Here is a 115,403-nt window from a genome sequence, read left to right on the forward strand (position 1 = left end):
AATACCATCATGTGCATTGCATGCAGTTGTAATGTAGCTCCATTGAACTCAATGGGTGACTATGACAAGAGGTGCCTCTTTTCAAATCCTGCACCCCAAGTAAAGAAATGCCGTGGCTTCCGCATATGACCAGCCCCATCCAGATGTTATTTTACATTTTGGGGGTGGGGCAGAAAGGGGGGTGGTAAGAGCATGGCTCACCTGACCATTTTTACGCGTCTGGCTGTCTAAAAGAAACCTTAGAGACCTGCTGGGTGTTTTAAATCAAATGAATCACTGATAAAGTCCTTAAATCTAACAAATTGATTGATCCACGTTACTAATCTTATGAAATGTGCTGATGTCTGTTACTTGATAGTGTTACTGTTACTGCATTATGCAGATTAAAGTCCATGCTATTCAGTGCTGCATTACAGAGGCAGGGACGGACTGACATCTCATGGGGCCCCCGGGCAATAGGTATCATGGGGCCCCTGTGTCCTTGCCCAAACTCAAAAAAGCCTATGAAAAAGGTACCAGGGGCATCTCATGGGGCCCTCTACTGACCCCGGGCCCTCGGGCAGTGCCCGAGTTTTCAAATGGTCAGTCCGCCCCTGTACAGAGGTTTACCCACAGGTCCGTTTGCATGGGCAATTACACACCATGTGATTTCTAGCAGCAAGAATCTGCAGAATTATGTGGCTGAAAAGACACTAAAGCTGACCATACACTGGTAGATTTTTGAACAAATGTGCATATGTATATGTATATCAGTACATTTGATGACATCACAAATGCCGTTTGAGAATCCTCCAAAACACATTTGCTTTTAACATTCTATTTTGGAGTTCATTGACTTTCCCAAACAAAAAATCACATTCAGTGTTAGAAATTAATTCCTAAATTAATTCCTTCAAGAAACATTTACTATCCTGCTTGTACAAATGTTCTCATCGCTGTATGTTCCCCCTTAACAATTATAAAATCAAATTAATGTTTTTAAAATGAACAAATTCTAAAGACATTCTACAAGCGCATGGCCAGCTTAAAGCTTCATTTAGACTTTTGCTGGTGGAGGGGCGGTAAAAACATGAAGTTGAGCATTTTCACCAGCCCCCTTATGCTGCAAAAGCAGTGGACGAGGGTGTTCACATGCCGCAGACATGATGCATTGCAAACATTGTCTCCCTTATTGTGTTCAGTGGCCAGCCGTACCATCCAATGCAACCCAGTAGAGTCAATCGGCCAGCACTGCAACAATCTTGCAATGATGTGCAATACACACAGTTGTGGCACAGCGGTGCAGCATTTACAGAGCTAATACAGGTGGTGAGGAGGCAATTCCTTTTCAGAGGCACAGCAATCTTGCCATATGTGTATCCTAACCAGGGGCGGACTGACAACTCCTGGGGCCCCCGGGCAATAGGGGATCATGGGGCCCCTGTGTCCTTGCTCAAACTCAAAAAAGCCTATGAAAAAGGTGCTAGGGGCATCTCATGGGGCCCCCTACTGACCCTGGGCCCTCAAATGGTCAGTCCGCCCCTAATCCTAACACTGACAATGACACTAAACTAGTGATTGTTTCCCTGATCTATTTCAACTTCATTTATTATTTTATTATTTATTTCACACAGACTTCTCTAGAAAGGGAAAAATACATTGCAAAGGAGAAAAAGACACTGTAAAGGAGAAAAGGATACATTGTTAAACTAGAAAAAGATACAATGTTAAGGAGTAAGGCCCCTTTCACACTGACAGTCCGATCGGGTCCTCTTGTCAGTTTTACAGGCGAACCCAATCGGACCATCCATAGACCTCAATGGACCGCCGGGTGTCAGTGCAGAAGTGTCCGCTGACACCAGCCGGCATCTGATCCACTTTTGTACGCCAAAAACAGACGGATGGGGATCCGTTACCCATCTGTCTGGTGGATTGGATCAGATGCGAGTTGGATGGAAATGGACAGGTGATCCATTTCCATCCGACCGCCCATAGAAGACAGCAGGCAGTGCCTGTGTCTGCTCTGCAGCAGCGGAGTGGACACAGACCTGTCATTTACCTGCTCAGCAGGGATCAGCTAAGAAATTCCCCGCTGAGCAGGCAGATCCGCCGATGGGTCCGCCCCATCTGAAAGGGGCCTTAGGTTATGTTCACACTAGCCTTGTTAGCAAGCGGCAGACAAGCGTTTGGGAAACGTTTTTACTGTTTCCCAAATGCCTGGGAAAATTCTGCACATTGCAGCACATGGTGCTGTTCAAACGGGAGCGTTAGCGTCGCGTTGCATCGTGTTGCTGCAAAAAGGAAGCCTCTGGTCGAGTCAGGAGGAGTTGAAGCCTCCTATTCAAGTCTATAGTGCCGCTCCACAAACGCCCAGCGGAGTGTGCAAAATCTGGTGCAACTCTGCATAGAAACCAGGTTTTATTGTCAAAGTGTAAGTGAACAAGCTAAAGTTAGAAGCTGATTGGCTACCATGCACAGCTGCACCAGATTTTGCACTCTCCAGTTTTAGTAAATCAATCCCTGTGTAAAGGAGTAAAAGATGAGGTGAGTTGAGTTGATGCCAAAGAACATGATTTTGGTCTCATCTGACCACAACACTTTCAACCAGTCCTCCTCTGCATCATTCAGATGTTCAGTGGCAAACTTCGGATGGGCCTGGACATGTGCTTTCCTGAGCAGAGAGACCTTGCGGGCACTGCAGGATTTCATACCTTGTCGGCGTAGTGTGTTATCAATTGTTTTCTTGGTGACTGTGGTCCCAGCTGCCTGGAGATCATTGACAAGATCCTCACGTGTAGTTCTGGGATGATTCCTCACTGTTCTCATGATCATTGACACTCCATGCGGTGAGATCTCGCATGGTGCACCAGACCTAGGGAGACTGACAGTTGTTTTGTGTTTCTTCCATTTGCGAATGATTTCACCAACTGTTGTCACCTTCTCACCAAGCTGCTTGGCGATAGTTTGGTAGTCCAGTCCAGCCTTGTGTAGGTCTACAATCTTGTCCCTGACATCCTTGGACAGCTCTTTGGTCTTTGCCATGTTGGAGAGTTTGGAATCTGTTTGATTGCTCCTGTGGACAGGTGTCTTTTATACAGGTAACAAAATGAGATTAGCAGCACTCCCTTTAAGAGACTGCTTCTATGCTCAGCTTGTTACATGTATGAAAGACACCTGGTAGCCAGAAATCCTGCTTAATGATAGGGGATCAAATACTTATTTCCCTCATGAACATGCAAATCAGTGTACAATTTGTTAAACATGCATTTCTTTTGAATCTTTTGTTGCTATTCTGTCTCTCAGTGTCACAATACATTCGATTTTTAGACTGATCATTTCTTTGTGAGTGGGCAAACATTCAAAATTAGCGGGGGATCAAATACTTATTTCCATCACTGTATACAGGGTTAACTGATCTTGCAACATCGGTCCAGGGGGTGTGACTGGGACACAGGGAGGAGAAGAGCCAGGCTGTGTGTGCATGACAGGGACTGCCCACCTCTGGAGGGGTGACACCACATGTTACCGCAGATGTGATCCATCTTGGTCGGATCGTCGGCTTGCTTTAAAACTTTTTGGTGTCACCCCGTGATATAGGTGTCACCCGTTGCGGCATGCACCCCCACACCCACCTAGGGAAGCCACTACTGGTCACTGCTGAACCAGCTGAGATTTGATCCATCTTTGGCCAGCTTTAGTTGGCTAAAAAGCCACAAAATGTACACTATTGTTTTTGGACACTACAAACTGATAGACTGTGTTCTGATCTGTGCATTGGACCCACACACAGATGTACAATCCAGGATGCACATGGAGTTCCATGCAGGTCAGTGCATAAGCCCACCTGTCACAACCTGGGCTGTGTGCATCCATAGACACACAAAGACAGCTCAGCGCCACCCCTCGATACCTCCTCACAGGATTTTCAGCCAAAGGCTCCCGCTGCTCTCAGAATCTCCTATGAGAAGAGAAATTGCAGGGCCTAGGGCAGGGGCAGTGGAGGTGGGGCAGGTGTAACAATCCTGCATGCTTCCCATTAACTTGTTGGGCGCCAAGTCTACACCAGGATGACTTTTGAAAGTGATATTAAAGACAACTAAAAAAAATAACAAACATGTTATACTTACCTGGCCTGAGCAGTGGTTTTGCACAAAGCAGCCACAATCCTCCTCTTCGCGGGTCCCCCACCAGCACTCCTGGCCCCTCCCTCATGTTGAGTTCCCCCAGTGCAAGCAGATTGCTATAGGGTCACCCAAGCAGGCTCGCTCCGAGCCGCTGCTCTGAATGTCCATTCACACAATAGGCCCCACCCCCCCTCTCCCCTCATTGGCTAACTTGCTGTGATTGACAGCAGCGGGAGCCAGTAAGGAGGGAGAGTCCCTAGAGAGCCGAGGCTCTCATACACTATGCTAGATTGTGATGGGGCTCAAGCAGGTCCACGACAAGGGGTGGGTAAGAGGGGCGGCTGCCCTGGGCACTGAGGTGTTATGTGAGGTGGAGGGCAGCACAAGGAGACTGGGGGAGGGAATTTGTGTTGGGGAGATTTGTACTAAGAGGAGTGATTCGTACTAGAATGGGGGATTGAGAAAAGGGAATTTGTGCTGGGAGGGGGGATTTGGAGTGGGAAGGGGGGGTTTGTGCTCGGAAGGGAAATTTGAGGGGTATAGGATTTGTGCAAGGAGGCCTTATTTTTTTTTTTGGGGGGAGGGGATTTATTCTGAGGCATATGGGGAGAGAGAGAATCTGAGCTGGGGGGGGGGGGATTAGTGCTTGATTTTTTTTTGGGGGGGGGGATTTTTGCTGAGACATAATGCTCATAAATCTTGAGGGTGGGATAATTGGCATGTTCACCTTGGGCTCAGATAAGTATTGGGGGGGTGGGGGCTGACGCACACAGAAGGTTTTTTACTTTTATGCATAGAATGCATGAAGGTAGAAAACATTGAGCCTTTCCAACCACTTTAGGTGCTGTCTTCATACCCCAATGGGCCTAAGTGACCCAACGCTGTGCACTAAATGTGTAAAATGTGTCGGCTACTTGCATTGTACTACTTTAAGGACTTCAGACCAGGCAGAAAGGTTCAACACTTTACTTAGAAAAGTCTCATAAACATTGCAGAGTCCAACAAGCAAGATCAGACATTTTCCTTACATCCCTTAGCCATAACTCAGGCTTGTGTGCTGCCCTGGCATACCTGCAAAAGGTAAAGTCCATCAGTGGTAAGTCCACTGGTATCAGCAGAGTCCAGCAGTTGGTGCCTTTGGGGTGAACCCCAGGCTTCGGTGGCATCCTACATTATGACGGGTTCCAAGATGACAGAAAGGTGTAACGCCATTCTCTTTCAGGCCAAAGATTCATGGCAAGAGCCTTGAGCCAAGAGTGACCAGAGCTCCAGACCACTGTCCATTTCTATCTAGATTCTAGAGGATCAGCGGGTCAGATCCAAAAAGCCTGCCAAGCAGAAAAACTGGGAGCTCAGGGTAACCCTAACCCTCCTGTCCGGGGCAACACCTGGCTAGCTGGACTGCAACCTGCATACAAGGAGAAGAGCTGCACAGCGCTAGATTGATCAGAGGAGACAGGTGGGTATTTAGGGCTGGGGGGGGTGAGGGGGGGGACAGGCATTGGAAAGTTTTTACTGTAAAGTGTTACTAAAACCCACAACAGTAAAATCAGTCTGTATATGCAGTAAAGCATGCTTGTTATACTCACTGTGGAACCTAAGGGGTTAGTCCTCTGCATTGTGTAAAAAGGCTGCTTGATCCTGACTTCTCTGATCCTCCCCTTCTTCTAGTGTTCCCCTCTTAACTCCTGATAAGACATATCGTGTGAAGACACCCTACACATGCTCAGTTAGGTGTGCATTGCTAGAGCTTTTTTTGTGTTGGGAGAGTGCATGTGATCAGAACAGGGCCAATCAGTACTGCCCAGACAGAGGTAATGGGTTCTGCATCCTCCTAGACCAGAAAGAAAACTCCTCCTATAAGCTGTAACCAGTGCTCTGCTGGACACTAATAGAAGTCACAAGATTGCACTAACTGCTGATGAGAAAAGGTATTTAGCAGTTTATATTTACTAAAATAATTGCATTCGCATGTTGTGTGTACTGTGGGAGACCAGATATAGTGAATGCAGGGTCCGGGGAGACCAGATATAGTGAATGCAGGGTCCTGGGAGACCAGATATAGTGAATGCAGGGTCCAGGGAGACCAGATATAGTGAATGCAGGGTCATGGGAGACCAGATATAGTGAATACAGGGTCCGGGGAAACCGGATATAGTGAATGCAGGGTCCAGGGAGACCGGATATAGTGAATGCAGGGTCCGGGGAAACCGGATATAGTGAATGCAGGGTCCAGGGAGACCAGATATAGTGAATGCAGGGTCCTGGGAGTCCAGATATAGCGAATGCAGGGTCCGGGGAGACCAGATATAGTGAATGCAGGGACCTGGGAGACCAGATATAGTGAATGCAGGGTCCTGGGAGACCAGATATAGTGAATGCAGGGTCCGGGGAGAGCAGATATAGTGAATGCGGGGTCCGGGAAAACCAGATATAGTGAATGCGGGGTCCGGGGAGACCAGATATAGTGAATGCGGGGTCCTGGGAGACCAGATATAGTGAATGCGGGGTCCTGGGAGACCAGATATAGTGAATACAGGGACCTGGGAGACCAGATATAGGGAATGCAGGGACCTGGGAGACCAGATATAGTGAATACGGGGTCCGGGGAAACCAGATATAGTGAATGCGGGGTCCTGGGAGACCAGATATAGTGAATGCGGGGTCTGGGGAGACCGGATATAGTGAATGCAAGGTCCTGGGAGACCAGATATAGTGAATGCAGGGTCCGGGGAGACTAGATATAGTGAATGCAGGGTCCTGGGAGACCAGATATAGTGAATGCAGGGACCTGGGAGACCAGATATAGTGAATGCAGGGTCCGGGGAGAGCAGATATAGTGAATGCAGGGTCCGGGGAGAGCAGATATAGTGAATGCAGGGTCCGGGAAAACCAGATATAGGGAATGCGGGGTCCTGGGAGACCGGATACAGCGAATGCGGGGTCCTGGGAGACCGGATACAGCGAATGCGGGGTCCGGGGAGAACGGATACAGCGAATGCGGGGTCCGGGGAGACCGGATACAGCGAATGCGGGGTCTGGGGAGACCGGATACAGCGAATGCGGGGTCCTGGGAGACCGGATACAGCGAATGCGGGGTCCGGGGAGACCGGATACAGCGAATGCGGGGTCCGGGGAGATCGGATACAGCGAATGCGGGGTCCGGGGAGATCGGATACAGCGAATGCGGGGTCCGGGGAGATCGGATACAGTGAATGCGGGGTCCGGGGAGATCGGATACAGTGAATGCGGGGTCCGGGGAGATCGGATACAGTGAATGCGGGGTCCGGGGAGACCAGACATAGTGAATGCAGGGTCCAGGGAGATCGGATACAGTGAATGCGGGGTCCGGGGAGACCGGACATAGGGAATGCAGGGTCCAGGGTTTAGGAACACTTTATTTTGGGGGGGGTTAATACAGTAAATAATGGCCGCAAATCATCTCACAACGTCTATAACACTGAGAGGTGACAACGTCTTCATTACATTGTACAATGTGTACACTACACGGGAATACACTACTGTCCCCGGCACTGTGCACGATAACATCCACAACTCAGCCGGGAGCGCGCTTTCCCTTCTAGGTGACCCGCGCATGCTCAGTGCGCCGCATTTGGACGCGTGGCTCAGCTCTTCCGCACATGCTCGTGTCACCCCCCGCGCACGCGCACTGATCTGCCCCGATCCGGACAGTGTTTGGCGCTGGTGACATCTGGTCGGCGTGGGATCGTCCCGGACTGTACAGGTGGGAGAGGAGCGGCCATGTCCCCATGTGTCATCCTCCGCCTTCCCCCGTTACCAGAGCACGGCAGGCACACGGTGCAGCCAGCAGGTTCACTAACAGACCGCAAAGTGTCTGCAAGTCAGCCAAGTGGTACCTGGAGGAGGGTCGAGGTCGGGGAATGGACAGGGGGAGGTTGAATCATTGGGGGGGGGGGGGGGGTTAGGATCACAATTGGTGTGTGGGTGAGGGGTTCTTGGATTTTGTTGGGGGGGGATGATTGGATCATGGTAGGGGGAGGTGAGTGGTTAGGTTGGGGGTTGTTTAGATTATAGTTGGGTGGGTGTTGTTGATTGGATCATGATTGGGGGGGCGCGCAGTGGTTGCTTTGATCATGGTTGGAGCACGGATGGGGGGGAGCTGGTTGGATTATAATTGGTGGGGTGGCTGGTTGGATCATGGTTGGCTGGAGGGGGCAGTGGTTGGGTTATGGTTTGCTGGGGGATGGCTTGTTGGATTATGGCTGGTTTGGGGGGGTAGTTTGTTGGGTCATGGTTGGGGGGGGGGGTTTGATGGTTGCGGGGGGTTGGATCTTGGTTGGGGGTGGGGGTTGTTGGATCTTGGCCGGAGGGGTGGCTTGTTGGATCTTGGTTGGGGGGGGGGGGGGCTGGCTGTACACAGACTGCAAGAAGCTGATACAAAGTCCTATTCAGGTGCATGCACTGCTTGCATTAACTGCTTCCCTACCACCCTATAGCACAGTGGTTCTCAACCTTTCTAAAGCCGCGACCCCTTAATACAGTTCCTCATGTTGTGGTGACCCCCAACCATAAAATTATTTTCGTTGCTACTTCATAACTGTAATTTTGCAGTAGGAGGAATAGTGCCCCGTCATTGGTGTCAGTGGGAGGAATAGTGCCCCATCATTGGTGTCAGTGGGAGGAATAGTGCCTCGTCATTGGTATCAGTGGGAGGAATAGTGCCCCGTCATTGGTGTCAGTGGGAGGAATAGTGCCCCGTCATTGGTATCAGTGGGAGGAATAGTGCCCCGTCATTGGTGTCAGTGGGAGGAATAGTGCCCCGTCATTGGTGTCAGTGGGAGGAATAGTGCCCCGTCATTGGTGTCAGTGGGAGGAATAGTGCCCCGTCATTGGTGTCAGTGGGAGGAATAGTGCCTCGTCATTGGTATCAGTGGGAGGAATAGTGCCCCGTCATTGGTGTCAGTGGGAGGAATAGTGCCCCGTCATTGGTGTCAGTGGGAGGAATAGTGCCCCGTCATTGGTGTCAGTGGGAGGAATAGAGCCCCGTCATTGGTGTCAGTGGGAGGAATAGTGCCCCATCATTGGTGCCAGTGGGAGGAATAGTGCCCCGTCATTGGTGTCAGTGGGAGGAATAGAGCCCCATCATTGGTGTCAGTGGGAGGAATAGTGCCCCATCATTGGTGTCAGTGGGAGGAATAGTGTCCCATCATTGGTATCAGTGGGAGGAATAGTGCCCCATCATTGGTGTCAGTGGGAGGAATAGTGCCTCATCATTGGTATCAGTGGGAGGAATAGTGCCTCATCATTGGTATCAGTAGGAGGAATAGTGCCTCATCATTGGTGTCAGTGAAAGGAATAGTGCTCCATCATTGGTGTCAGTGGGAGGAATAGTGCCTCATCATTGGTGTCAGTGAAAGGAATAGTGCTCCATCATTGGTGTCAGTGGGAGGAATAGTGCCTCATCATTGGTGTCAGTGAAAGGAATAGTGCTCCATCATTGGTATCAGTGGGAGGAATAGTGCCCCATCATTGGTATCAGTGGGAGGAATAGTGCCCCGTCATTGGTATCAGTGGGAGGAATAGTGCCCCGTCATTGGTGTCAGTGGGAGGAATAGTGCCCCGTCATTGGTGTCAGTGGGAGGAATAGTGCCCCGTCATTGGTGTCAGTGGGAGGAATAGAGCCCCGTCATTGGTGTCAGTGGGAGGAATAGAGCCCCATCATCGGTGTCAGTGGGAGGAATAGTGCCCCATCATCGGTGTCAGTGGGAGGAATAGTGCCCCATCATCGGTGTCAGTGGGAGGAATAGTGTCCCATCATTGGTGTCGGTGGGAGGAATAGTGCTCCATCATTGGTGTCGGTGGGAGGAATAGTGCCCCATCATTGGTGTCCGTGGGAGGAATAGTGCCCCATCATTGGTATCAGTGGGAGGAATAGTGCCTCATCATTGGTGTCAGTGGGAGGAATAGTGCCTCATCATTGGTGTCAGTGGAAGGAATAGTGCTCCATCATTGGTATCAGTGGGAGGAATAGTGCCCCATCATAGGTGTCAGTGGGAGGAATAGTGCCCCATCATAGGTGTCAGTGGGAGGAGGAATAGTGCCCCATCATAGGTGTCAGTGGGGGGAGGAATAGTGCCCCATCATTGGTATCAGTGGGGGGAGGAATAGTGCCCCATCATTGGTGTCAGTGGGGGGAGGAATAGTGCCCCATCATAGGTGTCAGTGGGGGGAGGAATAGTGCCCCATCCTTGGTGTCAGTGGGGGGAGGAATAGTGCCCCATCCTTGGTGTCAGTGGGGGGAGGAATAGTGCCCCATCCTTGGTGTCAGTGGGGGGAGGAATAGTGCCCCATCCTTGGTGTCAGTGGGGGGAGGAATAGTGCCCCATCCTTGGTGTCAGTGGGGGGAGGAATAGTGCCCCATCCTTGGTGTCAGTGGGGGGAGGAATAGTGCCCCATCCTTGGTGTCAGTGGGGGGAGGAATAGTGCCCCATCCTTGGTGTCAGTGGGGGGAGGAATAGTGCCCCATCCTTGGTGTCAGTGGGGGGAGGAATAGTGCCCCATCCTTGGTGTCAGTGGGGGGAGGAATAGTGCCCCATCCTTGGTGTCAGTGGGGGGAGGAATAGTGCCCCATCGTTGGTGTCAGTGGGGGGAGGAATAGTGCCCCATCGTTGGTGTCAGTGGGGGGAGGAATCGTGCCCCATCGTTGGTGTCAGTGGGGGAGGAATCGTGCCCCATCCTTGGTGTCAGTGGGGGGAGGAATCGTGCCCCATCCTTGGTGTCAGTGGGGGGAGGAATCGTGCCCCATCCTTGGTGTCAGTGGGGGGAGGAATCGTGCCCCATCCTTGGTGTCAGTGGGGGAGGAATAGTGCCCCATCGTTGGTGTCATTTGGGGGAGGAATAGTGCCCCATCGTTGGTGTCAGTGGGAGGAATAGTGCCTTATTATTGGTATTAGTGACACCAATGATGGGGCACTATTCCCACTGACACCAATGATACTTACCTTGCAGACCCCTGCTCCAGCCTGGGCTCGCTCGCTCGCTCCCTCTCCCATGGTACCGACATTTACCTGTCAGCTGTCTTCCTTCTCCGGCCGCTCTCCTCCTTCACTCGCTCGATCTTCGGGGTGCCGCTCGGCTCCTCCTCTCCAAGCTCCACCTCCTTGCCAGTGATTGGCCGCCTGTGTGCCTCTCCTGAGCTACAGTGCCGGCGGCCAATCACAGGCGAGGATTGATCTCGAGGTGTGTCCAGATGACAGGGGCGGCATGTCATCCCGCCCACACCTGGAGACGGCGGCGGCGAGGAGCGGTGTCTCGGTTCCTAAGACCATCGGAAATATGTGTTTTCCGATGGTCTTAGGCGACCCCTGTGGAAGCGTCGTTCGACCCCCAAAGGGGTCGCGACCCCCAGGTTGAGAACCGCTGCTATAGCAGAACTACTGCTACAGGGCGGCAGGGCTGCGCAAAATCGTATATATACATGATTTTGTATTTCCAGGTAGGGGGCATGCACCATTGGTGGCTTCAGCTGTCGCTCACCGGGTCCCGGCAGGAAATTCTTCGCCGGCACCCAGCGATTGCCGAGGAACAGTGACAGAGGAGAGGTCTGTATGTAAACAATACAGATCTCTCCCCTGTCAGCACCAACATGCTGCTGTGTATTGCTCTGCATAGCAGAGCAATACAAAGCAGCATGCTTGCACAGTAAAACACAACACACAGTTAACCCTTTGATTGCCCCAGATTATAAACCCTTCCTGCCCAGTGTCATTAGTACAGTGTCAGTGCGTTTTATTAGTACTGATCAATGTATTAGTGTCACTGGGGATGGTAGGGACAGCCAGTTCCCTCCCAGTGTCAGAATGCCTGCCGCAGTTCCGCAATAAGTTGCTGATCGCCGCCATTACTAGTATATAAAAAATATTAAAAAAATTCCAGTATCTACACCGCCATTTGTAGACACTAAAACTTTCACGTAAACCAATTAATTTACACGTAATGGGATTTTTTTTTTTTTTTAGTAAAGTTATGTAGCAGAATACATTTTACCCTAAATTTATGATGAAATTCAATCTTTTAAAAATATTTTTACTGGATGTTTTATAGCTAAAAGTAAAAAAATATTGTTTTTTTTTTTTTTTTGTTTATAGCGGAAAAAAAACAAAAAACGCAGAGGTGATCAAATACCACTGAAAGAAAGCTCTATCATGAGGCATGAAAGAGAGGGGGAAAAAATTAACTGGAATGCGCCAAAAAGTCATCCGGAACACATCTGAACTGCATTACTATAGTGTGAACCGGCCCTAAGGGCTAGTTCACACTAGATGCAGTCCAGTGCATTTTGTTTTTTTTTTTTGTTTTTTTTTTCTGCATCAAAAATGCATGTACAGTGAATGCATGTATTTTAATGGCACCAGTGCAGTCAGTTTCCATTGCAGAAAAAAAAGTAGAACATGCTGCATTTTTTCTGCACAGAACCATACTGGAACATAGAAACTGCACCGGAACCGCGTGTGGTGTGAACTGTAAGCAAAAACGTATCCAGAGTGCAGCCGGAGTGCGTTTTTGTAGTTATTTTCATCAAAAGGGCCGGTTCACCCTATAAAAACGCAGTCCAGATGCGTTTTTGCATGCATGTTTTTGATGTTTCAGTGCTTTTTTGATGGCATTTTATGCATTCTAGTTCATTTTTTCCCCTCTTTTTCTTCAACATAAATAGGGACGTGCATTCTGTTGCAATTTTGACTGCGTTCCAGTACAGTTCTGTGCAGAAGAAATGCAGCATGTGCTACTTTTTTTTTGTTTCTGCATCCAGAACGCACTGGAACTGCAAGCACTGATGTGAACTATGACATTGACAACCCTATAACCTACCGTATTTGCCGGCGTATAAGACGACTTTTCAACCCCTGAAAATCTTTTGAAAAGTCGGGGGTCGTCTTATACACCGGTATACGGCGAGCCGGTGTCAGGACGGCACTTTTTCGAGGGGCGGCGCCACCCCCCCTCCTCCTCCTGTACCTTACCTGGCTCCGGTCCCGGTCCCACGACGATCCGGTCCAGGAAGCGCGGCTGCTCCTTCTTTGAGTTCGGCCGCTCGATGGTCCCGCCGCCCGCTCGGCTCCGCCTCCTCACCGGTGATTGGGCGCCAGCACTGGAAAGGCACACAGGCGACCAATCACCGGCGAGGAGGCGGAGCCGAACGGCCCCGCGAAAATCAAGCAGCCGTACTGAAAGAAGGAGCAGCCGCTCCTCTCCCCCACTGACACCAACGATGGGACACTATTCCTCCTCCCCACTGACACCAACGATGAGGCACTGTTCCTCCCCCACTGACTCCAACGATGAGGCACTGTTCCTCCCCCACTGACTCCAACGATGGGGCACTATTCCTCCTCCCCACTGACACCAACGATGGGGCACTATTCCTCCTCCCCACTGACACCAACGATGGGGCACTATTCCTCCTCCCCACTGACACCAACGATGGGGCACTATTCCTCCTCCCCACTGACACCAACGATGGGGCACTATTCCTCCTCCCCACTGACACCAACGATGGGGCACTATTCCTCCTCCCCACTGACACCAACGATGGGGCACTATTCCTCCTCCCCACTGACACCAACGATGGGGCACTTTTCTCCCCACTGACACCAACGATGGGGCGCTATTCCTCCTCCCCACTGACACCAACGATGGGGCGCTATTCCTCCTCCCCACTGACACCAACGATGGGGCGCTATTCCTCCTCCCCACTGACACCAACGATGGGGGCGCTATTCCTCCTCCCCACTGACACCAACGATGGGGCGCTATTCCTCCTCCCCACTGACACCAACGATGGGGCGCTATTCCTCCTCCCCACTGACACCAACGATGGGGCGCTATTCCTCCTCCCCACTGACACCAACGATGGGGCGCTATTCCTCCTCCCCACTGACACCAACGATGGGGCGCTATTCCTCCTCCCCACTGACACCAACGATGGGGCGCTATTCCTCCTCCCCACTGACACCAACGATGGGGCGCTATTCCTCCTCCCCACTGACACCAACGATGGGGCGCTATTCCTCCTCCCCACTGACACCAACGATGGGGCGCTATTCCTCCTCCCCACTGACACCAACGATGGGGCGCTATTCCTCCTCCCCACTGACACCAACGATGGGGCGCTATTCCTCCTCCCCACTGACACCAACGATGGGGCGCTATTCCTCCTCCCCACTGACACCAACGATGGGGCGCTATTCCTCCTCCCCACTGACACCAACGATGGGGCGCTATTCCTCCTCCCCACTGACACCAACGATGGGGCGCTATTCCTCCTCCCCACTGACACCAACGATGGGGCGCTATTCCTCCTCCCCACTGACACCAACGATGGGGCGCTATTCCTCCTCCCCACTGACACCAACGATGGGGCGCTATTCCTCCTCCCCACTGACACCAACGATGGGGCGCTATTCCTCCTCCCCACTGACACCAACGATGGGGCGCTATTCCTCCTCCCCACTGACACCAACGATGGGGCGCTATTCCTCCTCCCCACTGACACCAACGATGGGGCGCTATTCCTCCTCCCCACTGACACCAACGATGGGGCGCTATTCCTCCTCCCCACTGACACCAACGATGGGGCGCTATTCCTCCTCCCCACTGACACCAACGATGGGGCGCTATTCCTCCTCCCCACTGACACCAACGATGGGGCGCTATTCCTCCTCCCCACTGACACCAACGATGGGGCGCTATTCCTCCTCCCCACTGACACCAACGATGGGGCGCTATTCCTCCTCCCCACTGACACCAACGATGGGGCGCTATTCCTCCTCCCCACTGACACCAACGATGGGGCGCTATTCCTCCTCCCCACTGACACCAACGATGGGGCGCTATTCCTCCTCCCCACTGACACCAACGATGGGGCGCTATTCCTCCTCCCCACTGACACCAACGATGGGGCGCTATTCCTCCTCCCCACTGACACCAACGATGGGGCGCTATTCCTCCTCCCCACTGACACCAACGATGGGGCGCTATTCCTCCTCCCCACTGACACCAACGATGGGGCGCTATTCCTCCTCCCCACTGACACCAACGATGGGGCGCTATTCCTCCTCCCCACTGACACCAACGATGGGGCGCTATTCCTCCTCCCCACTGACACCAACGATGGGGCGCTATTCCTCCTCCCCACTGACACCAACGATGGGGCGCTATTCCTCCTCCCCACTGACACCAACGATGGGGCGCTATTCCTCCTCCCCACTGACACCAACGATGGGGCGCTATTCCTCCTCCCCACTGACACCAACGATGGGGCGCTATTCCTCCTCCCCACTGACACCAACGATGGGGCGCTATTCCTCCTCCCCACTGACACCAACGATGGGGCGCTATTCCTCCTCCCCACTGACACCAACGATGGGGCGCTATTCCTCCTCCCCACTGACACCAACGATGGGGCGCTATTCCTCCTCCCCACTGACACCAACGATGGGGCGCTATTCCTCCTCCCCACTGACACCAACGATGGGGCGCTATTCCTCCTCCCCACTGACACCAACGATGGGGCGCTATTCCTCCTCCCCACTGACACCAACGATGGGGCGCTATTCCTCCTCCCCACTGACACCAACGATGGGGCGCTATTCCTCCTCCCCACTGACACCAACGATGGGGCGCTATTCCTCCTCCCCACTGACACCAACGATGGGGCGCTATTCCTCCTCCCCACTGACACCAACGATGGGGCGCTATTCCTCCTCCCCACTGACACCAACGATGGGGCGCTATTCCTCCTCCCCACTGACACCAACGATGGGGCGCTATTCCTCCTCCCCACTGACACCAACGATGGGGCGCTATTCCTCCTCCCCACTGACACCAACGATGGGGCGCTATTCCTCCTCCCCACTGACACCAACGATGGGGCGCTATTCCTCCTCCCCACTGACACCAACGATGGGGCGCTATTCCTCCTCCCCACTGACACCAACGATGGGGCGCTATTCCTCCTCCCCACTGACACCAACGATGGGGCGCTATTCCTCCTCCCCACTGACACCAACGATGGGGCGCTATTCCTCCTCCCCACTGACACCAACGATGGGGCGCTATTCCTCCTCCCCACTGACACCAACGATGGGGCGCTATTCCTCCTCCCCACTGACACCAACGATGGGGCGCTATTCCTCCTCCCCACTGACACCAACGATGGGGCGCTATTCCTCCTCCCCACTGACACCAACGATGGGGCGCTATTCCTCCTCCCCACTGACACCAACGATGGGGCGCTATTCCTCCTCCCCACTGACACCAACGATGGGGCGCTATTCCTCCTCCCCACTGACACCAACGATGGGGCGCTATTCCTCCTCCCCACTGACACCAACGATGGGGCGCTATTCCTCCTCCCCACTGACACCAACGATGGGGCGCTATTCCTCCTCCCCACTGACACCAACGATGGGGCGCTATTCCTCCTCCCCACTGACACCAACGATGGGGCGCTATTCCTCCTCCCCACTGACACCAACGATGGGGCGCTATTCCTCCTCCCCACTGACACCAACGATGGGGCGCTATTCCTCCTCCCCACTGACACCAACGATGGGGCGCTATTCCTCCTCCCCACTGACACCAACGATGGGGCGCTATTCCTCCTCCCCACTGACACCAACGATGGGGCGCTATTCCTCCTCCCCACTGACACCAACGATGGGGCGCTATTCCTCCTCCCCACTGACACCAACGATGGGGCGCTATTCCTCCCACTGATACCAACGATGGGGCGCTATTCCTCCCACTGACACCAATGATGGGGCGCTATTCCTCCCACTGACACCAATGATGGGGCGCTATTCCTCCCACTGACACCAATGATGGGGCGCTATTCCTCCCACTGACACCAATGATGGGGCGCTATTCCTCCCACTGACACCAATGATGGGGCGCTATTCCTCCCACTGACACCAATGATGGGGCGCAATTCCTCCCACTGATACCAATGATGGGGCGCTATTCCTCCCACTGACACCAATGATGGGGCGCTATTCCTCCCACTGACACCAATGATGGGGCGCTATTCCTCCCACTGACACCAATGATGGGGCGCTATTCCTCCCACTGACACCAATGATGGGGCGCTATTCCTCCCACTGACACCAATGATGGGGCGCTATTCCTCCCACTGACACCAATGATGGGGTGCTATTCCTCCCACTGACACCAATGATGGGGTGCTATTCCTCCCACTGACACCAATGATGGGGTGCTATTCCTCCCACTGACACCAATGATGGGGTGCTATTCCTCCCACTGACACCAATGATGGGGTGCTATTCCTCCCACTGACACCAATGATGGGGTGCTATTCCTCCCACTGACACCAATGATGGGGTGCTATTCCTCCCACTGACACCAATGATGGGGTGCTATTCCTCCCACTGACACCAATGATGGGGTGCTATTCCTCCCACTGACACCAATGATGGGGTGCTATTCCTCCCACTGACACCAATGATGGGGTGCTATTCCTCCCACTGACACCAATGATGGGGTGCTATTCCTCCCACTGACACCAATGATGGGGTGCTATTCCTCCCACTGACACCAATGATGGGGTGCTATTCCTCCCACTGACACCAATGATGGGGTGCTATTCCTCCCACTGACACCAATGATGGGGTGCTATTCCTCCCACTGACACCAATGATGGGGTGCTATTCCTCCCACTGACACCAATGATGGGGTGCTATTCCTCCCACTGACACCAATGATGGGGTGCTATTCCTCCCACTGACACCAATGATGGGGTGCTATTCCTCCCACTGACACCAATGATGGGGTGCTATTCCTCCCACTGACACCAATGATGGGGTGCTATTCCTCCCACTGACACCAATGATGGGGTGCTATTCCTCCCACTGACACCAATGATGGGGTGCTATTCCTCCCACTGACACCAATGATGGGGTGCTATTCCTCCCACTGACACCAATGATGGGGTGCTATTCCTCCCACTGACACCAATGATGGGGTGCTATTCCTCCCACTGACACCAATGATGGGGTGCTATTCCTCCCACTGACACCAATGATGGGACGCTATTCCTCCCACTGACACCAATGATGGGACACTATTCCTCCCACTGACACCAATGATGGGACACTATTCCTCACACACTGACACTAATGATGGGGCACCATCATTGGTGTCAGTGGGAGGAATAGTGTCCCATCATTGGTATCAGTGGGAGGAATAGCGCCCCATCATTGGTGTCAGTGGGAGGAATAGCGTCCCATTATTGGTGTCAGTGGGAGGAATAGCGCCCCATCATTGGTATCAGTGGGAGGAATAGCACCCCATCATTGGTATCAGTGGGAGGAAATGCACCCCATCATTGGTATACCATACTGAAATACCATACCATATTGAAATCAAATCTGATGTTTTTTCATTTTTATTTGGTGTGCGTTGGAAGAGGGGTAGTCTTATACGGCGAGTATAGCTCAAACCCTATATTTTAACAGGAAAAGTAGGGGGTCGTCTTATACTCCGGCAAATACGGTACTTTCTGTGCGTTTTGGATGCAGAAAAAAAGCAACTGAAATGCATGTAGTGTGAACTGTCCCTAAAGGTTTACATGTGCAAATTCAGATTCAGTTCAGAACGTATTGATCCGTATGATCTGTATAACATTGTGTACTATTGTGGATGATCACATATATGTGGTTCCCCCGCAGGACGTTTTCTGAGCGCTGCGGGTCTGGTGCAAATTACAAGCTCTTTGACTTAAATGAAAATGCTTGTAAAATCGCACATTTCATCAGTTGTGAGCACGATTTGAGCCTTGCTAGTTTGCATCACAACTGCATCTAAATCGCACCTGAACCGCTGAACAACTATTTTGGAAATCTACACTGAAAACGGGCCTGAAAATCCCACCGCCCATGGGTGAGCCCAGGCTAAGACTGATGTTGGGTCCATAACCCTGCATTGGATGTGAGGATGCTGAGGGAGAGTCCACCACTGGAGCATGGGGGAGTGCTATCTGCCAGGGGAGCGGATGATTGTTGGAAAACTGCTTTTACACCCCGTTCACATCGGTGAGACTTGGCATGCGATTTGCATGCCAAGTTGCACCCTATTGTTCGCAATTGGAGTGGTCATATCAGTGCGGTTCTGACTTGTTTGGAGCTGCAGCGATTTCAAAAGTAGTACATGCGCTACTTTTTGATGTGATTTGCGTATCAGATGTCTTTCAAATCGCACTTGAAATCAGCGGGTCCCCCGACTTTGAAATCGTGGGACTTCACTGTAAGTCGCATAATTTCAAAGTCGGGCTTGATGTGACGGGGGGCTTAGTGCCCGGTCATACCGGAGTGATTTGGGAGTTGAAATTGCACCTGAAATCTCATCTAATGAATGTGAAGGTCGGTGTCTTAACATTTGGGTTTTGCTGCAGTGCGACTTCTAAAGTAGTTCCTGCATGACTTTTTCTGCAGTTTCATTACGATTTCACATACATAGAATATAATGGAAATTGCTCTGCAAATTGCAAGAAACCGTTGAAAATCTTCACAAGTAGCAATAAAGTCTTCAGAAATCGCACCTAAATTTGGACAGTTTTAAATCGCAGCGGTGTGACTGGTGACTAACACCCCGGTCACAGCAAGCTGACTTTGATTCAATGATTATTTCAAAGTCGGGGGACATGCCGATTTCAGGTGTGATTTCCAAGACATCTGATGGTGTCTATGCAAATCGCACCAAAAGTAGTGCATGCAAATGAAATGAAATCAGTGCGGCTCCGACCAAGTCAGAACTGCACCATTATGACCGCTCCAATTGCAGACAATAGGGTGCGACTTGGCATGCGATTTGAAAGTCACAGGGCAGGCAAATTGCATGCCAAGTCACACCCGATGTGACCAGCGTTTGACTCGCCTCCAGAATAAGTAAGCAATTAACCCTTCCTGCGCGGGTGCAGCTCCTTCAAAGGGGAATTATTACATTTCCCAGAGTTGGGCTTTACACTTTGGAGAAAAAGCGATCTCTAAAATATATCTATTGGAGATCAATTCACCAGAATGAAAAAGGGGTTCAGCGGGGCGCAGTGATCAGCCAAACAGAAGTTATGCAGTTGATGGTTGTGATATACTATATGTAGCCTTCTGTTGTATTGCTTTATTAGAGGAATGATCAGGTACATTGATGGGCATTGCAGCTTTGTTATTAGAGGAATGATCAGGTACATTGATCGGCATTGCAGCTTTGTTATTAGAGGAATGATCAGGTACATTGATCGGCATTGCAGCTTTGTTATTAGAGGAATGATCAGGTACATTGATCGGCATTGCAGCTTTGTTATTAGAGGAATGATCAGGTACGTTGATGGGCATTGCAGCTTTGTTATTAGAGGAATGATCAGGTACATTGATCGGCATTGCAGCTTTGTTATTAGAGGAATGATCAGGTACATTGATCGGCATTGCAGCTTTGTGTTGTATTGCTTTGTTATTCAAGTATCAATGGGCATGATTGCTTTGTGTTGTATTGCTTTTATTCCAATTCTTGTTGGGTACATTGATGAGCATCAGAACCTTCTGTTATATTGCTTTGTTATTGGAGTATTGATTAGGTACTTTGATGGGCATTGTACCCTTCTGTTATATTGCTTTATCAAAGTACCTAATCAATACTCCAATAACAAAGCAATATAACAGAAGGGTACAATGCCCATCAGAGTATTGATTAGGTACTTTGATGGGCATTGTACCCTTCTGTTATATTGCTTTATTTTTAGTGTATTGATTTGGTACTTTGAGCATTGTACCATTATGTTATATTGCTTTGTTATTGGAGTATTGATTAGGTACTTTGATGGGCATTGTACCCTTCTGTTATATTGCTTTGCTATTAGTGTATTGATTAGGTACTTTGAAGGGCATTGTACCATTGTTATATTGCTTTGCTATTAGTGTATTGATTAGGTACTTTGGTGGGCATTGTACTATTATGTTATATTGCTTTGCTATTAGTGTATTGATTAGGTACTTTGATAAAGCAATATAACATAAGGGCACAATGCCCCTCAAAGTACCTAATCAATACTCTGATAAAGCAATATAACAGAAGGGTACAATGTCCATCAGAGTATTGATTAGGTACTCTGATGGGCATTGTACCATTATGTCATATTGCTTTATCAGTATTGATTAGTTACTTTGATAACAAAGCAATATGACATAATGGTACAATGCCCATCAAAGTACCCAATCAATACTCTGATAACAAAGCAATATGACATAATGGTACAATGCCCATCAGAGTATTGATTGGGTACTTTGATGGGCATTGTACCATTGTTATATTTCTTTATCAGAGTATTGATTAGGTACTTTGATGGGCATTGTATAATTATGTTGTATTGCTTTGTTATTGGAGTATTGATTAGGTACTTTGATGGGTATTGTACCATTGTTATATTTATCAGAGTATTGATTAGGTACTTTGATGGGTATTGTGCCCTTATGATGTTTTGTTATTGAAGTATTGTTTAGCTGGTACTTGGAAGGTCACGTCTACCTCTGTCATTGAAGGGACACTTTGAAATCTGATGCTCTTCTCCGTCTGGGATGGGACGGCTGTGTATTTATATACATCTGCTGTCAGCCCCATTCACTGACAACGTGGCAGCACTGGACTCCTGTTGCTGTCATTGGGAGTCTTTTCAGTATTAAATATTGTTTGTTATTATTGTTTTGTTTCCATTGTGGAAGCTTTATAATAAACTAGATGAACCGGATTGAATACTGCCACATCATCATCTTCCAAATGATATCATGAATAACTGATGCAGAGATGTATGTATAGTGTGATCTAATCCAAATCCATGTGTCATTGAATGTACTTTGTAAGGACTGTATGTGATGAGAGGACTGTCATTGCTATGGGGAGGTGGCATGCTACTGCAATCACTCACAAGGTTTCATCATCTGCTGTGTGTGTATTGGTTGGTGCGGAGGATTTGATTGGTTCCTGTGTAACACATGCAGTTCTCAGCCGGCCCTGCTAGTGACTCAGGGAGGAATTACATGAGGATTATTTGTGATCCATCTACAGCTGGAGAGGAATTCTGTTCTATACACCAGAGGAGGGTAAGACCTATCTACTATCACAGAACATTTGACTTATAATTAGGATACAAATACAAATATTTGTGTGTTTTGTGAAATAAACTGTTTGCCAACTTTGAGACCTCCTGTTGTAGAAATGGATTTGCTGTTATTGTCCATATTTTTGCAGCTTGGTTTTCTTCTTTTGTATTACCCAGATCCTCAAATACATTTCTGGTCATTTGATGTCCATGTCACATTGTAGCTGATCTGGTGCTGACAACATGCAGGATAATATATACTTTTAGGCTCCAGGCACACTTGTGGGGTTTTCTAAGCTCCTAGAAGCTGTCAGCAAGAAATCGCAAGAAAAACAAGTATTGCAAGAAAGAAAGCGGTTATCGCCAGAAAAACGATTCCCATGAATGCCATGGGGAGTCTTCACATCGCTGGAAAGTCCTGCGCGCTGCATCTTTGGTGCGCTTTTCACTAAACGCTAAAAGCTCTTAAACAATTCTATTACCAGCGTTTTTATTCACCGTTTTTTTACCGTAAAAAAAAACCTGCTAGTGTGCATGGAGCCTTAGATGGTGAACTTTCTGCACAATGGAAGGAGCATTATAATACTGGAGCTAAGGATCAACTCCTGTGAAGGTTTTTTTTTTTTTTTGTTTGTTCTTTTTCTTGGCTTGGTTACATTGGAGATTTGTCAGTTGTTTTTTTTTTTTTTGGGCGGAAAGGGTTGGTTTTTTTTGGGGGGGGGTTCGTTTTTTGGGGGGGGGGTTTCTTAGCTTGTGGGGTTTTTTTGTGTTTTTTCGGGGGTTTTGTTTTAGTTTTTATTTTTTGTGTGTTTTTTTGTTGTTTTTTTGTGTGTTTTTATGTGTTTTTTGGGGTTTTTTTTCTCCAATTGCTTTTGTTCTATTTGGAGAAATTTCTTCCTAACATTAGCCCTAAAAGTAAGGAGAAATCTCTCTATAGGAAATCACAACAGCAATATAATCCCATTTTTAGTGCAGAGGACGACTAAAATATCTCTGGGAATGTTACTGTAGTGCGGAGAAATATCCCTTTTGGGGATACAGCAATAAAAAGTGAGACCATGACAATCTAGAATGGGGGGGGTTGAATGATTTGGTCTGAAGTCAAGCTTTAACTCTAGACATGAATTAACACAGATGTTTAAAGTGGACCTCTGGCTGACCCCTCCCCCCCCCCTTTTTTCCCCTCTTGATTACCTGAAGGTGGTATTTGCATATTTCAGATACTCCCCTGTGCGGTGGATCTAGTGTTGTCCCATTGGGATCCTCTCATGCCCTGCACCGCTTTGTCCCCCCCTCTCTGACGTCATCGAGAGTCCCGCCAGCTCTTCTGCAGTGGGTGGGCCTCTTGATGATGTGCCGAAAGGCCCGCCCCCTCCTCCTTTCCTCTATGGAAGGCTATGCCTACCTGGACATGTGATGCGCATATCCCGGGAGGCACAGCGGTCAGTGTGCACATCATTCACCGAAGGCAAATGACAAGTATTGGGAGGCGGGGCCAGATATTTTTGGGTAAAGGAAAACAAACAAAAAAAAATAGCGATACGTCTGCAGGATGAGAAGGGGGGGGGGGAAGCAAGCAACATGTGGAAGAGGACGAAGGTTCGCTTTAAAGAAGATTTCCAGATGTGGCATTTTTCAATAGTTCCATTATTCCAGCTGGGACCAAGGTAAGTATGTTGTGCCATGCCTGTGGGATCCCCTTGAAGCCTGAAAATCACTGAAGTAGACCCCACTAATCCAGTGATCTCTGTTTGCTTCTGGGTCCAATGCCAAGTGGCTGCCCTGCTGCATTCTGAACATAGGAGGTCGTTTGCTCAGCAGATACCATTCAGAGAACACTTTACATTCTCCCAATAAATGCGAAGAGTTCTCTGATTGGATGAGGTGGGGAGTCAGGGCAATGAACCCTACTTGCAAGGATTTTTTTGAATTTTACCCCAGAGTTCAACTTTAAATGTGTGCTTTTTTTTCCAGTTTTAGCAGTAGTTGTTAATGAGGTCCCCTTTGCTGACTAGGAAGGCTGGGGGAGTCGGTTTTAGGGCCATAGACGGTCGTATCGTTGCCCAAATTGTGTGATCACACAAGCCAGGTTTCAGTATAGTATTTACAGTATAATAATCAAAGTGTGTGTACGTTTGTTTATGTATATATATGTGTGTGTGTGTATATATATTTGTATGTGTGTGTGTGTATATATATAAAATTATTTTCCACAGTGTATATAAATATATATGAAACAGATTTTATTTTTAGATAAGTATGACCATGTGACTGACTTCTTTTAACTGTCATTGAGTCCCCGGTCACACTGGATGTGAATTGTCATGTGATTTTCATGGCTCACGACTTGCAAATCGCATGCCAAGTCGCACCCTATTGTCTGCAATTACAGCGGTCATATTGGTGCGGATCCGACTTGGTTGCAGCCGCACCGATTTCTATAGTAGTACATGCACAACTTTTGGTGTGATTTGCATAGACATTTGTGTCCGATATCTTGCAAATTGCACCTGAAATTGGCATGTCATCCGAATCGCTGTAAGTCGCACGATTTCAAAATTGGGTTTGGTGTGACCGGGGTTAGTTCACCTTTACCAAAACCTGCCTAGGCACATAAGGGGTGTCAGTAGGTAAAAACAAACTGTACATCTTTGACCAAAGCTGAATATTGCCCTTATAGTTGTAGGACATTTGTGTACCTCATGAAGCCTGACTGGAAAACTCCCAGAAATTGCATCTCCCCTTTCTGCTGTTGCTAGGACGTTGCTAAGACACTCCCAGCTGTTACTGCTCACCTCCTCTATCACAGGTGCAAGCTTTTTATTGCTGAGCTCAGAGCTAATGTGTCAGGGGTGAGAGAGCGCATGTGAGGGGTTTTGAATCAAGTAAAGAGCTCACTCCTGTGATGGTGGAGGCAGGGGCGTCCCTAGGGTTGGTGTCACCCGGTGCAACAACACTTGGTGACACCCCCTCCGACGATCCCCGCAGAATGGATCGGATCTGCGGATTGAGCATATTGGATCGGAGTCCGATTCATTATCTTCCCAAATCTGCAGATCCAATCCATCCTGCGGGGATCATCAGCATGCAACCTATACGGGGTGACACCAGACCTGCTCTACGAAAAGGTAAGTTGTAAAGCAAGCCGATGATCCCCGCAGGATGGATTGGATCCGCGGATTGGGGAGCATAATGGATCGGACTCCATTATTGGGGAGCATAGTGGATCCATCCTGCGGGGATCGTCGGCTTGCTTTACAACTTACCTTTTCATGGAGCAAGTCCTGTGTCACCCCATGCGGTAAGTGTCACCCTGTGCGGTGTGCACCCCCCACAACTGCCTAGGGATGCCACTAGGTGGAGGTGAGCAGTAACAGCTGGGAGTCTCTTAGCAACCTCCTAGCAACAAGGCAGGATGGGGAGATGCGATCTCTGGGAGCTTTTCATCAGGCTTCAGGTAGTATGTCAATGGCTTACACCTATAACAATGGCATTATTGAAGGTTTGTCAGAGCTGCACAGTTTATGTACTGACACCGTTTATCTGCGTAGACCGTCGTTTGGTAAAGTGAACTATGCCTTTAAGGACTGTCTGTCTGTCTTCCTATGGGGTGTGCCCAGATTTTATTACATTTGTTGGACTGACAGGCTGATTCCATCCTTGTAGGGCGTGTCTGAGAATTTCTGCATCCTCTGCAGCTTTGTGCCTCTTATAGTCACTCTGACATAACCCGTCATCTTCTTTTCTCCAGCAGGATGTTGTGCCGGGCGGCTCTGAGCGCACGTCGGTGTACCAATGCCCGATGTCTCCTCTCCCGGGTCCAGATCACTGCTGCGTCTTGTCATCCAAAACGTATGTACCCGTGCACACTGTACTTCATGTCTGTGGTTGTGGGTTTGTTTGCCGGCACTGAAGCTGGAATGCCCCTGACAACTAATTGTTTATTTGTCATTCTCTGACAACCTGGGGCTGGATACTAACATTTATAGGTAAAGTTCATAGAATATCCGATTGCCTCTCGGGGGATCAGGAAGGAATTTTTCCCTGCAGGAACAAATTGGATCATGCTTTGCTGTTTTTTTTGCCTTCCTCTGGATCAACTGTGGGTATAGGATTAGAACTTTTTTTTTTTTAACCACTTCCAGTCTGGACACTTTTACCCCCTTCCTGACCAGGGCAATTTGCAGTTTTCAGCGCTATCACACTTTGAATGACAATTGCGCGATCATGCAACACTGTACCCAAATTAATTTTTTACCATTTTTTTTGAGACAGAGAAAGCTTTATTTTTGCGGTATTTATTCACCACTGGGATTTTTATTTTTTTTGCTATATAAATGAAAAAGTCCAAACATTTTGAAAAAAAGTGTTTTTTTTATAAAATTTTGCAAATAAATAATATTTTATCATAAATCATGCCCAAAATTTATTCTGATTATCTTTTCTGTAAAAAAAAAATCCAAATTAGTTTATAACCAAAAATTATAATTTTTAAACCTTTTTTTTATATTTTTATTTTTATTCTTTTTTTTTTTACATACTGTCACCCTAGCAGTACAGTGTCGCCATAGTGACACTGTACTATTTGTGGGGGGTGATGTTTTTTTTTTTTTTTTTACACTGATTGCTTTTACACCCATATAGGATGTAAAAGCAATCATTTCTCTTTCTCTCTGTCTGCATTCTTGCAGTCATTGAGAAGTACTGAGTGAGCTGTGATTGGTCACAGCTTGTCACATGGTACATGGCTGTTGTGAATAGCCTTGTACCATGTGACCTCTGTGATCATTCACAGATTTCACATGTAGTAAGCAATGTCACAAGTGACATCTTGCTTACTACTTTGCATGTGATCACTGATTGGGCAATCAGTGATTACATGACCAGGACCTCGTACAGAGGTCCCGTCCGACGATCAGTGTTCCACTATGTCCGGAGGACACAGCGGGCACCGGATCGTGGCGCTGCGCGCTCCCAAGGAGCGCGCACAAGCAGGGTGCGGGGAGGCCGTTTATAAACGGCCACCCGACCCTGCTCTGCCACCGTTCGGCCGTTTATATACAACGACCGGACGGGAGGTGGTTAATGGTTGAACTGGATGGAGTTTTGTCTTTTTTTTCAGCCAGACTAACTATGTGACTATAACCGCAGTCAACTGTTGTCCATAGCAACCACATTTAATCTCATTTATCAGATGATCTCTGGTTGGTTGCTATGGGCAGCAGCTCCTCTTGGTGCCTCAGTGTTCATAAATCGGCCCAGAGGCATTGAACGAATTTAGTTGATTTACAAGTTTTGCCGGGTTAGGCAGGTCAGTCACATGTACTTCTCTAGCTGCATACAGATCTTTCCGTTAATCATTTTCTAAGGACGTCTTTCTCCCGCGGGGGGTCTATAATGACAGACTTTTCACTTCTGTGAGCATTTTAAAGTGAAAAATGTTTCCTTTGTATACAAGAACACCATCACCTGTTATATTACACTGTTAGATTTTTTTCTTTTCTTCCTTGAAACAGAACTATATCCATCGGCTTAACAGCCTCCCAAAAAAGGCGCATTCAAGGCATGCCATCAATGATCACTAGGATGCACCGATGCAGGCATTGATGCCGATACAGAGTGTTTTCATGAGTACTCGTGAAAATGCTCCCAATACCGGAAACCGATACTTTGCGGTGTGACATGTATCAATACAAATTGCACCACAAAGACTAGCATGCAATTTGAATAGGAATGTGATTCCTGTCCAAATCGCATGCGGTTTCCCCACTGCTCCTGTGTGAGCCCAGACTTGTCATAGCCTCAGTTCACACAGGAGCGGTGCTGGAAACCTCCCTGCAGGGATCCTATGCTGAGCGGAGAATGGGCGTGTGGCGATGTATACTATGGAGGCAGATGCTCCATATTCTCAGGGGTAGGAGAGAAGAGAAAGTATATTTGAAATCCCCTCCTCTTTCCCTCCTCTTTGCAGGGAAGACAGTTCAGGCTAGAGGTCTTTTGATTGGTCAGCACCGTCACATGGACATTGCTGACCAATCAGATGCCCTCTAGCCTGAACTGTCATCCCTGCAAGAAAAGAGCGGTGGGGATTTTAAATCCCCAGACCTGTAAAGCGACTTTCTCTCCTCTCCTTGCAGCGATGATAGTATGGGCTAGATGGCATCTGGTTGGTCAGCACCGTCCATGTGACGGTGCTGACCAATCAAAAGCCCTCTAGGCTGTCTTGATTGGCTGGTGCAAGCCCTCTGTGGCTGTCTTCATTGGCTGGTGCAAGCCCTCACGTCTGCACATGCACAGCAGTTCAGTCATCCTGGCACACAAGGTCTGTGCCGAAATATTACCTGAGCTGCACATGTCTATATTTCTGCACATCATACAGCGTTGTAGTGTGAACGCGGCACATAGAAATCAAGTGCAGTACAGTGGTTGGGTTTTATCAGATGGCAGTTATTGAACAGACCTGACAGTGGTCACCAGGACAAATAGGGTGGATCCCCAATGAGAGAAATGCACTGTAAATGCCCCAACCAACACTAAAAACTCCTGTGCAGAGGATTAAAGGTAAAATGCTACAACGAATAGCGGCCAATCAGAAATAATCTCTGAATGAGCTGCAGTAATCTGAAATCTGGTTGGTTTCCTTTGTACTGCTACATAGTGTAAGTGTGTATTTTTGCAGATGTGTCAAACCCAATTTCTTTGTTTGTTTGGTTATGGCCAGTGGCCAGGGTTGGTAGGTTCTCCTCGATATGTTGCCCTGGGAGGTTATTTCGTGTTAACAGGAAATCTGAGTTGCTAAGTTTGTATGTCACGGACATTTCCAGCAGTATTCATTGTGTTCTTTTGTGTTTAAGAATTAGTTCTGGCCCCTTATACTTCCCGGCACTGGAGCAATGTTCCCTACATGACCATGCCTCTTATCCGCTCACACGGAAAACCATTTGCGCACCGCAGTGAGCTGAAACATGCCAAGCGCATTGTCGTGAAACTGGGGAGTGCGGTGGTGACTCGAGGCGACGAGTGTGGATTGGCTCTTGGAAGGCTGGCATCCATTGTAGAGCAGGTAGGTACTCAGACTTACACCACAACCTATAGTATGTGTATTGTAGTGTGCTACAGTGCAGGTTTATTGCTGCATACAGGAGGACAACTTGTTTTTTTTTACCGCAATGCATTCTATGGTGAGGATTGGTATAGGCAGCACCCATCTTCCCGAATCATACATTTTATTGAGCGAGTAAAAGGTCTTACGCGTTTCATAAATAAGTTCTAGCCATGGCTGTGGGGATTATCTCTGGGCGTAGTAACTACTTGTCAATGCCATCTATGTGCTCCCTCCTTATTCTTACCTGAGCCCCATCTCATTCCAGCAATGTGCATGAAATCAGCGGCTCTCCCGGGTCCCCCTCTCCTCATTATCTCACACAGCAGCAGGAGCCCTCCCGCTTCTGTCAATCACAGTCAGTGATGAGAGCGGGGCCAAGCCGTGCCGTGTGTCAATGGATGACAATGGTCATTCACAGGAGCTCAGCTTGGGAGCAAGCCTGTTAAGTGACCTGCTATTGGGGGCACTCGGCTGGGTGGAGGAGCCAGGACTGCCAGCGGGATACCCAAAAAGAGAAGGATCAGGGCTGACTCTGCAAATCCATTACACAAAGCAGGTAAGTATAACATGTTTGTAATCTAAAAAAAAAAAAACAAAAACCTTCAGCCCGGGTTCACACTTGTGCGGTGCAACATACCGCATGTGATTCGCACAGGAACCGCACCACATTGCGAATTCTGTGCGATGTGATTTGAGCTATACATTTTGTATGGCTCAAATCGCACTGAAAAGGTGCAGGACCCTTTTTTTGGTCCGCACTAGAATGGGAACGCATAAGTGTTCACAGGGGCGGACTGACAACTCATGGGGCCCCCGGGCAATAGTGGATCATGGGGCCCCTGTGTCCTTGCCCAAACTCAAAAAAGTCTATGAAAAAGGTATCGGACATCTCATGGGGCCCCATACTGACCCCGGGCCCTCAGGCAGTGCCCGAATTTCCAAATGGTCAGTCCGCCCCTGGGTGTTCACACCCATGCAATCAGATTCTGCATATCGCATTGCGTTTTGTGAACTGATTTCGGGGTGTCGTTAACTTACAATACACACCCGCAATGGTTCGTGTGAATGGAGTGTGATTATGATGCGGTGCGGAAATCGCACAAAAAACGCTGCACATTTTGCACCGCATCAGTGTGATCTCGGGCTTAGAATGACTTAGGGAGCACCATTGGCAGACAGGAACAGAGCATTGTCCCTTTGTAACAAGAAATGCCTGGACCTGGCAGGATTACCAGATATTACTTTACTAAAAGCTGCAATTTTAAAAATATAGAAGATTATGTTTAAAGGGATGTTTCATGTTAACGTTTGAGATTTTAGTTATTGGGTTTACACATTAAAGGCTAGGTTCACCTTTTTTTAAAAAAAATGACAGTACAATCAGTGGTCCCCAGTAGGACCCCACTGTGCAGCAATGGACAATGTTGCTTTATGTTGTGGCCATACCTGTAGGTCATTTGTGGCACCCCTGAAGTCTGACTGAAAACCCCCCATGTTTGCATTCTGTCCTGTCCTAGTTACTAGGACGTTGTATACATTGAGTGCTCACACCGGGCATGACTGAAGCACTTTCCCTTCTTCAAAAGCTGCACATGCTCAGTGCACTCCCCCTCCCCTTAGGACTCATTCACACCTGCAGGGAAAATTGCACAAAGCGCGTTCAGTGTCGGTAATTCTTAACGGCACTCCAAACAAGCCAGCAGATTCACATTTTTGTTGTGCAACAAATACATGAACCTCACAGTATGAAAAGGTACGGGAGCTTTTTTTTTGACGCATGTAGGGCAGCCAGTTCAAGTGAATGGGGTTCCCTATGCGTGTTGCATGAACCACATGCAGTGTGTGAATGGGGCTTTACTACAACAGGAGTGAAAGAGCGCTATGCATGCATGGCTTATGAGCCTGAGAGAGCGATCATTCCTGTGATTGCTGAGCGTGCTCGCTCAATGTACGGAGTGTCCTGACAACTAGAGGAGGGCAAGGGAATGCTAACAATATGGGAGTTTTTCAGCCAGATTTTGGGGACTTCAGGTACAACAATTACGTTAAGCAATATTTTTCAAACCTGCACAGTGTAATTTAAAGGATAAATATATAGAAAGTGCAGCGCTAAAATAAGTGAAAGATATTGTGAAAATAAAGTCCAAATTGATCAACGGAGCAGTCAAGTGCAGCATATGAAAATCAAATATAAAAAATGTTCAATAAATGTGAAATAGTAAAGTGCAGCATAAAAGTGAGAATATATAAAGTCCATAAAATATCAGTGGAGTAAGAACTATAAATTGTCCGTAAGGATATAAGTACGGAAATCACGGTGAGATATTGTAAAGTGATCCAATAGGGAATCCACCACCTCTGTCAGATGTACATTCACCAGACATCTACTAGTAGTCAGTGTGTAAGCACATCTCATCTGGGTACAGGTAACAGCAATGAATCCTCTGCAAGGGATGCTCAGCCAAGGACAAAAAACACAGGTGGACCTTCTCCTATGAAGAACAGTTATTCTACCCCCTGCTAGTTGTCACAATAAAAAAAACAAACGAAAAAGAAAAAGCACCCATGCGGGGCTCCAAATACTCATTCACAGTATTCTGTGAATGGGAAAACTACAAGTTCCACAGTGCCATGGTAGTTCATTGAGCCTTGCTGTCAGTAAGTATCTGCTTGCCTGTGCGGGGTGTACGAGCAAGCAGATACAGTGACAGGTCAGAGGGGGAACCTGCATGGATCTGATCGCTGGTGCAATACTTTAGAGGCTCCTCCAACAACAAAAACAATAAATGCACATTGTTACATTTTTTTTTTTTAAATGTGCAGTTATTATATTTTGACAAAAGGTGGACTTATACTTTAACCTACTGGGGACCTATGACTACATTGTCCATTTTCTTTAAAAGGTGAACTTGGTCTTTATCTTCAATAAAATATGTATGTCAAGTAATCCGATGTAAGAAATCAGTGGGACATCTCTTCTTTTTCTTGAAAAAGTCTAGTTTGGTGGTCCATGACTTCACATTACTGGATCAAAAGGAAGGCTTGGTAGATGGAAGTAAGCATGGCCAAACTCAACCTGTACAGGAAAGACAATGATTTGTATAGAATCAACAGTTCCGCAGTAGTGCCTACCCCTTACTAAGGCCTCTTTCACACGGGCGTTCCGTATGTCCGTTTTTCATCTGTCCGTTTACATATGAAAAACTGACCCCCATGTATTTCTATGGACTTGCGGATGTAAACGGATGAACATCTTTTTACACCTGTTACTCTCCGCATCCGTTAACATCGGTTTTTTTTTTTTTTTTTTAATGGAAGAAACCCCTATTTTTCTTCTGCAAAAAAAAGGAACTGACAAAAAACAGATGTAAACGGACTGTAAACCTGATGTAAACGGACTGTAAACCTGATGTAAACGGACTGTAAACCTGATGTAAACGGACGAAAAAACGGAAGTAAACTCATCCGTTTTTTTTCTTTGAAAAAGCATGACTGAACTGAAGAAACAAATGGAGTGCCTGTGTGAAAGGACCCTTAGAGGGTCACTGAGCTGTAGCCCTCATGTAGGATAGGATGTTAAGACTTTTCCAACTTCCCTGGCTGCCTTCTTGTTGCAGGTCAGTAACTCATTTGGTAGTAAAGCGAAACGGAGGATTGACAGCCTTGGAACCCGCACCTTTACAAACCAAGTCTGCAATTCCGTCTTCAGTTCATATTCAGTTATTTGTAAACTTTAACCTTTTTTTTTTTATTTGTCAACTTGCTGAAATAATCAGAACAATTATTATGACAGTCATCAACAAAAGGGAAAGCAGTAACAACTGTAGGCAGTGGCCTTTGTCCCATATACATGGTATCAGGATCACACTTATTAGTTCCTTAAACTGTTTTTAAATTGATGTTGTTACCTTTAACACTGATGACTGGATTTGGGTGAAACGGCTGAAGAATTGCTGATCAGACTCAGGTTTTGCCTTCAGTGTTTCCGCTTAACCAAGTGACTGGTATATTGTATCACGTACACAACGAATCCCCTTCCATGAATACATTAAAGTAGATGGGATATGTTTGTAGACAACTCTGCTTACATTTACTATGAGCCACAGACCTCTATCATTTAACCATGGTGTGACTGGAATTATTGGCAATGTTCTCTTGTCATTTGAAAGAGACTGGGCATCTCTTTAGGATCATTTTTTCATCTTCAGATGTTTTCCAAATAAAAGTGCTGAATTTATAAAATTTGTCTGAGAATTCAGGAAAAAAGGGGGCGGAGAGCTGAAATTACACACTGCAGAGCTCAGTGAGGAGAGCTCTGAGAGCTGATTGGAGGGAAGGGAACCCTCCTCCACAGCACACAGGAACAGAAGGTCCCTCTCCTGTCACCATTTTTCTCTTGGTGTCAGGAAAACTTAAAGTGATTCATGCTGATAGCAGAGAAAAGAAGCAACAGACAGAAATGACACTCTGTGCTCTTGAGGCAAGTATATACTATAGAGGGATATACTTTGTTCATATTTCATGTCTGCGGTTTACAACCACTTTAAATGTATTAACCCCCCACCCCCCAAAAAAAATTATCATATAATAATGTATTGTAATTGCCATACCTGTAGTTAGTTTTATTTTCTTCCCCTCCACCTCCTGTTAAAGTGGAACTCCTGGGTCAGCATAGTTACCTGTAGTTCTCGGTGGGCTTCGAGGAATGCTCAGACTTTCATGTGTAGTCAGCCACATTCATTGTGCTTTTTGAACTTCTGGGTGGTGCTGCAGCGACTTGTACAGTGAGGACTTCCTCGCTTGGTAGCTCTTCCATTCAGAAAATGTCTCATTGAAAAGAACACAAGATGTTCTCTGATTAGTGGAGGTGCCAAGTGAGCCGCATTATTTGTCGTCAAGATTTTCCCTTCTGTTTGGTGAAGCTGATGTCACGGAGCCCCAGATAGGATTCAAAACTGATTTGCAAACTAGGAAAAAACATTTGGCTGGATATACACGGTAAAATAAAGATATTACTTCAGCTTGGTTCACATCTATCCTTTTGATTTTATCATTCTTTTTGCATTGTGCTTTGCTTTTGTACACACACCTTTTTGCTGCGTTTTTTGTTTTTTCTGGACAAGAAAAAATCCTCAGTAAAAAATTGACAAATACACACTACAATCATTTCAGCAGCTTCTCCATTGAATTCTATTGTAACAAAAATTCTGCTTTTTGCATTTAAAAAAAAAAAAAAAAAGTCCCTGACCCTTTTCAAAAAAAGCACAGATGTGAACATGTCACATAGGAAACCATGTTAAATGGACTGCAGTGCATTTCTGCAAAAAAGCACTAAACGCATTGGTGTGAACCAGGGGTTATTGGATTGCTATATATTTCCAGGTGTCTGTGCTGCAAAACCAAGGCCGAGAGATGATGATCGTCACCAGTGGCGCTGTGGCATTTGGGAAACAGCGCCTCCGCCATGAGATCCTCTTATCCCAGAGTGTGAGGCAAGCATTGCATTCTGGGCAGAATCAGCTGAAAGATATGGTAGGTTTGTATGATATGTTGGAGAGCTTTGTATTTATTGTGACTGTAATGTCTTCGTTTTGTAAAGCGCTGAGCAAACTGTTGGCGCTATATAAATCCTGTATAATAATAATGTGGGCAGCACAGTGGCTAAACGGTTAGCCCTTCCGCCTGGCAGCACTAGGGTCGTTGGTTCGAATCCCAACCACGGCACCACCTGCCTGGAGTTTGCATGTTCTCCCTGTGCCTGCGTGGGTTTCCTCCGGGTACTCCAATTTCCTTCCACACTCCAAAGACATGCTGGTAGGTTAATTGGCTCCTGTCTATATTGGCCCTAGTATGTGTATGTATGTGAGTTAGGGACCTTAGATTGTACGCCCCTTGAGGGTTAGGGACTGATGTGAATGTAGTATATATATTTAAAGTGCTGCGTAAATTGAAGGTGCTATACAAGTACCTGTAATAAATAATGTATATTGAAGCACTTTTGATGGGCCTTGGACCTTACCGGACATCTCCATCTGTTCTTTTCAGCAAGTCCCAGTACTGGAGGCACGAGCCTGTGCAGCGGCCGGACAGAGTGGGCTGATGGCCCTTTATGAAGCCATGTTTACCCAATACAGCATCTGTGCAGCTCAGGTAAGACATGCCGAGTTCCATTGTAATGCAGAAAATGAAGAACACCTCGTGTTTGTTACATTTCTGTAGACAGAGCAGGGGTTCTGCGCCAGTGGCTTGGTGTAGCCATAGGTGGCTCTATACCTGCCATGTTATATTCTTCCTAAAGCCACGCTAAATCTACCCAAATGGTAATTTTTAAAAATGTTTTATTTGTCAGATGGACCCTTTTGGATTTTACCAGTTCACTAATCTGATCAGATAGTGTCCAGATTATTTCTGATGGAATGTTTTTGACTCTATGGCTCTGTTGAATAATTATCTGCAGTGTCTAGGCAATCTACTGATTTTTACCATTGCTGTTTTTCGATGTCTCTTACATTTTTCATGGTACATATTTATTCTGTTTTTTGTCTGTTTTTTGTGAATTAGGAGCCTGGTACATAAATGTTATTGATGCAGCGCTTTTTGAGCTAAAAAAATACAGAACTTACCCTAACCCTTAAATTGGTGCAGAGGATTAGTTCCGTGCCGGGATCAAGTTGTGTAGCCTCTCCTTCTCTCCCCTCATTCATTTCCAAAATGTCTTGTATTCAGTGAACAATTCTGTGACTGGACAAGAGAGGCGATTAATGTTAGGATTCTCCCTTTTTTCCATTCGCAGAATTCCTTGTGTTCTTTGAACAGGATATAAGGCTTTTTGTGAATGAATGAGTAGAGGGAGGGGCTGCACATGATCTCCGCACTGCATGAGAGCCGAACCTTCCAGTACCAGAGCTGGAAGAAGAGCATTAGTATCCAGCAGCGGTGAAGCTATACATTTTACACTACGTAGCTGCAAGCACAACCTGAAGAACAAAGCAAAATTTAAAAAAAAAAACAAATTTAACTCATTACCTGAAACCTTTCACTTTAATCTTCTACATCCTAAAATTAAAGAGATGCTGCCACTCTAAATGTGGTAAAAGATGCTCGCAGGTATAACGTGTATGCTTTCAGTATGCTGATCACTCTTATTTTAGATCCTGCTGTGTTTCTGTTCTTTCCTATGTAATACAGGCAGATCATGGCTGGTGGGAAGGGACAGAAAGGTGCTCTATATAGCTTCCCAAAAACAGCAATCGGTGGTAATGCCCACATGTTATGAGGAGCCTTCATGATTGCAAAAACTGAAATCTGTTTAATGAAAGGCGTAGAGCACTGGGCCAGGGACAGTCAGGATGGGGAGGAAAGTGCTAGATGGTGCTGAACATCTTCCAGCCAGGAGATAAGGCAGGCTCTATCTAACTTGTTGCAGCTTCTAATGCACATTGTGAGAAGCTCACAGCGTGCAGTGAAATCAGAGTGAGGAGACTGCACGACTGTTTATGGCTGGAGTTTATTTTTCTATCTATCCTCTTCGGCCCAAAGGTAGCCTAAAATCTATCATGGCCTTCATTGTTCTGTAAAATCATCCTGATGCTGTTGCTGTCTGCTCCATCTTACCATGTCCTGTGCGGATTCTGAGATTTCTTTCTGATGGAGGACCATTGGGCTCAAATGATTTTTCTATTTGGCTATATATCACGTTTGCTTTTCTCATGTATAGTTTCCCCTTTTGGACAGAGCTCCATATCCTCCTAACTGGAGTAGGCAACCTCGACACGAACTCTACAAGTCCCATGACACCTTGAAAGACTCTTGACCACCATTGGCATGGCTCCCAGTGCTAAGATGGGATTTCCCCCACAGTTGGAGTACCGAGGTTGCCTAACCCTGTCCTAAACACTGAAGACTGCCCTAGGTTGGGAGAAGCCCACCTGGATGATCTCCTGTGCTCTAGAAGTCTGTTCCCTCAGTATATCCATCATCTTGTGAAGGTGAAATGAGAATTTAAAGTTCATTGCAGTCTGTTGAATTGCAGCTATTGTGCTCCGTATGCACTTTTGCTATCCGTAGACCTTACCATCGCCGGAGAGCAGCCAAGTTCCAGCACCATAAACCAGATCTTTCTTTTACTGCCTTTATCGCTCCCAGACAGATTAGTCATCTGGTATCTGAAATATGTGATATTTATTTTGCCATTCTGTCCAATTCGGTTCACCTGAAAAGACCTCATTACCCAGCAGGAGGACATTGACCGGACTGTGTGCCAGTGTTCATAGACTAGACTTTAGGCTTGGTGCCAAGACCAGACCTGGCACAGTACAGTGGTGTATGGGTCACTTTTGTTTTCTGTAACCCCTTGAATCTTTTAATTTATATTTACCGGTAAATGATAGATGGAATGTCAATATTATTTGCTACATTGCCAGAATGTGTTGGATCTAAGCCTTTTTTATTCTCTCTCTTCTAGATTCTGGTCACAAATTTGGATTTCCATGACGAGCAGAAGAGACGGAATTTAAATGGCACTTTGCACGAGCTGCTGCGAATGAACATTGTGCCGATCATTAACACGAACGACGCCGTAGTTCCTCCTCCTGAACCGAACAGTGATCTTCAGGGGGTAAATGTGGGTGAAGTATACCTGTGGGCTCAGGCTGCATGCTGAGTCGCTTTAGCGCCGGTGCATGGCTAGATTCTGCATGGGTGCCAGAGAAGACGGGTGATCTACTACTGCAGGGAGCAGTGCTGAGGTTTGGTGCATGTTCCAATCTATAGTGCAGCCTTTCTCAACCTTTTTATCCTAGAGGAACCCCTAAAATAATTTTCAGGTCTCAGGGAAATTAATCAGTGAAGGGGAATGATGCCCCTTACATTGGTAATCAATGGGAGAAATGCCCCTCTATAGTGGTGGTGAGAATGCCACCCTAACAGACAGCTAAAAGGATCATTGGAGTCGTGCCAGGTGCTGTTTGACCCAGGCACCATCAGATGAGGGCGGGGGGGAGTTAATCATCCACAGGAACCTTTACTGATCTCTGCAGCAACCCTAGGGTTCCACAGAATCTTGGTTGAGAATGGCAACTATAGTGTCTCATTCTTTTCTACAAATATGTGAGCTCAAAGATGTCAGTGAGTGAACAGTAACACTGCATATGGGCCTTTTCACACTATAGTTGTGGTAAGGCGCAATGCATGATAACGCATGGAACAGTGCAGTGATGTTCATTTCGAAAAGCACCTAAGCAGCATGCGCAACACATGTCTGTTTTAGCACATGGCACACAGATGGGAGCTGTAGTCATGATGTGGTGTGCTATCTTGTAAAAATGCTGCATCTTTGGTACAGTTGAACTCTTGGATCCAACCTCCCACTCCAAACATTCCTCTCCCCATAGAGAAAAAAATTCTGTGATTTGTATATATCTTATCCAGTGTCCAGAAAATACATTGGGTCAGTCCTGTAACCTATAAAATGTGAAGTAAATACCACAAAATAAATGTGACCAAAAACAAATGAAACATCCGTGATTGACGTGCTAAACAAAGTAATTTAAATTAAATTTAAAGTGATCCAAAGTTCATAAAAAGCATAATAAAGTGATCCAGAGTCCATAAACACAATTCTTCTCCTTCACCACGAGAAGAATTGAGTTTATGGACTCTGGATCACTTGATTATGCTTTTTATGGATTTTGGATCATTTTAATTTAAATAAAATTTCTTTAGCACGTCAATCACGGATGTTTCATTAGTTTGTGGTCACATTTATTTTGTGGTATTCACTTCACATTTTATTATTTAGCACCACTACAACACTATATGAGTTGTGTGTTTAATTATGGTTTATATAAAGTGGCAGCTTTTCACATATTGATCATATTCAGCGCAATATAGTAGGTGTTGATAATTATCACGATTTTATTATCACATTTATTTCTGTTAAGTCCTGTAACCTCGCTGCATCTCCCGCAAGTGCTCAGCACTGTCTGGTCACTAAGGGAAGGGTTCGGCAAGGTGTCCTACTTTAGATCCCATGGATGTAGGTTCACCTTGTAAGACTACAATCCCCATAATCCTTTGGGACTTCAGACTGTGGTGTTGCTGATGGGGGAAACACCAAGGGATCCACTGACTAGATCGACCCACTTCAGGCAGCTCTGGTATGAGTACAGTAACCGGTCCTCATTACAGGAAGCCATAACTGCTGTCCAGTGCTTGTTAAGGAGGTCTTCTACATTGATTGGATCACCATCTGAACAACATGAAAATCTTGCATTTTTAAGAATGAATGCATAACTTCCTCTGATGAGGTGTAGTGGCGGGCAGATGATGTCACCATCCCCACCTCAGCCAATCAGAAGAATCTTTGTATTCATTCATAAAAATACACGGTTTCCTGTAAATGGCTGAACAGTATTCCGCCATTCACGGAAAGTCCATGTACCGCTGCCAGAACACAGCACGGCATACATTATGTAGCTGATGTTATATACAGTTTTATGCAGTGCTGACGGTGGGCATTTCTTAATGGATAAGTAATGCCAAAAGTTCATTTGGGCCAGCTTGGCTCAAACTAGTTAAAATATCTCAAAACCTGGAGTTAGGCTTTGTGGTTGTAAACCCTTAAATATATCTAGTGACGTGACTTTGCTCAGATGATACACAGAGATGAAACACATCCTGCTACATAAGTTGTACCTGTTTATCTGCATTATTTTCCTCTCTACATCCGTTCAAAGTCAAGAATTTATAAAGCTTGTCTGAGCTGTTCGAAAAAAGGGGGCGGAGAGCTGCAATTACACACTGCAGATCTTGTGGAGGAGAGCGCTGAGAGCTGATTGGAGGGGAGAGACACATCCCCCTCCACACAGCTCACAGGAACAGTGTTGAGGCTGTTAATCTGCTGGAGGCCCCTCCTCTGTCACCATTTTTCTCTTAGTGTCACTAAAACTTGTCAAGTGATTCATGCTGATAAAAGGAACAGGGCAGAAGACAGAAATGACACTTGGTGCCTTGGATTGAGACAAGTACACACTATAGAGGGGATATGCTGTGTTCATATTTCATATCTGAGGTTTACAACCACTTGCGCATTTCAGGAAAACCACGTCTACTATATTTACTTTAATAGTTTAATTGTATTAGGTTTTTTCTTTTTTTTTCTTTTCTATAGAGTAATTTCTGTATTTGATTTCAGTTATACTCAAAGTTTCTGTTCCCCTCTAGCTGATGAAAACCCCAAAACTATAAAAGCATGCTGAGCCTTATAGTTTCTCAACAGCTTTAAAGCTGTTCATGCCCAATTTACTTCCTTTTTGTTTTTTTCCTCATTTTAGAGTAGTCTCACTATTTTTATTAATTTTTTCTGGACAATGTACATGTAGTACTTTATCCCACCTTCCTAGGTGCTGTCTAAGACTAACTGCGAGGTTGGACAGGCCACCCCTCCTTCCTCAACGTCCATCCAAACAGGCAGCTAGCAAGGAGACGGATGCTTTTGTCCATTTCCAAACACTTGCCTGGAACATTTTAGTTAACATCACCATGCAGACAAGTTCCTGTAGACAGAGAAAAGTGCTGCCTGTCAAAGCAGCCATCTGCTTGTTACCTGCGTAGTCCAACAACTGTGGAGGTAGGGGTGGCTGCTGTCCAACCAAGCAACTAGCCTAATACAGAAAATAAGGATGGGTGCTACTCAAACCCCTCCTGAGGAGTCCTGTGAGAACATTGTGGTGCCAATGGCCTCAGCCGTTGCTACGGCCACTCCCTTCTAACGCGTTTCGTCCCACCATTAGGAGGCTTGGTCACAGAGGCCTCTATGACCAAGCCCCCTATGGGCATGGCCGGAATGACGGCTAAGGCCATTGGCACGACCGTGTTCTCACAGGGCTCCTCGGGACGGGTTTCAGCCACGTCCATCCTCCTTTTCTGCACACTGCCTAAGTCCTGGTATAATTTGGGATGCTGCTCCCCTCTTCCTTGCTGGTGAGGTGATTGTGTCCTTTCCAGCCTCGAGTGGCGCCAAATGCTTGCTACATAGCCTAATACAGCACATAGGAAGATTGGACAAAGTACTGCATGCACTTTGTCCAATGTGATCTGAACACATTAAGGAAGTCTCAATTAAATTTTTTTTATTAAACCTCATGATTTATTTTTTTTTTGCTTTCCAAGGCTCAGTGTGGGACAAGGTCTTATGTATGTATATTGGGTCATTCCACCAGCTAGACCTGGACCCTGCATCCAATGTGACATCACTGAGTCTTCCTGCACTACATAACATGCTGCTCGCTTGCTTACTTTGCTGTATTTTTCTTGACATATACTAATCATTCAAATCCAGATCTCTTCTTTCATGTAGAACAGGAATCTCCAAACTATGGCCCTCCTGGTGTTGAGGAACTGCAAGTACCAGGAGGCTTTGCAAGACTCGCAGAGGCATGAATGGACTTGTAGTACTTCAACAGCTGGAGGGCCATAGTTTGGAGACCCCTGATCTAGAACCATGGTGTACGATGTTCTCTCCTCCTGACCTTCCATATCTCCACAGGTGATCAGCATAAAGGATAATGACAGCTTGGCTGCTCGGCTGGCTGTTGAGATGAAAGCAGACTTGATCATCGTTCTTTCAGATGTGGAAGGTAGTGATAAATGGTTGTTCTCTCTGCCAGCAATTAGGACTGAACTAGTTCAACTGCGTTCTCTGCATGTTGTTGGGAGTGTCCAGAGCTTGCTCAATCAATACTTTCTAGGTTTTCTTAGAGCCAGGTCATAAACTGTCTGGGGTAAGGACTATAAATTAGGCAATGACGCATAAATGGGATGATGTAATTTTTCAATTAAATGTTCATTTTTTCATTTAAATGCAAAATAGCCTCTTCTGGGACAGACTTTTGTGGGTTTTAGATGGGAGTGAAGTAGAAGCTAATCTGCTGTGACTGAAAGCTAGCCATACATGGTTAGGATTTCATTAAAAATGGTCATTTTTTTTCAATTTTTGAATGGTTAATGAGAACATTTTGATCATTTATGAACATTGTGATAAGAAAAATCCCCAAATGTAATTGGGGTTTCCGGTTTGAAAAATCATTCTTTCTGTGATGCACATGTGCTAGGTGAGGTAGGACGCTTTTATCACAAATGTTAATTTCTTTCATATATGAGATGTGCTAGAGTCACATGCATAAACATTACATCGCCCCTATGCATTCCGAAATCAAACATTAAAATTCAAACCATTGGGCATGACCATCAAATGAAATTTTTAGAGCTTTCTACTGAAATTTGTCATTTACCGTATTTTTCGCACCATAAGACGCACTTTTTTCCCCCCAAAAAAGGGGGGAAAATGTCAGTGTGTCTTATGGAGCGAATATGGAGCGGCCGGTCCGGTATTTCCACTGCCGCCGTGTCAGAATACCGGGCCGGCCGCTCAGCTCTACAGCAAGACCTTATAGAGATGACTGCTGACCTTTGGGGAGGTGGGGAGCGGGTACCTGAATTTGACAGATACCCGCTCCCACTTCCGTGGAGTTGTTCTTTCATCTTACCCGTTCCTCTATCTAGCGGCGCGGTCTTCCCGGCTTCTGTAGTGTGGGCATGACAGCCGGGTGCCAAGTGCGCATGCGCAGGAAGCGGTGCTTTTTGTGAATGGTAAGGCGGCACCTGGGACACATGACAGATCCCAGAAGCCGCCGGACCAATCACAAAGCGCAAGTGCTTCTCGCTCATGCGCACTGGGCACCCGGCTGTCATGCCGAGCGCCATTACAGAAGCCGGGAAGACAGAGCGCGGCTGGATAGAGGAACAGGTAAGATGAAAGAACAACTCCGCGGAAGTGGGAGCGGGTATCTGTCAAATTCAGGTACCCGCTCCCCCCCCTCCCCAAAGGTCAGCAGTCATCCCCTGTACTATCCACAGTCTCTGGTCATCCCTGTACTGTCCGCAGTCTCTGGTCATCCCTGTGCTGTCCGCAGTCTCTGGTCATCCCTGTGCTGTCCGCAGTCTCTGGTCATCCCTGTGCTGTCCGCAGTCTCTGGTCATCCCTGTGCTGTCCGCAGTCTCTGGTCATCCCTGTGCTGTCCGCAGTCTCTGGTCATCCCTGTGCTGTCCGCAGTCTCTGGTCATCTCTGTGCTGTCCGCAGTCTCTGGTCATCCCTGTGCTGTCCGCAGTCTCTGGTCATCCCTGTGCTGTCCGCAGTCTCTGGTCATCCCTGTACTGTGTCCGCAGTCTCTGGTCATCCCTGTACTGTGTCCGCAGTCTCTGGTCATCCCTGTACTGTGTCCGCAGTCTCTGGTCATCCCTGTACTGTGTCCGCAGTCTCTGGTCATCCCTGTACTGTGTCCGCAGTCTCTGGTCATCCCTGTACTGTGTCCGCAGTCTCTGGTCATCCCTGTACTGTGTCCGCAGTCTCTGGTCATCCCTGTACTGTGTCCGCAGTCTCTGGTCATCCCTGTACTGTGTCCGCAGTCTCTGGTCATCCCTGTACTGTGTCCGCAGTCTCTGGTCATCCCTGTACTGTGTCCGCAGTCTCTGGTCATCCCTGTACTGTGTCCGCAGTCTCTGGTCATCCCTGTACTGTGTCCGCAGTCTCTGGTCATCCCTGTACTGTGTCCGCAGTCTCTGGTCATCCCTGTGCTGTCCGCAGTCTCTGGTCATCCCCTGCACTGTGTCCGCAGTCTCTGGTCATCCCTGCACTGTGTCCGCAGTCTCTGGTCATCCCCTGCACTGTGTCCGCAGTCTCTGGTCATCTCCTGTACTATGTCCGCAGTCTCTGGTCATCTCCTGTACTATGTCCGCAGTCTCTGGTCATCTCCTGTACTATGTCCGCAGTCTCTGGTCATCTCCTGTACTGTGTCCGCAGTCTCTGGTCATCTCCTGTACTGTGTCCGCAGTCTCTGGTCATCTCCTGTACTGTGTCCGCAGTCTCTGGTCATCTCCTGTACTGTGTCCGCAGTCTCTGGTCATCTCCTGTACTGTGTCCGCAGTCTCTGGTCATCTCCTGTACTATGTCCGCAGTCTCTGGTCATCTCCTGTACTATGTCCGCAGTCTCTGGTCATCTCCTGTACTGTGTCCGCAGTCTCTGGTCATCTCCTGTACTGTGGCCGCAGTCTCTGGTCATCTCCTGTACTGTGGCCGCAGTCTCTGGTCATCCCCTGAACTGTGTCCGCAGTCCCTGGTCATCTCCTGTACTGTGTCCGCAGTCCCTGGTCATCTCCTGTACTATGTCTGCAGTCCATTAGTTCAGAATTTTTTTTCCTGTTTTCTGCCTCTAAAACCTAGGTGCGTCTTATGGTCAGGTGCGTCTTATGGAGCGAAAAATACGGTGTATTATCGCATGCTCTGACCAATACTTTTTCAGAATTTCTATACGAACATTTGAAAATAATTCTCCTTGGCTTGCTTAGAGTAGTAGTAAAATTTCAGAAGTTTTTTAGTTTAAGCGGTTGTAAAGACTCAAGGTTTGTTTTACCTTCGTGCATTCTATGCAAACATTCAACCAGTATGCCTCGCACCGTTGTGTGTCTCTACCTCTGAGCTGTACAAATGTGCTGTATCAAGAAGAAATGCGTAGGCTGACTCTGTTGACCTCCTATTAAAATTTCTGTTGTATGGTCATCTTAACCCCTTGACGCCGACGTGACACAAATATGCGGCCTCACGGAACTGGGCTTTTTTCCGTGGGGCTGCATATTTACGTACTTGTATTTGTGCTGGAAATGCGCCGCACAGCGTGCTCCCAGCGCACAGACTGCGATATCACTGAGAGCCTCGGGACCCGGGACTCCCGATTCCGTGTCACATGAACGCTGTGAGCCTCTGATTGGCTATCATAGTGATCAGTCACTGTACAGCCCGGACCCCTTGTTTTTTTTTTCTCTCTCTCTGTGAATGGAGAAGAGAGATACATTGTATCTCTCTAACTCCTGGCATAGAGAAAAAAATGTTTGTAAAAAAAAAAAGATAAATATTAAAAAATAAAATACCTAAGGTTTGAGCTAGTTCGGTGCCAAGGTTAGTGTTTTGGGTCAAGGTCAAAAGGCTGGGGTCAAAGGTCAGGATTTTTAATAATAAAAAAAAAAAATTGGTGTCAATGTCAGTGTGTTTTAGGTTAAAAAAAACAAAAAACAAAATGTGCACTATTGTTTCTGGGCTGTACTACGGGTACAAGCAGCAAATAACATACACATATATGGTATCTCTGCGATCGTCAAGAGCTGGAGAATTTATTTGGGGTTGTTCTTTGGTGGTAGGTTATGGTAGTAAAAAGAAACACACAGCTAAATAAAAAGAATGATTTTATTTTTACTATTTTGGACCAGTTTTCCTTTGATAATAAAAAAAAAAAATCTGGAGATATCCATTACCATTTACCACCAAATGAAATCCCAATTTGTCCTGGGAAAAACACGGTATAATCCACCTGGTTGTACAAAGTAGTTGTTATGATATGTACGGTTTTACTAACGCGTGTCACGGTTGCAAAATTGTGTTTAGGCATTTAGATTTGTTTTACCCTTAGGCCTGAAGGGGTTAAGGACAGTACTTTCTGAATCATAGACTTGTTACAAGCATGCAACAAGTAAAGTGAATGATCGGTATACTTTGGGCAGCGATCACTGAGCCAGAGGGTTAACATAACAGCCAAGCAATTAGGATTATTAGGAATTAGCAGTGGTAGCCCCAATCTTTCTTACATGGCAGCCACCCTTCAGGATCTCTATGCTGGAACACATTGCATGATAAATGATTGCTTTCACTTTCTGTTTTTAGGCCTTTTTGACAGCCCCCCAGGGTCAGATGATGCCAAACTCATCGACATATTTTACCCAGGAGATCAGCAGTCTGTGACATTTGGAAATAAATCAAGAGTTGGTATGGGAGGCATGGAGGCAAAGGTATGGCCTATTCATTTTTTCCTTTTATCAGTTTTTGAAAAGCGCCTATATGCACATGTGTAATAAATGCTCATTGTTATGCACTGAGAAGTAAGACAACTCAAAGTAATAACATTTTTAATTTCACATGCTTACCTGCTCGTTTTTATATACAAGTAGACTGTAACCTTTCTTTAGGTCAAAGCCGCTTTGTGGGCCCTTCAAGGTGGCACCTCGGTGGTGATAGCCAATGGCACTCATCCTAAAATATCTGGTCATGTGATCACAGACATCGTGGAAGGAAAGAAAGTAGGCACTTTCTTTTCCGAAGTGAAACCAGCTGGTGAGTTGAAAAACTAAATGATTCACAATTGGGGCTCAGCAGATCCAGGCCTCAGTCCTTTCAAATAATAAAGGTGTGTTGTGGCAGGTTATTATCCTTTTAAATATAGAAAATTGCATTTGTTATGCCATATACTGTTATGATTGGGCATGTTTTTGCTGTGTGTGTATGCATATGTGTGTGTATATGTATGTATGGTATGTATGTATGTGTGTGTATGTATGTGTGTGTGTGTGTGTGTATATGTATATATATATATATATATATATATATATTTATTTTAGGTAAAGGTTTTCCACTTGCTTCCTTTCCCTTATATCTCAAACTTAAAATCTATCTAGAATAGGTAAAGTGTTTTCTTCCTGCTTTCTTCCCTTCATCTCTGACTATGTTCTTTCTGGGTAAAATGTGTCAGCTCATCAGGGACTGTCTGGTATCGTCTAGAATAATAGTTTTACTAATGCTGGTGCAGCCAGCTGCTCTTTTGTTGCTTGTGTTAATGCTGGCTGTACTGTACAATATGAAATAATAGTTGATAAAGTTCTTATTGTATCTTATACATCAGGGATATTGTATTAAAATTCATGGCGGTCCGATCATTAAAAGTTTCATCCAGCAGAGGTCCGAGTCTCCCCCCACCTCACATCAGTCCCTCTCCCCTTCACATTAGTGTACTCTGTCACCCCTTTACCTAAATCCCAGTCCCCTTTACAGCCCCCCCTTACTTGCATCTCAGTCCCCTTCCTTGCACCCAAGTCCTTTTCACAGCCCCCCCTTACTTGCACCCGAATCCCTTTCACAGCCCCCCCTTACTTGCACCCGAGTCCCTTTCACAGCCCCCCCTTACTTGCACCCGAGTCCCTTTCACAGCCCCCCCTTGCACCCGAGTCCCTTTCGCAGCCCCCCTTACTTGCACCCTAGTCCCCTTTACAGCCCCCCCCCCTTCCTTGCACCCCAGTCCTCACAATCCCCCCTTCCTTGCTCCCCAGTCCACTTCACAGTCCCACTTCTTTGCACCCCAGTCCCCTTAGTCCCCCTTTTTTGCACCCCAGTCCCCTTTACAGCCCCTTACTTACATCTGTCCCCTTTACAACCCCCCTTGCTTGCACTCCAGTCTGTTTCACAGCCTCCCTTCCTTGTACTCCAGTTCACTTCAGAGCCCCCCTTCCTTGTACCCCAGTCCTCTTTACAACCTTACTTGCATCTCAGTCCATTAGAAGTCCGGTCAAAAGCTAGCAAAACTCAACCTGACTACCCCGCCTCCAAGCTAAACCCTGTTGTAAGTTCCCTGTAACAGAAAGATGTGTATATTTAACTAATCTAAGGGTGCTCCAGTCCAGTCACATGATCAGATCCCAATGCCAGCTTCAGGGGAGAGGAGGAACAGTGGAAAAAGGATGCCCCATAGTAAGTCTATGGGTGAAATCACTACTGTTGTCACTGCTCTCTCCTCTGCCCAGAGATCACGTGACTGGACCAGACTGCCCTTATATTTGGTAAGTATACACATCTTCTCTTTATGGGATAGTTAGCATAGGGCTTAGGATGGGGGTGGGAGTAGATTTAAGTTTTTAGTTTGCTTATGACTGGATTTCCACTTTAATATGTTACCAACTATACTCAATCCATGCTTATGAAGTAGTATGGTGCCACATCCCTTGACATGGTACAAAATAAAAGAAAATGGATGTGAATTTTCAGGCACCATAAAGACATTCATACAACACACATAAAACAACGTTTATTGTACAAAAGCTATTGAAATCAGATTGACAATCATCATAAATCACACATTCATTGAATGAGAAAATTCTGTTTGTCAAAATCAATCCACAATGGGTGATACAAGGCCCCTAAATATGAACACTAATCTGACGCGTTTCAACTTGTATCTGTCTTCAGGGGGTTGATATATATGAACGCTACAAATAATATAACAGCAATAGAAACCGTTTCAAATAAACATCTCCGTTTTGCCCAAAACAAATAATACATTTGGGGAAAATTTCCATATACACTTGGAGAAACCATAATTTACCCTCTTGCCGTCTGCCTGCTGTTTATAAACGGCAGGGCGGTGGTAGTCCAGGGGCGGGTTGCCGTTCATAAACAGCACCCGCCTTTTCTAGCTGTGCGCGCTCCCTGGGAGCGAACAGCACCGCGATCCAGTGCCCGCTGTGTCCTCCGGACACAGTGAAACACCGATCGTCGGACGGGACCTCTGTACGAGGTCCCGATCATGTGATCACTGATTGGCCAATCAGTGATCACATGCAAAGTAGTAAGCAAGATGTCACTTGTGACATCATTGCTTACTACGTGTGAAATCTGTGAATGATCACAGAGGTCACATGGTACAAGGCTATTCACAACAGCCTTGTACCATGTGACAAGCTGTGACCAATCACAGCTCACTCAGTACTTCTCAATGACTGTAAGAATGCAGACAGAGAGAAAGAGAAATGATTGCTTTTACATCCTATATGGGTGTAAAAGCAATCGGTGTAAAAAAAAAAAAAAAAAAATCATCACCCCCCACAAGTAGTACAGTGTCACCATGCTAGGGTGACAGTATGTAAAAAAAAAAAAAAAATATAAAAATGTAAAAAAAAAGTTTAAAAATTATAATTTTTGGTTATAAACTAATTTGGATTTTTTTTGTTAAAAAAATAACGGAATAAATTTTGGGCAAGATTTATGATGAAATATTATTTATTCGCGAAATTTTATTTAAAAAAACACACTTTTTCAAAATTTTTGGACTTTTTCATTTACATAGTGAAAAAAAAAAAAAATCCCAGTGGTGAAAAGCGTCTGGACAGGAAGTGGTTAAATGGCAGCTTCCATGAATGCAGTCATAACATGGGCCCACACAGCAGATCAGAGCAAACACAAGGGATGCAAAGGATTGGCACATGTGGCTGAGTTAGGAGGGAGCAAAACATAAAAAATAATATATATCTCTTTTTTTTTTTTTTTTTTTTTTAAGTTTTTGTTTTGTTCTCTCCTAACTCTGCCACTCTATATCATCAATGCTCTGCAGCAGTTGAAACTCATCAGTGGGATGTTCAAATTTAGAGGCCTTGTATCACCCCATGTGGCTTGACGATTTTGACAATTGTCATGGAATTTTCATGCAATGTGTGATTTATAATTTTCAATCTGTTTTTAGTAACTTTTGTACAATAAAAGTGAATTGTTTTATGTTTTCCTTGTTTCCACTTTAATGTATTATTACAGATCTATAATTACATTGATTACATAGCTGCATTAATTTGTCTTTGGTATGTCTTGAATTCAGCCTTAACCAATTCATGTCCGGACACTTTCACCCCCTTCCTGCCCAGGCCAATTTTCAGCTTTCAGTGCTATCACACTTTGAATGACAATTGTGCGGTCATGCAACACTGTACCCATATGACTTTTTTAGCATTTTTTTGAAACAGAAAATTTTATTTTGGTGGTATTTATTCACCACTGGGATTTTTATTTTTTTGCTATATAAATTAAAAGTCCAAAAATTTTGAAAAAGGGTTTTTCCTATAAAATTATGCAAAAAAAACTTTCTTCATACATCTTGGCCAAAATGTATTAAGTTATCTTTTTAGTTAAAAAAAAAAAAAAAATAACCCAAATTAGTGTACAACTGAAAATTTATAATTTTTCAAAAAAATGTTTTTTTACATTTTTATTTGTATAATTTTAATTTTCTTTTTCCTTTTAACATACTGTCACCCTACCAGTACAGTGTCACCATAGTGACACTGTCCTACTTGTGGGGGGTGATGATTTTTTTTTTTTTTTTACACTGATTGCCATAAAGGCTGTAAAAGCAATCATTTCTCCTCTCTGGCTGTCCATTGAGAAATACTGTGTGAGCTGCGATTGGTCACAGCTTGTCACATGGTACAGGGCTGTTGTGAATAGCCTTGTACCATGTGACCTCTGTGATCATTCACAGATTTCACACATGGTAAGCAATGATGTCAGAAGTGACATCTTGCTTACTACTATTCCTGTGATCACTGATTGGCCAATCTGTGATCACATGATCGGGACCTCACACAGAGGTCTCATACAGCAATCTGTTCCGCTTCCGGAGGACCGGATCGCGGTGCTGCGTGCTTCCACGGCGCGCGCACAAGCAGGGAAGCGGGGAGGATGTTTATAAACGGCCACCCACCCCTGCACTGCTCCTGTCCAGCTGTTTATATACATGGGCCGGATGGGAAGTGGTTAAAAGAACTGTTGGGGTAATAATTTTGTAGACTTCTATTGCTGACTTGTATTTGAATGTGTGTCTAATGGGGCTTTCATCCTTTTCTTTGCTGCACTACCTTAGGAGATATTGACCCGGACAATATATTACACATCCTGATACTTGATATGCACATGCTGGTCCTGTGCCAGTGAGTCTGTAAGTAGTGATCAGGGGTAGATGGTGAATTTGGATGACAGTTTTGAATTTACATTAACATCAGTGGTATGTTGATGATACCCCTGTGGGACATCCAGGGGGTAGGTTGATAGTTTCCACACACCGAAATGTTACTACAGTAGCCTTGGGTTGAGAAGGGAATATTTGAATCTGAAATTGAAGCACCACACCAAAATGTTAGAATCTGAAATGGAAGTTTTTAAGTGTAGTAATACATCAAGGTTCAGCATTTGGTTTAATCAGCCAATCTCAACAAGCCCTGATGAAGGGGGTGATGTTTGGTTCCTGACTTGCGTTGGTTGGTGCTCATTTTCTGTTTGGCATCAATGCCATTTCAGACCTGAACATCTTGCTGCAGCGTTTTTCAATTCCAGATCCAAATAACAGCAAATAGTGAAGCATAGGTGAGGGTCGTTTTTTAACGACTGCCTTTTGTTGTATTTTCTAGGACCTACTGTGGAGCAGCAGGCTGAGATGGCTCGGACTGGTGGTAGGAACTTGTCTACTCTGCAGCCAGAACAGGTGTGTAGAACATTACTCCAACTGGTAGGCAACCTCCAGGTCTGGAAGTGGGGATAAAGAATAGAAGCATTATTCTCTTGGTACTCAATATAACTGTACCTTTAATGTAGAACTAAAGCCAACATTTCATAATTTTGGACAGTGCAGTTAGTTATAACTACTGTCAGTTTTTTTTTTTTTTTTTTTTGCCATCTGTGTCCCATTGGGGAGATTTGACTTCACTTCCTGTCCTATAGCCAAAACAAGAAGTAAGAGGAAATCTTTCCAAATTGAGGAAATCCTGTCCTGGTCTGGCACCAGAACTCCGTATTGGAAGATTTCTCTGTATTACTGTTCTGGTGACAACCCAAATTTTGGGGTTTCCTTTCACTTTCAATAATGGTATACAGGACAAATAGAAAGGATAAATCTTCCTAATGGGGGCAAAAACTGCTATAAAAACCTGACGGATGTTCTAATCCTTCTCCACAATGTCCAAAACTAAAAAAAATAAAGTTTTGTTATTAGTTATACTTTAATTATTGAATGCTAAACATTTCCTGTCTTATTGTTAGCTAAACATTTCTGTGTGTAATGTAGTTCCTGGATAGCTAGCTTAGTAAAGTTTTGTGGTTTGAATTGCAGCTCCTGTATCTATTTGGCAGGTAGAACTGTCAAGCCACTATTGGCACTCAGGACTGGTTCACACCTCATTTCCCCTGTTATGGGTGCCTTTCTGCATACATGTTTACATGCGTTTTGTTTTTATTTCCCTAATTTTAATTAGGAACATGCGCTTTTCTGTGTTTTTGATGTGTTTTGCAGTGTTCCATACAGAACATAACTGCAGCACATTCTACTTCTGTTGACTGCACTGGAACACACTGCGTTGGTGTAAACTTGGACCACTGGGAGGAATAGTACCCCATTGTAGGTGTCATTACGAGAAATGGTGCCCTATTGTTGGCGTCATTGGCAGAAATGGCGCCCAATTGTTTGTGTCATTGGCAGAAATGGCGCCCAATTGTTTGTGTCATTGGCAGAAATGGCGCCCCATTGTTTGTGTCATTGGCAGAAATGGCGCCCCATTGTTTGTGTCATTGGCAGAAATGGCGCCCCATTGTTTGTGTCATTGGCAGAAATGGCGCCCCATTGTTTGTGTCATTGGCAGAAATGGCGCCCCATTGTTTGTGTCATTGGCAGAAATGGCGCCCCATTGTTTGTGTCATTGGCAGAAATGGCGCCCCATTGTTTGCGTCATTGGCAGAAATGGCGCCCCATTGTTTGCGTCATTGGCAGAAATGGCGCCCCATTGTTTGCGTCATTGGCAGAAATGGCGCCCCATTGTTGGCGTCATTGGCAGAAATGGCGCCCAATTGTTTTTGTCATTGGCAGAAATGGTGGCCCATTGTTGGTGTCATTGGCAGAAATGGCGCCCAATTGTTTGTGTCATTGGCAGAAATGGCGCCCCATTTTTGGCGTCATTGGCAGAAATGGCGCCCCATTTTTGGCGTCATTGGCAGAAATGGCGCCCCATTGTTGGCGTCATTGGCAGAAATGGCGCCCCATTGTTGGCGTCATTGGCAGAAATGGCGCCCCATTGTTGGCGTCATTGGCAGCAATGGCGCCCCATCGTTGGCGTCATTGGCAGCAATGGCGCCCCATCGTTGGCGTCATTGGCAGCAATGGCGCCCCATCGTTGGCGTCATTGGCAGCAATGGCGCCCCATCGTTGGCGTCAGTGGGAGCAATAGTACCTCATTGTTGGTATCAGTGGACAGAATGCTGTCCCATTGTTTGTGTCAGTAGGGAGGAACAGTGCCCCAAGGGCTGGATAAAGGCATAGCAATCCACATCCGGAGAACACTGGGCTATAACATAGCAAGGGCAGGGAAGATCCCTTATCATGGTATAGCATGCAAAATGCAGCAGTTGAAACAAGATTGAAATGTGGATATAAAATGTTCTCATGTCAGATCAGTGAATCCTTTCTAGTTCATTGCGTGATCAGTGATGATTCTTTATCACAGGTATCTTACAACTCTATATAAAATTGTGTTTTCACGACAGAGAGCAGAAGTCATTTATCGTCTGGCCGATTTACTGACCGATCACAGAGATGAGATTTTGGCTGCTAATAGGAAGGACATGGAAAAAGCTGAGGACAAAGGTAAAGTACTAGAGTATAGTGGTTCTAATTGCCCTCCACGTCATAGAAATGATCACTTGGGTAGTTAGATTGCGTTTGAAACTAGAGATAAGCTAATTTCCGAACCAGAAGGTCAACTGTCATCCCAGGTCCAATGAGCTGCAGACCCCTGACTTTTTACATGGCAGCTGCTTGTCGAGGAATTCTCCACTATTCCCCATATTGACCTAATATGGCCTAAATTATGTCATTGGCGTAATATGCCCATGTGGCCGTATTAAAGTGGTTGGAAACCTCAGACAATAAATATTAACAAAGTTTATTCCTCTATAGTGTGTACCCGTCTCAATCCAGAGCACTAAGTGCCATTTCTGTCTGCTGCTTCATTCCTCTGTTATCAGCATGAATCACTTCTGACAAGTTTTCCTGACACCAAAAGATAAATGGTGACCGGAGAGGGAGCACCAAGGGATTGAAAGCCTCAGCTCTGTTCCTGTGTGCTGTGTGAAGGGGATGTGTCTCTTCCCACCGGTCATCTCTCAGATCTCTCCTCACTGATCTCTGCAGAATGTAACATCAACTCTCCTTCCTCTTTTTTCTGAACTCTGACAAGTTTTATAAATTATAATAGAAAAGAGAAGCGTAAAAATAAGAAGGTACAACTTTTGTAGGAGGATTTGTTTCATCTGTGTATCACCTGAGGCCAGTCACTTCAATGGGCATATGTAAGGGTTTACAACCACATGATGTCAAAAGCATCCCATGCTGCTTTGCACACATTCGCAGTGCAGGCAATTCCCTGCTTGCTGCTCATTGGACCAGGAACTGACACCCAGGTGTGGACCTGAACCTGGTTCTGAACAAATGCAACGTCGCTATTTATAACGAAAGCCAGAAATGTTTGTTTTTCCCACATTGTAGAAGATTTAACCCACATTGGGTGCACACATGAGAGCTATACATGGGCTATTTATCAGCAAAGAATATTTTTAAAGCTTGAAACCTAACTCCATGTTTACTTAAAATTGTTTGGGCCATGGCCTGTGTACTGATCTCGTAACAAAATGAACTTGCATCTTTTTTCAGGAATAAAGCCTAGTACACACTATTAAAAAAATCAGTTGAAATGATCTGTATTTGGAACAATCGTTCAATTTTCTGTTGGTTAGTACACTGCTTTCAAGAGCCAATATGAATTAAGACAAACATTTCCAGAGGGATCTGTCGGAATTTATTTTTTTGTTTATCCTAACGATTGAATAGGATTGAATAATCCAACCTATAAAAATTGACTGAGCAAGTCCGCGACTGATCAGAAAAAAAAGTGACCATAGGTTAGACCGTAGCTACATATGTGGGAAGTTGTGTTCTGTCGTATGAGAATTGTCATACCATATAGTCACTCTTGTTATCAATATGGGACTAGAATTAAAAAAAAAAAAAAAATGAACAATGCTTCTCCCGATTTTCGTAGTGTATACAAGGCTTTAGTGAGTCTAGGATTATCAGCTTAGAGATGATCCTAAAGGTATTCTTTATTGGGCACACAATTCCCCTTGTCTGTAACCCAAGAATGCTTTTCCTTTTATTTTTTCAGGAAGACTGGCCCCTCCACTCTTGAAACGGTTGAGCTTGTCCACAGCCAAGTTAAACAGTCTTGCCATTGGACTCAGGCAGATAGCTGCCTCATCCCAAGACAGTGTGGGGCGTGTCATTCGTAGAACACGAATCGCCAAGGAGCTGGAGTTGGAGCAAGTGACGGTACCAATCGGAGTCCTGCTGGTGATTTTCGAGTCTCGACCAGACTGTCTTCCACAGGTATGGTAGTGTTGAGAAATTATTATGTGGTTAAATGGGCTAATAGAGTACTACAGAAATGTGGTTAGCATTGACCACCATTGTCCCTTTTTTTTAGTGTTTTGAGTGTTGGCTGTACTTCTAAAGCTGATTTCCAGGAATTCAGCCACTTTGTAAACAGTGAAGGCACACTATGTTTTAAACCCAATGAGGTGCATGACCTCTCCTGGGCTCATCTCGATTACTTGCTGTGCCAAAGACACTCCAGGATCTGAGTGGAGAGAACCACACAGATTAGCTGTGCCCAGCCCTCCCCTCTACTGTCCATTTATAGAAGCCTTTGTATTTTGTGAATGCGTTCAATACCAAGGCTTCTGTGATTGGGCTGGAGGAGGGGAGGGGCAGGCATAGCAGCTGCAGTCACTCTACTGTTGAAGGTACAGAGACCAGAAACCTCAGCAACAAGCTCCCGGAACTACAGCAGTAGCCAGTCTTGTCAGGGAAGTATAAACCTGTCAGGTGTAAATAATAGAGCTAAGTCCAGAAGATGTCATGCACCTCATTGGACCTAACTCATAGTGTACTTTCACTTTTTACAAAGGAGCTGAATTCCTGGACTTCAGCTTTAAATATCACCACATCTGCCTCCCATAAACTTTTCTGCATCCCTGTTTTACACTTGATTGGCCTTTATTCTGTTTTTGGACTCTGAGAGCCACCAGAGCCCATACATGGCTAATACGGCCAGTCAAAGGCATCACTGGATAAGGTTCAGCATCATTCTTTAAGATGACTTGGTAGTTACCTGCAATTGGGAAGGGGGGGGGGGGTCATGATTCTTCTTCTGACCCTATACCATGATGGCAGATGTTGTGTTATAACACCACACAGGTTTTCAGTGTATTAAACCAAGAGTCTCATTTATTGTTTTAATACATTTTAGCAGCTATGTATGGCTTTAAAGGTATTGTACACTTTCAAATGTTTTGGTTGTTTTAACTAGGTATTAGTGTAGTTATATTCCTTGTGTCGTTTGTTAGCCTTACCTTATAATGATGGGCTCTCTGCAGTTTGTAGTGTCGTGGATAATCAATTCCTCTATGTCCATGTATTGCTGTAGTTAGCCTGTTCCTATTTTCTAAAGGGGTAGGCAATGTCTTGTGTGTAACTCACCATTTCCTCTGTGTTGCATCACAGATATCGCAGTGCAAGTGATAGGAAAACTGCATAGTTAATGGCTCTGCCTGTTTGTGGCTGTGTCAGGTCCAATTACTGTGCAGCTCTCACCTGCAGAGCACTAGGCTGACGGCACCAAGGATTGTGGAATATGTAGCTTCTTCACAGGAAGTGTCAGTTCTCAGATTAGACCGACAGAGCTCATGCATTAAGTTGTTCAATGCCGTGCCTCATGTTTGAACACAAACTGAAACTTCTGCCACCAGAATATGAAGATTTACTCTGCTATAAGCAGTGCATACTGAGCAACAAATGGCACCATGAAACTACATGATCATTGGACATCTTATGGAGGTAAAAAACACAAACTGCAGGTAGGAAGATTAGAATGCCTATAAGATCTCACCTCACCTCTGTGGGTCCTTCTCAGTTCTGCCATTTATTCCAAGGCTGTTTACTGTTCACAGTTTAGAAAGATTTAAACTGTCTTCTTTTTTTCTGATAGGCTGTGCTGTCAGTGGTTGACCTTTGTTTTGCCTTCCTTGTCAGGTTTCAGCCCTAGCTATCGCCAGTGGCAATGGTCTTCTTCTAAAAGGAGGAAAAGAGGCTTCTAACAGCAACCAGACTCTGTACCGTCTCACCCAGGAGGCTCTCTCACTGCATGGAGTCAAGGATGCAGTCCAACTGGTATGTACTGAGCTCCTGTGTTTCCTCTAGGAGACCAATTACTTACTGGATAACTTGGAAGAATGTTTATATATTATAGAAATGCAAGAAAGAGAAGACTGAAGAGTAGATAAAATAGCAATGGGCACTGTTTACATTCAAGAAAATGTTGGCTTAAAGGAGGCTTTCTGTAGATCAGGGGTCTCTGTACTTTCTAAACAAAGGGCCAGTTTACTGTCCTTCAGACTTTGAGAGAACAGGCTGTGGCCAGTGTGACTAGAAAATTCTGTGGTGCCAATATGTGTACACAGTGCCCCATCATTGATCTTAGTGGGAGTAGTATTGCCCCTTTGTTCATATCAGTGGAAGGAACAGTACCCCATCATTGGTCTCTGTTGGAAGGAACAGTGCCCCATCATTGGTCTCTGTTGGAAGGAACAGTGCCCCATCATTGGTCTCTGTTGGAAGGAACAGTGCCCCATCATTGGTCTCTGTTGGAAGGAACAGTGCCCCATCATTGGTGTCAGTTGAAAGGAACAGTGCCCCATCATTGGTGTCAGTTGAAAGGAACAGTGCCCCATCATTGGTGTCAGTTGAAAGGAACAGTGCCCCATCATTGGTGTCAGTTGAAAGGAACAGTGCCCCATCATTGGTGTCAGTTGAAAGGAACAGTGCCCCATCATTGGTGTCAGTTGAAAGGAACAGTGCCCCATCATTGGTGTCAGTTGAAAGGAACAGTGCCCCATCATTGGTGTCAGTTGAAAGGAACAGTGCCCCATCATTGGTGTCAGTTGAAAGGAACAGTGCCCCATCATTGGTGTCAGTTGAAAGGAACAGTGCCCCATCATTGGTGTCTGTTGGAAGGAACAGTGCCCCATCATTGGTGTCTGTTGGAAGGAACAGTGCCCCATCATTGGTCTCTGTTGGAAGGAACAGTGCCCCATCATTGGTCTCTGTTGGAAGGAACAGTGCCCCATCATTGGTCTCTGTTGGAAGGAACAGTGCCCCATCATTGGTCTCTGTTGGAAGGAACAGTGCCCCATCATTGGTCTCTGTTGGAAGGAACAGTGCCCCATCATTGGTATCTCTTGAAAGGAGCAGTGCCCCATCATTGGTGTCAGTTGGAAGGAACAGTGCCCCATCATTGGTGTCTGTTGGAAGGAACAGTGCCCCATCATTGGTGTCTGTTGGAAGGAACAGTGCCCCATCATTGGTGTCTGTTGGAAGGAACAGTGCCCCATCATTGGTGTCTGTTGGAAGGAACAGTGCCCCATCATTGGTGTCTGTTGGAAGGAACAGTGCCCCATCATTGGTGTCTGTTGGAAGGAACAGTGCCCCATCATTGGTGTCTGTTGGAAGGAACAGTGCCCCATCATTGGTGTCTGTTGGAAGGAACAGTGCCCCATCATTGGTGTCTGTTGGAAGGAACAGTGCCCCATCATTGGTGTCTGTTGGAAGGAACAGTGCCCCATCATTGGTGTCTGTTGGAAGGAACAGTGCCCCATCATTGGTGTCTGTTGGAAGGAACAGTGCCCCATCATTGGTGTCTGTTGGAAGGAACAGTGCCCCATCATTGGTGTCTGTTGGAAGGAACAGTGCCCCATCATTGGTGTCTGTTGGAAGGAACAGTGCCCCATCATTGGTGTCTGTTGGAAGGAACAGTGCCCCATCATTGGTATCTCTTGAAAGGAGCAGTGCCCCATCATTGGTGTCAGTTGAAAGGAACAGTGCCCCATCATTGGTGTCTGTTGGAAGGAACAGTGCCCCATCATTGGTGTCTGTTGGAAGGAACAGTGCCCCATCATTGGTGTCTGTTGGAAGGAACAGTGCCCCATCATTGGTGTCTGTTGGAAGGAACAGTGCCCCATCATTGGTGTCTGTTGGAAGGAACAGTGCCCCATCATTGGTGTCTGTTGGAAGGAACAGTGCCCCATCATTGGTGTCTGTTGGAAGGAACAGTGCCCCATCATTGGTGTCTGTTGGAAGGAACAGTGCCCCATCATTGGTGTCTGTTGGAAGGAACAGTGCCCCATCATTGGTGTCTGTTGGAAGAAACAGTGCCCCATCATTGGTACCTGTTGGAAGGAACACTGCCCCATCATTGGTGTCTGTTGGAAGAAACAGTGCCCCATCATTGGTGTCTGTTGGAAGAAACAGTGCCCCATCATTGGTGTCTGTTGGAAGAAACAGTGCCCCATCATTGGTACCTGTTAGAAGGAACAGTGCCCCCCCCCATATCACTGGTGTCTGTTGGAAGGAACAGCCCCCCCCCCCATAATTGGTGTCTGGATGGAATAGCCCCCCCCCCCCCCCATCCTGGTGTCTATTGGAAGGAATAGCCCCCCCCCCCCCATCGTGGTGTCTGTTGGAAGGAACAGTGCCCCATCATTGGTGTCAGTTGAAAGGAACAGTGCCCCATCATTGGTGTCAGTTGAAAGGAACAGTGCCCCATCATTGGTGTCAGTTGAAAGGAACAGTGCCCCATCATTGGTGTCAGTTGAAAGGAACAGTGCCCCATCATTGGTGTCAGTTGAAAGGAACAGTGCCCCATCATTGGTGTCAGTTGAAAGGAACAGTGCCCCATCATTGGTGTCAGTTGAAAGGAACAGTGCCCCATCATTGGTGTCAGTTGAAAGGAACAGTGCCCCATCATTGGTGTCAGTTGAAAGGAACAGTGCCCCATCATTGGTCTCTGTTGGAAGGAACAGTGCCCCATCATTGGTCTCTGTTGGAAGGAACAGTGCCCCATCATTGGTCTCTGTTGGAAGGAACAGTGCCCCATCATTGGTCTCTGTTGGAAGGAACAGTGCCCCATCATTGGTCTCTGTTGGAAGGAACAGTGCCCCATCATTGGTCTCTGTTGGAAGGAACAGTGCCCCATCATTGGTCTCTGTTGGAAGGAACAGTGCCCCATCATTGGTATCTGTTGAAAGGAGCAGTGCCCCATCATTGGTGTCAGTTGAAAGGAACAGTGCCCCATCATTGGTGTCAGTTGAAAGGAACAGTGCCCCATCATTGGTGTCTGTTGGAAGGAACAGTGCCCCATCATTGGTGTCTGTTGGAAGGAACAGTGCCCCATCATTGGTGTCTGTTGGAAGGAACAGTGCCCCATCATTGGTGTCTGTTGGAAGGAACAGTGCCCCATCATTGGTGTCTGTTGGAAGGAACAGTGCCCCATCATTGGTGTCTGTTGGAAGGAACAGTGCCCCATCATTGGTGTCTGTTGGAAGGAACAGTGCCCCATCATTGGTGTCTGTTGGAAGGAACAGTGCCCCATCATTGGTGTCTGTTGGAAGGAACAGTGCCCCATCATTGGTGTCTGTTGGAAGGAACAGTGCCCCATCATTGGTGTCTGTTGGAAGGAACAGTGCCCCATCATTGGTGTCTGTTGGAAGGAACAGTGCCCCATCATTGGTGTCTGTTGGAAGGAACAGTGCCCCATCATTGGTGTCTGTTGGAAGGAACAGTGCCCCATCATTGGTGTCTGTTGGAAGGAACAGTGCCCCATCATTGGTGTCTGTTGGAAGGAACAGTGCCCCATCATTGGTGTCTGTTGGAAGGAACAGTGCCCCATCATTGGTGTCTGTTGGAAGGAACAGTGCCCCATCATTGGTGTCTGTTGGAAGGAACAGTGCCCCATCATTGGTGTCTGTTGGAAGGAACAGTGCCCCATCATTGGTGTCTGTTGGAAGGAACAGTGCCCCATCATTGGTGTCTGTTGGAAGGAACAGTGCCCCATCATTGGTGTCTGTTGGAAGGAACAGTGCCCCATCATTGGTGTCTGTTGGAAGGAACAGTGCCCCATCATTGGTGTCTGTTGGAAGGAACAGTGCCCCATCATTGGTGTCTGTTGGAAGGAACAGTGCCCCATCATTGGTGTCTGTTGGAAGGAACAGTGCCCCATCATTGGTGTCTGTTGGAAGGAACAGTGCCCCATCATTGGTGTCTGTTGGAAGGAACAGTGCCCCATCATTGGTGTCTGTTGGAAGGAACAGTGCCCCATCATTGGTGTCTGTTGGAAGGAACAGTGCCCCATCATTGGTGTCTGTTGGAAGGAACAGTGCCCCATCATTGGTGTCTGTTGGAAGGAACAGTGCCCCATCATTGGTGTCTGTTGGAAGGAACAGTGCCCCATCATTGGTGTCTGTTGGAAGGAACAGTGCCCCATCATTGGTGTCTGTTGGAAGGAACAGTGCCCCATCATTGGTGTCTGTTGGAAGGAACAGTGCCCCATCATTGGTGTCTGTTGGAAGGAACAGTGCCCCATCATTGGTGTCTGTTGGAAGGAACAGTGCCCCATCATTGGTGTCTGTTGGAAGGAACAGTGCCCCATCATTGGTGTCTGTTGGAAGGAACAGTGCCCCATCATTGGTGTCTGTTGGAAGGAACAGTGCCCCATCATTGGTGTCTGTTGGAAGGAACAGTGCCCCATCATTGGTGTCTGTTGGAAGGAACAGTGCCCCATCATTGGTGTCTGTTGGAAGGAACAGTGCCCCATCATTGGTGTCTGTTGGAAGGAACAGTGCCCCATCATTGGTGTCTGTTGGAAGGAACAGTGCCCCATCATTGGTGTCTGTTGGAAGGAACAGTGCCCCATCATTGGTGTCTGTTGGAAGGAACAGTGCCCCATCATTGGTGTCTGTTGGAAGGAACAGTGCCCCATCATTGGTGTCTGTTGGAAGGAACAGTGCCCCATCATTGGTGTCTGTTGGAAGGAACAGTGCCCCATCATTGGTGTCTGTTGGAAGGAACAGTGCCCCATCATTGGTGTCTGTTGGAAGGAACAGTGCCCCATCATTGGTGTCTGTTGGAAGGAACAGTGCCCCATCATTGGTGTCTGTTGGAAGAAACAGTGCCCCATCATTGGTGTCTGTTGGAAGAAACAGTGCCCCATCATTGGTGTCTGTTGGAAGAAACAGTGCCCCATCATTGGTGTCTGTTGGAAGAAACAGTGCCCCATCATTGGTGTCTGTTGGAAGAAACAGTGCCCCATCATTGGTGTCTGTTGGAAGAAACAGTGCCCCATCATTGGTGTCTGTTGGAAGAAACAGTGCCCCATCATTGGTGTCTGTTGGAAGAAACAGTGCCCCATCATTGGTGTCTGTTGGAAGAAACAGTGCCCCATCATTGGTGTCTGTTGGAAGAAACAGTGCCCCATCATTGGTGTCTGTTGGAAGAAACAGTGCCCCATCATTGGTGTCTGTTGGAAGAAACAGTGCCCCATCATTGGTGTCTGTTGGAAGAAACAGTGCCCCATCATTGGTGTCTGTTGGAAGAAACAGTGCCCCATCATTGGTGTCTGTTGGAAGAAACAGTGCCCCATCATTGGTGTCTGTTGGAAGAAACAGTGCCCCATCATTGGTGTCTGTTGGAAGAAACAGTGCCCCATCATTGGTGTCTGTTGGAAGAAACAGTGCCCCATCATTGGTGTCTGTTGGAAGAAACAGTGCCCCATCATTGGTGTCTGTTGGAAGAAACAGTGCCCCATCATTGGTGTCTGTTGGAAGAAACAGTGCCCCATCATTGGTGTCTGTTGGAAGAAACAGTGCCCCATCATTGGTGTCTGTTGGAAGAAACAGTGCCCCATCATTGGTGTCTGTTGGAAGAAACAGTGCCCCATCATTGGTGTCTGTTGGAAGAAACAGTGCCCCATCATTGGTGTCTGTTGGAAGGAACAGCCCCCCCCCCCCATAATTGGTGTCTGGATGGAATAGCCCCCCCCCATCCTGGTGTCTATTGGAAGGAATAGCGCCCCCCCCCATCGTGGTGTCTGTTGGAAGGAATAGTGCCCCGTCGGTGTCTGTTGGAAGCAGTAGTGCCCCGTCGTTGGTGTCTGCTGGAAGCAATAGTGCCCCGTCGTTGGTGTCTGTTGGAAGCAATATTGCCCCGTTGTTGGTGTCTGTTGGAAGGAATAGCCCCCCCCCCCCCCCATCGTTGGTTTCTGTTGGAAGGAATAGGCCCCCCCCAATCGTTAGTCTGTTTGAAGGAATAGTGCCCTATCATTGGTGTCTGTTGGAAGCAATAGTGCCCCATCATTGGTGTCTTTTGGAAGGAATAGCACCCCCCCCCCCCCCATCGTTGGTGTCAGTGAGAGAAATAGGGCCAGATAGTGGCATGCAAAGGGCCACAGTTTGGAGACCACTGCTGTAGTCCATGACTATCAACCTACACATGAAAATATTACATGTAATGTGTTAAAATTTTGTCTTTTGGTAACATGATTACTGGACAGATTGGGTAAATTTAGACCTAATTTGAAAATTTAGACCAGTAATTTGAAACCCCCTAGGCTGATGGGCATCGCCTGGTAAGATTTGGCATTATGCGATGAAGAATTGTGTAAATTTGTCCCAAGAGAGGCTAGTGACGTGTCTTTCAATTTCTAGGTGAACACCAGAGAAGAGGTTGAAGATTTGTGCCGATTAAACAAGCTGATTGACCTGATCATTCCCCGGGGATCCTCACAGCTGGTCAGAGACATCCAGAAAGCAGCTAAGAGCATCCCTGTCATGGGGCACAGTGAGGGAATATGTCATGTCTATGTGGACAGTGAGGCGAGTGTGGAGAAAGTTACAAGAATTGGTAAGTGAGCATTGCAAAGACTTTCTTGGGAGATGTTAAGTCTAGAGAGTTACCTTCCATTGACATTTCCAGGACTTCAACAATCTTTGCATTGCTGACAACATTTGCCACTCTGGTTCATCCTGTTCCTTATATCTCCATAGTCGTTCTGCCAATCTTTTGATGTCATTTTCAACAGCATTCAGCCTCTTTACCCTTTACTGTTCCACACATCTTTTCTTAATATAGACTGCTAAAAAAAATATTTGTTCGTTTCTAGATTATATCGTTCGAATATGGTCAAACCATTGGATTGAGGTTTTTAAACCTCTCTGTCCTGATCTGGTTGGTTGTATGTTCTATGATTTTTCTACAAGATTTTCCCTTGCAGGTTCTCAAACAACTCTCTTCAGGGCGCATGCCTGTGCACTTTATATATACAGTATTCTCTATAAATGTAATGCTTGCTGTAAGAAGATTAACCCCTTGACGCCGACCACACGCAAATATGTGGCCTCTCGGCTTCTGGGCCTTGATGCCGAGTGGCCGCATATTTGTGTGCAATTTGAAAATACGTATGTGCTGAGAGCGCATGACCTGCTCGCCCCCAGCACTTGTGTCCGCAACTCCCGGAAAGGTCCCAATCTCCCCTTTCGATCGGGACTGTTTCCAATCATGTGACGGTGAATCACGGCAGTCACGTGACCCTAAAACCCCGCCTCCTGGCTTCTGAAACTCTTAAAGGGCCGGGAGGTGCCGGCGCCAAGAGGTTAACACTGCATTGATTTTCTTGTCATATATCCAGTTATTTAATTGCTTTTGTTATCATTGGGCCCTAGTGAGAGATTCAAAGTGTGAATACCCAGCTGCTTGCAATGCCATGGAGACCCTGTTGATTCACAGAGATATCCTGAGGACTCCACTGTTTGACCAGATCATTGACATGTTGAGAGTGGAGCAGGTAATATGTACTGTCTGTAAATGTTCAGCTTTTTAGATGGTTTATGGAGGTCACCTGATCCAAACAATAAAGACCTATAGTTGCACACTTGTATTTGATAGATTGTGTGACTTAAAGAGGGTACATGGTGCGTTTGTATGCAGTGCATTCATAAATATTCAGACCCCCTTCACTTTTTACAGTGTTATGTTGCAGCCTGATACTACAGTTATTTAAATTCATTTTTTTCCCTCATCAATGTACACTCAGTACCCCTTAATGACAAAGTGAAAACAGAATTTTAAAAATGTTTGTGAATTTATTATAAAGAAAAAAACAGAAATATCACATGTACTTAAAGCAGAGCTCCACCCAAAAGGGGAAGTTCCACTTTAACCCTTTGTCCCCGCTTCCCATTAAGGATTGGCACCTTTGGGGAGTGAGGGAGAGGGGGTACCCGAAATTGACAGATACCCGCTCCCACTTCCACTGTGATTGCCTACGTAATCGGAAGTCGTCCCCCCCTCCCCCCCCCCCTCCCTCCCTGTAATCTTCTGGGACACATAACAGGTCCCAGAAGACTACGGGGCCATTCACAAAGCGCTGCAATTCTCGCACATGTGCACTGGGCACCCGGCTGTGCAAAGCCGCAAGCTGTCACAGCCGGATGCCCACACTGAAGATGCCGGCGCCAGGGAGAGAAAACACCTGGTGAAACGAGCCGTGCTGAGGACACCGCTGGACCGAGGGACAGGTAAGTATCTGTATTTTAAAATTCAGCAGCTACAGTTTTTTGTAGCTGCTGACTTTTATTTTTCAGACCCTTTATTCAGTACTTTATTCAGTACTTTATTCAGTACTTTGTTGAAACAACTATGGCAGCAATTACAGTGTCGAGTCTTTTTGGGTATGACATGACAAGCTTTGCACACCTGGATTGGGGGATATTCTGCCATTCCTTGCAAGCTCAGTCAGGTTGGATGGAGACCATCTGTGGACCGCTATTTTCAGGTCTCTCCAGAGATATTCAGTAGAGTTCAAGTCAGGGATCTGGCTGGGCCACTCTTGGACATTTAAAGAGTTGTCTCTAAGCCACTCCTGTGTTGTCCTTGCTGTGTGCTTAAGATTGTTCTCATGTTGGAAGGTGAATCATTGGCCCAGTCTGTGGTCCTGAGGGTTGTGGAACAGGTCTTCATTGAGGATATCTCTGCACTTTGCTTTCCCCCTGACCAGTCTCCCAGTCCCTGATGCTGAAAAAACACCCCCACAGCATGATGCTGCCACTGCCATGCCTCACTGTTGGGATGATATTGGGCAGGTGATGAGCAGTTCCTGGTTTCCACCAGACATAATGTTTAGGATTGAAGCCAATCAGTTCAATCTTGGTTTCATCACACCAGAGAATCTTGTTCATCAGTCTGAGACTCCTTCAGGTGCTTTTGTTGAAAACCTCCAAATAGACTTTCATGCCACGCTGCCCTAAAGCCCAGGTTGTTGGAGGGCTGCAGTGATGGTTGTCCTTCTGGAACTATGTCCCATCACCACACAGGATCTCTGGAGCTCAAAGTGATCATCAGATTTTTGGTCACCTCTTTCTAAGGTCCTTTTCCCCCAATTTTTCCATTTGGCCAGGCGACCAGCACCTGGAAAAGTCCTGGTTGTGCCAAACTTCCATTTGAGAATTATGGCGGCCACTGTGCTCTTGGGAATTTTCAGTGCAGCACAGTTTATTTTGTAGCCTTCCCCAGATCTCTGCCTTGCAATAATCCTGTCTCTGAGCTTTGCAGACTGTTCCTTTGACCTCATGACTTTTGCTCTGATACAGTATGCATTGTCATCTGTGAGACCTTTTTATAAAGAGGTGTCTGCCTACCCAAATCATGTCCAAACAGTTGAATTTACCACAGGTGAACTCCAATCGAGGTGAAAAAGCATTTCATCAATGATCAAGAGAAATGGAGGCACCCGGGCTAAATTTTTAAGGACAAGTTTCTTTTGGACAAAAATAATACATGCACATTTTTGCAATAATTGCGTTTAATATTTTTGTCCAAAGGAGCCTGTAAAGCATTGCACCAGCGATTAGTAGATTGCTGATGCCATGCAGGTCTCCTGCAGACCTGTCAGAATATCTGCTTGCTGTATGGGATGTACTGTAAAGCAGATATACTGACAGGAAGCTTCAATGAACTACCATGGCGCTCCACAGCACTGTGAAAACTACAAGCCGACAGCCGCTAAGGTTGCTGGGACTTGTAGGCACTCATTCACTGAACACTGTGAATGAATGACACGGCTGTGTGGGTGGTGCTCCACACGGCCGCAATGTTTTCAAATCTGACAGTACGGGAAGAAGTCTCCCCGTACTATCTGTCGGAGGGAGGGGGTGGGTACAGGTGCAGCTGTGGGAACATGTTACATGTTCCACCATAAAAACGTGTAGAACATGTAACATGTTCCAAAGGTGAACTTATCCTTTAAGTCTTGTAGCAAAGGGTCTGAATACTTATGCCAATGTGATATTTCAGGGGTTTTTTACTTTTTTCATTCATTGGCAAACATTTCTAAAGTTATGTTCTCACTTTGTCATTATGGGGTACTGAGTGTAAATTGAGAAAAAAATGAATTTAAACAACTGTAGTATCAGGCTGCAACATAACAAAATTGAAAAAAAGGGGTGCGTGAAAACTTTATGAATGCTCTGTGTATTTTCCTTGTAGTATTTCTTTGCTTAAAATACATTTTTAAAGTTATATATGTTGCTTTCAAATGTGAATTCTATGTTTACTAGTTACAGGTGGCCAGTTGCTCATACCACAGCTGTACTGCAGGATAAAGCAGTATTAAAACCCAAAAGCCGACATTTATGATATTGCAACCTACCAATTCTTAGATGTGATGGCTGCATTAGTTTTATTTTGTAGGCTTTCGTTCCTTTATTTTCATCTGGTGGTCCAGCCAGTAAGTCTATTGTAGTGTGTTTTTTTTTTTTTTTTAACAGAACACGCTCTCCTGCAAATGTCAGTTACAGGGATAGGACAAACCATTTACAGCTGTCAGGGGTGCTTACAATGATCAGCACTTATTCATTTAAAACCTTTATACCAAAAGGAAAACTTCTGTAACTGTTTGTATGACTGCAGTGTGAACTGGAGTTTGGCTTCAATTTGTAATCTAGTTGTACATCTAACACCCCCCTCTCCCCAGACCGACAATGCTGCTGTCCAAAGGTGTTTCTGTTGCTCCTCCATCCACAGTGGGGGCACTCTGTAGCATTCCTCACCATAAATGATGGATGCTTAGAAAACCAAACAGACTAGCAAGCCTGACAATGAGGATCTCCTTAAGATTTTGTTTCCCCTAATGTTCAACTCCCTGAAAGCAGAACGTATTTATACTCTATTGGTCTTCTGTCTACCCTTGGGAATTTGACAAGAAAAAGATTTTGGGGGCGTGCACAAAACCAAAAAAAAAAGCAAAATGTAATATATTGCAGCTTACCAATCATTAGATGTTGCGGCTGCATTAGTTTTCTTTTTAGGATTTTTCCCCTTTATTTTATTTCTGTGTTAAAGGGCAGATCACCAGGTCAAAATAAAGGGGGAAAAGCCTAAAAAAAACTGGAAACTGATGTAGCTATCGCATCCAAGGACTGTAAATTGCAATATACTTTTTTATTTTTCGCTTTAAATCTAAAAAGATTGAGAATTTCTGCAGACAATGTCTAATATACCTCTAAATGGTGGGGTTTTATTCTATTATAAAGCGTTTTTTAATGGAAAACCAGATGGAAATGGAGATGCTAACACTTTTTTATTGTATTTTTCTACTGTTGTAATCAAATTTTATCTTTGCATCTTTTCCTGTCCTCCAGTTTTTGTAAATGTGTATGTTAGGTTTGTGGCCACTGATTTCTAAAAGCCCGCACAAAGAAAACTGAAGTTATTGTGTAAAATATCCAGTCAGGCTTTATTTTTAATGTTTTGGAAAAGTGATGGAGCCGGTCAAGCTTCTATATTTTACAAGATAAACTATATAACACTGATCATATTCTTACTGATTTCTAAAGAAAATGTCAAAACTGTTTCCCTTCCCAGGTAAAGATCCATGCTGGCCCCAAGTTTGCCTCCTATTTAACGTTTAGCCCCTCGGAAGTGAAGTCCCTGAGGACAGAATATGGAGATCTGGAGTGCTGTATTGAGGTGGTTGATGGTGTTGAAGATGCAATTGAGCATATCCATAAATATGGCAGCTCCCACACCGATGCCATTGTTACAGAGAATGGTGAGCTCTTGTTTCAGGAGCGGCTGTATCCACATCTTATCCATATAAAGTCTCTATTGTTTTTCATATTTAGATCTTCCTTTTTTTTTTTTTTTAACCACTTCCTGTCCGGACACTCTCACCCCCTTCCTGACCAGGGCAATTTTCAGCTTTCAGCGCTATCACACTTTGACAATTGCACGGTCATGCAACAGTGTACCCAAATGAATTGTTTACCATTTTTTTGAGACAGATAAAGCTTTATTTTGGTGGTATTTATTCACCGCTGGGATTTTTATTTTTTTTGCTATGTAAATGAAAAAGTCCAAAAATTTTGCAAATAAATAATATTTCATCATAAATTTTTGCCAAAATTTATTCCGTTATCTTTTTAGTAAAAAAAAAAAAACAAATTAGTTTATAACCAAAAGTTATAATTTTTAAACTTTTTGTTTTACATTTTTATTTTTTTTTTATATTATATTTTACATTTTTATTTTTTTTTTTTAACATACTGTCACCCTAGCAGTACAGTGTCACCATGGTGACACTGTACTACTTGTGGGGGTGATGAAGATTTTTTTTTTTTTTACACCTATTGCTTTTACACCCATATAGGATGTAAAAGCAGTCATTTCTCGTTCTCTCTGTGTGCAGTCTTGCATTGAGAAGTACTGAGTGAGCTGTGATTGGTCACAGCTTGTCACATGGTACAAGGCTGTTGTGAATAGCCTTGTACCATGTGACCTCTGTGATCATTCACAGATTTCACACGTAGTAAGCAATGATGTCACAAGTGACATCTTGCTTACTACTTTGCATGTGATCACTGATTGGCCAATCAATGATCACATGATCGGGACCTCGTACAGAGGTCCCGTCCGACGATCTGTGTTTCACTGTGTCCGGAGGACACAGCGGGCACCGGATCACGGTGCTGTGCTCTCTCAGGGAGCGTGCACAAGCAGGGTGCAGGGAGGCCGTTTATAAACGACCACCCGACCCTGCACTGCCATCATCCGGCCGTTTATATGCAACGGCCTGTCTGGAAGTGGTTAATAATAAATGCAGCTACAAAGCTAGGGTCCTCTTGCATCCTGCTAGATGGTACTGGAGGGGCTTGGAGGGCCGTACAGGGTTTTAATAATCTCCTAAACTCCTGCAGATGGGACAATGTGCTGTCTTCTAACTAGTGGTGCACCAAAATGAAAATTCTGGCGCTGAAACCGATACCGAAAGTTCAGAATGGGTTAACATATGGGGTGAACAAAGGGTTAACTGTGTAATAGGGATGTTTTTACTACTGAACATACTGACAGGAAAGAGGTCTGTGTTGTTCGCACTCGCAGATCTCTCCCGTCAGCTGCTCCACTGATCACCAAGTTCCAACCCTGAGTCGCTAGGCGGTACCCCGTGATTGACATATTTGGGATCCAATGACAGTGCGGGTAGGGTGGCGCATGTACACCGCCTACCCGGAGATAAGTATATTTACGTGATTTTGCGCAGAGCGGCTGCCCTGTAGCAGTAAAACTGCTATAGGGTGGCCTGGAAGTGGTTAAGGAGCATTCTTCATTTGCTTCGCCTTAAGACCTGCTGTTCAAGGTTTCTTCAGTCTCTCTCTCATGACTTTTTTAATTTTGCTTTGCAGAGACCACAGCTGAGTACTTTCTCCAGCATGTAGACAGCGCCTGTGTGTTCTGGAACTCCAGCACTAGATTTTCAGACGGTTATCGATTTGGTCTAGGTAACATAAATTATTTCATGCTACACATTTTTGTCTTGTGAGATTTATGACCACATGTCAGTAGATGCATATGTTCATATGTATAGGCCCATACATTTAAAGTGGCCATTCCAGACCAGGGTTCTGTTGAACTCTAGGGTTCCTCTAGAGGTAGATAGGGGGTTTTCTGAGCTGTGGTCAGTTGACTCCCCCAAATCTGATGGTGTCTTCATAGCTCATCACCACTTGGCAGAGTCAGCAGCATGACACCAGTGGTCTTTTCAATTAATTGTAAGGGGGGTATTCTTCCTAGTGACCACCAACGTAAGGGGCCTTTTCCTAATGACCTCCAATGGGCTTCCTTAAGACCTGAACATTTTCTCAAAGGTTTTTCTGGGGTACAAAGGTTGAGAAGGCTGATTGATCATGTTACTACACATTTAGTGCAGTTACACTTTGAGTAGCCCTCAACCAATCTTTTTATCCACTTGCCCTCAATCCAGAAAGGTCTTGGCTTTGTGGCCTTGTTGGTGTCATGCAGCCACTGGTCAATACCCTGCTTGGGCCTGTGCATGCATGCTGCATCTAATCTTGGAGAGAGCTTGTATGTGCTAAAGCATTGAGGGTGCGGCTTATGTGCACAGGCCCGGTGTACATTTTCACAAATACTTGTGCGATGCCCTGGAAGCCACATAGCCAAGATCTCTTTGGATTGGGACAGGTTGGTAAAGTACTGAAACAGGTTGGATTACACTTTAACCAATTCAATACCGGGCAGTTTTACACCTTCCTGCTGAGGCCAGTTTTCAGGTTTCAGCGCTCTCACACTTTGAATGACAATTGCGCGGTCATACAACACTGTACCCAAACTAAAATTTTATCATTTTCTTCACACAACTAAAGCTTCCTTTGGTGGTATTTAATCACCGCTGGGGTTTTTATTTTTTGCTAAATTAACAAAAAAAGACAAAATTTTTTTTTAAAAAAAAAAAGGTTTTTCTTTGTTTCTGTTATAAAAGTTTGCAAATAAATTATTCATAAGTTTAGGCCGAGATGTATTCTGCTACATGTCTTTGGTGAAAATAATCCAAATTAGGATGTATTATTTAGTTTGTAGGAAAGTTATAGAGTTCACAAACTATGGTATAGTTCTGAATATTGATCAATCCTGAAGTACTGACAGCCAATCTAATTTCTTGAGGTCCAAGAATGTCAGAACAGTACAGATATCCCCCAAATGACCCCTTTTTGCAGAGTAGACAGTCCGACGTATTTCATAAGAGGCATGGCGAGTTTTTTTTTTTAAGTTTTTTTTTTGTCATAATTTTTCGGAAAATTAAAAAATTAAAAAAATTAGTTTCACTATTTTTTTTTTTTTTACATATTGTCACCAGTGCAGCACAGTGTCATCATATAACTGTCATGGCGGTGATCAGGGACACTGACTGGTGACAGTATGACAAAAAAAAAATATATATATATTTTTTTTTTTTTAAGATTTTTTTTGTCATATTTCGCTATGACCAAAGTAGTACAATGTTACCATAGTGATCAGTGTTTTTTTTTTTTTCCACACAATTTGCTTATAGCAAAGAATTACTTTGCTATAAGCAAGCATTTACCTGAATGACATCGATTCATTCAGGGTTTTTTTTTTTTTTGTGCTTAGCTGTGATTTGGCCACAGCTAATCACATGACATGTGCATGTCATTAGCTGTGACCATTCACAGCTAGACACTAGTATACAATGGATGGCATGAATGAAGCCATCCATTGTATACAACTGTCATGTGACCTACTGTGATTGGTCACAGCAGGTCACATGGTACAGGCAACGGGGCCGATACTCAGATCTGTCATCGGCCGTGTCCGAGGTACACGGCCGGTGACAGATCGCGCCGCTCTGCAGGAGCGCAATCTGCGCATGTGCGGGAGGACGCCATATGGCGTCCACCCGGAATGCTGATGACATTTGCCGCCCGCCATTCGGCCATAGGGCGGGGGGCAAATGGTTAAAGAGCAAACACCAGTGCACTCTCTTCTCTAGCTTGCCAAATATATAGCTATCATAGTGAAATCAACAAATGTAATCACATAAACATTATTACAAATACCACAGATAAAAATGTGCAAAAAAAAACCGCAAAAAACTGAAAGTTCATTTATGAAGTCCCAAATCCATGCTTTTCATGTGAGTTGACGAAAATAAAAAGTCACCCAAGTAAAGAAGCTGCGTCCCAGGATCACACCACCATCAAGGGTTATGAAGCTTCTTACCAAATAGATTCCAGCATCCACTTTAAACCTCGATCCCCAAGGACAAAAATCTTTCCACCTTCCGCTCAGTAGACATGGATGGATGGTGCAGAGGGATCTGAGAGTTTTATGCCGCTGCACAGCCACAGACTGCTCCGATCCTCCCTGGTAGAAGCCACTCCCTCCTTCTTCGTACCAAAAATTAAAACAAAGAAGGTCCTCCCATAGAGTAATGCCATAAAAACTGGCTTTTTATTGGAAGTACGTTACACCCTTCAATCCATAGGTAACACTGCACAAATCGCTGCTCTTCATGACTGTTAAAAATACAAACAACAACGCCAGAGTTCCCAGCTGCATGCGGAATGACGTCACGTGTAGCCCCTACCAACGCGTTTCTCCGTAACAAGCGTCTTCTGGAGATCAAAAGTCGGGGTTTTTTTGCATTTTTTTTTTGTCGTTCTTTGCATATTTTTATCTGTGGTATTTGTAATAATGTTTGAGATTATATTTGTTGCTTGCCCTTTGACCTATTTTATATGATGGCTAAGTATTTGTTAGGCTAGAGGAGACAGCGTACTGGTGTTTGGTTTTTCATTTATTTTACACATCCTACCTGATTGTGATTGAGGTACTGCAGTCTTTGATATTTAAAGTGACTCTAAAGGCTTATTTTCTTTTTCTTTTTTTAAACAACAAGCATGTCTGTACTTGACTGCTGTGTGCAGTGGTTTTGCACAGAGCATGCCCAGATCCTACTCTTCTCTGGTTCCCCGCAGGTGCTTCTGGCCCCTTTCTCCTGTTAGGTGCCCTCACAGCTAGAAGCTTGCTATGTAGGCACCCGCTTCTCCATGTATCCATTCACACATGGAGCTGCGGCTTGGCCCTGCCCTCTTTATTCTTATTGGCTCACTGGCTCTGATTGACAGCAGTGGGAGTCAATTGCTCCTGCTTCTTTCTCAGCCAATGAGGAGAGGGAGTCCCAGGATAACCGAGACTCCAGTGCACATCGCTAGATTGAAAGGGGGCCTATGTGAGTATTAGGGGGTGCTGGGGGGGATATGCTGCAAGGTTTTTTGCTTTCATACATAGAATGCATAATGGCAAAAAACCTTGAGCCTTTAGGACCACTTTAAAGTATACTGAGTGCAGGATTATTCTTTCTTTTCATTTGGATACTAAAGAGCACCTGTACTATAGTAATACATATAATTTCGGGAAGGTACTGTAGGTGTAGAATTTGGGTCTTCCAGTGATGAAGTTTGTAGCGTGTTTTTAAAAAACGCACATTTACCGATGAACACTGTTAACCTCCTCTTCATTTACATCAATTCACGAAGCAGGACTCCTGTATCTGGATTGACAGTTTTGTGAGCTGTTGTATTTGCCTAGAGTTGCTCTTTAACCGATCTCTAGTTGTTGTCCTGCCATAGTCTGTAAATTACATTCTCTTATTTCTCATTTCCCCTCAGGAGCAGAAGTCGGTATCAGCACAGCCCGGATCCATGCACGGGGGCCTGTTGGTATAGAGGGATTGCTCACCACAAAATGGTTATTGAGGGGGGAGAATCATGTCGTCTCCGACTTCTCTGAAAATGGCAGTATGAAGTATTTGCATGAAAATATCCCAGTACCACAGAGAACCATTAGCTAAAACCCAGACTACTACCTCTCCTCTTTACCAGGCCTCCTCTAGAGTCAGGAATCGCTGATCAGTTCTACACTGACAAAAAGATTGTGCACCCTAGATTATAGCAGAGAGAGCACTTAATGCCCCAACTGTCACTTGTGCACACTGGAGATTGTGGCTGGCCAGGGACTTTGATCGTAATTTTAAGTTTTGCTTACAGCACAATCAAGATGTTGCTTGTTAAATGAAATGGCACTTAGAATACGGTTCTTACAAGAGTGACCCAGCATAACTCTTGACTCAGAATTTTACAGTAGTACTGAAGCCTCTGGAGATTTCAGCTCTTTTAACTCTTTAAATTCCTCTGCCCCCACTTTTTTTTTTTCTTTTTTTATTTTGAAAAATGGCAGGAGGCGGCCATTTTACTGCCTTTAAAGCTTTGTTTGCAAGCAGTAACACCACAGATACAGTTGAAATAAAGTACCAAATAGGCAGCAGCACAATGTCCCCTTGACCATTCAGGACTAAGTAACAGCATCTTTGCAAAGGGCCTCCCTAACCACTAACGCTCATCTTGACAACAACTGCCGCTTCTTCCTCCATTGCAGTAGGCAACCATAACCAGTGTTCTGTGGTGTGGAGGAGTATGTGACCTCCTCTCGTGACAGTGCTTGGGTCGAATAGCCACTAGTCACTAGACCTTAGTACTGTCCCATGACAGAGGGAGCAATGTTACTACTCACCTTAGCATCCAACATTAATCAACACTGGGGACCTTAGTGCTGGCTGTGATGGAGCAAGAAGCGGCAAGTGAGCCCTGGTAAGGAAAGTATTAATGGGATGGGGGAGGGGAGTTGAAATGTTTTGGTACCCTTTTGCCTTGAATGGGAAAGATGATATTGTCTCTTTAAAGGACCAATCTGCTCAGAGCTTTTGCTTCTAGATAGCAGGAGAGGGGGGTAATTAAGGAGACGTCTGCTCACTTTCTGTCCTTGTGAGTGTGTCATATAGACAAAAGGTGATCGAAAATCTATCCAATGGAAATCGACATTGAAACAATACCTGTAGAGCAGGAAGAGTTAGAAACGCATCTGTACCTTCCTGTTTCCCTTGTTTATTCCAAACGTACCTCACTCCAGTCAAACACCCTCCAATACTGGAGATGAGCTTTCAAATGTCCCTACCCCATGTTAAAGACAGAGAACGGCTCTGAGTATAAAATCTCATCTCTTGAATACCTGACGTGATCCTCACCTTGCCCCATGATGAATCACTAGGTCCCCAGCCTTGAAGCTAGCTGCTTGCTCAAACTTGATTTAAATGCAGTTGTTCTATGGCGCACAGAACGATCTGTTCTCAGGAAGCTTAGAGAATGGATTTCCAGGTCTGGATCCATAGGTCGAAGGTCCAAATAAATGAAGATGGGCTTTTGTCATACTTTATGAAATTGTCTTTATAAATACTATTTCATTGTTTTCAATTAAACTATTTTCGTACTTTTTGAGTTTCTAAATCTTGTTTGCTGAGTTTTCTTTGCTCAGACGTTACCATGTGTATGTAGTTGTGGTATGACTGTTTCAGTATTAGGCTGCATATGCTTTGTTTGCTTTTGTACACCTTGATTAGGTCTGCACACATTTTAGGAGCCAGGTCACCAATGTCATTAAAAGATGCAAATACACTTGGGCATCATTTTTTTATTTTTCTAGAAAAACTTGTTCCCTGACCCCTAAATGTGTCAACAGGCATCTGAATTGGACTGACTGGTTACTGATGTCTACATTCAGTTATTCACAACTGACTTGGATGCTTAAGCTGCGTTTCTCAGCCTTTTTTTTAGTTAAGGCACCCTTTAAAATTATGGACAATGTCAAGGCACCCTTTAATTTTTAACATTTCAGAATGGGGTGCCTCAAGACTGTTCATAATTTTAAACAATTATAATAGTTTTATATAATGAAGTGACCTCCACACATGTAGGACACCCAACGTTAGAGGTGATTTATTCTTCCAGATCAAGTACACTTTTGCACACTGGTACTGACTAGTATTCCAATGTTTCTCTGCTCCCTCAGTTTCTCTCCTTCACTGAGGTAATGTGACCCCAGCACTGATGGAGAGGGGCGGGGGAGGGTCAAACTTGAGTGCTGTGCAGGCAACCAACATCCTCCTTATCAAATGATGATGTCATTGGTTGCCAGTATGCCAGTGGCTAGAAGGTCGTAATGGTGCACAATGAAAACCTGTGGCTTTCTGTAACTAAAAGGCAGGCTTGTTCCACCTGCTGGCTTGTATACAAGTTTTGGGCAATTTGTAGACCTATATATATATTTTATATTATTATACAGGATTTATAAAGCGCCAACAGTTTGTGCAGCGCTTTACAAAACAAAGGTAGACATTACAGTTACAATAAAATTTGGTACAAGAGGAAACGGAGGGCCCTGCTCATTAGAGCTTACAATCTAGGAGACATTTTGCCAAGGCACCCCAGAAGAAACCTCAAGGCACCCCCATGTTGCAGTTGTCAGGTGCTACCGCTGCCATAAGTGACCCATTCAAATGAATTGGGCTGGACCGCAACCACTCTGTGACTGTCTGCAATGCAAGTGGTTTCAGCATGAAGGGTTGGCATTTTGAGGGTTAAAACAGGAGGCGATCCACTGCAGATCACTTTTCACGTGTGAAGGAGCCCCAACAGAATGACTGTAATGTGGCTGTACGTCATGAATAGGCACATGTATTGTGTTTATTTTTATTTGACATCCTTACAGAAGGGAACACTGAAAGATGACCAATGAATATTTACTGTCATGTCTAAAGAGTCATTCTGATAGAAGGTAAGATGAAGAAACATGAAAATCTTATCTGCAGATTGTGTTCTTCTGAGCACTGGACTGCGGGTTCTGCTCTGTTCAATGTTCCAAATCTTCATTCCTTTGCTTTGATTGCTAGGTGAGAACATTGGCAATTCAAGCTAAAATCACAATGAATAAATTATTTGTGATGCAGAAGAATGTTTGACATACTGTGCTGCGCCTTTAGCTACTTCTATGTCTTCCTGGCACACGGGCAGCTGGAGGAAACCAATGTAAACTGCAGGTCTATCTCAGCTCCTGGAACAGACAGCTGCAGTATACAGCCGCTCATAGTAATGAATAGCAGTATTTCAGTACATTCACATACTTCCGCATTAGTACATACTTCCGCATTGGTACCTAAACAGCGATTGCACCATGCTCAGTTCGGTGCGTATTGTTAGGTTTTTTTTCTTGGGAGACTGCATGTGATCAGCACAGGGCCAATCAGCACTGTCCAGACAGAGGTCAGGGATTCTGCATCCTCCTAGAGCAGTAAAAAAACTCCTACAAGCTTTAACATGTGCTGTGCTGGACTCTTGATAGAAGTCACAAGACTGCTCTAAATGCTAATGAAAAAGGTATTTAGCAGTTTATATTTACTAAAATAATTGCATTTCCATGTTGTGTGTACTGTGGGAGACCAGATAGAGTGAATGCAGGGGCCTGGGAGACCAGATATAGTGAATGCAGGGTCCGGGGAGAGCGGATATAGTGAATGCGGGGTCCGGGGAGACCAGATATAGAGAATGCAGGGTCCGGGGAGAGCGGATATAGTGAATGCGGGGTCCGGGGAGACCAGATATAGAGAATGCTGGGTCCTGGGTTTAGTAACACTTTAAAGAACTACAGGCAAAACGTTTTAATTAAAATTATTTGTAACCAATAAAAAAAAAATAGGTATGTGTGTGTATATATCTGTTCAGTCATATCCAAATCGCTGTAATTCTTTGGGTCTACTCACAGGCCACCACGTCTGATACACTTGAAAGTCTTTTCTATAGAATTTTCTTGAAAAAATATTTTTTTTACAAGTTAGGTCGCCTTCTTGGCATAAGCGCCACCCTTTGTCATTGTGCCGCCCAAGTAAAAGGGTAAAGGTATCAAAAATGAATATCAAGGTACAACCCTCCCTCAGACAACATAGACTCATAAAAAATGTAATTTACAATAAAAATGGCCACTTTCCCAATCTATAACTGGCCTTCACAGCACAAGGAAGAGTGACACATGTCAAACAATAAAAGAGAAATATCTCCAGCTCAACTTACCAACTAGTTGGCGAACCAACTGAATTGTCCTAACAGTATGCGTTAAAAACAGGGGTTTAGTTAGCACACATTTGCAAATACATGCATAAGCTGCAGAACCCCTTCACGGCACCCCAATATTCTGCAGTTCCTAACTCTATAAATTTTGAGAGCCCCCATAGTAGAGGCACATGTATAAATAGATAGACTGAGGACAGATGACCCTGAGGGAGCCCACCCCTCCTTAAAGGTACAGGAGCGCACCGGACACCCAGCATATAGCACAATGGCAGCTAAGGGTCCAGTGCACCCCCTCACCAGAATATCAACAGTACAAAAAATGGCCACTGCTCCAATCAATAACTGGCCTTCACAGCAAGGAGCACGTGGAAGGGCGACGCATGTCAAACAATAAAAGAGAAGAATTCCCAGCTCAACTTACCAACCAGCTTGCGAACAAACTAAACTGTCCTGTTTAACAGTTTGCATTAAAACCAGGGCTTTAGTTAGCACACATTTGCAAATACATGTGTAAGCTGCAGAGCCCCTTCACGGCACCCCGATATTCTGCAGTTCCTAACTCTATAAAGTTTGAGAGCCCCCATAGTAGAAGCATGTGTATAAATAGATAGACTGAGGGAGCCCACCCCTCCTTAAAGGTACAGGAGTGCACTGGACATCCAGCATATAGCACAATGACAGCCAGGGTGTCCAGTGCATCCCCTCACCAGCATATCAACAGTACAAAAAAAAAAATCAAACACGTAATTTCCCTTTTGTTGAAAAAAGTATCCTCTCCATAGACCCAATTCACAAAGCTTTAGTCAAGGCTAAGGGTCTTTATTTTTAGCCATATGGTGGTTATTTTCAAATCTCCCTGGGCGTAACTGAAAATTACTGTCAAATAAAGATTTTTATCCTTGGGTTTTAGCTTTGAGAATTGAGTCCTATGTCAGTTGTATATACTGCATTTATATTTTATTAGCATTCACTGTCAACTTCCTCTTCCTGTGGATTGCCTGTAACCCACATGCAGCTTCAATTTACATTTTCCTTTCTGTGTGCTGAAGGAAAAGGTCTCCCTGCCATAGTCCCAAATAAGGACATTGTGGCTAGGCAAGTGCCTAAATTTAACTTGGCATCAGCTTCTTGCAGTTCCTATACAACAGAACTCAGGGTGGGAGAGGAAGAAGCATCACAAGGAGACAATCGGTTCATGAACTAAACATGCAGAGAAATTAGCTGATCATTTTGCTGCATCTTCTTCACTGTCCATTCACATACTGAGGGTGGGTTATGGACAGCTTGAGCTCACAGAAATGGACTGGATGGCCATTGTTCAGCCTGATAGACTGAGGACATCTTGGGGTGAAAATAAAGCACAGAAAGGGACAACTCCAGATACAAGAGAAGTATTGCAGGAGAAGCTTACTTTGTCCTTTTAAGGGGCAATTCATTTTTTTATTGGAATTTTGCTTTACAGCGGAACTTTACCCATAACAATATTAAACAGTATAGACACTTATTTTTAATGTTTTACAGACATCTGCAGTAGGAGTCAGCCTGAAGTGATCTAGCGGGACTTAATTTTCTGACTAAAGCTATTACACTTCACCGGGTGAGACACCACTATCTCAGAAATGGTAAACCGTATTCATGAATGACGGCTTGTATCTAATGCTTCTCATAGAAGTATTTTGCAAACTTGGCAGGAATATATACATTTATATATAAATAAATGTTTCAGCGCATACAATGCATCAAAGATAACTACCAGTTTCATCTTTATTTCATAAAAGAGAACGTTTTATCAACAGGATTATGAGAAATGCCTTACTGGCTATAAATGACTTCTTCATCCTTAATGTTGAAAGTGTAGACGATTTACGATAGCCCATGATCACCACCGAACCACATGATACGATTCTCAGGAAGATCCCTGATACAAGCAGGCCTTTCTTGGTGATGTTTGGGATACCTCCGTGAGAAGGGAATCTCTATGTCCTGCCTTCCTCTGTAAGAGATTTGGTAATTGGTAAAACCTTCCCAGCAGCTTGAAGGTCTCGGAGGATTGCTATGACATGAAAGGTTGAAATTTCGAGAGGACTGCTGTCTTGTTTCATCTGGAGTCTTCCTTCTCCCAAGTCCCTGAAAACATATGTACAGATGATCTCCTCTTACAACAGACAAAACCTTTATTTTTTTTTTTCTCATGAATGGAGTGGGGAAGGATAAGAACCTCTGTAAGATTATTTCTGTAAAAAGAGTTGAAATTGAAGTTCCACACCACTGCTAAGAGGTCCAGATACACCTTTGTTCCATTAAAAACGTGTTTTGGGGGTCTAAATGCCCCCTTCATGAGGGCTTTGCTGGCTACAAAGTGAACAAACAAGAAGTGAACTGAACATACAGTGGTATTTTTTCCTTCCAAACAAGCTGATGATTAGGTCTGTGCTTTTAATTTACACTGGATAAAATACCATTGTAGGTCCAGCTCACTTCTAGTTTGTTCCCTTTGGAGCTAGTCAAGCCTTGATGAAGGTGGAGCACTTAGACCCCCGAAATGCGTTGAATTGTACCCCTGACCTTTAATGACATAAAGTTGTATCTGGACCTCTTAGCAGTGGGGTGGCACTTCAATTTCAACCCTTTTTACATCACACTACAAGCCAAGGGGACCGTGGAGATTCTCTGGGGTGTAGAATCCACCTGCCCAGGAACCAGATCATTTACACCAACATGAATACCTTAAGATAACAATACCAGTAAAATAAACCTACTGGCCCAGCTCTATCTTTCCACTTTCCTCAAGGTTTTTATTTCTGTCTGGGTCTCGTAGAGATTTCTCCTCATTTGTTGTGGTCACATGTCATGATGGAATAATGAGAAATCTCACCAATGGTCACAATAAGGGAAAGGGTTAGCACATCTGTCAGGTTGTGTATTGCCATCCATGCAGGTGACACATTTTCTTGTTCTTACCCTCCTGTAAATCTGACCCTTCTTCACTCTATCCCAAACTAACCCACAATATTGAAATATACAATACACACGTGAGCTGTTTTAGTTGTCAGAAGGCATATAATTGTTTTTAGCCAGTCTTCTGATACAGGTACCCCTGTCAGATAGCAAAGGCAGGTCACTCACCTCACTTTTTCTACTGCAGTTAAAGTGGAACCTAACCATTCTAAAACCGCAAACAGACAGCCTTTTTGTGCAGAAGGCCTCACGCACATTGGACATTTTTCTCTCTCTCCTAGATGCCTTTTCTTCTGGAAGTAGCATTTTGCCAGAAAAAAATGCTTGTAAATGCGTGTAATGCATTTAGCCACGCTTCCGCCTCTAAATGCCCTTGCCGCTGAACTCCTCTAAATGCCTATGTGTGCATGGACACATAGGGTAACATGCAGGGGTGTTTAGAGGCAGAAAAAAATGCTAGAAGGTCCTAGGAATAGCAGAAAAAAAGTCCAGTGTGTATGAGGCTGAAGAGGCATGCTATATCTCTTCTGCAAAAATACAAACTTACCTGCTTGCTCACAGGTTTCTACAAAATGTACACTGAGCAGCTCAATGTGCATTCCTGGCAATCTTCAGGAGTGACTGACTCATATGCACATGTGCACGATGACGTCATTCCCCGCTGGCCAATTAGGAGACTAGAAATCCGGCACCTAGGGAGGAGATGACAGAGGCTAGCGAGGAATGTAACCACTGCATTACTGGAAAGTGGAGATGAGTATACTGTGGAGTTTATTTCCATTTTAACCATTTGCCGCCCGCCATATGGTCGAATGGCGGCCGGCAAATGTCATCAGCGTTCCGGGTGGACGCCATATGGCGTCCTCCCGCACATGTGCAGATTGCGCTCCTACAGAGCCGAGCAGCGGCGCAATCTGTTACCGGCCGTGTACCTCAGACACGGCTGATGACAGATCTGAGTATCGGCTCCCGTTGCCGGTACCATGTGACCTGCTGTGACCAATCACAGCAGGTCACATGACAGTTGTATACAATGGATGGCTTCATTCATGCCATCCATTGTATACTAGTGTCTAGCTGTGAATGGTCACAGCTAATCACATGCACATGTCATGTGATTAGCTGTGGCAAAATCACAGCTAAGCACAAAAAAAAACAAAAAACCCTGAATGAATCGATGTCAATCAGGTAAATGCTTGCTTATAGCAAAGTGATTCTTTGCTATAAGCAAATTATGTAAAAAAAATAAATAAATAAATACTGATCACTTCCCCAAAGTAGTACAATGTTACTATGGTAACATTGTACTACTTTGGTCATAGTGAAATATGAAAAAAAAATCTTAAAAAAAAGAAAAAAATGTAATAAAAAAAATATATATATATATATATATATTTTTTTTTTTCATACTGTCACCATTCAGTGTCCCTGATCACCGCCATGCCAGTTATATGATGACGCTGTACTGCACTGGTGACAATACGTAAAAAAAAATAGACACTAATTTTTTTTTTTTTTTTTTATTTTCCGAAAAAGTATGACAAAGAAAATACAAATTCAAAAAACTCGCCATGCCTCTTAAGAAGTACGTTGGACTGTCTACTTTGCAAAAAGGGGTCATTTGGGGGATATCTGTACTGTTCTGACATTCTTGGACCTCAAGAAATTAGATTGGCCGTCAGTACTTCAGGATTGATCAATATTCAGATCTATACCATAGTTTGTGAACTCTATAACTTTCCTACAAACTAAAAAATACATCCTAATTTGGGTTATTTTCACCAAAGACATGTAGCAGAATACATCTCGGCCTAAATTTATGAAGAACAATTATTTATTTGTAAACTTTTATAACAGAAACAAAGAAAAATGTGTTTTTTCTTCAAAATCTTTGGTCTTTTTTTTGTTTAGTAAAAAATAAAAACCCCAGCGGTGATTAAATACCACCAAAAGAAAGCTCTACTTGTGTGAAGAAAATGATAAAATTTTAGTTTGGGTACAATGTTGTATGACCGTGCAATTGTCATTCAAAGTGTGAGAGCGCTGAAACCTGGCCTGGGCAGGAAGGTGTAAAATTGCCCGGTATTGAATTGGTTAAAGAGGAACATCACACCCTCTCCCCCCACCCGACCACACAAAAATACAGTCAATATACCACTTATCTCTTGTCTTCTTCCTATGCTGCATAAACATATTTACAATATTGTACAAAACCAGCAAATCCATTGTTGTCCTCTTCCTCCACACTGCTCTCCTCCTACAGGTCCCATCCTACACTGCTGTCTTCCTCTTGTATGTCATCAAAGGAACCACTATCTCTTCTGGCCCTTGATGACACACATCGGCATCTGTTCTGGATTGCCACAAAGCCTTCTGTAATGTATGATGGTATCCCAGGAGGTTGTGGGCAGCCAAGGCTACGTCATTTCTGGCTAGGCGAGAAAGACGGAAGTGCCAGCACCTTCATTTGAAAAAAAAAACGGTAGTCTGGAAAAAATATACAAAACATTTTTGCAATTGTGTGAAAGAAGGGAGCTGGTAGAGTGAATTTCCACTTTAATCAAAATGACTGCAGCGGCTTCCCCCGTGTTGTCCCTTGATGATCAGTTTTTGACTTACAGCACTGACCTCACTTACTGAGTCCTGCTTTATATTACAGAAGGTTCATTTCAAGGCAGATGTGGGTTTAAATACTGATTTCATGTAAAGATACATAAGTGTAGTGTGTGTGGACAGGGTGCATTTGGATCAGGTTTTCTGTCCTGCCAGACAAGGGCTGTGCTGTGTCCCAGAGCTGTGAAAATCTCAGGAATGGATGACAGAAATACAAATCCTTTTGCAGGTATGTACTTAATCTGTGCATTTAGCTGCTGCCTGGTTATCTGCTTTAGTAGGTGAATGGATCACCTCCTTAGCACACTTACAGAATCCAGGTATTCTCCGCTCTTTTGTATTAAGTTTCTGTTGTCATGTGAAGAAAATGGGAATCCATTTTGGACTTCAGTCTGCAAACAAGGATAGATATCAGTACTGGTCATTACACAGACAAGAACCTCCATTTGTAGGGTTGTTCTGCAAAGCACAGACACAAATCACTATAAAGTCATAAAGATCTTTAATTAAGGATATCTATCATGCAAGACTCAGAGGCTGCCATTGCCAATGTCTCCTACTGAAATGCTGTGCATGGCTGACCATCTGTGTCAATAATGGAGTCACCGACCCAGAACAAGTATGTACAGTATACTTTATTATTATTAATATTATACAGTATTTATAAAGCGCCAATAGTTCGCTCAGCGCTGTACATTACAAAGGGGGACAGAACATGTGACAGAACAATAACAATACAATGCAAAACATGAGGGGATTGAGGGCCCTGCTCTTTTGAGTTTACAATCTAGAATTACTATAGATTACTAATCTTAATGCTTTTTCTGAGTCAGTGACTCAAAGTCCAAAAGCAAATGGGTCAGCAGCACAGCCAGCTCCTGTACAGCCCCCTCCTCTCAGCCTAACCCCCAGTGCAGACTCGTGCCCCCCTATTACCCAGTACAGAACCCCTCCTCTCAGTTTAACCCTTAGTACAGACACCTCTCCCTAGTGCAAGGCACAGTTGTGCATATCAGAGCGTGCAAGGGTCAGCAGTGGGTAACACCGAGAAAAGAGGTCAGAAGAGTGCATCACGCAGAAATATATGCAGTTTTGGTTCTCCCTGGTGTTCAGCGGAAAGCCCTGAGTTCTTGGCTGGGGGTTTAGCTTAGTGGCCCTTTCAGGTCTTTGCGCTGGACAGAGAAAACCAAAGCTGCATATCTCAAGTGTTGCGGCCTGGTGGAACACCAATAGTGTTGTGTTGCTGTGAAAGTCTGATGTGTAACTTGGGAGACATATAATGTGCAAGTTATAGTCATTACCTTGTTACAGGTCACACATATCAAAGGCAGTCTCTGCTCTTTCCAGGAAGCAGACTTAGCATGGTGAAGCATATCCTGAGTGCTGGTCATAGGCAGCTTCATGTGCACATCTATGTGAGGAAACTACAAACCGAGATTGATTAAGAATCAAATGACAAAAAATACATACCACAATTACAGCAAATCTCCAGCCAACATGTTTTGTTTTTTTTTTTAGTTAGGATTAGAGCAGAAAATATTTTATTTTTACTGTCTGTATCCCTTAGGTCTCATGCACAATGGTGCCTGGCAGCGCACTAGGTATGGGTCACTACCACTATTCATGTGAGCAAAAAAGAACTCCCACAGCGAAAGGGTTTAAGGATCATTTACACCACAATCACATTCAGTTTGCGATTCCCTATGTGTGTCTACATGTTTGCAGCATTTTTATTTATTTTACTGAGTCGCATTAGTGGTGGGATCACATGCATTCTGGTGCATTCACATGCTGTGCTTCTTTACAATGCACATGAAAGCACAATACGCTTGTAAGCCAGGCTCATAAAAATACATTCTTTCCTTGCATGTGGGGTTGTTCTGTGTTTAAAAATGTGTTTGGCTGCATCTGATGTAAACAAGTCCTAAAAGTGACACCTTTTAGATACATTCATGGCCAGAAATATTGCAATCCCTGTATTTCTGTCAGATAATTACAAATGTTTAGGCATTTTCATGTTTATTTCTTTTGTTTGTATTGGTATGACACAAAAGAGTGGAGAAACAAAAAGCCAAAAGCTAAAATTACTAGCACCTTCTCAAAATTGTAAGAAATAATTGCAGTCTAAGTTTGTGATGCTCCTGTAATCTGTAATTAATTGTACCATTAATTAACAGGTTCTGACAATATAGAAATCACACTGGCAACCAGTTTGTTAAAATGATGCAAAATTGACTCAACCTTTCTGCTGTGTGTCTCTGTGCCACATGGATCATGGAGAAGAGAAAGAGCAGCAAAGAATTGTCTGAGGATTTGATAACAAAAATTGTGGAAAACCATGGACAATCCCAAGGTTAAAAATCCATCTCCAGAGATCTTAATGTTCCTGTGTCCACTGTGCGCAACATTGTCAAGAAGTTTACAGCCCATGGCACTGTAGCTAATCTCCCTGGAAGTGGTCGAAAGAGAAAAAGTGATCAAAGATTGCAACAAAGGATTGTTCGAATGGTGGATAAAAAACCTCAATCAACTTCCAGAAAAATTCAAACTGACCTTCAGGCACAGGGTACAACTGTGTCAGCTCGCACCATACGTCGCCATCTGAATGAAAAGGGACGCTGTGTAGGAGACCCAGGAGGACCCCACTGCTGACACAGAAACCTAAAAAAGCCAGACTGGACCTGAGGAAGACAGAATCCTTTTGGGAGAATGTGCTGTGGACAGACGAAACAAAATTACAGCTTTTTAGTAAAGCCCATCATTCTATTGTTTTTAGAAGAAGCAATGTGGCCTTTAAAAAAAAGAATACAGTCCCTACAGTCAAACATGGTGAAGGTTCACTGATGTTTTGGGGTTCCTGTGCTGCTTCAGGAACTGGATGTCTTGACCGTGTGCATGGCATTATGCAATCTGAAGACTCCCAAAGAATTCTGGGGTGCAGTGTAGGGCCCAGTGTCAGAAAGTTGGGTCTCTGTCAAAGGTAATGGGTCTTACGGCAGGACAATGATCCAAAGCACATGTCAAGAAGCCCCCAGAAATGGTTTCAGACAAAGTGCTGGAGAGTACTGAACTGGCCAGCAATGAGTGCAGATCTCAATCCCATAGAGCTCCTGTGGAGAGATCTCAAAATAACAGTTGAGAAAAGGAACACTTCCAATCTGAGAGACCTGGAGTAGTAGGTGAACGAAAAGTGGTCCAAAATTCCAGTAGAGAGGTGGAAGAAACTCCTTGATGGTTACAGGAAGTGATTGATTTCAGTTATTTTTTCCAAGGGGTGTGCTACAAAATAGTAAACTGAGGGTGCCAATAATTTTGTCCAGTCCATTTTTGGGGTTTTGCATGGAATGTGTCGGATTTGGCTTTTTGTTTCTCACCAATACAAACAAGGGAAATAAACAAGATAATGCCGAAACATTTGTAATTGTAACATTTTTCTGGGTGAAGTGGACCAGTATCTGACAGAAATGCAGGGGTGCCAACACTTTTGCCATGACTGTATACCACAACCTGCATAACTGGAAAACTTCAGGGCTCGTTCACACCAGGTGCTGTGTGGGAATGTAAGTAAAATTGCTCATTTTCCAGCACCAAACAAAAATGTGCTGCCCTTTTGCAGACGCATAGATGTGCCATTAATTCTTCATGGTACAATCATGCATCTAGCAAATTGCAGTACAGGCATTTTGGGGCGTAGAGAATTTAAAAATCGCCCCAACACCTTTTTTGTGCGGATAGTCATTGCTATTAAATGGGCCACCCTAAAGTGTGATGTGTGGGAACATGGCAAAAAAAAAAAAAAAACGCACATGCTCTGACGCACGTTTTATCAGATAAATATATATATGTTTATTTAAAAATTATATATTTATAGATACGTATTTAATAATAAATATACATAACAATGCCAATAATATTAAATACACCCACACACCCCCCCACAACCCAACCCCCGAACGAGTATTCATACGCCTTGAAATTTTCCACACTTTGTCATGTTCCAACCAAAAATGTAAATGTATTTTATTGGGTTTTTATGATAGACCAACACAAAGTGGCACATAATTGTGAAAATGATTATTGGCTTTCAATTTTTTTTTTACAAGTAAATATCTGAAAAGTGTACTGTGCATTTGTATTCACCCCCCATTACTCTGATACCCCTAACAAAAATCTAGTAGAACCAATTGCCTTCAGAAGTCACCTAATTATTAAATAGAGTCCACCTGTGTGTAATTTAATCTCAGTATAAATACAGCTGTTCTGTGAAGCCCTCAGAGGTTTGTTAGAGAACATTAGTGAGCAAACAGCATCATGAAGGCCTTGGAAAACACCAGACAGGTCAAGGATAAAGTTGCGGAGAAGTTTAAAGCAGGGTTAGGGTGAAAAAAAAATATATATATATCCCAAGCTTTGAATATCTCACGGAGCACTGTTCAAGCCTTCATCGGAATATAGAAAGAGTATGGCACAACTGCAAACCTACCAAGACATGGCCGTCCACCTAAACGGACAGGCCGGGCAAGGAGAGCATTAATCAGAGAAACAGCCAAGAGGTCCATGGTAACTCTGGAGGAGCTGCAGAGATCCACAGCTCAGGTGGAAGGATCTGTCCAGATGACAACTATTAGTCGTGCACTCCACAAATCTGGCCTTCATGAAAGAGTGGTAGGAATAAAGCCATTGTTGAAAGAAAGCCATAAGAAGTCCCATTTCCAGTTTGTGAGAAGCCATGTGGGGGACACAGCAAACGTGGAAGAAGGTGCTCTGGTCAGATGAGACCAAAATGGAACTTTTTGGCCTAAATGCAAACCACTATGTGTGGTAGAAAACTAACACTGTCTATCACCCAGGGGTGGACTGACAACCCATGGGGCCCCCAGGCAATAGGGGATCATGGGGCCCCTGTGTCTTTGCCCAAACTCTCAAAAGCCTATGAAAAAGGTACCAGGGGCATCTCATGGGGCCCCCTACTGCCTGAATTTCCAAATGGTCAGTCCGCCCCTGGTATCACCCTGAACACTCCATCCCCACTGTGAAACATGGTGGAGGCAGCATCATGTGGTGGGGATGCTTTTCAGCAGGGACAGGGAAGCTGGTCAGAGTTGATGAGAAGATGGTTGGAGCCAAATACAGGGAAATCTTAGAAGAAAACCTGTTAGAGTCTGCAAAAGACCTGAGACTGGGGCGGAGGTTCACCTTCTAGCAGGACAATGACCCGAAACATCCAGCCAGAGATACAATGGAATGGTTTAGATATTATAGATAGATAGATATTATAAGCATATTCATGTGCTGGGGCAGACTGACAACTCATGGGGCCCCCGGGCAATAGGGGATCATGGGGCCCCTTTGTCCTTGCCCAAACTCAAAAAAGCCTATGAAAAAGGTACCAGGGGCATCTCATAGGGTCCCCTACTGACCCCAGGCCCTCGGGCAGTGCCCGAGTTTCCAAATGGTCAGTCCGCCCCTGGTCATGTGTTAGACTATATCAGTCAAAATCCAGATCTAAATCCAATTGAGAATCTGTGGCAAGACTTGAATATTGCTGTTCACAGACGCTCTCCATCCAATCTGACAGAGCTTGAGCCATTGTGCAAAGAAGAATGGGCAGAGATGTCCCTCTCTAGATGTATAAAGCTGGTAGAGACATCCCTGAAAAGACTTGAAGCTGTAATTGCAGTGAAAGGTGGTTCTACAAAGTACTGACTCCGAGGGGGGGGGGGGGGGGGGGCTGAATACAAATGGCCGCCACACTTTTCACAGATTTATTTGTAAAAAATGTTGAAAACCATTTCTCATTTTCCTTCCACTTCACAGTTATGTGCCATTTTGTGTCGGTCTATCATATAAAATACATTTATGTTTTTGGTTGTAGCATGACAACATGTGGGAAAATGTAAAAGGTATGAATACTTTTCCAATGCACTGTGTATATATATAGATTTTTTTATACCAATAATCTATCCATACAGAGGCCGCCCTGTCTCACCCACAGTCCGTCCCTGTCAGTAGAAGGGTTGCTCCGGCGTCCTTTAGGCATCCCTTCTGTTCCTTCGCCGTCCCCTCAGCTACACGGAGACCTCATGACAGAGCTCCTGGTCTCTAGGGAACACAGAAGCGTCCACTGGTAGCCATAGCAACATCAAACACCGCTGCTTATTTTGTACAGGGTCATACAAACCCAAAAGAACTTGTATGGAGAAAATTGTCCGTAAGTCCGGCGCCATTTTGTTGTAGCCGCGCTCTCAATGGCTATGGGAATTGGAACAAGCAAGCTACAATGGGCGGAGTGTGAGACTAGTCTACACTTTGATTGGTTGCAGTAGCTTCGAAGGGGAGGAGAGTGTGTTGAGACGGTAGTGCGCCTCCTTTGGCAGCCTGTCTGAGTGTCCGCTCTCTGTGGTATTTGAAGGCGTTTCTAATAGCCTATGGGCGCTGTGAGGGGAGGACCGCCTTGTCAAGGAAGTTCTCTATGGTACTGGAATAGTGCCTCCTACTGGTGGGCGGGCCATGAAAATCTGTCTCCCGTGAGGATCTGCCCCCTTGACGTATCTGCGCATGTGCCAGTTTCAGGCATTAGCAGCCGATCGGCGATCTCACTTTGTCACCTTGTTAACCCCTTTTATGCTGGGTGCAACGTATACGAACCGCTGAATCACATCCCTCGGATCACTGGGGCTGACGATCCTCCCGCAGTGTACTCTGTCACACTGTTCACCCCTAGTATGCTGGATTCAGCTGACACGAATTGCAAGATGTGTCCAAACTGCGGGGGGTTGTGACATGGCGAGTACAGTCACATGTGGGGGGATCAGTGACATGGGGGGGCCATAACGTATTGGTGGTGCAGTTACATGTGGGGGCCAGTCACATGGTGGGGATTTGCGTAAAGGGGGGCAGATTTGCACGGGGGGCTGAGCTTACTGCTACCGGGTGGGGGGGGGGTTTGCGTCAAGGGGGGCAGATCTTCACGGGGGACTTAAGCTTGCTGCTATGGGGGGGGTTTGTGTCGGGGGGGGGGGTTGTGTCAGGGGGGGCAGATCTTCACGGGGGACTGAGCTTGCTGCTGCTACGGGGGGGGGGAGAGGGGTTGTGTCCAGGGGGGGGCAGATCTTCACGGGTGACTGATCTTGCTGGGGTGTATGGACAAGGGGGTCAGATCTTCACGGGGGGACTGATCTTGCTGGGGTGTAGTCCCCCTGTGAAGATCTGACCCCCTTGTCCATACACCCCAGCAAGATCAGTCCCCCCGTGAAGATCTGACCCCCTTGTCCATACACCCCAGCATGATCAGTCCCCCATGAAGATCTGCCCCCCTGACGCAACCCCCCCCCCCCCCGTAGCAGCAAGCTTAAGTCCCCCGTGAAGATCTGCCCCCCTTGACGCAAACCCCCCCCACCCGGTAGCAGAAAGCTCAGTCCCCCGTGAAAATGTGCCCCCCATTGACGCAAACAACCCCCCCCCATAGCAGTAAGCTCAGTCCCCCGTGCAAATCTGCCCACCTTTATGCAAATCCCACCATGTGACTGGCCCCCACATGTAACTGCACCACCAATACGTTATGGCCCCCCCATGTCACTGATCCCCCCACATGTGACTGTACTCGCCATGTCACAACCCCCCACAGCTTGGACACATCTTGCAATTCGTGTCAGTTGAATCCAGCATACTAGGGGTGAACAGTGTGACAGTGAGATCGTCGATCAGCTGCTATTACCTGAAACTGGCACATGCGCAGATACGTCAAGGGGGGCAGAGCCTCACGTGAGACAGATTTTCATGCTACTCCGGTCATGTTTATGTCTTTGGTTTGTATTGGTGACACCAAAATATGGAAAAACATAAAGCCAAATCTGACCCATCCTCCATCATTAGACTCCCCCTGTATCCATGACAACATAGAAATCACACCAACAACCAGGGACAATGGTGACAAATGGCCTCCATCTTCCTGTTGGGTGTCTCTGTGGTCCACATGGAGGAGAGGAAGAGCAGCAAAGAATCGTCTGAGGAATGGAGAACAAAGATGGTGGAAGAGCATGGACAACCTCAAGGTGACAAGTCCATCTTCAGAGATCTTCATGTTCCTGTGTCCATTGTGCTCAGCATTGTCAGGAAGATTCAAGCCCATGGCACTGCAGCCGATCTTTCGATGTGGAAGAATGAGAAAAATCGATCAAAGATTGCAACGAAGGATTGTTGGAATGGTGGCTAAAGAACCTCCACCAACTTCCAGACAAATCCAAGCCGACCTTCAGACACCGGGTACAACTGTGTCCGCTCACACCATCTGAATGAAAAGGGGCGCTGTGGGAGGAGACCCAGGAGGACCCCTCTGCTGACACAGAAATATGGGAGGAGACCCAGGAGGACCCCACCGCTGACACAGAAATATGGGAGGAGACCCAGGAGGACCCCACCGCTGAAACAGAAATATGGGAGGAGACCCAGGAGGACCCCATTGCTGACAGAATTATGGTGGGAGACCCAGGAGGACCCTGCCGCTGATACAGAAATATGGGAGGAGACCCAGGAGGACCCCGCTGCTGACACAAATATGGGAGGAGACACAGAAATATGGGAGGAGACCCTGGAGGACCCCACCGCTGACACAGAAATATGGGAGGAGACCCAGGAGGACCCCACTGCTGACAGAATTATGGTGGGAGACCCAGGAGGACCCTGCCGCTGACACAGAAATATGGGAGGAGGACCCCACCGCTGACAGAATTATGGTGGGAGACCCAGGAGGACCCCGCCGCTGACACAGAAATATGGGAGGAGACCCAGGAGGACCCCACCGCTGACACAGAAATATGGTGGGAGACCCAGGAGGACCCCACTGCTGACAGAATTATGGTGGGAGACCCAGGAGGACCCCACCGCTGACACAAATATGGGAGGAGACCCAGGAGGACCCCACCGCTGACACAAATATGGGAGGAGACCTAGGAGGACCCCAACGCTGACACAGAAATATAGGAGGAGACCCAGGAGGACCCCACCGCTGACACAGAAATATGGGAGGAGACCCAGGAGGACCCCGCCGCTGACAGAATTATGGTGGGAGACCCAGGAGGACCCCGCCGCTGACACAGAAATATAGGAGGAGACCCAGGAGGACCCCACCGCTGACACAGAAATATGGGAGGAGACCCAGGAGAACCCCGCCACTGACTCGGAAACATGGGAGGAGACCCAGGAGGACCCCACCGCTGACACAGAAATATGGTGGGAGACCCAGGAGGACCCCACCGCTGACACAGACACATCTTGGAAGTCAGATTGGAGTTTGCCAAAACTTACTTGAGGAAGCCAAAATCCTTCTGGGAGAATGTTCTTTGGACAGACGGAACAAATGGCAGCTTTTTGGTAAAGCCCATCATTCTACTGTTCTCAGAAAAAGCAATGAGACCTTTACAGAAAAGAATCCAGTCACACATGGTGGGGGGGTCACAGTTCCTCCAGTCACACATGGTGAGGGGTCACAGTTCCTCCAGTCACACATGGTGGGGGGGGGGTCACAGTTCCTCCAGTCACACATGGTGGGTGGTCACAGTTCCTCCAGTCACACATGGTGGGTGGTCACAGTTCCTCCAGTCACACATGGTGAGGGGTCACAGTTCCTCCAGTCACACATGCTGGGGGGTCACAGTTCCTCCAGTCACACATGGTGGGGGGTCACAGTTCCTCCAGTCACACATGGTGAGGAGTCACAGTTCCTTCAGTCACACATGGTGGGGGGTCACAGTCCCTCCAGTCTTACATGGTGGGGGGGTCATAGTCCCTCCAGTCACACATGGGGGGTCACAGTCCCTCCAGTCACACATGGTGGGGGGTCACAGTCCCTCCAGTCACACATGGTGGGGGGGTCACAGTCCCTCCAGTCTCACATGGTGGGGGGTCACTGATGATTTGGGGGTGCTTTTCTGCTTCAGGCACTGGAGGTCTTGACCGTGTGCATGGCATTATGAAATCTGAAGACTACTGAAGAATTCTGGGGTACAATGTAGGGCCCGGTGTCAGAAAGTTGGGTCTCCAGTGTCAGAGGTCATGGGTCTTCCAGCAGGACAATGACCCCAAGCACACGTCACAAAGCCGCCAGAAATGGTGTCAGACAAAGTGCTGGAGAGGGCTGAACTGGCCAGCAGTGAGTCCAGATCTCCATCCCATAGAACTCCTGTGGAGAGATCTCAGACCAGCAGTTGGGAAAAGGAACCCTTCCAGTCCGAGAGACCCGGAGCAGTTGGGGAAAGGAACCCTTCCAGTCCGAAAAACCCGGAACAGTTGGGGAAAGGAACCCTTCCAGTCCGAGAGACCCGGAGCAGTTGGGGAAAGGAACCCTTCCAGTCCGAGAGACTCCGAGGCAGTTGGGGAAAGAAACCCTTCCAGTCCGAGAGCCCCGGAGCAGTTGGGAAAAGGAACCCTTCCAATCCGAAAGACCCCGAGCAGTTGGAGGAAGAAGAGCGCTCCAAAATGCCAGGAGAGGGGTGAAAGGAATTCATCGGTGGTTCCAGGAAGACATTGATATCAGGGATTGTTTCCAAGGGGTGTGCTACCAAATATTACACGAAGGGTGCCAATAATTGTGTCCATTTTGGGGTTCTGCGGGGGATGGGTCAGATTTGGCTGTTTGTTTCTCCACTTTTTTGTGTCACCAATACAAACCAAAGAAAGAAACACGAGAATGCCGGAACATTTGTCATGGCAATTTTCTGGGTGAAGTGGGGCGTTATCGGACAGAAATGCGCATTAGAAGCTGCAGCCAGTCAGGCAGAGCTCCACCTCATTTTCTGGCTGGAGGACGTCCATCATCATCTAGCCATTTCCTCCCCAGCTTGGCTGTCGCCAGCCCCGCCCCTTTCATTCATTGGATTCCAGTTCCTTCAGTCATGGAGGCTCAGCATCACAGGTGGACGTTACCTATCACCCTGCCCCTCCACCCAGCCTTAACCCCCTGCATTGCATAGAGAAGCAAACAGACCCAGTGATGAAAGTATGCCAGGAAAACAGAAAGATTTTTATTAATAAGTTTATTATGTTTATGAGGGGAAGGCGGAGCCAGAGAAGGCGGATAATTAGCTGAATAAAATGAAAATAATTTTTTTTGGATTGGATTAGAGAAGAATTTGTTTAATTAAAGCAACTTGGATCTAAAAACAAACAAACAGGTTTTATACTTCCCATCCCACCACCAATTCCTCGAATTTCAATTGTCTGCAGAGCAAGGCCGCCAGCGTTCAGCCGAGACCCTCATTCTGATTCGCCGTCGGGTGTCCTGATCCCCTGACAAAGAGCTGTGGCTCCACCAGCCGCCATTTCTCATCTGTTCAGGGACAGAGAAGTGACACAGCGGCCGGTGAGAGGAACCGCAGATTGCGGTCGGGGGCAGGGACTCTATAACACGGGACAAGTCAGATGACGAGACCTCCACTGACAGAAGATCGGGAAGAACGACTCAAATCCAGAATTAAGGAGCCAGTATTCATCGATCACCAATCAAATCCAAACAGCTTCCCATTTACAGTTCAGGATCGATGTGGAAGAACGGGAATGTCCGTCACATTTCCTGCGAAGGGAGGGTTGTCGCTGGGACAGAGGTCCTGGCTCCTCCCCGGTATCATGGATTGGTCAGACTTCCCATTGCTTCCTGTCCCAATAGGAGGGGAAATCTGCCATTCGGGGATCAGACATAAACACTGACAGACGTTCGATCTCTTCTACATTCTGCAAGACTGAAAGCAAACATTTGGCTGGAGATCGTCACAATGGAGGTCAGAACATCGCCCTGAATCTGCCACCCTGTAATCTGCGTTGTCACCCCAAAAATGCCACCGCGCACAGAGCGCAACACGAAATGCGTATCGAATGGTGAGCGAGAGAAGTAGAGGGCACCGTCCTGCGGGGGGCGCAGCTGGGACAGGGGCATCTCCTGCATTGTACAGACTGAACTGTCAGAGTGAAGTCTCAGTCCTCCTGCTGCAGAAAGGTGGAGATCCTCCTCCAAGTTACAGCTACTCGTAGCAGTTATTTTAGGCCTGGCATCCTGTGCTGGATCGCTTTTCAGAGGCATTGTCAGGTGATAACCATTGAAAGCCCACAGAACTGCACATTGCACATGTACATTCCACTGCGGAGTGGTCAGGGCCCATGCACTTCAATGGGTGGTGTATGGCGGTGGGTCATCTGCTGCAATGTGCTCTAACATGGCCGCTGGATGTGTTGGGGCAGAAAAACTGAGGCTCAACGTCCAGTTATTACTGGCCCATGACTGCCTGGGTAGAGGAGGCCTCAGTGAGGGTCGCAATCCCGTTCCCTGGCAGTGCAGAACCCATTCACACAGCTGAGGGGCGGTAAAGCCGCAATACCTGTCATGTAAAGGTGACATAGCAAGTCTTCTATGTGGGCGACATTCAGGAGATATCTACAGCGGCTCCAGCCAATGAGGTCACTGCGCATGCACAGCGCCCCCTACAGTCATTACTGAGTGTGCCCTGAATGCAGAGCGCCATGCGTCTTGTGCACATGTGTGGGAGTGACGTCATCGCAGCCAGAGACCCCAAACCTGGAAGGAAGACCAGGAAAGATGAGAACGCTGGCAGCGGTGATGGCGCAGTGCTGGAGCTTTAAAGGTAATTTATGGTAGAGAAGTCCTATGGAGTGGATAGCGGCAAGAGGAGTTCCCCCATGAAGATGTGTCCTTGATGCATCTGCGCATGTCACGGTTTTCGGCAGCAGTAGACAATCGCCGATCACCATCCATAGCACAGAACTGCCACAGTTAAGAAATGAATTATTATTATTATTATTATTATTATTAATGAATTAGTTAAGAAAAGTAAGAAATTGTCACGAAGGGGATAATCCAAGAAGGTCGGATGCAGCAGTTTATCGATTGATCTGAAACCGTGACATGTGCAGATGCGTCAGGGACACACATCTTCATGGGGGAACTCCTCTTGCCGCTACACCGGGAACTGAGAGAGGTGCCTGAGAGGAGGGGAGATGATGGAGAGAGGAGCCTGAAGGTAGGGGGAGATGATGGAGAGAGGAGCCCGAGAGGAGGTGAGGAGAGGGAGAGAGGAGAGGAAGAGATGATGGAGAGAGGAGGTAAGGGGAGGGGGAGATGATGGAGATAGGAGGTAAGGGGAGGGGGAGATGATGGAGAGAGGAGACCGAGGGGAGAGGGAGATGATGGAGAGAGGGGAGATGATGGAGAGAGGAAGGGAGGAGGAGTTGATGGAGAGAGGAGACCGAGAGGAGGGGAGATGATGGAGAGAGGAGGTAAGGAGACCGAGAGGAGGGGGAGAAGACAGGGAGGGGGAGATGATGGAGAGAGGAGGGGAGGGGGAGATGATGGAGAGGGGAGGATGATGGAGAGAGGAGGGGAGGGGAAGATGATGGAGAGGGGAGGAGGAGATGATGGAGAGAGGAGACCGAGAGGAGGGGAGGGGGAGATGACGGAGAGAGGAGGTGGGATGACGGAGAGAGGAGGAGAGGGGGGATGATGGAGAGAGGAGGGGAGGGGGGATGACGGAGAGAGGAGGGGAGGGGGGATGACGGAGAGAGGAGGGGGAGATGACGGAGAGAGGAGGTGAGGGGGAGATGACGGGGAGATGACGGAGAGGGGGGGGGGGAGATGACGGAGAGAGGAGGGGAAGGGGAGATGATGAAGGGGGGGGAGATGACGGAGAGGGGAGGGGGAGATGACGGAGAGAAGAGGGGAGGGGGAGAAGACAGAGAGGGGAGGGGGAGATGATGGGGAGGGGAGTGGGAGATAATGGGGAGGGGGAGATGATGGAGAGGGGAAGATGATGGAGAGAGGAGACCGAGAGGAGGGGAGGGGGAGATGATGAAGAGGGGGGGGAGGGGGAGAAGACGAAGAGGGGAGGGGGAGATGATGGGGAGGGGGAGATGATGGAGAGGGGAGGGGAAGATGATGGAGAGAGGAGACCATGGAGAGAGGAGACCGAGAGGAGGGGAGGGGGAGATGAAGAGAGGAGGTGAGGAGAGGGGGAGATGACGGAGAGAGGAGACCGAGAGGAGGGGAGGGGGAGATGATGAAGAGGGGGGGGGAGGGGGAGAAGACGAAGAGGGGAGGGGGAGATGATGGAGAGGGGAAGATGATGGAGAGAGGAGACCATGGAGAGAGGAGACCGAGAGGAGGGGAGGGGGAGATGAAGAGAGGAGGTGAGGAGAGGGAGAGATGACGGAGAGAGGAGGAGAGGGGGAGATGACGGAGAGAGGAGGGGAGGGGGAGATGACGGAGAGAGGAGGGGAGGGGGAGATGATGAAGAGGGGGGGGAGAAGAAGGAGAGAGGAGGGGAGGGGGAGAAGACAGAGAGAGGAGGGGAGGGGGAGAAGACAGAGAGAGGAGGGGAGGGGGAGAAGACAGAGAGAGGAGGGGAGGGGGAGAAGACAGAGAAAGGAGGGGAGGAAGAGAAGACAGAGAGAGGAGGGGAGGGGGAGATGATGGAGAGAGGAGACCGAGGGGAGGGGCAGTTGATGGAGAGAGGGGAGGGGGAGATGATGGAGAGGGGAGGGGGAGTTGATGGAGAGAGGAGACCGAGAGGAGGGGGAGATAATGGAGAGAGGAGGGGGAGATGATGGAGAGAGGAGGGGAGGGGGAGATGATGGAGAGAGGAGGTGAGGAGACAGAGAAGGGGAGGGGAGATAATGGAGAGAGGAGGGGAGGGGGAGATAATGGAGAGAGGAGGTGAGGGGAGGGGAAGATGATGAAGAGGGGAGGGGGAGGTGATGGAGAGAGGAGGTGATGATGGAGAGAGACCGGGGGGAGATGATGGAGAGGGGAGGGGGAGATGATGGAGAGATGAAGGGAGGGGGAGATGATGGAGAGAGGGGAGGGGGAAATGATGGAAAGAGGAGACCGAGAGGAGGGGAGGGGGAGATGATGGAGAGAGGAGACCGAGAGGAGGGGAGATGATGGAGAGGTGGGGGGGAGATGACGGAGAGAGGAGCCCAAGAGGGGGGGGGGGAGATGATGGAGAGAGAGTTTTCCCCCTTATCCTGGGGCTTTGCAAAGGGCAGCTGGCGTAGGTCTCCCCCTATCCTGGGGCTTTGCAGAGGGCAGCTAGCGTAGGTCTCCCCCTATCCTGGGGCTTTGCAGAGGGCAGCTAGCCTAGTCCTCCCCCCTATCCTGAGGCTTTGCAGAGGGCAGCTGGCGTAGTCCTCCCCCTTATCCTGGGGCTTTGCAGAGGGCAGCTAGCGTAGTTCTCCCCCATATCCTGGGGCTTTGCAGAGGGCCGCTAGCGTTGGTCTCCCCCTTATCCTGGGGCATTGCAGAAGGCAGCTAGTGTAGGTCTCCCCCCTATCCTGGGGCTTTGCAGAGGGCAGCTAGCGTAGGTCTCCCCCTATCCTGGGGCTTTGCAGAGGGCAGCCAGCGTAGTTCTCCCCCTATCCTGGGGCTTTGCAGAGGGCAGCTTGTGTAGGTCTCCCCCTATCCTGGGGCTTTGCAGAGGGCAGCTAGCCTAGTCCTCCCCCCTATCCTGGGGCTTGGCAGAGGGCAGCTGGCGTAGTCCTCCCCCTTATCCTGGGGCTTTGCAGAGGGCAGCTGGCGTAGGTCTCCCCCTATCCTGGGGCTTTGCAGAGGGCAGCTAGCGTAGTTCTCCCCCTATCCTGGGGCTTTGCAGAGGGCAGCTAGCGTAGTTCTCCCCCCTATCCTGGGGCTTTGCAGAGGGCCGCTAGCGTTGGTCTCCCCCTATCCTGGGGCTTTGCAGAGGGCCGCTAGCGTTGGTCTCCCCCTTATCCTGGGGCTTTGCAGAAGGCAGCTAGTGTAGGTCTCCCCCCTATCCTGGGGCTTTGCAGAGGGCAGCTAGCCTAGTCCTCCCCCCTATCCTGGGGCTTGGCAGAGGGCAGCTGGCGTAGTCCTCCCCCTTATCCTGGGGCTTTGCAGAGGGCAGCTGGCGTAGGTCTCCCCCTATCCTGGGGCTTTGCAGAGGGCAGCTAGCGTAGTTCTCCCCCTATCCTGGGGCTTTGCAGAGGGCAGCTAGCGTAGTTCTCCCCCCTATCCTGGGGCTTTGCAGAGGGCAGCTAGCGTAGTTCTCCCCCCTATCCTGGGGCTTTGCAGAGGGCAGCTAGCGTAGTTCTCCCCCCTATCCTGGGGCTTTGCAGAGGGCCGCTAGCGTTGGTCTCCCCCTATCCTGGGGCTTTGCAGAGGGCAGCTAGCGTAGTTCTCCCCCCTATCCTGGGGCTTTGCAGAGGGCCGCTAGCGTTGGTCTCCCCCTTATCCTGGGGCTTTGCAGAAGGCAGCTAGTGTAGGTCTCCCCCCTATCCTGGGACTTTGCAGAGGGCCGCTAGCGTTGGTCTCCCCCTTATCCTGGGGCTTTGCAGAAGGCAGCTAGTGTAGGTCTCCCCCCTATCGTGGGGCTTTGCAGATGGCAGCTAGCGTAGTTCTCCCCCTTATCCTGGGGGCTTCTGCAGAGTGGCCACGAGGCTCTCGCCTCATCTGAGACTCCTCTGTGGCTTGGCAGCGTAACGGAAGGTCGGGGAGCCAGGCATCGGCCTTCTTAAGCCAATGCAGGACGCTCCCCGGTCGTCCTGGCAACTGTGGGCAGGCCATGGGCGGCGTGCCTTGTCGCCCGGCAACGAGGCACACCCCCCTGGACACTCTCGAGAGCGCGGCCTCTGTCCTGCGGTATCCGCAAGCACAGGAACTTTACGTGCGCGCGCTGCGGATGCCGGGGACGTGCGATGGGAGTAGTAGTAATGTATGTATTAGTGATGGGTGTAGTAGAAGTGTAGTAGCGATGGGTGTAGTAGAGGTGTCTACTTCAGGCATTTCCATCTTCCAGGGGCATCATCCTTTGTCGCCAGGGGTCAGGGTGGCAGCTCAGGGTCAGAGGTCAGGGTGGCTGGTCGGGGTCAGAGGTCAGGGTGGCTACTTGGGGTTGGTTCTTCCATCTTCCAGACTTGCTGAGCTGTGAAATAGAGGAAAACAAATGACAACCCGCGTACAGCAACTCAGCCAATCAAATCGCTGACCATCTCTGGAGATGCAGAGCTCCTCCCTTCAACCATTCTCTGACCAATAATATGCAAACAGGAGACCCCCCCCAAGTCCAGCCTTCCTCTACAGTCCGGGCGGAGGTACCAGCACTGGGGGGTAGGGGGGGCTGGCCCCCCCTCTGGCCCTCTCTGACCCCCTATCTGCACACAATGGAGGAACAGTCCTTCTGGAAGACATTTATTGGATGCTACAAGGAATGATCCTGATAGAATAATAAGTCATTTGTGGGGGGGGGGTAAAAATTGTGAAAGTAAGATACCAAAGCAGCAAATGTCTCTCTTTCCAGGTCGGGCTTCAGAGAATACTTTGTGCACAAATTCTGGGTCATGCTGGGCAACAACAGAGTGGTGTTCCCGAGGGAGAAGGTGAGCGGGATGGAGGGGAGGGTGAGCGGGATGGAGGGGGGGGGGAGAAAGTGAGCAAGATGGGGGGGTAGAAGGTGAGCGGAATGGAGGGGGGGAGAAGGTGAGCGGGATGGAGGGGGGAGAAAGAGAGTAAGATGGGGGGGAGAAGGTGAGCGGGATGGGGGGGGGGGGAGAGAAAGTGAGCAAGATGGGGGGGAGGAAGAGAAGGTGAGCGGGATGGAGGGGAGAAGGTGAGCTGGATGGAGGGGGGGGGGGGGGAGAAAGTGAGCGGGATGGAGGGGGGGGGGGGAGAGAAAGTGAGCGGGATGGGGGAGAGAGAAGGTGAGTGGGATGGAGGCGCCGAGATTGTCGCCGTATGACATTGGAGGGTGAGTGGGGAGATTACCCAACGCTCCTTCAGTGTTACCTATAACGCTGCCACCTCCCCCTCACTCCCCCTCTGTTGGGGTCCCTCAAGGCTCTGTCCTCGGGCCCCTTCTCTTCTCCATCTCTACCTCCTCCCTCGGCAAACTGATACACTATCACGGTTTCAACTATCACCTCTACGCCGATGACACACTAATCTACCTCTCCACCCCCCACCTCACCCATTCAGTCTCCGCCCGTATCACCCACCTACTGAGCGACATATCAGACTGGATGTTGCTCCACTTCCTCAAATTAAACCTTTCCAAAACTGAGCTCCTAGTTTTCCCCCCAGTCCGTGCCCCCCTCTCCATCACGACCAACAACGCCACCATCAGTCCCACCCCACAGGCCAGAGTACTTGGTGTCACTCTAGACTCCAATCTGTCCTTCCAGCCCCATGTCCAATCACTAACAAACTCCTGTAGACTCCTCCTCCGCAACATCTCCAAAATACGTTCGTTCCTAACTCCAGAAACCACTAAATAACTCATCCACTCCCTCATCATATCACGACTTGACTACTGCAACTCCCTCCTCACCAGCCTACCTCACCACATGCTATCCCCGCTTCAGTCTATCCTGAATTCTGCGGCCGGACTCATCCACCTCACCAACCGCTCCATACCCGCCACCCCCCTCTGCCAATCCCTCCACTGGCTCCCGATTGCCCAACGCATAAAATTCAAAATACTAACATTGACGTACAAAGCTGTCCATAATACCGCCCCAAACTACATCACCGACCTGATATCCAAATGCCACCCAAAACGCACACTCCGCTCCTCACAAGACCTCCATCTCTCTAGTTCCCTGGTCTCCTCCTCCCATGCCTACCTCCAGGACTTCTCCAGGGCTTCCCCCACCGTCTGGAACTCCCTACCCCAATCCATCAGACTATCACCTACTCTCCTCTCCTTTAGGCGCACCCTGAAAACCCATCTCTTCAGGGAAGCCTACCCCACCCCCTGCTAATTGCCGATCTCCTCCACTCCTCCTACCATTCCATCCCCCACAGTTATTTCCTCCTGTACCACTATCCCCTCCCTCCTAGATTGTAAGCTCCAAGGAGCAGGGCCCTCGAGCCCCTCGTGTATTGTATTGTACTATGGCATGTATTATCTCCCATTGTATTGTACAGCGCTGAGCGAACTGTTGGCACTATATAAATACTGTATAATAATAATTGCAGAGCTGAGCGCAGGAAGTACAACCGGGATTGGTGGTGAAATGAGACGTCTCCCGGCAACTTCTCCGAATCCTTCTCTGTAGTGTGGGATGGAGGGAGAGGGGGGAGACTCCCTGTCAAGGATCAACCTGTCACGGATCCACCCACACGCCACGCGTACAGCGACTAGCTAACCGAGGCCGTGACAGGGAGGTCAAGAGGGGATAAAGGAGACTTAACTTGAATATCTAAAACCGTATGTAAGATCAGCCGTCATACCTTTTCACAGCCCGCACTACCTCTGGCCACCAGCAGATGGAGACTCCACTCCAATCCTGCTAGATTGACCACACACTGGCAGATAGGAATCTTACATACAACCTGGTGCACTGATTAGAGTCGAGGACTGAAGGGAAATGTGTGTCCTTTTGTCTGTCATTTTGTTTTACCCCTCCATTTTGTATCTTGTACTACATGTTGATTAATTGCTTTTGTATTATGCCCAGAATGAGTTAATGAAAATATGAAGACGTGCATGTAAAAGCTGTGTATGTATTCAATTATCGGCCGAAAATCGGGTTATTGCCGATTTGCCGACAGAAAAAAAAAAAAAAAAAAAAGGTGCCAATGATGATAATTGACTTCAATGTAAAATCGCATCCCGTTGTCTTCCATGCAAATTGCATCCTATTGACTTCCATTTAAATCACATCCCATTGACTTCAATGCAAATTACAATTTTTTTTAAAGGAACAGTGCAAGCTCGGGGTTACCGCTTTTGGTGTTGAAACTTTACCCCAAGCTACACTCGGGAATACCACCAGGGAAGTTAACCATTTGCCGCCCGCCCTATGGCCGAATGGTGGCCGGCGAATGTCATCAGCGTTCCGGGTGGACGCCATATGGCGTCCTCCCGCACATGCGCAGATTGCGCTCTTGCAGAGCCGCGCGATCTGTCACCGGCCGTGCACCTTGGACACGGCCGATGACAGGTCTGTGTATCGGCCCCCTTTGCCGGTACCATGTGACCTGCTGTGACCAATCACAGCAGGTCACATGACAGTTGTATACAATGGATGGCTTCATTCATGCCATCCATTGTATACTAGTGTCTAGCTGTGAATGGTCGCAGCAGGTCACATGCACATGTCATGTGATTAGCTGTGGCCAAATCACAGCTAAAGCACAAAAAAAAAAAAAAAAAAAAACCCTGAATGAATCGATGTCATTTAGGTAAATGCTTGCTTATAGCAAAGTAATTCTTTGCTATAAGCAAATTGTGTAAAAAAAAAAAAAAAAAAAATACTGATCACTTCCCCAAAGTAGTACAATGTTACTATGGTAACACTGTACTACTTTGGTCATAATGAAATGTGAAAAAAAAAAATCTTAAAAATAAAAAGAATTTAATAAAAAATAACAAAAATAAAAAATATATATATTTTTTTTTTCATACTGTTACCAGTGTCCCTGATCACCACCATGCCAGTTATATGATGACGCTGTACTGCACTGGTGACAGTATGTAAAAAAAAATCATGAAACTAATTTTTTTAATTTTTTCATTTTCCGAAAAATGACAAAAAAAAAATACAACTTTAAAAAACTCGCCATGCCACTTATGAAGTACGTCGGACTGTCTACTTTGCAAAAAGGGGTCATTTGGGGGATATCTGTACCGTCCTGACATTTGGGGGATATCTGTACCGTTCTGACATTTGGGGGATATCTGTACTGTCCTGACATTTGGGGGATATCTGTACTGTCCTGACATTCTTGGACCTCAAGAAATTAGATTGGCCGTCAGTACTTCAGGATTGATCAATATTCAGATCTATACCATAGATTGTGAACTCTATAACTTTCCTACAAACTAAAAAATACATCCTAATTTGGGTTATTTTCACCAAAGACATGTAGCAGAATACATCTCGGCCTAAATTTCTGAAGAACAATTATTTATTTGCAAACTTTTATAACAGAAACAAAGAAAAACGTGTGTTTTTTTCAAAATTTTTGGTCTTTTTTTGTTAATTTAGCAGAAATTAAATCCCCAGCGATGATTAAATACCACCAAAAGAAAGCTCTAGTTGTGTGAAGAAAATGATAAAATTTTAGTTTGGGTACAATGTTGTATGACTGCGCAATTATCATTCAAAGTGTGAGAGCGCTGAAACCTGAAAACTGGCCTGGGCAGGAAGGTGTAAAATTGCCCGGTATGGAAGCGGTTAAAGCTGCTTTCACACTGATCTCTCACACTTTTGCGTTACAAAAAGCAGAAGAAAAACGTGTGACTGTGTATTCCGTGTATTTTCTATGGAACTCTTCACACTGATCCGTTACGGGCGTTGTGTTTTTGGTGCATTTTTTAGTCACATGTCCTGTAAAAAATGCACAGCAAACTCTGTAAAAACGCTGTGAAAGTAGCCTAACCCTACAGCACAATAATAATTTGCAGCATAATAATAACCCCATCTGACTAAAATGGACTGCCGAGGTGTCACACAGGGGCGGACTGACAACTCATGGGGCCCCCGAGCGATAGGGGATCATGGGGCCCGTGTCCTTGCCCAAACTCAAAAAAGCCTATGAAAAAGGTACCAGGGGCATCTCATGGGGCCCCCTACTGACCCCGGGCCCTCGGCAGTGCACTCTGATGGGGGTTCTGATATAAGGAGGACTTTATTGGGGACCCTGATGTAAGGAGCACTCTGATGGGGGTTCTGATATGAGGACTTTATTGGGGACACTGATGTGAGGAGCACTCTGATGGGGGTTCTGATATGAGGACTTTATTGGGGACTCTGATGTAAGGAGCACTCTGATGGGTGTTCTGATATAAGGAGGACTTTATTGGGGACCCTAATGTAATAAGGGGGGTGGGACTCTGATGTAAGGAACACTCTGATGGGGGTTCTGATATAAGGAAGACTTTATTGGGGACCCTAATGTAAGAAGGGGGGTGGGACTCTGATGTAAGGAACACTCTGATGGGGGTTCTGATATAAGGAGGACTTTATTGGGGACCCTGATGTAAAGGGGGGACTCTGATGTAAGGAGCACTCTGATGGGGGTTCTGATATAAGGAGGACTTTACTGGGAACCCCGATGTGAGGGGGGACTGATGAAAGGGGGCTCTGATAAGGACCCAGACAAAAAGTGGGACTCTAATGGTGATCCGGATGTAAAGGGAGGACTCTGATGTATGGAAAACTCTGATGGGGGTCCTGACATTAGGGGGACATTATTGGACCATCCTGTAAGGGAGGACACTGATGTAATGGGGCTCTGATGAAGACCCTAACATAAGGGGAGATTCTAATGGTGACCCTGATGTAAGGAAAGGACTCAGATGTAAGAAGGACTCTGATGGCGGTCCTGACATAAGGGGGTCTTTATTAGGGACCCTGACACAAGGGGGGGCTCTGATGGGGACCCTAACATAAGGGGAGACTCAAATGGGGACCCTGATGTAATGGGGACTCTGTTGGGGCTCCCGACATAAGGAGGACTTTACTGGGGACCCTGATGGAAGGAGGCTCTGATGGGGATTTTGGAGACCCCTGCTTTAGAGGTATTTGGTGTGACATTCCGGTGTCACTGGTAACAACAACCATTGGTGTCAGTGGGGACGGGTAGTGAAGGGTTTTGTTTACCAGCCGCAGCAGAGAAGTCGGAGAATAAAGTCTCTGTAGTACACGGGCCGGCCCAGCAGTCAGGACTCCGGAGGAAATCCGCTCCACACCGACACCGCACACTCTTCCAGCTTGACCAGACCACTTCCCCCTTCACTGCAAACTCCAGAAGCAGCCGCAAAGGTGTCATGAAAATCGCACGTGCGCGGAGCGTCACCCACCAGACACACAGGTCACTTCCCAGCACACGGCTCGCAGTGCTGCATCCTCCCCTCTACGCTTCACCATATTATAGACAAAAGAGGTCCAGACGACTCTGGAAATAAAAAAGCACCGAGCTGAATACTCAGAGATACAAACTTGGACAAATCGCCATTTATAAGAAATAAAACTTTTCCACAACATATGATCGTCTGCACATCGAATACCTAATTCAGGAGCCTCCCTGCTCAAAGGATACAAAAGTAGGCCCCATCATTGGTGTCAGTGGGATAGAATAAGCCCCATCATTGGTATCAGTGGGATAGAATAAGCCCCATCATTGGTGTCAGTGGGATAGAATATGCCCCATCGCTGGTGTCAGTGGGAAAAATTAAACCCATCGTTGGTGTCAGTGGGATAAAATAAGCCCCATCATTGGTGTCAGTGGGAAAAATTAAGCCCCATCGCTGGTGTCAGTGAGAGAAAATAAACCGCATAATTGGTGTCAGTGGGATAAAATAAGTCCTATCATTGGTGTCAGTGGGATAAAATAAGCTTCATTGTTGGTGTCAGTGGAATAAAATAAGCCCCATCGTTGGTGTCAGTGGAATAAAATAAGCCCCATCGTTGGTGTCAGTGGAATAAAATAAGCCCCATCGTTGGTGTCAGTGGGATAAAATAAGCCCCATCATCCTTTGTTTTGGCAGCCTCATACCCTCCCCACTGCTGGGGTAACCCATGGCAACCAATCCCTGATCGCCTTCCCCTCTAACCCCCGGTTCACATCTCCGCATTCCTGTGGTCCTCGGGCACCAGAGCTCGTTCATGTGAATGGACTCCGGTGCCCCGTGACACGCAGGGGAGAAGACCCGGCACTTCTTCTGAAAACGCAGCCGAGGTTCCCAGTACGATTGCGATTTCCAGTGCGGGCGGCGTGGCATTAGAATGAATGTCCCCAGATTTTCCTGCGGATCTGCAGTGGCACCACCCGCACAGATGTGAACCGAGCCTTACCCCGGGGTCACACCTAAGCGGTTTCTGCAGAGTTTTGTGTTTTTCAGAAACTCAGCGCAGTCCATTTACCATGATTCCCTATGGGACACGTTCACACCTGCGCGTTTTGGAAAGGGCTGGGGACTTTTTTGGTTCTATAGACTTCAATGGAAACGCTGCAGAAAAGCATGTAGTGCATTTTTGCAGCATTATAAATCTGCCTAGCAACAAGGAAAAAAAAAAAAACAACAAAACACATAAAAAACTCAAAATGCGATGCAGAAACGGCTCAAACACAACCTGCATAGGTGCGAATCCGGCCTGAGAGCGGCCCAAATCGTCCACACACCCCCCTGGTAACCCATAGCAACAAATCCCTAATCATCTCCATTGTTACGGCTGCCCCAAACCCCTCCCCACTGCCGGGGTAACCCATAGCAACCAATCCCTAAACATCCTGTGTTACGGCTGCCCCAAACAGGCCTGACTGGAGGGACCTGAGCCCACCGCTGACTGCCTGCATCCCCTCTCCCACCTGGGACTATTACTCCTGAGAGGGACTACTCATCCACCTGGCTATGGACTTCCAAGTCCTGTGTGGGGCGCTCTTCTGGCTGCTGCTGCCGATCTCCCTCTTAGCAGGTAAGTTGCTCAATCCCTTTCTTGCTGTCATATGGCCAGGATGTGAGAAGCAGCTGATCGAAGTGGGAGAAGCTGCTGGGGGGGAAATCGGGAAGCTGCGGGGTCTGACTTGTTTTTCTAGGTGCAGGTTCCGGGGCTGTCCCTGTCCTTCCTGAGGAGTCGCTCTCCATGCCAGGACACCAGGTAGGTCTGATGATCCCGGTCCGTAGATCTGATCAATCGATGAGGTGGGTGACGACCCCGAAACCTTCACAGAACAAGTCAGCAATTGCAGCTTTCTCTGTCCGGACATACGAGGGATTCACACGGTCTGTCCGAGATTCACACAACAGTCACCTAAGCAAATATGTGACATTCTTATGACACTTTCTAATGTTTGTGCAACGGTATAAAACCGGCCGCCGCCTCCGTGAGTGTCTTCCGGCCGCTGCCTCCGCACGCGTCTTCCGGCCGCCGCCTCTGCACGCTTTTCCCCTTGTATGGTGCCAGACGCCGTGCACATTTCCGCTTGTAGACGCAGCTGTGTGTACGGCTCCATTGATTCCTATAGACGTGTACAAAGCCACACAGTGGCTGCGATTCGTACGGGAGAGATTTATATAGACTGAAATGTCAGTGTACCGAGATCATCGATGAGCCGTGTGATCAGACACGCGTGTGCAGTGCGAGCATGTGTGTTGTGAATAGCCCTGTACCATGTAATCTCTGTGATCATTCACAGATTTCACTAGTAGTAAGCAATGATGTCAGGAAGTGATATCTTGTTTACTACTGTTAATGTGATCACCGATTGGCCAATCACGGATCACATGAATCGGGACCTCACACAGAGGTCTCGTACAGCGATCGGTGTTCCGGACACAGCCGGCACTGATCACTGTATTGGTGTCACTGGGAGGTCAGTGTCCGTTAGTTCCCTCCCAGTGTAAGAATGCCCGCCGCAACCCCGCTATAAGTTGCTGATCGCCACAATTACTAATATTAAAATATTTTTTTTAAGAAAATTCCAGTATATATACCGCCATTTGTAGATGCTACAACTTTCACGTAAACCAATTAATTGGGATTTTTATTTTAGTAAAGACACGGAGCAGAATACATTTTGGTCTAAATTCATGAAAAAATTAGATTTTTTACAGCTTTATTGGATATGTTTTATAGCAAAAAGTCAAAAATATTTATTTTTCAAAATTGTCAGTCTTTATTTATAGCACAAAAAAAAAAAAAAAAACGCAGAGATGATCACATACCACCGAAAGAAAGCTCTATTTGTGGGGGGGGCGGAGGGACAAATTTCATTTGTGTACAGCGTTGCATGACCGAGCAATTGTCTGCTAAAGTAGTGCAGTGCTGTATCGCAAAAAATGGCCTGGTCAGGTGGGGGAGGGGGGGGGGGGTCCTCTGCAGGACAAGTGGTTAACAGTAACATACACCCCCAAAAAAGTCTAAATACTTCCTTTAAAATAACATTTTATTCAGTGATGTCACAAGCTGTTCACATGTCAAATACACAAATGGATGTTCCTGGCTGTATTTTACATCTCCTGAAAGGGGAGCCCCCCGCCCCCCACATTCAATGTTTTCTGAAAGTAAATCACCAGCATTTCTCTAGTTGATCCTCAAAGGCCAGATCTTGTTTATTCCAAAAATGTGCCCCCTGAACTGGATGGAGATCAGAAACGGAGCCAGCACACAGCACTGCGGATACAGTCGTAGCCAGGGAGCTGCTTGACGAGACCTAGATGGAGACAGAAATTGGATGAGAATTAGAAGACAGTTGCTGGAAATCGCCTGCATTCATTAACAACATTTAACAAGTTAACATTTTTTTCTTTGGATGAAGTGTGGATGCACTTTGATTGCTCGCCATGTCTCCATTGGGAAGGATGACCCTCTCTATTGTGACCTTGCAATACACATGCTCAGTTGCTCGCTGTTTTCAGGCATTGTGCTGAATATGTAAAGGCCGATGTGCTGACAGCCCAAAGATTTACTGCTGCTCATGGAGCTCTGGGTTTCAATAAAATGGCCGCCTCCAGCAAGGAGAAAAAGGAGTGATGCTAAAGGCAATTTACACTGCACACTTATTTTGGTAGCATGATTATTAATGTAATATCTAAAGGGGGTCCAAAAGCTGCCCTGTGGGGGATGAGGGTCCAAAGGCAGCTTTATGGAGGATGGGTGGTGAAAGCTGACCTGTGGGGGATAGACGGACGGTGCCCTAAGCCCAGATCCCTCAGTATAGACGGACGGCGCCCTCGGCCCAGATCCCTCAGTATAGACGGACGGCGCCCTCGGCCCAGATCCCTCAGTATAGACGGACGGCGCCCTCGGCCCAGATCCCTCAGTATAGACGGACGGCCCCATCGGCCCAGATCCCTCAGTATAGACGGACGGCCCCATCGGCCCAGATCCCTCAGTATAGACGGACGGCCCCATCGGCCCAGATCCCTCAGTATAGACGGACGGCGCCCTCGGCCCAGATCCCTCAGTATAGACGGGCCCCATCGGCCCAGATCCCTCAGTATAGACGGACGGCCCCATCGGCCCAGATGCCTCAGTATAGACGGACGGCGCCCTCGGCCCAGATGCCTCAGTATAGACGGACAGCGCCCTCGGCCCAGATCCCTCAGTATAGACAGACGGCCCCATCGGCCCAGATGCCTCAGTATAGACGGACGGCGCCCTCGGCCCAGATGCCTCAGTATAGACGGACGGCCCCATCGGCCCAGATCCCTCAGTATAGACGGACGGCCCCATCGGCCCAGATGCCTCAGTATAGACGGACGGCGCCCTCGGCCCAGATGCCTCAGTATAGACGGACAGCGCCCTCGGCCCAGATCCCTCAGTATAGACAGACGGCCCCATCGGCCCAGATGCCTCAGTATAGACGGACGGCGCCCTCGGCCCAGATGCCTCAGTATAGACGGACGGCGCCCTCGGCCCAGATGCCTCAGTATAGACGGACGGCACCCTCGGCCCAGATGCCTCAGTATAGACGGACGGCGCCCTCGGCCCAGATGCCTCAGTATAGACGGACGGCGCCCTCGGCCCAGAGCCCTCAGTATAGACGGACGGCGCCCTCAGTATAGACGGACGGCGCCCTCAGCCCAGAGCCCTCAGTATAGACGGACGGCGCCCTCAGCCTAGAGCCCTCAGTATAGACGGACGGCGCCCTCAGCCCAGAGCCCTCAGTATAGACAGCCGGCGCCCTCAGCACAGAGCCCTCAGTATAGACAGCCGGCGCCCTCAGCAGATGACTCAGGATAGACGGACGGCGCCCTCAGTATAGTCGGACAGAGCCCTCAGTATAGACGGACGGCGCCCTCAGCACAGAGCCCTCAGTATAGACGGACAGAGCCCTCAGTATAGACGGACGGCGCCCTCAGAATAGACGGACGGCGCCCTCAGCACAGATCCCTCAGTATAGACCAGGGGTGAACAACTGTGGCCCTCCAGCTGTTGTATTACTACAAGTCCCATGAGGCATTGCAAAACTGACATTTACAAGCATGAATCCCAAAGGAAGAGGCATGATGGGACTTGTAGTTCACCAAAAGCTGGAGGGCTACAGTTGCACACCCCTGATATAGACGGACGGCGCCCTCAGCCCAGATGCCTCAGTATAGACGGACGGCGCCCTCAGCCCAGAGCCCTCAGTATAGACGGGCGGCGCCCTCAGCCCAGAGCCCTCAGTATAGACGGACGGTGCCCTCAGCACAGAGCCCTCAGTATAGACGGACAACGCCCTCAGCAGATGACTCAGGATAGACGGACGGCGCCCTCAGCCCAGATCCCTCAGTATAGACGGACGTCGCCCTCAGCACAGATCCCTCAGTATAGACCAGGGGTGAACAACTGTGGCCCTCCAGCTGTTGTATTACTACAAGTCCCATGAGGCATTGCAAAACTGACATTTACAAGCATGAATCCCAAAGGAAGAGGCATGATGGGACTTGTAGTTCACCAAAAGCTGGAGGGCTACAGTTGCACACCCCTGATATAGACGGACGGCGCCCTCAGCCCAGATGCCTCAGTATAGACGGACGGCGCCCTCAGCCCAGAGCCCTCAGTATAGACAGACGGCGCCCTCAGCCCAGAGCCCTCAGTATAGACGGACGGCGCCCTCAGCCCAGATGCCTCATGATAGACGGACGGCGCCCTCAGCACAGAGCCCTCAGTATAGACAGATGGCGCCCTCAGCACAGAGCCCTCAGTATAGACGGACGGCGCCCTCAGCCCAGATGCCTCATGATAGACGGACGGCGCCCTCAGCCCAGATGCCTCATGATAGACGGACGGCGCCCTCAGCCCAGATGCCTCATGATAGACGGACGGCGCCCTCAGCACAGATCCCTCTGTATAGACAGACGGCGCCCTCAGCCCAGAGCCCTCAGTATAGACAGATGGTCCCCGCCCAGCACAAACCCCCAGTCAGTATAGACGTACAGTCCATGGTACCACTTGAAACTTCCGAAGTAAATGTACGTAAGGAAGTCTTCAAGTGGTCAGTAAAACTTTAACCACCAAACTAAAAACAACGTTTGGATGGAATAACCTTCGGGATGAAAGTCACAACTACAGGAAAGGCTTTAAAATTAAAAGCGACCTACCATCTGCAGCTCCAGCAGGACACTTGTCATAGATGTACTTTCAGCAGACGTTCCTCAATGTTTTAGCACTGATGGCCTGCCGAGAGAAAGAAAAAAATCTTCAGCATTTTACACATTTGTCATCATACATACACATTACAAAGCCAAGGTATTTTTTTGTTTTTTAGTACACAGGGGTAGTGGCAGAGACACGGGTAACACTTTTTTCATGCCTTTACTTAACATGCTCAACACAAGCAGGAAGCCTTGCGATTTTCTAGAGAGTTTAACCCTTTCACTGCCAAAGCCGTTTGTGTTGCCGGCGCAAATGTGTAAAATAAATAAATAAATATCATTTTAGGCCTGAAGATTACATAAAATTCCCAAACATTAGAAATATTTTCTGAAAGCAGACACCCTAGAGAATAAACTAGTGGTAGTTCCAATTTTTTTGTCACGACAAATGTCTAGTTTCCTCAGGTGACACTGTAAAAGCCCCCACAGGTCATCAGTGTGGTGTCACGGAGGAGGTCTGGGGCTACAAATCTTACTCTGTGCGACGTGCATGGTGATAAGTAATGTGTGTATTGCAAATGTAGTTTTCATGCGTATGCGCCCCAAACTGTGTGCTCATGTTCATTCGAACGGGGGGGCCTCAAAAAATTTTTTTTTTTTTTTTTTTAAAGGGTGGGATATTTTGTGTGTTTGGGCATAACTAATTTTTACTCTGAAAACCTTTTTTTTACATCACGTAGGGCACATAAAGTCCCCATGTGATGGCTTTTTGGGAAACAGATCATCGTTAATGAGACACTCAGTCTAATAGACCAGCATGAATCCCCTGAATGTAGTACAATGCAGATCGCATTGCATTCCATAATTTCCTGGTCATGCTGATTGGGGACACAGAGGCTGACCTGACAGTGACATCATACACATGGCTTTCTGGGTGTGTCTGGTCTTGCTCTGTACTCCTGAAATTTCTCCTCACATTGACTGTTTCTACCATCCCAGCTACCACCTTCCTACCCAGCAGATCCTCTCCTCACCCTGCATCCCGCCTGCAGTGACCAAACACCAGACTTCTGTGGAATTCTAACTAAGAAGCCCAAGGAAGGAGGCCCGACAAACTTCCCTATAGGGGGTGTCGGACAAACACCCTGTATGTGATGCCGGACAAACGCCTGGTAGGGGTTGCCAGAGAAACACCCTGTAGGGGGTACCGGACAACGCGCTGTAGCGGGTCTCGGACAAACGCACTTTAGGGGGTGCCAGACAAACGCCCTGTTGCGGGTGCCGCACAAACGCCTTGTAGCAGGTGCCACACAAACGCTCTGTAGCAGGTGCCGCACAAACGCCTTGTAGCAGGTGCCGCACAAACGCCCTGTAGCGGTGCCAGACAAATGCAATGTAGGGGGTGCCGGACAGCAACCTGTAGGGGGTACCAAACAAATGCCATGTGCTGGGCAAACGCCCTGTAGGTGGTGCCGGACACACATCCTGTAGCGGTGCTGGACAAACGCGCTGTAGGGGGTGCCCAACAAATGCAATGAAGGGTGTGCCAAACAACCACCTTGAAAGGAGTGCCGGATGAACACCCTGTAGGGGGTACCGAACAAACACCTTCTCCATGGTGCTGGACAAAGCCCTGTAGGGGGTGCCGGAACACATCCTTTAGGCGGATGCCGGATAAACGTCCTGTAGGGGGTGCCGCACAAAACGCCCTGTAGGGAAGTTTGTCAACCTTTTAACCATCAAGCCAATTTTTTCTTCTAAATTTCAGGGAACCCCTTAAATAATTTTCAGTCTGCAGCTCCCAGTAGATCAGCACAAATCCGTGAGTGTTCGTTATCATAAACATTCACATTTGTAACTAGAAGCTTTGTTCTGTAGAACAAACATTTCATTTGGTGGCAAAACATCTGCATTGGGGTTTAGTAGCAGAAATGACCAATTAGATTTCAGTAGCTAAGAATACTTTTACGGACCCCGTACTTCTCT

The 115,403-nt window shown here is 46.7% G+C and overlaps 3 protein-coding genes and 1 long non-coding RNA gene across 10 annotated transcripts; 1 reads left to right on the forward strand and 3 right to left on the reverse strand.

The window, feature by feature from the left end:
• Positions 1 to 7,753: 7,753 nt before the first annotated feature.
• ALDH18A1 (aldehyde dehydrogenase 18 family member A1) lies at positions 7,754 to 76,188 on the forward strand. 4 transcript variants are annotated; one of them, XM_089683372.1, is made up of 18 exons: positions 7,754 to 7,848; positions 26,003 to 26,100; positions 29,103 to 29,311; positions 34,736 to 34,885; positions 35,399 to 35,503; positions 37,818 to 37,976; positions 41,901 to 41,991; positions 46,126 to 46,250; positions 46,428 to 46,572; positions 51,459 to 51,532; positions 53,581 to 53,680; positions 55,257 to 55,477; positions 57,182 to 57,319; positions 63,685 to 63,880; positions 64,699 to 64,820; positions 68,897 to 69,083; positions 70,714 to 70,809; positions 74,518 to 76,188. In XM_089683372.1, exons 2-18 carry the CDS (start codon positions 26,004 to 26,006, stop codon positions 74,697 to 74,699), a joined length of 2,397 nt encoding a protein of 798 aa, XP_089539498.1. In that variant the 5' UTR covers positions 7,754 to 7,848; position 26,003; the 3' UTR covers positions 74,700 to 76,188. The 4 variants fall into 4 exon arrangements, with proteins under 4 accessions (XP_089539498.1, XP_089539503.1, XP_089539501.1 ...); XM_089683377.1 differs by having other exon boundaries at positions 37,818 to 37,970; XM_089683375.1 differs by having other exon boundaries at positions 7,760 to 7,848; positions 26,000 to 26,100.
• Positions 76,189 to 80,543: 4,355 nt separating this feature from the next.
• Positions 80,544 to 90,629, reverse strand: TEX36 (testis expressed 36). Of its 4 annotated transcripts, none has more exons than XM_089683379.1 (4): positions 90,329 to 90,629; positions 85,677 to 85,799; positions 84,687 to 84,767; positions 80,544 to 80,931 (listed from the first exon to the last, which is right to left on the reverse strand). In XM_089683379.1, the coding sequence occupies exons 1-4, from the start codon at positions 90,413 to 90,415 to the stop codon at positions 80,668 to 80,670; spliced, it is 555 nt and encodes a 184-aa protein (XP_089539505.1). In that variant the 5' UTR covers positions 90,416 to 90,629; the 3' UTR covers positions 80,544 to 80,667. The 4 variants fall into 4 exon arrangements, with proteins under 4 accessions (XP_089539505.1, XP_089539506.1, XP_089539504.1 ...); XM_089683380.1 differs by having other exon boundaries at positions 90,365 to 90,613; XM_089683378.1 differs by lacking the exon at positions 90,329 to 90,629 and adding an exon at positions 86,617 to 86,819.
• Positions 90,630 to 97,204: 6,575 nt separating this feature from the next.
• On the reverse strand, positions 97,205 to 101,729 carry LOC149457692 (uncharacterized). The gene is made up of 3 exons (XM_089683353.1): positions 101,661 to 101,729; positions 97,518 to 99,483; positions 97,205 to 97,485 (listed from the first exon to the last, which is right to left on the reverse strand). Exons 1-3 carry the CDS (start codon positions 101,727 to 101,729, stop codon positions 97,205 to 97,207), a joined length of 2,316 nt encoding a protein of 771 aa, XP_089539479.1.
• Positions 101,730 to 110,263: 8,534 nt separating this feature from the next.
• On the reverse strand, positions 110,264 to 113,583 carry LOC149457693 (uncharacterized). Its single transcript, XR_016313593.1, has 2 exons — positions 113,424 to 113,583; positions 110,264 to 110,548 (listed from the first exon to the last, which is right to left on the reverse strand). It is a non-coding gene; the product is annotated as an uncharacterized LOC149457693 (long non-coding RNA).
• Positions 113,584 to 115,403: the final 1,820 nt, after the last annotated feature.

The sequence above is a fragment of the Staurois parvus genome, unplaced genomic scaffold, assembly GCF_062004578.1.
Source record: "Staurois parvus isolate SC_StPar_1 unplaced genomic scaffold, SC_StPar_1.0 ptg000307l, whole genome shotgun sequence".
NCBI classification, from domain to species: domain Eukaryota; kingdom Metazoa; phylum Chordata; class Amphibia; order Anura; family Ranidae; genus Staurois; species Staurois parvus.

Bases quoted from the DNA above. Each gene is read 5' to 3' on its own strand.
- ALDH18A1 (XM_089683372.1), top strand. From the start codon at position 26,004: ATGTTGTGCCGGGCGGCTCTGAGCGCACGTCGGTGTACCAATGCCCGA. The intron at 29,312-34,735 runs GTAGGTACTCAG...ATATATTTCCAG, and splicing joins TGGCATCCATTGTAGAGCAG to GTGTCTGTGCTGCAAAACCA. The intron at 64,821-68,896 runs GTAATATGTACT...TTCCCTTCCCAG, and splicing joins ACATGTTGAGAGTGGAGCAG to GTAAAGATCCATGCTGGCCC.
- TEX36 (XM_089683378.1), bottom strand. From the start codon at position 86,805: ATGGGCTGTAAACTTCTTGACAATGTTGCGCACAGTGGACACAGGAAC. The intron at 85,800-86,616 runs GTTGAGTCAATT...CTCGGTTTGTAG, and splicing joins CAGAGACACACAGCAGAAAG to TTTCCTCACATAGATGTGCA. The intron at 80,932-84,686 runs GTAAGTGTGCTA...ATATGTTTTCAG, and splicing joins GCGGAGAATACCTGGATTCT to GGACTTGGGAGAAGGAAGAC.
- LOC149457692 (XM_089683353.1), bottom strand. From the start codon at position 101,729: ATGACCCAGAATTTGTGCACAAAGTATTCTCTGAAGCCCGACCTGGAA. The intron at 99,484-101,660 runs GTATCTTACTTT...GCCCCAGGATAG, and splicing joins GAGAGACATTTGCTGCTTTG to GGGGAGACCTACGCTAGCTG. The intron at 97,486-97,517 runs CTCCTATCTCCA...CCCTCCCCTTAC, and splicing joins TCATCTCCCCCTCCCCTTAC to CTCCTCTCTCCATCATCTCT.